The sequence below is a fragment of the Nicotiana tabacum genome, chromosome 17 (genome assembly GCF_000715075.1).
Source record: "Nicotiana tabacum cultivar K326 chromosome 17, ASM71507v2, whole genome shotgun sequence".
Lineage (NCBI taxonomy): Eukaryota > Viridiplantae > Streptophyta > Magnoliopsida > Solanales > Solanaceae > Nicotiana > Nicotiana tabacum.
The window spans coordinates 13,840,829-13,985,007 of record NC_134096.1 but is presented as its reverse complement, the minus strand read 5'-3'; the positions used below and the strand labels follow the sequence as shown (position 1 = coordinate 13,985,007).

The window sequence follows — 144,179 nt, the reverse complement described above, 5'->3', positions numbered from 1 at the left end:
TTGTCTAGTTTCTTTCAATTTTGATGTAATAGCAAGACCATAGACCGAAGCCTCGACGGAACCTCACTCGACACTCCAACTCATCATTCCATCACTATCCTTGAACTACACGCGACCTGATTCCCATATAATCCGGGATATGTAGGTAGTCCAAAACCAGGACTCGGTTGCACCCTTTTCTTTATTTTTCTTCCTCTTTTGAGTAACGATATGGTCAAAATTTAGTCACACGGCTCACTTTATCTTTGCTTGAAAACTTTTAATGTTTCCAAGTAAAGAGGGGCATGCTGTGAGCATCAAATTTTTACCGTGCTTGAATATTTCCCGCTCCCTTCTTCCCAGGCGTGTCCCCACTCCATTTTTTCTTTTGTCCCCCATGTTTTATGCTTTGTCACCCCATGTTTTGTCTCCCCCATGCTAGCTTTGTCCCCCACACTTTGTCCCCTACTCACAAACCCCATACCCCATTTCCAGCCATAAAAACACACACATAACACAAAAAAGGAAAAACGGACAGAACATCCCTGCGCTCCTGAACAAAAACATAGCTCCTCCTTTTCTTCCATTAAAACGAGCTAGCTTTACCTCTGTAAAGGAGATTTTTTTTTGGTCACTAGAAAAGCTCCAAAATCGTCCGTCCATAGCCATGAAAACCAGTCCAAAAGTCCCTTAAAATATCATGTAAATCTATACAAAGACCACCCAAATGAACAGCCCTAGAATCTCCACAAAAACACATCAAACCCCACTCAAAAACGTGTCCATAACCACTGCTATAGTAAAGGCACGTTAGAAGTTTCGTCCGTCGAGTTTCGTCGCCAGCGTTGGAGTCTCGGTTGTGGTTCTGTGTTTGATTCATTGGTTATCAGCTCTGGATCGGTGCTCTTCTATGTTTGTTATAAAACTAGCTTTGGAGATAATTTAATCAAAAGGTCCACTTTCTTATTTACTTCTTTTATATTGGTTGCATGCTCTATTCTAATTTCGTGAATATTTTATGGCTATGATATCGATTCTGCGCTTTGTTTCCTAACTGGTTTGGTTCGTCTCACTGTTGTTGAAGTCAAAGAAATTGAGTACATGTTTTCTCGTTTTAAATCAAAGCTTAAAGTTACGTATAAGATTACATGGATTATTATATAAAGTTGAAAATTTTTGTCGAAAGTTTTATTTTTTAGAGATGTTCACGTTAGTTTCTGTCAGAGTCTAATTAAGTGCTTTTGTGTAATTGTTAAATTAGTGTTTTATTTGTTAAGATTGGCAGTATGCTTTCAGTTACTAAAGTGCAAGCTAATTTATATTATAGGAATTTAGATGCTAAAGGTAATTAATGGGCTCAAATAAGGTCGATTCATGCTGGCCCATTTCACAAACCAAATGGTCCGATTCTTGTAAATACATAAGATGTCCATTTCTTTAATTACAATAGGGATGAAATGTCAATTAAATTACATCACCTCTTCCACAATAATTTTCCATACCTTTAGCCTTACAATAATATCGAAGTAGTTTAAGAACAATTCATGACCCACGATAGTTGCTTTTAGATGCGACTAATAATAAATCATCGTGATTATAGGTATGGTTCTTGTGGCATGGTCGCGATACATAAATCCCAACTCAAGTGCGCGTTTCACGCGACTTGAACATAACTTCAAATAATTGATAATAAACATGTTGTAAGTCGTGTGCGCGTTTCACATGATGCGATTCGCAATATGTACAAAAACGAGTGCGCAACATCGCGACTTGTTCAAATAAATTCCATAAATATTAAAAGTATTTAAATAAATAATTAAAAGCGGTTAGATAAAGTATGGAAACCAATAAATCACAGTTTGTCCAAAATTAATTCAAGCTAATTTTAGTCAATAAAAGCAACCGTGCTAGAACCACGGGACTCGGGGAATGCCTTACACCTTCTCCCCGGTCAAAAGAATTCCTTACCCGGACTTTGTTTTTGCAGACCAACATGAAAAGAGTCAATCTTTCCTTGATTAGGGATTCAAATAAAAGGTGACTTGGAACACCCGAAAAATCAAATTCCAAGTGGCGACTCTGAACAATAAGATAATCTTTATTTCAAATTGTCACTTTAATTGAAAAATCCCTTTAATCCACCTCATATCCTTTTGGGGGGAAGAAAAGGGGTGTGACAAATAATATGTAGTGTTTTTAACTACTAATAAGAAATAGTGTCACGCAATGAAAGATATAGAGTTAAAAATTTAATTCCTAAGTTTCCCATGCCACACTTACCGATTTAAAATTTTAAATTCGTCAATACATATGGGATAAAAACAGCAAAAACTCAAAGTAAATATTGACTTGAATTCACCTATCATGATAAATCTAACAATTCTCGTCATGAACATAAAAAATGATATAGTTACGTTTCTCATGGTATACAATTTTAATATCATTAGCTATATGTTACTATCTTCCGATAATGTCCTCTCTTTTGGTTCATATCACTACTCATACTTAAAACAAATTAAATAGGTGGGCGTCTCTCGAGCAGATACATGGCAGTGGTGACATGATCGAAATGAGTCACCAGTCAAATAAGACCGAATAAAGACATGAGAATGAAGACATGAGACTGGTATTATATAAATTTTGAGGATACAAAGACCGGAGGAATGAATTTAAAAATAAGACACCAATTGAAGGAAATAAAATTAAAGGGGCAACCATTACACAAAATCTCAGCATTTATTCCAATATTATGCAGTCATTAAGATGCGTTTTTATTCATCTAAGGACGAGATTTGAGGATCTTGTCTTCTTAAATTTAACTATAAATAGAAGCATTTGTACTCATTGTAAGGACACGATCTACAAGAATTATCTAGAGCAAACTTTCTTTCTTTCATAGTTTTATAGAAAAACGTTTAAGTTTGTCATCAACTTCACTCCGGTGGATTACATTTGAAATTCATGATTGTTTCATTATTTATAAATCTTTTATATTGCTAGTTCTCATTTATAATTTTGCTAATCAGATCATCTTAATCCACGTGTCCAGTAATCATATGTACAAATTCAACTGTACATTTTTCGGATAAAATTTGACGCTCACTGTGAGGCCTAGAAAATTGTGGTATTATTTTGATCTGTTTGATCTCATACTAACTTGCTTAGAATAATTTCGTTGTAATAAGCACAATATAACTATGGCACACAATAAAGTCAACAATCTACTCAACGCTGGTCTAAACAGCATTGACGAGCCTGTGGGCATTTTGCATCCTGTAGGTAGTGGATCGCAACAAGACGATTATACTCCAAGCCAGTTGGAGACGATTATAGTTAGTGGCTCACCATGATGTAAGCGAATCAACTCCAAGCCAGGTGGAGAGAAATGTGCGACATGTGAGGAGTCCTACTCTCGATGATTTGGATAATGAGCCTGTGGCCGATACCGTGAAAGTTTTGAGAGCGCAATAACGAAAAATTATGAACCATCTCTCAAACAAGACTGGATAATGAGCGAACTTCAACAAGCAATATCGGCGGCTTCAAATAATTCAAATGGTGGAGTTCGAGCCCCTCTTGGTGTACCCAAGATGCAAACGATTCCGGGAACTGGTAACTTGGCTTCAAGGGGGAGTTGAGATCGCATAATAATCGGAGAGGCAGCACAAACAGTGGATCCGGAAATGAAAACACCCCGATGATCCTTTCAGTGTTGAATTCATGAGATGTGCGAGAGAAAAAAATACACTGATGGATCAAAATACTAAAGAATTTCGTGCTCGGATGGATCATATTTCGAGAGCACCACCGATCTTTAAGGGCTAGGACTCAAAGAGATATATGTAGTTGCCATTTAAGCCTAGTACAACTCCGAAATTGATCCTAACGAGTATTAAGATGTCGGATACACCAAAATATGATAGAACATTGGATCACCAAGAGCACATTACAATGCACATCACTACTATAAAGGGAAACGATTAGGCTCCAAATGAGATCGAATCGATGTTGCTAAAGAAATTCGGAGAAACTTTAACGAAAGGGGCTTTAATATGGTATTCACTTTTATTTAAACACTCAATTGAATATTTTGAAATGCTTGCAGATTCTTTTATTAAGGCCCACGCTGGAGCAAGAAGTTCAAGCGCAGAAAGCAAATATCTTCAGAATTACTCAAGGAGATTCAGAATTATTCCGGATGTTCATGATTAGGTTCTAAAAGAAAGAATATTATTACCAACGATGCAGGATAAATAGCTGCAGAAGTATTTACCAAGGGTCTTAATCCCTTAAGCTCTGATGCCTTAAGAAAGTTGAATGAAAGCTTGTTAGAGTTTAGGAAACTACATGGGCTTATGTTCACAATTGTTATGAATCAAAAATTCGAATAAAAGATAATTGGTTGAATTCTCTGATATCTTTCAAAGCTTTCGATTGTGATCAGAACATGGAAAAGTCAAAAAATAATCTTGACTAGGATCAGAGTTCCTCCAGGAGCTGGTTCTAACCTTATGTGCCAAAGAAAAGGTCAAACTTTCGGGCAGGGCAATGACATGGAGTTAGAGTGTATCAATTATTAGAAAGACATGGACCGGACAAGAGAACTAATCGAGGGCGAAGTAGCAGAAGTTTGCAAGATAAAGAGCCATCTGGATCTAGAGATAATAGTTACCTTAAGTTGTCTCAATACAGTTTCAACATTAGCTTTGTGGAGCTAGTTTCTGCTAGAAGGAACATAAAGGAAGTAAGGTTCCAAAACCAATTCGGTCAAATCCTAATAAGAGGGATGCAAGTCTGTGGTGTGAATTCGATGGTACATATGGTCATAGAACTAGGGACTGCAGGCATCTTCGTGAAGAGGTGCCAGTTTTGCTTAAGAATGGACATCTTAGGGAATTTTTGAGTGATCGGGCTAAGAATAACTACTGGAAAGGTTGTTACATTACAAAGCTAGAAAAACCAATAGGGTCCTTTTGACCAAAATAAACACAATTTTCGGAGGGGCTGAGGTGAATGGTGTGATATTTTCGGTTGCAAAGAAGACCAAAAAATTGGCCACTCATGGAAAGAGAGTCTGCGAGACATCCGATGACAATGAAATTTCTTTTAATAAGGAAGATGCGGACGACCTTATACTACCTCACAATAATACTCTAGTAATATCTTTAAATATTTATATTTTAAAATTAAACATGTGTTGGTTGATCCAAGTAGTTCGGCTAATTTCATTCAATTAAGAATCCTAGAGCAAGCGAAGCTAACCGATAACAACGTTCCGACTATAAAGCTTTTGGCTGGATTTAATTTAACAAGCGTGACGACTCGAGAAGAGATCATGTTTCCTACATACGCGGAAGGAGTAATGAAACCAATTTTATTCGAAGTTGTGGATGGAGATATAGGATACAACGTTATCCTCAATAGGCCTTGGATTCATAATATGAAGGTTGTTTCGTCAACTTACCATCAGTTATTAAAATTTCCAACACAGGAAGGAGTTAAGCAGATTAGAGGGAATCAACATGCCGCTAAGTAAATGATTACTTTATCTAATAGAAAGGTGGTTGGAGTTGATAAATAGCAATTACAGAGTCTGGTGCCTACACTCGAACCAATTTCGGTGTCTACACCAAATGAAGAAGATATCGAGGGAAGGATACTGAATAGTTACCATGTGCCCATATCTTTCCAGGTATCAGATAATACGGATGCAACCAAATCATTTGTAGAGGAACTCAAGCGGGTCACTTTGCTCGTTGAGTTCCTAGAAAGAAAGGTATATCTTTGTACGGGGTTAAGCCTCTAACTCAGGAGTGAAACTATTGAATATCTTAAATCTAATTTAGATTTCTTTGCATGGTCCCATTTACATATGACAGGTATCCTACTTGAAGTGGCAGTTCATAAGTTAAGCTTGGATTCCAGTTTTTCTTAGGTAAAGCAAAAAAGAAAAATGACTTATAGCTGAGGTCAGAAACAAGATACTCAATATTGGTTAGAAAGAATATGGAGCCTGTAAAGCAAAATGCTCATATGCCTTGTCGGGCCAAAGAAGGGGTGAACCTGCAGAATGACACATGTTACTGTCCTATGTGTGGAATGCTAACTTACAATGATAAATGGAAGGTAACTGCTGAGCTAAGGCATGATGGGAGTGGAGGGCAACAGGAGGATCCAAGTTCAACATGCTCTCCAAATCACAACCCTAAATGATCATTGCCACTTGGAATACTAGGGGCCTGAACTAGGCCCATAAGCAGAAGCAGGTAAAGACCTTTCTGGCTAAAATAAGATAGATATAATTGGGTGTATTGAAACCAGAGTAAAAGAACATAAGGCTAAAAAAATACAAAAACAGATTGCTCATGGGTGGAATGTTTACTGCAATTATCCTTATGCTGCAAATGGTAGAATTGGATTTTGTGGAGAGCACATATACAACTTCAAATTATTCAAACTACAGATCAATTCATCCACTGTCTAGCGAAGGATACCAGAACTCAAATTACCACATATCTTAGTATCAAAATGATGGCCATCAAAGGGAGACTTTATGGAGGGATCTTAAACAGATAAATATGCAGGCTCATCTTTCATGGCTACTTAGTGGAGATTTTAATAATGTTCTATCTTCTGAAGATAGAATAGGGTCCCCTGTAACCATTGCTGAAACATAGGGATTCAAAGATGTGATTGATTTTCTACAGCTTACTCCTCTTACAGCTAAAGGATGGCATTTTACTTGGACAAACAAACAAGGCACTAGTTCAAGAGTGTATAGCAAGATAGATTGGGCTTTGGAAAACTATCAATGGAGATACAACAATATAGTCATGTGGAGGCAGATTTCTTGAATCCTTCAGTCTCTGATCATTCCCCTATCCTAATCAAATGTGGTGGGCAGAAACTATTACATCATAAACCATTTAGACTATACACAAATATCATGAAACTTTCACAATTCCAGAATATTATTCAGCATGTATGGAATCAGAATTATGATGGCACAACTATGCAATAGGTCTGGTGCAAGCTGAAGGCTATGAAGGTGTAGCTGTAAGCTTCTAATGCTTATATGGCTTCATACAAACAAAACCTTGAGTAGGCAAGAGGGAGATTGGCTATTATTCAGGACCAGATTCAGCAGGATCCTTTAGCCCAGAACCCTTTTGACTTAGAGAAAGACATACTAGTTGACATTGAAAATGGAGCAATATTGAGGAACAAGTATTGAGGCAGAAGTCCAGGGCTTGTTGGATTGAGTGTGGTGATACCAATACAAAATACTTCCATGCCCAATGGAAGATTAGATCCAGCCAGATTAGTATAACCTCTATATACACTAACACAGGAATAAAGGTAACTAATCCAAAACTGGTTGAGCAGGAATTCATTAGAGTATTTAGGTCCGTGATGGTAGACTGTGCTACTGAAATGCCTTGTGCAAACACAGCTATAATCAAGGATGGACCAAGCTTAACTGTACCACAACATAGAGAATTAATTCAGGCAGTAACTGATGAGGAAATCAATGTTGCAATGTAGGACATGTCCAGAGACAAAGCACCAGGTGTTGATGGATTTTCTGTGGAATTCTTTACTAGAAACTGGAACATACTGAAGGAGGACATCTTTGCAGTTGTAAAGAGATTCTTTACTACTTGTAGCCTGCCTGGAATGATCAATACTACAACCATCACCTTAGTACCTAAAGTCCCAACACCTTCAACAGTCAAGGACTATAGGCCTATTGCATGTTGTACCACATTGTATAAGATTATCTCTAAAGTCATTAATAGAATAATCAAAAATGTTCTTGATGGTTTGATTGGACATTCCCAATCAGCATTCATGGAAGGAAGGTGTATTATCGATAATATGTTACTCAGTCATGAGTTGTTTAAAGGATACTCCAGAAAAGGTATCTCACCTAGATGTGTGCTGAAGGTAGATTTGAGGAAAGCCTATGATACTTTGGAATGGGATTTCTCAAAAGAACGATTATTGATCTTGGGTTTTCCTTCAAGTTTGTGCAATGGATAATGGCATGTGTTACTATATTGTCATATTCTTTGGTGCTAAATGGAGGACTTACCACACCTTTCAAAGGCAAAAAGGTATTAGATAAGGAGATCCAATGACTTCATACTTATTTGTCATTGCAATGGAGTATTTGGGAAGAGAACTGGGTCAATTACATAAGAATAGAGATTTTAACTTTCATCCTACGTGTAGGAAGTTAAATAATACACATATCTGTTTTGTTGATGATCTACTGATGTATTGCAGAGCTGATATTGAGTCTATCAGAATCCGTAATGTTGCCTTTCACAGATTCTCAGTTATTTCTGGCTTGCAGGCAAATGTGGATAAAAGTGCTATATATATGGGTGGAATCTCATCAACCTTAAAACAGGAAATCTTTGCAACTTTGGGCTTTAATAAAGGAAAGATTCCTTTCATATATTTGGGGATTCCTTTAGATTCTAAAAAGTTATTAGTTCACCAATATCTACCTCTTATTAAGAAGATAACTGTAAGGGTTACCTGCTGGTCAGTGATAGTAGGCTATATTTATGCAATTTAGACACTATTTACACTCTAATTTAGCCGCACTTTATTGATATTTGAATGCTAAAATATAACAAAATACTCTAATTAACAATTTGATGCTTTGCAGGAGCTACTCCAAGCTAGGAGGGAGCTAACGAGTATTTTCGAGTCAACATGGAGTGTGAAAGGCCAATCGAAGGTTAGCCCGGTCAGAAAAGAGCAAGAAAAGCAAGCAAGATGACCCCTCCAAGTGCGCGGCCGCGAATTGGTCCGCGAACTCAAGGCAGTAAGGCAGTGGAAATCTGTGACCGGATCCGCGGTCGAATCCGCAGCCGCGGACGAAAGCCAAACATGCAGGGTTAATTATGTAACTTCCTAGGCAACTAACTTAAACCTATATGAAGCCTAAACTCGCCCAGAAGTCAGATATAGCTGGTTTTAGAAGATTTTAGAGGCAAGAACAAGGGGAGAAGACGGGTAATTTCCTAAGCGTTTTCATCTTCTTCTTCATACTTCTATTTGTTGATTATGAATTATTTTAGTGATTTATTTTCCATTAGTATGAGTAGCTAAATCTATTATCTAGGGTTGATGGAACCAATTGTTGGATGAAGTCTTGACTATATTTTGTTATAATTGAGCCGTATTTGTTTTATGACTGTTCAACTACGTATTGTATTGTGGTTAATTGAAAGGGCCCTCGATTAATCATGTCTAGTTACCTTGTGTTGCTTGAGAAAGAACACTTGGTTAGATTGTTGTTGAACGACACCACTTTTGGGTAAGTTAAGAGATTAATTACTTGAATTTAAAAGTAGGGTTAGAAATAACGAAGCTTTGGTGGGATAATTCTGAGTTGCATAAATTGTTAACTAGAGTAGTTCGAGAGAATGCTTCTAGTAAATTATCGTAATTGATCAAGAGATAATTACGGTAGCCCGGAATTCATAATCCTCATAGAGTATTACGGCGAGATTATAGCTAAAGAGTTAAGAATTAATCTGGCAATTGGGGAAATCAATAGCCCTAGATCCTTTTACCCTTGAATTCAATTTTAGTCTTGATTATTGCTAATTTTATTGTCATTTTTCCTTAGCTAAATAAATTCCATTGATTATTTATAAACCTCTTGTATCCGGAAGTTGTCTGAGCTTATCATTAGCATTATTTAAAGTTGTGGTAAATAGATTAGTTCCCCGTGGTATTCGACTCCGGACTTGAACTGGGTTATATTTGCAGTGACCGCTTAGTCTTTTTTACAAGGCATAGTTGGGCGTGATCAAATTTTGGCGTCGTTGCCGGGAAAATAACGGTGTTATTTATTACAACTTAGAAGAATTTCTAGGATTCTTAGTTTAGATCAATTTCTTACGGTGTTTAAAGTTTTCTATTGAAATTCTCACGTTTGAATTCTCCTGTGACTCAAATGTATGCCTAGAAGCTCTTCGAGGACTGGTAAACTTTTTGAAGGACTCTCAGACCCCGAGAAAGCATTCAGTGCATTAAATCGAGCCAACAAGAAGAACAAACAGTTACAACAAAAACACACACTCGAAATTGAAATGGACAATGTGGACGATGTCAACGAAAACAATCGGAATAATCGGGTTGACCTGAACAATGGAGTGGTGGCACCTCTTGTGTCAGAAGCTGCTCTTTATGATTGGGCACAATCAACTGTTGATAACCTAGCCACCGCCATTGTTGTACCTCAGATACAAGCGGAGACATTCCAGGTCACCAACAACATGCTGCATCTGTTGCAAAATAAGGGATTGTTTTCCGGGTCATACATTGAAGACCCACAACAACATCTGATGAATTTCCTATCAATATGTGTGAGCCAAAGATAGCCGAATGTGACTCCTGAATCCATCAAGCTATTATTGTTTCCATTCTCTGTGACTGGAGAGGCTCAAACTTGGCTGAATTCGCTCCCAATAAACTTCATTGCCACTTAGGAAGAATTAGTCAAACATTTCTTAAACAAGTTTTATCCTCCCAACAAGACTACAAGGCAGATTGATGAGATATTGCAGTTCAGGCAGAAACCAACTGAGACCTTGCAAGAAACCAGGGAGAGGTTCAAAAGTATGCTAGTGAAGTGTCCACACCATGGCATTACAGATCAGATGTTGGGACAGAGATTCTACATGGGTTTAGCAGACAGTTTGAAGGCCAATGTAGATGCTTCAGCTAGGGGTGCATTTTTGAGCAAGACATTCACAGAGTGCAAGGGTCTTCTTGACAAGAAGGCTCAAAATTCAGGCTGGATTGCTAGAGGTACGACACTTACACCAATAGTGCATTATGTTGCTCTTGACCCAAATAATTCCTATGCAGAGAACATAGCCACTCTCATGACTCAGATGAGCATACTGACAAAGAAAATTGATGAGATGGGTACAAAGCAAGTGCAGATTGTTGATACAACAAATGGAGGATTGTGCACTCCTTGTATAAACCATTCATATGTGTGCTCGTGGAGTGGAGAAAATGACAACCTGGGCTTCAGAGAAGACATGAATTATGTCAATAATTTTGGAGGTCAAAGGCAAGGTGAGCAACAATGGGGACCAGCACCAAACCAGTAGTACAGACCCAACCTGCCACAACACAACCCCAATTCTGGAGGCGTACGACCACAAGGTCAAGTTGTGCCTTATCAAAGGCAGTAGGGCTATAATCAGCAGCACCAGCAACAGTTGGCCTACCAACCACCTCATCAATAACAGGACAACAACATGGTAGAAATCAGGGGTATGCTACAACAACTCATTGGAACAAATGGTAAGATGCAAGAAAAGTTAGCAGCACATGATTTAGCAATCAAAGGCATTGAAACTCAACTAGGACAGTTGTCTATGGCCTTGAACAATCGCCCCCAAGGAACATTGCCTGCAGATACAAATATTAGCCCAAAAAAGCAAAACCCAAATCAGCTAATGGCAGTGAGTCTCAGGAATGGAAGAGATTTAGACAGAGAGCAAGCAGTTGTTCAATATAGGAGAGAGACTACGCCAACTACTCCAGTTACATTAGAGGTAGATGGGTCAGCAAAGCTCACCGAGGTGGTAGTTGAACAGGCACAGGTTGACAAGGGTAAGGCGAAGGAAGGTGAACAAGTCTCAGAACAGGTGGTAGAAAAAGCTTCAAACAAAGAAAAGACACCAAGCAGTGGGCAGAGGTTGACTCCTGCACCATTCCTTCAAAGATTGGCAAAGCAAAAGAAAGATGATCAATACATGAAATTCATGGAAATGCTTCGACAAATTCAATTGAATATTCCACTGATGGATGCTTTGAGGGAAATGCCATGGGTATGCAAAAATGATGAAGGATCTGATGTCGCGAAAATTTGACTTCCAGGACCTGTCCATTGTAACTCTGACACAGACCTACAACGTGGTAGTGACAAGACCTATGGCCCAAAAGGTGTCTGATCCAGGTAACTTCACTATCCCATGCACTATTGGGAGTTATGATTTTGCTAAAGCATTGTGTGACTTGGGAGCCAGCATAAACTTGATGCCCTTGGCAATCTAAAAAAAACTGGGCATTGACAGAGCTAGACCGACCTCAATGTTGCTGTAACTGGCTGATCGCATAGTCAAAAGACCGGCAGGAATTCTTGATGATGTGTTTGTGCAAGTGGGGAAATTTGTATTTCCTGCAAATTTTGTTATTCTTGACTGTCAGGTGGATGAAGAGATACCCATCATTCTGGGAAGGCCATTCTTAGCTACTGGGAGAGCATTAATTGATTGTGAGACTGGAGATTTAAAAATGAGGTTGAACAATGAAGAAATAATATTCAACGTTCAACAATCCATGAGGATACCCGGTGAATTTGCAAATTGCTCACTAGTGGAGGCCGTGGATGTGATACTGCAAGAAGAGGATGAGACCCTTAATGTCAAGGATCCACTAGAAGCTTGCTTGATGAATTTGGAAGAGATGGACGGTGAAGGGTTAGCATAGTGGGTCATGGATCTCGAAGGTCAAGGATTCTGGAAAAGGGAACCTCAGTTTGAGCCCCTACGCTTAGAAGAGAGAGCAACACCACCTGTAAACTCATCAATAGAGGAGCCACCACAGCTGGACTTGAAACCGCTTCCATCCCACCTCAGGTACGCCTTCTTGGGGCCTAATTCTACTTTGCCTGTTATTATATCATCTGGTTTGCTAGCTGTGCAGTTATAGAAACTATTGCAGGTATTGCAAGAATGTAAGACTGCCATTGGTTGGACCATGACAGATATAAAGGGTATCAGCCCAGCCTTTTGTATGCATAAGATTCTTATGGAAGAGGGGCACAAACCTTCCAGGGAACATCAACGACGGTTGAACCCGAATATGAAGGAAGTAGTAAAGAAGGAAGTGATCAAGTGGCTGGATGCGGGTATCATCTTCCCCATCTCTGACAGCAACTGGGTCAGTCCTGTCCAATATGTGCCGCAAAATGGAGGAATGACGGTCGTACAAAATGAGAATAACGAGTTGATCTCGTCTCGTACAGTCACAGGGTGGCGAATTTGCATGGACTATCGGAAACTGAACACAGCCACTCGAAAGAACCATTTCCCCTTGCCTTTCATTGACCAAATATTGGACAGGTTAGCTGGGCGGTCCCACTTATGTTTCTTGGATGGATACTCGAGGTATAACCAGATCTCAATAGCCCTGGAAGACAGAGAGAAAACATCATTCACTTGTCTATATGGCATCTTTGCCTTTCGGAGAATGCCCTTTGGACTTTGCAATGCACCGGCTATATTCCAGCGGTGCATGTTAGCCATTTTCACTGACATGGTGGAGGATATTATGGAGGTGTTTATGGATGATTTCTCCGTGGTGGGGGATTCATTTGAAGATTGTCTTCACAACTTAAGAAGAGTGCTCAAAATATATGTGGAGACAAATCTAGTGTTGAATTGGGAAAAATATCATTTTATGGTACAAAAAGGAATAATGTTGGGGTATCGAGTGTCCAGCAAGGGCATTGAAGTCGACCATGCCAAGGTTGATGTGATTGAGAAGCTGCCACCGCCCACTTTGGTAAAGGTAGTGAGAAGTTTCCTTGGGCACGCCGGGTTCTATAGGCGATTCATTAAAGATTTGTCCAAAATTGCTAACCCTTTATGTAAACTTCTTGAAAAGGATCAGCCCTTTGTGTTTTCTAATGATTGCAGGTTGGCATTTGAGGAGCCGAAGAAAAGACTGATAACTACACCCATCATTGTTTTACCCAACTGGGAGCAACCATTCGAGCTCATGTGCGACGCCAGTGATTATGCTATAGGAGTAGTCTTGGGGCAGTGAAAAGACAAGATGATGCACCCAATTTACTATGCAAGCAGGACGCTCAGCGGTGCACAGCTCAATTACACTGTAATGGAAAAGGAAATATTGGTTGTAGTGTTTGCCTTCAACAAATTCAGGTTGTAGTTAATTGGTTCAAAAGTTATTGTTTATACTGACCATACAGCAATTAGGTACTTAATGGCAAAGAAGGAGTCAAAGCCACACTTGATTCGTTAGGTTCTTTTGCTACAAGAATTCGATCTGGAAATCCGTGACAGAAAGGGGACGGACAATAAAGTGGTAGACCACCTCTCAAGATTGGAAGGAGCTGAAAAGCTAATGGAGGTTGAAGACATAACAGAGACATTCCCGGATGAACAGTTACTTGATGTGACAATGGAGGAGATGCCATGGTATGCTGATATTGCTAACTATTTAGCAAGCGGTATTGTACCTTATGAACTCTCCTCAATTCAAAAGAAAAAGTTCTTCTGCGATTGTTGAGCCTATTATTGGGACGAACCTCTATTGTTTAAAATATGTGCAGATAACATGATCCGGAGGTGTATCCCTGAGAAATATCAACCTTCTGTTTTGCAGGCTTTCCATGCTTCACCATATGGTGGACACTTTGGAGGAATCCGGACAGCAGCAAAAGTGTTGGAATCGGGATTGTATTGGCCTACCCTGTTCAAGGATGCCCATGCTTGGGTCAAAGGTTGCGATGAATGCCAAAGGACATGCAACATATCTCGCCGTCATAAGATGTCGATGACCATAATTTAAGAGGTGGAGGTTTTTGACATGTGGGGGATCGACTTTATGGGATCGTTCATTAGTTCGTATGGTAACAAATATATATTGGTAGCGGTTGAATATGTCTTCAAGTAGGTCGAAGTGATGGCTCTCCCAACCAATGATGCAAAAGGGGTAACAAGTTTCCTAAAGAAAAATATCTTCACACATTTTAGCACCCCGAGAGATATAATCAGTGATGGTGGAACCCATTTTTGCAATAGAGCGTTCGCACGTCTATTGGAAAAGTATGGAGTTCGCCACAAAGTAGCCACACCGTACCACCCACAGACGAGCGGGCAAGTTGAAGTGTCCAATAGAGATATTAAAAGTGTCCTGACAAAGACAGTGAATGCAACAAGGACTGATTGGGAGAAGAAGCTGGATGATGCATTATGGGCATACTGCACACCATTCAAAACTCCAATTGGTATGTCACCGTACAAGTTGGTGTTTGGAAAGGCATACCACCTTCCGGTAGAGCTCGAACATAAAGCACTTTGGGCACTACGGTAGTTGAATCTTGATATAGAGACCGCAAGCACCAGCAGAGTCACTGAGTTACATGAGCTCAAGGAATTCAAGTTCCATGCATTTGAGAATGCTAGATTATACAAAGAGAAGATGAAAATGATCCATGATAAGCACATCTTAGATCGGAACTTCAAGCCTGGATATCTAGTGTTGTTATACAACTTGAGATTGAGATTGTTTCCGAGTAAGTTGAAGTCCCGATGGTCAGAACCCTTCAGAGTGGTGCAAGTGTTCTCAAGTGGAGCTGTAGAGATTGAATCTGAAGATGGGATAAACGAGTTCACGGTAAATGGGCAAAGGTTGAAACATTACCTTAGAATAGTCGAAGAGAAAGAGGATAGAGTGGTGATAACTTTGGAAGAGCCCCAGTACACGAACGAGGAGTGATAATGAAAGCATGTGTCGTGCCACGACATTAAATAAGGCGCTTCCTATGAGGCAACCCATGGTTTGTTGTAAATCGTTGTGTCATGACGTTAACTTAGGTGCTCTTTTGGGAGGCAGCCCATTATTTTCTTACTTTGGTTGTTGTAATTGATTTTGAACGACTTTGACCTATCTACTAGTGTGTAGGGCAAAATTTATGCGCATCGGAAGGATTCGGGGGTCGAAATTAACCCGAGAATAGGTAAAAATACGGCAAAGACAAAAAATAACTGGAGACGGAGATCCGCGATCGTGAATTGGACCGCGGATATGGCCGCGGATTTTGGCCTGTGTTCTTCCCCCCGTCCGTGACCGCGGATTGGACCGCGGATTGGGGCGCGGATTTTCGGTCCCCCTTTGCCCAGAATCCGCGACCGCGAATTGGACCGCGAATCTGGGCACGGATATGGGGCGTGTCCAGGTAAGTTTTTTTAAATTTTTAGTCAAATATTTTTTTTATGTTCCCTAACTTAAACGCCCACCACCCCCACTTCCCCAATTCTCTTCTTTCCTTCCTAACTTCAAGTCCCCAAACCCCTTTCCTTCCCCCCACAACTAAAACGCCCCCCTCCCTTCCCCCATATTTTCCTTTCAACACAAGACTCTTCTCCTTCCTTCTCTTCTCCACTCAACCAATCTCCAACCTCCGTTATTCTCAAGATCTCCAAGTAAGTACATGATTTTATTCCTCTTTCATAGTTTTTTTCTTTTTTTCTTTTCAGTGATTTTTTTTCAATCTTCTCCCTTGCTATTGTATGTATAGGGTAGTAAAATCATTGGTGCTTTTGTCTGGGATTTGGATTGTGGTTTATATATGGTATATGGAGGCTATTTGAATTGGTTGATTTGGGAGAAGCCATAGTTGGGTTTGTAAGGAATGGTAGTCTAATTGGGTCTTTGGGTGACTTGGGGGGACATATGCACACTACTTGTTTGTTGATTTGCCTTAATGAGTGTTGAATATAAATTGTGACTAATTGTGCGAGTGAAGTCTGAGTAACCATCATTGGGTCACATATTCAGCTCTCCACTGATAGTAGTATTTATTGTGTAGGTAACGTGCAACTTTCAAGGAAGAGCCGCGCCACCAGGGCCTCATCAAGTGGTCATGGAGGTTCATCTCGGGGACGGGCACTGGCCAGTGTAGCTCAGTTTGATCATACCAGGTTTGTCTCCAGAGCTGGCCAAGACCATTTTAGTTTGAAGGCCACTAAAAATCGGTACCGGAAAGGGGTATTGACAGGGCGTCCCTCCAGGATGAATGCCCTAATATGTATCGGGAGTTGATCAGGCGCATATTGGATAATATTTTTCGAAGAGCCAGGGGAGGGTAACTTGATGCTTGTCCGATAGTTCTATGCCAACTGCCTCGAACATGAGGATAGAATATGCACTGTGCGACACACGAGGGTGGATGCCTCGATAGAAGCCATCAGGAGAGTGTATCGATTACCTGAATTCAATGGGGAGGAGGATTTCTATGATACCTACAGGAGAGAACCCATCACATGGAATAGGTTTTTCAGAACTATCTGTGCACTAGACAAAGAGGCAGTGTGAGTTGTGCTGGATCGAAGCTACACTCTGCCTCGCTCACTTTTGAAGGAAAGTATTGGTTGTATATCATCAACAGTCGTTTGTTGCCGTCCCACAACACCACGGAGGTAAATGGTCCGAGAGCTGCCTTGATCTGGTGCTTCGTGAATGGCCATGACTTTGATATGGCTAAGGTTATTCAGTTTGAGATGTTCATCTGTTCACCACAAAAGAGGTATGGGTTCTTTTTCCCCTCTCTGATCACTAGATTGTGCCGGGCAGGAAGGGTGCCTGAGAACCCAAATGTGGATGGCATGGTAAAGAAAGAAGCAAATTTTCGTGCAGACAAAGTAACCATCGGGAAAGAACCGGTGGCACCAGGGGCAACTCATAGTCACGATTCTAATGCGTCGGAAGAGGGCAATGAAGGGCAAGAGGAGGTTGAACCTGCCTCACCCCCACATGAACAAGCTGCAGTGGCTGAAGGACCATCCCAGGTCAGACGGAGTACACGGATGATAGCCTTAGAACAAGACATGGTAGGACTGTGCACTTCCGTCACGGAGTTGGGGGCTAGAGTTGATACTTTGGCCACCCAAAATGCGAAGTCAGAAACGAAAATCATGGGCTGGCTGCATGCGCTGGGGAGAGCATGTCATCTCGACCCTGGCACTGTCTCCGATCAAGACTGATCCACCAGGGAAGTTCCTTTACCTCGCATTACTTTACTTTGTATGACATGGGGACATGCCATCTTTTTAAGTGTGGGGTGGGGGATACTTTGTTGTATGTTGTATGTCGATAGTTTCATAATTTATTTGTATAAATCAATTTCAACTTGGCCCGATGATGGATATCATTTGACGGGTTTCTTGAGGGACTAAAGTCGAAAGAAAAAAAAAGATTTTCTTTTGTAGTAGTGTATCAATTCCCCGTTGGTTTTTCTTTATACCACGGTTCTTTTTCAACAGTTTTGTTTGAACCGGGTGTAGTTAGCTTTTTATTTTTAGTTAGGAACTTATGGGCTATGGGGAGAATTAGAATAGGATCCCTTAATTTCATAATGCCTTGAATATAGCGGTTACTTTAGTGTGACGCTTAGGCTCATTTGTTGACTCTTGTAAGAAGGCCTTAAAATGTATGTTCTTAATTTGGCTTAAGTACCCTGATCTGAGTGTTTGATGATCTAATCTAGAATGAGGCATGTGCCATGTGTGTGTGAGGCTTGTTATATTCTGTGCACGACATTTAACGCCTAGAACTTTCCCCGTGTGTGTGCAAAGCGAAATGGTAGTCTTGTTTAGTCTGGGAAGTGATATAGGCATTTCTTTATTGAACCATATATATACATATTCCACCCACAACCATATATATACATACTCCACCCACCTATTTGCTATGTACTATAGTTAATCCCGTTGAGCCTGTAATCATGTTTCCTTAGCAACCACATTACAAGCCCTATCCCTTGTTTGAATTGACCATCTTTTTGAACCCTTTACCTCTCGTAAGCACTTGAAATACTATGAATTTACAAAGGATAAAGTGTGGGGTAGTTGGTGGAGCTTTTGAGTAGAACTAGAAAAATAAGGAGAAAGGTATATCTTGTTGGAAAAGCCACTTGTGAAAGAAAAAAAAACATTGTTAATAGTGTATCACGTTGATTGGTAATAATTCTTTGGTGGCTTTTAAGGTGATTGTGCTCAAATAAGAAATGCGGGGTGGTATATGTGGTGTTAAAGATGAAAATATTGGTTTAACTTAGGTGTGGACTTAATTGTAAAATAAATGTACTAAAGTGCTTAGGGAGGTGTAGTCATTATTATATCCAAATATATCCTACCCAACCTGCAGCCTACATTACATCCAAATAAAGTCCTACTTGATCCTAGACTGAGTGAGCTCAATTAGTAGAGTCGTACACTACATGCAAGCCTATGATGCGTTTTCTGTGGCACAAGAATGTCATTTCTGAGGGTGAGTGAATTTTGTTCCTTTTAAAGTTCCTCAGTGTGTGTGAATTTTACTGATTGTGAAATGAGTCTCTTTTGTTGTGAACGGGCACTTGATTCATGAAAGAGAGGTAAGTCTGGACCTATGAATTAGAGTAAGTAAGCCGGTTAGGAACATTGCGTGGCTAGAGGGAGTCAACTCTTGAGGTGTAGATGTTGCACTAATGTCCTCAATTTATGTGAAATATTCTTGGTGTGACGAGTAGGGAAGTCGCTCAGTGAAGTTAGGCCTCTTAGAGTGTGGTTTGATTGCTCGGGGACGAGCAATGGTTTAAGTATGGGGTATTGATAGTAGGCAGTATTTATGCAATTTAAACACTATTTACACTCTAATTTAGCCGCACTTTATTGATATTTGAATGCTAAAAGATAACAAAATGCTCTAATTAAGAATTTGATGCTTTGCAGGAGCTACTCCGAGCTAAGAGGGAGCTAACGAGTGTTTTGGAGTCAACATGGAGTGTGAAAGGCCAATCGAAGGTTAGCCCGATTGAAAAGGAGTGAGAAAAGCAAGCGAGACGACCCCTTCAGGTGCGCGGCCGCGAATTGGTCAGCGAACTCAAGAGAGTGAGGCAGTGGAAATCCGCGGTCGGATCCGCGGCCGCGGACGGGCGGACAAAATCCAAACATGTAGGGTTAATTATGTAATTTCCTAGACAACTAACCTAAACCTATATGAAGCCTAAACTCGCCCAGAAGTCAGATATAGCTGGTTTTAGAAGATTTAAGAGGCAAGAACAAGGGGGAGAAGATGGATAATTTCCTAAGAGTTTTCATCTTCTTCTTCATACTTATATTTGTTGATTGTGAATTATTTTAGTGATTTATTTTCCATTAGTATGAGTAGCTAAATCTACTATCTAGGGTTGATGGAACCAATTATTGGATGAAGTCTTGACTCTATTTTATTATAATTGAGCCATGTTTGTTTTATGATTGTTCAACTACGAATTGTATTGTGGTTAATTAAAAGGGCCCTTGATTAATCATGTATAGTTACCTTGTGTTGCTTGAGAAAGAACACTTGGTTAGATTGTTGTTGAATAACACCACTTTTGGGTAAGTTAAGAAATTAATTACTTGAATTTAAAAGTAGGGTTAGAAATAATGAAGCTTTGGTGGGATTATTCTGAGTTGCATAAATTGTTAACTAGAGTAGTTCGAGAGAATGCTTCTAGTAAATTATCGTAATTGATCAAGAGATAATTACGGTAGCCCGGAACTCATAATCCTCATAGAGTATTACGACGTGATTATAGCTAAAGAGTTAAGAATTAATCCGGCAATTGGGGAAATCAATATCCCTAGATCCTTTTACCCTTGAATTCAACTTTAGTCTTGATTATTGCTAATTTTATTGTCATTTTCCCTTAGCTAAATAAATTCCACTGATTATTCATAAAACTCTTGCATCTGGAAGTTGTCTGAGCTTATCATTAGCATTATTTAAAGATGTAGTAAACAGGTTAGTTCCGTGTGGGATTCGACTCCGGACTTGAACCGGGTTATATTTGCAGCGACCGCTTAGTCCTTTTTATAAGGCATAGTTGGGCGTGATCAGTCAGCTAAGCTTTTATCTTTTGTTGCCAGATGTCAACTGATAAAGGCTGTTGTTTTTGGCATTCAAACCTACTGGGCACATATTTTTGTTCTTCCAAAGAAGGTTATGAAGCTAATTGAGGCAATATGTAGAACTTTCCTATGGACTGGTGCTGCTACTATCTCTAAGAGAGCACTATTGGTATGGGATAAAGTATGCAGGCCAACAGCTGCTGGATGGATCAATATAGTGGACATTAAACTGTGGAACAAAGCAGCAATCATAAAACATTTGTGGGATATAGCAAGAAGGACTGCTTATGGATATTGTGGGTGCATGGCTTCTATATAAAGAACAAAACCCTGGAAAAATGGGCTACACCTAAGACTGCATCTTGGGTGGTGAGGAAGATACTAGATGGCAGAGGCTTGATTATGGAGCACCAGCAACTTCAAGGTCACATCCATAGCAAATTAAAGTCAATGTGCACTGATACAATTTCCAGATAAAGCAGATCTACTTGAAGTTGATACCAACATATCCCAGAGCTGAATGGAAAATTTTGATATTGCATACCAACATACACCCCAGATACAAATTCACTATGTGGCTTGCAGCGCAACAGAGACTAGCTACAGTGGACAGGCTATTGAAGATTGGCATCCAAATTCCTGCAGCCTGTGCATTCTGTGGATATAACCTGGAATCCTTTAACCACTTATTCCTTGATTGCACCATCACAAAGCAGTTGTGGTCCAGACTATGTTCATGGTTGGTATATAATAGGATAATTGGTGATTGGAAAACAGAATTGAAATGGGCATGCAAGAGAGCCAAGAGCAGAGCAGGAACAAATGCAATTACTAGTTGTGTGTTTGCCATGACTGTTATATTGATTTGGAGAGAGAGAAATAAGAGCAGATTTGAACAAGCTAAATTTGATGATTCTAAAATTTGCAGGGAGATAGTATTGCACCTACACATCAGAGAAAAGGACATAATCAAATGGAAGGAAGCATTGCAGCAGCTGAATTGGGTTCCATAGATAATTAGTTGGTACAATAGGGAATCCTTGTTGTAATTTGTTATGAAACAAGTGTCTGTATGAAAATTTTATAGTGTAGGATAGATAGACACAGGAATTGATAGAAGCAGAGTATGATGTATATCTGGAGTAGCCTGTCAAAGCTACTCATTGGACTCCAATGTACATATTTTTTGAATATCAATAGTTAATAAAAAAATGTTTAATACTTTGATTGGTCAGCTAATGTAGATATGGTACCGAATAAATAAATAAATTTAGAGTGTGTATTGATTTTAAAGATTTGAATAAGGATTGCCCTAAAGATTTGGCGGCACATCTTTTAAAAGATAACGCAGGTGCCCTAAGATGGCTCAACGAGAACGGAAATCTCGTGCGGAACAGAAGGGTAAAAGCTCGTTTCATATTTTCAGTACAAAAAATAACCATGAAATTGTGGCCTAACGATTGTTTATCCTTCGTAATTTGAAGCTAGAGGTGTCAGAAAATTTACCACAGGGCTAACTGGCTTGTGGCAGCCAAACATTCATATCGATGTTGCTTTTTTATCCTTCGATGTCGGCTCATCCTATCATTGTGAAGCAAAATTCACCAAGTGTTGGATTGTTCATCCACCGATAGGGAATGTGAGCTGGGTTTAGACCGTTATGAGACAGGTTTTCGCAATAGTAATTCAACCTAGTATGAGAGGAATCGCGAATTTGCATAATTTTCATTATCAAACATTGATGAAATGGTTGGGCATGAATTGATGAGTTTCCTTGATGCGTATTTCGGATACAACTAAATAAGATGCATATAGATAATTAGAAAATATTATTTATCACTAATTTTGGTACCTACTATTATAATGTGATGCCTTTTGGGCTCAAAAACGTTGGAGCTACTTATCAGAGGTTCGTAAATAAGATATTTGAACATCAAAATGGAAAAACTAAGGAAGTTTATTTTAATGACATGTTGGTTAAGTCTCTTAATGCAGGGAACTATTTGAGTCATTTGAAAAAAATGTATGACATCATGAGGAAATATAACATGAAGTTTAACCTAGAGAAATACGTGTTTGGAGTTGGGTCGGAAAGTTCCTTGGATTTTTGGTATCACAAAGAGAGATCGAGGTAAATCCGGACAATATTAAAGTTATAAAAGATATTCCCGACCAATTGAGCAACATAAAGGAAGTGCAAAGGTTGACCGAGAGACTAGAAGCCCTTAAGGTTCATGTCCTGATCTTCTTGGAGAATTGACACCAGTTTTATTAGAAGTTAAAAAAGAAAAACGACTTCGATTGGACACCAGAATGTCAACAAGCGTTGTTGGATCTAAAGAAGTACTTGTCCAGTCCATCCTTGATGTCCAAATAATATCTTGTTTATTACGTTAGTAAGATGTTGTTAGGTGCAGAAACTTAGTATACGCACTTGGAAAAGTTCTCTCTAACTCTCGTGACTACTTCTCTAAATCTTAGACCATACTTCCAATGCCACCCAATAGTTGTAGTTACGACTTTTTCCTTGCGGAATATTTTACATAAGCCTGAGTTATCAAGGCGATTGGCTAAATGGGCGGTAGAAATTAGTGAGTTTGATATTGAGTATAAACCACAGACTGCTATCAAGTCACAAATTTTGACTGACTTCGTGACTAATTTCAGTAAGTAAATAATGCCCCGAGTAGACAAAGAAGCAATTCTGGCTTCAGGGACTATGTCTGGTGTCTGGACCTTATTTAGGGACGGAGCATCCAATGTTAAGAGGTCCGGTTTAGGCATAGTGCTTAGTACTTCGTCTGGAGAAACTGTAAGGAAGACCATACGAACTCTTCCTTTAACTAACAATAAAGCCAAGTATGAGGCTATGATTGCAGGACTAGAGTTATCCCGGGGAATAGGCTCTGATATTATTGAAGTAAAGTGTGATTCTCAGCTGGTGGTCAATCAGATATATGGGATTTTCGATGCCAAAGAAGAGCGTATGCAGAAGTACTTAAACAAAGTTCGGACGTTGCATTCTTGGTTCAGGTAATGGACAACTCATACTCCAAGAAAAAAAATATGGATGTAGATGCATTAGCCAATTTGGGCTCATCGCCGAAATTAAAAGGTACTGATTTTGGGTCAGTTGTACAGTTACTACATTCAGTCCTAGATGTTAATAGATATTGGGAAGTAAACTTGACAAGTCTTGTTTGGGATTGTAGAAATGAATTTATTGATTACTTAAGATACGGTAAGATGCCTGAAGATTCTAAGGCCTCTCGAGCACTCAGAACTAAGGCTGCTCAGTATTGCCTTGTCAATGGGCAATTATATCGAAGGTCTTTTATCAGTCCGTTAGCCCGGTGCTTAGGTCTCGGAGAAGCTGATTATGTGATGAGGGAGGTTCATGAAGGAATTTGCGGCAACCATTCTAGTGCAGATTCATTGGTGTAGAAGTTAATGAGAGTCGATTAAAATGGCCTCGGCCCCGAATGAACCATGACACTCAGTTATTTGTTCAGAAATGTGATAACTATTAGCGATATGCTCAAATAGCACATCAGTCGGTAGAACTCTTGCATCCGGTTGTGTCACCGTGGCCATTTGTGAAATGGGGAATAAACATAGTTAGACCTTTGCCTCAGGGACCCGTACATACAAAATTTCTTTTAATTGTAATTGATATTTTATTAAATGGGTTGCAGCAGGAGCTTTCAAAAGGGTTTGTGAACACGAGCTGATAGATTTTATCTGGGATCACATCATTTATCGATTCATAGTCCCAAAAGAAATTGCGTGTGATAACGGACCACAATTTATAGGCTCCAAAATTATGAAATTTAGAAGGATTGAAGATAAAAAAAAAATATTGCATCAGCTCCATACAATCCAAGTGCTAACTGTCAAGAAGTGTCAATGAATGAAATAATAATTCAAAATTTGAAGAAAAAGTTAGAAGATGCTAAAGGTAGGTATCCCGAAGAGTTACTAGAGTATTATGGGCATATCGTACTACAACAAAATCAAGGACCATAGAAACACCAGTTTCTCTCAATGTGGGACAAAGGCTCTAATTCTAGTAGAGATAGGTAAACCAATTGTGGAATTTTCTCGGGCAAGCAAATGAGAAAACGCGTATGCAATGTTGATTCAATTAGATTTGTTTGATGAGCACCAAAATTTGGCTTTTGTTAGGATGATGGTGCAGAGGCAAATAATGGCGTTACTTTAAAGTTTGAGATTTGGTACTACGAAAAGTATCTCACAACACTCGAGAAGTCAACGCCAGAAAGTTGGGACCTAATTGGAAAGGTTCATGCCGGATTTCAGGTGTAATCGGTAAAGGCTTGTATTAATTAGAAAATTAGGATGGAGTTAAATTTCCAAGCAACTGGAACATGAGTTGATGGTAGGATATAATCTCAGGTTTTAGTCACTTATTTCACTCTATTTTACTGCACTTTACTCGCTTTGAGCTTTAATTAATAGTGTTTTGCACTTATTGTATGTTTTATGCCTCATAGGAGTGATTCTGAGCTATATAGATGTTAAGGAATGAATTCGAGTATTTTGGAGCTTTGAAGTCTGAGTAAAAGCCCAAGGAATTAAGCTGGGATCGTGTTCGGGGGTCGAGGACCAAATTTGGATGTCAAAACGCAAGAAAAATTTGTACTCTAAGAAAACCTCACTGCCGCGGCGCGTGGGGAGGCACGTGGGGCAGCGCGACTGTGCAAATATCTGCTGCTTGTCAGAACCAACTCTCTGGATTACCCCACTAATGGCCTCCATGGCGCGTCACCCCATGCGGCGTGCCTGTGCAATTTTTATAGAGTGAAAATCCAATTCCGGCTAGGAGAAGGTGATTTCGTCTGGGCCCGACCCTACTTGGTATAAATACATGGAAAATGTTATTTTATGGACTTCTGACACATATTTGACCTAGGGAGGATAAGGAGGAGTTGGAAGAACACGAGCACAAGGATTTCATCATTCCTTCCTCACTCAAGACCTGAGTTTGGATTGAATTTATGTTTTCATATCTTTTAATTATATTTGTGATAAATTGCTACATATATATGGAGTAGTTCTCTTTAGAGTTTGATGGATTTGGTGTATTGATGATTGTTTGTGGATTATAATTCTAGTCTTATGTATTGAAGCATTTTTGGACGATTTAACTAATGTATCTATATTCATTAGTTCATGTAATCGAGAGAGGCATAACTTGTGATATCTTTGGAATATCGACCTTGAACCACCATCAAACCTCAAATTTTGGCAAACTTCGTGGTTGACTTCACGTCGACCTTAATACCCGAAGTCGAAAAGGATTTATTGTTAACCTCGAAGACCTCATCGGGGATCTTGACCCTCTTTACGGATGGTGATTCGAACGCAAAGGGGTCCGGACTCAGCATCGTGTTGAAGTCGCCCACTGGTAACATAGTTAGACAATCTATTAGGACTGTGAAATTGACTAACAATGAGGCCGAGTATGAGGCCATGATCGTAGATCTCGAACTGGATAAAAGCCTGGGGGCCGAGGAGATCGAAGCTAAATGCGATTCCCTCCTTGTGGTAAATCAAGTCAATGGGACATTCAAAGTGAAAGAGGAACGAATGCGAAGATACTTGGATAAACTACATGTAACAATACATCGATTCAAGGAGTGGACCCTGCAACATGTACCCCGGGATCAAAACAGTTGTCACGACCCAAACCGATAGGCCGCGATGGGCACCCGGTACCTTACTCAACCAAGTACCAACATAATGTATCCTTTCGTATCATACTATTATAGATAACTAAGCCGGAGAGGCTGCTATGAGATAAGTAGAATATAACATGAAATACCAACTTATACATAAGACATACGGGCTTATAAGACTAAAATAACCACTCATACAATAAACATAGGCCGACAAGGACATACAATCTTTTACGTACATGACATCTGTCTATAAGCCTCTAAGAATACATAATTATCATAAAGGTCAGGACAGAGCCCCGCCATACCAAACAATACACGTCTAAATCATACTGACCAAACAAGCAACTCCGGAGCAAATGGAGCGCACCAACATCTTCCGCTGAGCTGATAGCCCACTTGGAGGACTCTCGACCTATCTATCGGGACCTGCGGGCATGAAACACAACGTCCTCGGACAAAGGGACATCAGTACAAATAATGTACTAAGTATGTAAGGAATGAAAATCATTAAACAATAGACATGAGAAAAACATGGAGTAAAAGACTCGACATGTATGTCTGAAAATCTCTGTGAATCATTAATATTTACAATATCATGCATATGCGTATAAATATCATACCATGTATAGGTATATACGCTCATAACATCATCAAGCCTCTGAGGGCATCCCATCATATCATCTCAGCCACTGTGGGAAAATCATCAACGTATACCAGCTGATCAGGTGGTGGTGCGTATATAACGCCATAACCTTTTTCCATATCCCATATACATATAATATACACATATATAACGCCATCTAGTCATGGGTCAATGTACATGCATAAATGCATGAAATGCATAAGAAATACGTTACTAAAATTTCTCGAAACATTATAAAATCAATATGCCTTTCGGATAAACTTTATCAAATACATATTTTTCTCAGACCCATGAACAGAAGATATAATAATAATTCACATAGGGAATCAAGAATATAGACACTCCTAGAACTTCTATGAATAGAATCATTTATGAAAATTATGCATTTGCTCGTTTCGTTTGTATCGTATTGATAATGCCAAAAATAAAGAAAGGATAGCCTTAACATACCTGAGTCGATTCTCTTGAAAATCCCTCCAATACACGTTAATTGTGACAAAACACGTGACGACAAGATCGGAGTAGGAAAAAATCTGTATGATATTCTTGAGAAAGATTGCACCGTACTCCCTTATAATTGCAAAATCTCGCGTTGTTTTGAATTGTTGAAGATCTTGTCTTGCTTATGTGACTTACGTTTGTAACACACAAACATTCACGTTGCACTTGTAGGGGTTTATAAGAATTCCCTTGAGAATTCCATCCGTTCCAGCAAGCCTAAGTATTTCCTTCTTAAATGATATATGACCATCTCTTATCTTTACAAGCATAGAAAGCAAGAGAACACATTACTAACAAACCTTCAAACTAATAAGAAGTCTAAAGGGTCATGAAGTAGTCATATGACCCTTGCTAACGTTACCACTCTCCAAATTTTCCACTTTGTATGTGACTTTAAGAGTCACCATTCCTTAATGCAAGGTTGCCACGTTGATTGTTATCCCTTCCCAATAATTAACCACCAATCATCTTAATTAAGTGTTAATCTTCCACTAAAATTAATAATTATCCACATAATTAAGAATTATTCCAATTTACTTACTCACTTTTAATACACTTTATATACCTTACTATCATGGCCATGTGGTACCTTGTATGGTACTAGTCCATAAATATCGGGTATTTTAGCTCGGGTCGTATTTTATCCAAAATGTCAAACTTCGACGAAATTCATTTCCTTCAATTTGCTTACCCTCTCACCTTCACTAATTTACTCATCATTTGTTTGAAATAGCATAATGCTTATAATCTCAAAATAATCCAATTCCCGAACTTACGTCAATTAACTTACGATGAAAATTTAACGTATGAAAATGCGGGATGTAACATCTCATTTTCTGAGCTTCCATCAATTTACTTATGGCATAATTTCACGTACAAAAATATGGGGTGTAACATCATTCCCCCCTTTGGAACATTCGTCCTCAAATATTGACAGCTTTTGCGAATACTTTAATACTCTTCTTGCCATTTAGGCAACTGTTCTTTGAATAAATCCAAAAGTCTGGGCATTCCCTCCTTTAGGCTTCTTCCTCACACTACGACTTGTGGTCGGAATCCTTTCAATCTCGTAGCTATTGCTACCTTCTATCACGCAGCATGTAGGACATTTTTCTTATATGTGCTCATATGCGACTCTTCCCTTCAGCTTTCAGCCAATCTTTAGGCCTCACTTTGGGAACATATACAGAACTTGACAACATGTCCCTCTGGGCATCTATAGGTGTATTGAAGTTCTTCGGTCGGTACTTTGTCGAACTTACGAATATTGTCGCATCTCATTTCGTACTTTGTAACTTTTATCCATTCATTGTTGATTTACCTCAATGTTGATCTACAATCTACCACTGATATCTTAAAACTTCTTACGTAATATATTGCCGCTAGGTCTTACGTTGCATCGAGGAATATTTGAAGTGATTTTCTTGATCAACTTAGGGGCGATACAATACTATAATTCCATAATCGTATTTCATAGCATTCCAATGTGATTTGCCTTACGTGGATATTTTAATCCTGTACAATTCATGAAATCATTACCCAAACGTCATCCTTTATCTATCACAATTACACCCTCATTCTACTACCAGGGCAACATTCCATCTCTTCTAAATGATATTAGTCTTAGACTCATTAGGCTTCATTCAGGCTATACTGAGCTTTCCATAACTTAGAGAAACCATCAGCTCTCTTGTTTTCATGGGCTTAATCCCGAGGACATATCCATTCTCGTCACCTTATCACTTGCCTTTCCTTATCCTTACTCATGTATTCCTAAAATCTTGTTGCTTTACCATACTTTAGCTTGCGACCTACACATATCTATTTATACTACTCGCAACTTTCCTTCAACTTGCTTGCACCATAGATTTCCTCGTGTTATTCTGGAACATCAAGCAAGACATCACATCGTCTCTAACTCTTCTTTACTCTTTTAATTAGACCTCTCGATACATAGAAACCATAGGCCAGAAAATATGCCACTGACGATGCCGTTATCATTCCTGGATACTGAGTCTCAGCGTTTCTGGCCTTCTATCTGAAGTATGGACTATTCAAAACCTTCTGCATTTGAGTATCTCGTACAGTATTCACCTTTACCTTACTTTCCTTAAAATCTCACCTCACATCTTCTATCTCTTTTATGACCTCCCTTCCACATAGGTATAATTCCCATCCACGACTTGAAGCTCTATTATAATACTTGCACCTCTGGTGCATACACAATCCAGTGGTAGCTTCATACTGACTTCTTATGAGGCTGGTACTTTTCTAACTAGCTTTATCATAGAGCCGTTATAGAATATGGTTGTTGTACTATCTCTCTTGTACCTATGATGTTAAGAGTGATTCTGCAATGTTCCCAATCATGATGTCTAAAATTTTCTAGGTCCAATAATCAGATACCTGATTTGTTTCGTTGATGTAACTCTTTAGTTTCCTCTTCCTTCTGATCAGCCTTCGTGTAGGCTTAATGTATCTTCCCATCTGCGGCTCCTGGTATTAGTTATTACTTTAGACTTTCATAGACGCTATGGAATATCCGTGATACCATCATCTAACAATTCAATCCCTTGTCTATGACATGGACTCAATTCTTTCATTAAATGTAAGCAATTACTTTTCCTTGTCGTTTTTCTACTTGTTGGATGCATACTTAGCTTATCTTAGTTCCCACATATGCCAAAATTTTCCTGCAACTCATATGATCTCGAATATTACTTTTGATTTTTCTTCTCATTCCTTAGCCACGGTAAGTGCCACTCTCTCATGGAGTGCATACAATGTTGTAGTGAGACTATTTTTTTACATGACTATTTACTCTTTAGGTCATTGTGCTTACCTTGAAGCCTTCTTCCTTATTTCCCCAGCTAGTCTTTCGTTGTAGTACTTAGGGAAGACCTTCTGACTCTTGTAAAGTTGTGAGCTTATTACATCGTATACTTGATGGAATTTTTGATGTTCTTCCTCGCCTATAATTATCCGTAGTTACTTATTTCCATGCCCTTGTGCTTGTAGGGTTGCTCCTGAACTGAAGTTTTGACTGTCTTCCCAGTGAGACTATTTTTTATTTCCATAACATTCATACGGTACCTTTAACTGCCCCAACTCTTGTCTGAATATTTCTCAAGGGTCACGATGTCGTATCTGCGAGACTGAATTCCCATGTTAGGGTTCACTATGTTTATCTTGCACGATCTGTTGATTTGTCTGTAACCTCCTGTCTAGCCATAACTAAGCTCTTCCTGAATCAACTACCAACTACTCGTTGGCCCATTCTCATATAAATATTCTGCGTAATCTTTCTTGGTTTATTTCCTTATCTTAACTTACGTCTCGCATTGGCTCTTTATCTATTAATAACATCTCGGGTAGGAATCCTTACTTCCTCTCCTTGACGTCGTGTTTGCATAATGTCCTGGAATCGTTGCATATCTATAGGATTCGAATGAGTGCAATCCCATCCCTTTATCATTTATATCGCATTCTCCCTTTACCATTCTGTAGTTACTAAAACCACTTAAACTTAATGTCGCATCAATCCATATTCCCCCCTTTTAGGGGAGTACTAATATTTAGAGCTACGACGCCTATAGATGTTTTACCTCTTCATCTTTGGCGTCTTTTCACATCATCGATGACCCTTACCCACCTTGTGGTAATGCTTTTGTACCAAGGATAACAAAAATCCTTACTCACGAGGGTGATACCTAGTATAATTGGCACACATAGTCCCTTAAGCTTAACTTTGCTCACATTGCTTGCTTTAGGGAAGCGTCTTCTTGAATGACTTTTAAAGGATATTCTTCTGTCGTCCATTCTATTATCGTCAGGACGGAATCTCTGAAATTCTCATGATGCCGACTATTACTCAGTCCCCAGTTCATGTTTAGTTTATCTTGTTCATCAGTCCATGCTGATTTCTTATTACTCTGGGTCAAACGTTTTCTTTTGGAAGTCTCGTTGGAGTCACGAACTTATTTCTAGAAATAAGGATATGACTTTATGGACTATACTCTTTTATTATCTCAAGGCCTGTCACTTCTCGTCTTTTCCTTTACTTGACTATAGACTCTGTAATACTGTCATCTTTTTGATCTACCGTTGTCATCCATGTATCACATCTTACTCATAATGCTTCATTAACTCTCATCTTATTTCCCTGCTAACATTTATGTCTATCACTTTATTCTGAAAACTCCAACGAGACATTCTTTTGCTTTTAGCTCCCCTTGCTCCATGTCTCCATCCCCTAGCTCTTCGGGTTGCCTAACATTCCCGTTCTACTAGGGACGGGAGCCACACTAATGATAATATTTATCCCTTCCAGGCTTCCAGTGCCTATCTTTGTAATACTCATATCTAGTTGTACTATTTTAGAGTGCACCATCTGGGTGACTCACAAGGAGATTTATCAGCATATTTGCAATATCCTTTGGAAATGTCAGCTAACGCTAACAATCCATCCACCATTTTGGGTTACCCTAACCCCAGTTAGATCCTGATATTCTACCTTCTCTTATACTACTTATGTTATAATTGAAGGTAACTCAAAAGGCTTATATTCCTCTGCGATAATCTTCATTAGCTGGGTAGCTCGTACCCTTTTTCATCTTGATTCTTTTACTTGCTGAAACTTGTGTCTACCTTCCGATTCTCTTATTACTTTTTACCGTAAGTGTGGATAGACATTCTTGCCTTAGGGATCCTTGTCAAGAAGTTTACACATCTTAGTACACACATAATCTTCTGAATATCTCATATTTATCCATCATAAGCATGATGCAAAAATTGAGTTCCTCTGACTCAACTCTTCCACAGTTACATCTCTTACCAACCATCTTTCTGGATGGAAGCATCATCGTATTATCAATAAGATAGAGATTAGGAAATTGAGTTCTTACAACTGAGCTCTACCACACGATCTAGAGTAAGAAGAAAGAGTAACATTCCAAAATGTCCTGTAGCCTCCTGTTTATAAGTGTGGTGCACAACACACTCATAAACAAGACTCTACTAGACACGGCTTGAGACTCCCTAGGACAGAATTGCTCCGATACCACTTTTATCACGTCCCAACCCGATGGGCCGCGACGGGCACCCGGTACCTTACTCAACTAAGTACCAACAAAACGTATCCTTTCGTATCATACTATCATAGATAACTGAGCCAGAGAGGTTAGCATGAGATAAGTAGAATACAACATGAAATACCAACTTATACATAAGACATACGGGCTTATAAGACCAAAATAACCACTCGTACACTAAACATAGGCCGACAAGGCCATACAATCTTTTACATACATGACATCTATCTACAAGCCTCTAACAATACATAATTGTCATAAAGGTCGAGACAGAGCCCCGCCATACCAAACAATACACGTCTAAATCATACTGACCAAACAAGCAATTCCGGAGCAAATGGAGCGCACCAACATCTTCCGCTGAGCTGATAGCCCACTTGGAGGACTCTCGACCTATCTATCGGGACCTGCGGGCATGAAACACAACGTCCCCGGACAAAGGGACATCAGTACAAATAATGTACTAAGTATGTAAGGAATGAAAATCATTAAACAATAGACATGAGAAAAACATGGAGTAAAAGACTCGACATGTATGTCTGAAAATCTCTGTGAATCATTAATATTTACAATATCATGCATATGCATATAAATATCATACCATGTATAGGTATATACGCTCATAACATCATCAAGCCTCTGAGGGCATCCCATCATATCATCTCGGCCACTGTGGGCAAATCATCAACGTATACCAGCTGATCAGGTGGTGGTACGTATATAACGCCATAACCTTTTTCCATATCCCATATACATATAATATACATATATATAACGCCATCTGGTCATGGGTCAATGTACATGCATAAATGCATGAAATGCATAAGAAATACGTTACTAAAATTTCTCGAAACATTATAAAATCAATATGCCTTTCGGATAAACTTTATCAAATACATATTTTTCTCAGACCCATGAACAGAAGATATAATAATAATTCACATAGGGAATCAAGAATATAGACACTCCTAGAACTTCTATGAATAGAATCATTTATGAAAATTGTGCATTTGCTCGTTTCGTTTGTATCGTATTGATCATGCCAAAAAGAAAGAAGGGATAGCCTTAACATACCTGAGTCTATTCTCTTGACAATCCCTCCAATACACGTTAATTGCGACAAAACACATGACGGTAAGATTGGAGTAGGGAAAAATCTGTATGATATTCTTGAGAAAGATTGCACCGTACTCCCTTATAATTGCAAAATCTCGCGTTGTTTAGAATTGTTGAAGATCTTGTCTTGCTTATGTGACTTACGTTTGTAACACACAAACATTCACGTTGCACTTGTAGGGGGTTATAAGAATTCCCTTGAGAATTCCATCCGTTCCAGCAAGCCTAAGTATTTCCTTCTTAAATGATATATGACCATCTATTATCTTTACAAGCATAGAAAGCAAGAGAACACATTACTAACAAACCTTCAAACTAATAAGAAGTCTAAAGGGTCATGAAGTAGTCATATGATCCTTGCTAACGTTACCACTCTCCAATTTGCCACCCTGTATGTGACTTTAAGAGACATCATTCCTTAATGCAAGGCTGCCACGTTGATTGTTATCCATTCCCAATAATTAACCACCAATCATCTTAATTAAGTGTTAATCTCCCACTAAATTTAATAATTACCCGATTATCCACATAATTAAGAATTATTCTAATTTACTTAAAATATTACTCACTTTTAATACACTTTATACACCTTACTATCGTGGTCATATGGTACCTTGTATGGTACTAGTCCATAAATACCGGGTATTTTAGCTCGGGTCGTATTTTATCCAAAATGTCAAACTTCGACGAAATTCATTTTCTTCGATTTGCTTACCCTCTCACCTTCACGAATTTACTAGCCACTTGTTTGAAATAGCATAATGCTTATAATCTCAAAATAATCTCATTCCCGAACTTACGTCGATTAACTTACGACGAAACTTTAACGTATGAAAATGCGTAATGGAACATCTCATTTTCTAAGCTTCCATCAATTTACGTATGGCATACTTTCACGTACGAAAATTTGGGGTGTAACAACAGTGAAGCCGATGCTCTGGTTAACTTGGGGTCGTCGGTTGATGATGATGAATTTAGTCCGGGAACGGTCGTACAACTCATGTAAATGGTAGTCGAAGAAGGCCACGCCGAGATAAACTCAATAAGCTTAACCTGGGACTTGAGAAACAAGTATATAGATTACCTGAAAACCTGGAAGCTGCCCTCAGATCCTAAAGAATCGAGAGCTCTACGCATGAAGTTGGTCGGGTTCAGCATGTTCGAAGATAATGCCCTGTTCAGAAAAACGTTCGGTGGCCCACTCTCCATATGTCTGGGACTAGGATACACCGAATATGTTTTGAGGGAAGTTCACGAAGGCACCTGCGGGAACCATTCGGGGGCCGAATCGTTGGTTCATAAGATAATCTTAGCCGGTTATTACTAGATCGGCATGGAGAAAGATGCGAAGGAGTTCGTGTAGAAATGTGACGGTTGTCAGAGGTACACACCGATGATCCATCATCCCGGGGAGCTACAACATTGGGTCTTGTCACCTTGGCCATTCATGAAATGGGGAATGAACATCGTCGGTCCCTTGCCATGGGCACCCGGTAAGGCTAAATTTATATTATTTATGATTGACTATTTTTCTAAATGGGTTGAGGCTCGGGCATTTGAGAAAGTGAGAGCAAAAGAAGTTATTGATTTTATTTGGGACCACATAATATGTCGGTTCGGGATGTCGGCTGAGATCGTATGTGACAACGGGAAGCAGTTCATCGTCAGCAAGGCAAGCAAATATTTCAAGGACCATAAGATCAAAAGAATCTTGTCAACACCCTATCAAACTAGTGGGAATGGGTAGGCGGAGTCTACAAACAAGACCATACTCCAAAACCTTTAAAAAAAGGTTGACCGATGCCAAAGGAAAATGGAAGGAAATTTTTCCTGAAGTCCTGTGGGCATATCGTACGACCTCAAAGTTTAGTACCGAGGCCACCCCATTTTCATTGGTCTACGGTGACAAAATACTAATACCGGTCGAGGTAGGAGAACCGAGTTTCAGGTTCCGATATGCGACCAAAGAGTCGAACGGTGAGGCCATGAGCACGAGCCTAAAACTATTGGATGAGAGGCGCGAGACTGCCCTCGTCCGGTTGGTCGCCCATAAACAGCAGATCGAAAGGTATTACAACCGGAGAGCCAACCTCCGACACTTTAAGATCGTGCACTTGGTGTTAGGAAAGGTGATACTGAACACCTGGAACCCGAATGAAGGGAAGCTGAGACCGAATTAGGAAGGGCCATATTTAATTATCGAGATTACCGATAAAGGTTCATACAAACTCGAAGCGGGGAACGGTGAGCGGCTACCGTACAACTGGAACGTGGCCCACTTAAAATGATACTACTGCTAAGGTACGACCCCATTCATTATTTCTTGATATATATATATTGTGAATTGGACTAACACTTGCAGGCAACAGCCAAAGGATGATGTAGATGTTAGGCCTGAAAGCATGCGATGCACTCTTTTTCCCTTGAACTGGTTTTGCCCCAAATGGGTTTTTCCGACAAGATTTTTAATGAGGCAACAATGGATCGTGCTAACTTATAATCGAAAATCGATTTTGAATCGAAATCGATGGTCACCTCAACAGTATCCGAGCCCTCTCGATGATCGACCTCGAATACTGGGGGCCATCACCTCGGGTGATGATTTTTAGCAAGGAAGGAAACTTTGTGCTCGAACAGTCTAGGCTCGGTGGATAGGATTTATTGTAAGGGCCAAACAGTCAAATGAACCGTGTCCGCGTAGACTACCTAAGCCATAACACGCAGCTTGTACATATCTACAATCTTGTATATTACGCACAGGAATGAAGAAAAGTTTCTACCTTGCAGATACATATTTTGTCCCTTAAGACTATTACATTTTGTTCCTTAAGGATATCGAGCCCAAGGGCCACCTCTATCCGGATCCGATAAACTGCCCCCATTCAGGGACCGTTGTCCAAGACAAACTCGGACTGCTCGGGCTATCGAAGCCCGGAGGTACAAAGCCTATTAGGCAGTGCCTGAACTTAAAAGGCTACGGCCACCCCCACTAGGGGACTATCGTCCAAGACAAACTCGGACAGCTCGGGCTATCGAAGTCCAGAATTACAAAGCCTATTAGGCAGTGCTTGAACTTAAAAGGCTACTTCCACCCCTAAAAACGACTCGGAGACATCCAAAGCCCGTAATTAAAACATAAGGCCTTCAAAATTCCAAACTTGTTCAAAGGTTACCCTCGACAAAATTATAGTCTAAGAATATTTAAACAAGCACTTTGGAGAAATCTTCCAGACATACCGAGCCCCACAAGTTTCAAACAAAAATTATATCGAGAACAAGTCTTGTTCGGACCTCGGAATAACAACTTATTACTACGTTTTACTCTGTGCTAAGGCATTTGAAATCTTTGCAATTGTAAAAAGGATGCTAAAGGTAATAGACTTGAAAATTTCCAAAAGGGAAAAAACCTTATATACACATTCCAAAATATCTTTACAAAGGCCAATAAAAATGGCTTCAACAAAATAAATGTACAAAATGTGAAAACAAAGACAAGAATTCCTAAGGCACATATGCCTGATCTCCACCGGAACCCGTCTCGTCACCAGAGCCGTCGGGGTCTTCTCCATCTTCGGGTTCGCCGGAGCCCTCTTCACCCCCGGGTTCAGCCAGCTTCTTAGCCTCTACCTCGAGCCATTTTGCCTCTTCGATCTCAGTCGACGGGTCGAAACCTCGGGCATGGATCTCCTCGAGAGTCTCCCTTCGAGACAACCACTTCACATACTCAACAATAACTTTCAAATAGGCCTCGGCTGCCTCAACATAAGCCCTATACTGGGCCACCATCTCTTCAGCATCAACTCTGATTATTTCCTACTGGGACCTCGTTATTTTGAGCTCTTTTCCAAGGGCATCCCGTTCAGCAATGGACGAACACAGTTGAGCTTGGAGATCCTCGATTTGCCTAGCATGTGCATCGGTCTTCTCTTTCACCACACGGAGTTGGACCTCTACCAATGCCAGCTGCTCCCAGGTAGTCTCCTTATCCGCAGCCAGTCGGTCCATTTTTTCCTTCCAAACATCGATCATGGCGTAGACCTCGTTCATTTCAGCCCGGAGCTTGTCGATCCGGCCAATCTTCTGTTGGACCTGCAAGGTTTGGTCGTTAGTCGCCATGGCTAAGTCGTCATTGCTAACTTCAAAAATCTTTACATGTTCCACCAAGTCGGCATGCTCCTTCTAAGTCACATCCAACTCGGCCCGGATACTCTTGATGGCACCTTCGTGTTGCTCGCTGAGAAGCTTATACGTGTCCCTCTTCTTAGCAAGCTCCCTGGCCTCAGTCTCGAGCTGGTTAACCTCAGCCAGGTACCGGAGAAAACTTTCATGATGGAGTACCGAGGCCTGCAAAAAGATAAAAGAGAGAAGACATGAGTTACATCAAAAACTAAGTCAGATGATGGAAGAGCGTAATGATGCCTTACCCGGTTCAGTGCCTGCTGCGCTTCGTTAAACAAGCACGACACATCCACCTCATTCATTCTCGCCTGGTCTTCTTCGGTTAACAGGCACCAGAGGTAACTCACTACTCCAAAGGGGGGAAAGAACCCGGGCATCCTCTCGAACGGTGATGATTATTGACCTCTTACGGCCGGGATCCATGCTCGGGGCGGGGAACTAGTTGATTAATTTTGGGCTCGAGTTCAGCCCGCCGACCTTATAAGACAGATCTTCCCTCGGCACTTCCAAGTCTCCCAACCCGGATAAATCTTCCAGAGCAGTCGAGTACATACCTTCGAATAAGGAACGAAGGGGATCGTCCGCTCTATGGGCCCCTTCGTTGGATCGTTCCTTCACCGCTTGGGCTTCATCAAATATGGACTCGGTGAATGAAGGCGACCTCGAAATCTCTATGAAACCGGGCGGAGAGGAGTCGGCGTCTCGAGAGGTCTCAGCCTTTATCTCTACATCGGCCTCCCAAACCTGAGAGAGATCAACCTTTGTTGTTTCCCCCTCGGCTGACACTTGCTCTTCGGGGAAGGTCAGCTCACGGCCCACAAAAATATCATCTTCCTCGGGCTCATCCCTAAGCCGAAGAAACGAGTCTGAGTCGGGTGCTCGAGAGCTAGAACTCTCATTTGGCTTATGGGCCAACCTTCTCCTTGACTTCTTCTTCTCTGAGCTAGGGGAACCCAGAGCCTTCCTTTTCTTCTTCTCTCCTACTGCAGCCCCGACTGCCCCGAAGTGGAGGGATCAACGGACTGGTCCTCATCCCTTATTGAAGGCCTAAGCTCAATGGTCTTAGGCAAACCTACGAAAAGAAAAGAGAGGAAATGAGAATATGGTGCTAAAAAGGAGCCTAATGTTACTTATTAAGGAGAGAGATCTTATCGTGAGAACGGGCCTCCCAGCGGCCCTTCGAGAGTTTGCACCATGTGTGCTCGGATTAAGGCATCTGCGAACAAATACCCTTGTTCCACTTCTTGAACCGATGAATCGTATTTGGGACTCGAGCAGCAGCTACACCACCACAAATACTAGTGAGAAAAAAAGAGATGAACGTAAAAATGACATTTAAAGCAAAGATGTGCTTACGTGATACATTCCATTTCTCAGGGAATGGCATAATCTCGGAAGGGATCAATTCTATAGTCTTCACCTGGACGAAGCGTCCCTGCCAGCCCCGATCTCGGTCCTCATCGATGCTCGAGAATAGGGCTTTGCTAGCCCGGTATGTGAGCTTTATCAGTCCCCCTCGGAATATTCGGGGACTGTATAGGCAGAGTAGGTGATCGATGGTGAACCTACATGATTTGGTCTTATTCACGAAGTATCGAAAAAGGATTATGATCCTCCAAAACGACAAGTGGATCTGACCTAGACATGCTTCATACCTTTTGTAAAAGTCCAGAATAATCGAGTCCATCGGGCCCAGTGTAAAGGGATAAGTGTAAACACTCAGATACCCCTCCACATGGGTAGTAATGGCGTCCTCGGGTCCGGGGACTACTACGTCCTTATCCAACCAGCCATAGTCCTTTCGAACCACGGGAAGGACGTCTTCGGTGATGGAGCAAATATATCAAGATACCACCTCACATAGGCCCTGCACCGACGAGGGATTTTTGACCTTAAAGTCATCGGTGACCGAGCACCCCCGGGGATGAACATTTCCTAGGGAGGCTCGGCAGCCGGTTCATCGGTAGCCACACCCGGAGCGGATCTCTCGAAGACGACCACATTGGTCTCCTTGACTTCGTCAATCGGTTGTGAAGAAGTGGAAGCGACTTTTTGGGGAACAGTTTTGGAAGTTTTGGCCATTGTTATCTCGAAAACGCTTGAAAATATGAAGAAATGTTGGAAGATGAAGGCTCAAGTGTGCTGGTTTGGGTAGAAAATAAGTAAAAGCTTGCAATTTACTGAGAAATCTTGAAGAACAGAGGTAAAAATGTTAGAATATGAAAAGGGGCACTGATATCCTGAAGACTCGAAGGTAGAATTTTGGTCAAAAGGTAAAAAAATGAACGAAGGATGGGAATATTTATAGAGGCTTCGCGCCGTTTCACATCCAGGGATGACCTGCCGATGGTTGACACAAGTTTGAAGTCATAATGACACGATTGACGAGACGTTTCATATTCTTTGTCATTTTTGTCACGACGTATTGAAGAAGGAATCGAAGTGCACATGTCGTTTCTTGTCGTTTCCGTAAACTTACTCTCCGAAAAACGAGGGGACTATCTGTATATGGGTGAAACCGAGCCCGTGGGACACCTCAGTTATCTATGAAGTAAACGGAGAAAGAGACGTGACTGCAAGGAATCAGAATTGAGGCAAGGAGCCCTCGAGTCGGGGTCCGGGCAAAACACATGCCCTCGAGTCGGGGTCCGGGAAAAACACCTGCCCTTGAAAGCATCAGGGCCTCACCCACAGGTTCAATTCGAATCCCAAAAACCCTGGAGAGCATTACCAGATAAATCGAGCACGGCCAACAAAGGGTTGTGATATTCGTGACCAACCGGATGTCATGGTGTGAATCTCGGCACGTATCAACAGAAAATCGATGATTAGTAAAACAAAAGTTTTTTTTACCTTTTATGGAATTGTACTTAGGGTAAAACTCCCTTACTATATAAAGAGGGATCTAATTGTTCATTAGGGATGTTGTAACACGCATATCAAGGCAATATACTCTTATTTTCTCTATTATTCAAAGTTCTTACTTTTATTCATCAGTTCATCATTAACGAGCCCGGGATCGAAGGCAGGCATTTCATTAAAACTGTTACTGAGTCCGGGATCACTTCCCTTAATTGGTTTGACAATTTATTACGTCCTTTATTTGTTTAATCTAACGCAATTCATCATTTGTATTGAATTAATCCGTGTATCATTAAAACCACTTATAGATTTAATTGTTATCCATTTTTTAGGGTAAACGGTCTTCGAGAAGGACAAAAAATTTAAGAAGAGCAGTCCCCAATCTAATTAAAGAGTAGACGTGGCATTTTGCAGATTCTTCTTTATGAATAATTGATGAATACTCACGTCACTTTATTTCTCTACAAATTTCTTTTCTTTTCTTTTTTTAATCTAAAGAATTATACTAAACAAATGTCTTAATATAAAATTTAAAATCACTAGATTACCAACCAAGTTAGAACTAAAATAATTTGTTGACGTGTTATGTTTAATTTATTCCTATCTTCTAACAAGAAAAATAAGAAGATCAAACTTATATTACGAAATAAAAAAAAAATTATATCGTGTTTGTATTGGTAGAAAATAAATAATACACGTGGAATTATATGTGGCTGACAGGGCATGATACGTGGATCACTAAGAAGATGACAACTGGAGTGTAATAATTAAAAGATGCACGGGTTACAAGAGGTACGAACAAATCACTCACGAGATAAAAGGACGCAGTTGCTTGAGCCTAAATTATTCAATGAAGAGACACGGATGAAATGAATCAAGATAATAAAAATGGAAGATTCACGAACCTCCAATTAATGAGAAAGAAGAATCGGAACTGTTACAGAATCTTCGTGGACAATTACGATCGCCAATTATAACGGTTCATTTAATGTCATTAATGCTCAAAATGACTCGGACATAAAAAGAATGAAACGTTATATTTGTAAACTCCTATATAAGGGAAGAGAATTTCACTTGTAAAGGCACGTTTTGATTCTTACTGGAATACAATTACTTTCTTTTGTTTTCAATCAATTATTTCCATATATCTTGTCACGTTTATTTCCTTTCATATAATTGAGAAAGTACGGAATTTCTTGGTTATCAGTAACCCGAGTTCTTCTAAAAATAGTCTTTGACCGAGAATCTTATTTTTTGGTTAAATAAATTGGTTCCATTGCCGGGAATCTGATAATTTTTTTATTTTCCAAATCTTTCTCTTTCACAACCAAATCATGTCAACTGTCAATGACAACAACCAACAGGTAGAAGGAACTCTAGTTCCATCACCTCAGGGATCTCCACGCACTTCTCGATAAGGAACACCTTAAAGATCTGCTACTCACACGAATGAACAATATGGAGATGAGCAGACCATTGAACAGGATGTTGTGAAACAGTTGATCGTTGAACATGTGAATAATGCTCTCCAAGCTTTCGTGAGGGGACTCTCAATTGTACCACCAACTCCCCCCTCCCCCAAATAATACTGCAATTGTGGAAATTTCACGCTCAGGGCTTGCTAATTCAGGAAGTGGGGGAACTCCCAATGAGTCACGTGATGGGAGACCAGGTACACCAAATAATTCTAATTTACAAACTTTACTACTAACTTTGCATAAACATGTGAAAGAACAAAATGACTGCATCGAGCAAATACCTGGCGTACCACCTGTGATTAAGGGAGTGGATATCGACAAATATTCGCAACAACCCTGGAAACCAAGCGCGGCTCCATTGCCCATTCCCAAGAAGTTCAAAATGCCTGACATCCCAAAATATGATGGAACAACCGATCCACGTGACCATGTCACTGCATTCACCATAGGAGTAAAAGGCAATGATTTAACCAAGCAGGAAATTGAGCCTGTGTTGGTCAAAAAGTTTGGAGAAACACTCACTAAAGGGGCGTTAACATGGTATTCTCTTTTACCTGAAAATTCTATTAACTCTTTTGTTGAGCTTGCAGATTTATGTATAAAAGCACACTCGGGTGCTCAAAAAGTTGAAAAACGAATGGAAGATATCTTCAAAGTGAAGCAAGGAGATACAGAATTGCTCAGAGAATTTGTAGATAGATTCCAGCGGGAAATAATGATGCTACCAAGAGTACCTGATAATTGGGCAGCCATGGCGTTCGCGAGTAATCTAAACGAAAAAAGTTCAGAAGCCACGAGGAGGCTCATAGAAAGCTTACGAGAATTCCCTGCCACAACATGGAATGACGTATATAACAGGTATAGTACCAAGCTGTAGATTGAAGAACACATCGTTGCTCAGTCAAAGGATGATGAGAGAACAGGATCGAGGTGGTCGGAATCTGAAAAGAGGTCCGGTAAAAATAGGTACGAGCCTTATATGGGACCCCCAGGGCGAGACGTGCGTTCCAAGCCAGAAAATATATGATCTGACCATAGATTGAGGAACAGAGATTCAGGTTCATCGTCATCTAGGTCCAGAAAAGATCGAGATGTGCGTGATGGGGAAACCAACGCAAATACAAGGATTGGAGACTATAGTTTCAATATCAGTACTTCTGAGTTGGTAGCAATTTTAAGGAGTATGGGAGATAAAGTGCGATGGCCAAAGGAAATGAGATCAAACCCAAATAGAAGAAATCCAGATTTTTCGTGCGAGTTTCATAATGACCACGACCATAGAACATTAGATTACAGACTGTTACAAGGTGAGGTAGAACATTTGTTGAAGCAGGGATACTTGACAGACCTGTTCAGCGAGAAAGGTAAGCAGTCTTACATGAAAAATAGACAAGAACCTCCCAAACCTCTATCTCCAAAGAGAATAGTGAACGTGATATGCGGAGGAGAAGAAGTCAACGGTGTAATGTACACAACTGTGAAAAAGACGGCGAAATTCACAGTAACCCACGGAAAGCGAGTTCGACAAACCTTGGAAGAAGATATCATAACATTTGATGATGTATATGCGGATGGCTTAATGATTCCTCACAATGATGCACTGGTAATATCTTTACCTATACATGACACTAATGTAAAATGAATTTTGATTGATCCAGGTAGCTCCGTGAATATTATCTTATTGCAAGTGGTGAACGAAATACAAATTGGCGACCAGATGATACCAAAAGCACGTTCCTTATCTGGATTCAACATTTCAACCATTATTATGAAGGGTGAGATAATGTTAACTACATTCGCGGAATGAGTCATCAGAGCGACAAAATTTCAAGTAATAGACACGGACATGGCCTATAATGTAAATCTTGGGAGGCCATGGATTCATGACATGGATGATGTGCCGTCTACGTTACATCAAGTTATTAAGTTTCCTTCAAAATGGGGAATTCAACAAATTCTAGGAGATCAACAAACTTCTAAGAATATCAATTTAGTAGTGCAGTCCCACAAGGAAAGCATTGATACAAATGAGGATTTCGTGGAAGACGTGGTAAATCAAATCTCATCTGAAAATGTATCAAAGCAAACTAATATGGATTCGAGACCGGATGTAATTCAAGAACCAGAGAAGAATGAAAACATCAAAACAACAATTGAGGAGCTCGAAGCTGTTGTGCTATCAGAACAATGGTCAGATCGAAAAGTTTATATTGGAGCAAAGCTGAGCCCAGGAATGAGAGGTAAGTTAGTTGAATTTTTCAAAGCTAATGCAGATTGTTTTGCTTGGTCGCATTTGGATATGACAGGTATACCTCCGGAGGTGATGACTCAAAAATTGAATGAAGATCCATCATACGTACCTGTCAGGCAAAAGAAGAGGAAGCAATATTCATTCAAAAATCAAGTGATTCATGATGAGGTACAAAAACTCTTAAAGATCGGTTCTATACATGAGGTAAAATATCCTAATTGGTTAGCTAATACTGTGGTAGTTCCAAAAAAGAACTGTAAATGGCGAGTTTGTGTAGATTTCGTCTAAATAAAGCTTGTCCAAAAGATTCATTCTCTTTACCGCATATAGATCAGTTGATTGATTCTACCACAGGTCATGAGCTATTGAGTTTTTTAGATGCGTATTCGGGTTATAATAAAATAAAAATGAACCCTTTGGATGAAGAAAAAACTTCATTTATTACGGACATGGGGATTTATTGTTATAAAGTCATGCATTTTGATTTGAAAAACGCTGGAGCCACATATCAAAGGCTGGTGACCAAGATGTTTCAAGAACACCTGGGAAAGACTATGGAAGTATATATTGATGATATGCTAGTCAAATTTGCACGAGCGGAAGATCATTTTCAAAATCTTTCAAATACCTTCGAGATCCTCCACAACTATAACATGTAATTGAACTAAGAAAAGTGTGCTTTCAGCGTAGCTTCAGGTAAGTTTTTAGGTTTTCTTGTATCTAATAGAGATATTGAAGTAAACCCTGCCCAGATTAAAGCTATTGAAGAAATTTCTGATATACTCACGAGCAAAAAAGAGGTACAAAGATTGACATGAAGGATAGCAGCTCTGGGAAGATTTATTTCTAAGTCTTCGGAGAAAAGTTTCAAATTCTTTTCAGTGCTAAAAAAGAAAAATCAGTTCGAGTGGACTGAAGAATGCCAAGAAGCCCTCAAAAATTTGAAGGCATACTTATCAAATCCTCCTTTGTTGGCCACACCAAAAGATGGTGAGAGGATGTTCGTTTATTTCGCAGTTTCAGAAATGGTTGTAAGTGCAGTTTTGATACAATAAGACAAAGGTAAACAATCTCCAATTTATTATGTCAGTAAATCTTTGTTGGATGCTGAGACTAGATATCCTTATTTATAAAAACTTTCTTTAACATTAGTTATGACATCTATAAAGTTGAGACCTTACTTTCAATGTCATCCTATTTTCGTAATAACTGCTTATCCTTTAAGGAATATTTTGCATAAACAAGAATTGTCATGTAGATTAGCCAAGTGGGCAATAGAACTCAGTGAGTATGATATCATGTACCAACCTAGAACTGCAATAAAATCATAAGTTTTAGCAGATTGTAGCACAAAAATAGTTCCTGAAGTAGAAAAGGAATTACAAATATTCACCAGATCTAATCTAGGTACGTGGACTCTATTTACTGATGGCTCCTCAAATATAAAAGGAGCAGGTTTGGGTATTATTTTAATTCCATCTTCGGGAGAAAGTATAAGACAAGTAATTAAATGTTACCCTATTACTAACAATGAAGCAGAGTACGAAGTTGTAATTGCAGGGTTAGAACTGGCACGAGAACTCTCTATAGAGCAAATCATGATTAAAAGTGATTCTCAGTTGGTAGTCAATCAGATGTAGGGGACTTACATAGCTAGAGAGGTACGGATGCAACAATATTTGGAAAAGGCACGAGAATTGATAAGGCAATTCCAATCATGGAAGATTATGCAAATACACAAGGAAGAAAATGCAGAAGCAGATGCACTAGCTAATCTTGTATCAGTTGCGGAAATAACAAGTGCAGAAAATGCTATTGTAATACATTTATTTCATTCAGCACTGGACCAGGATAAAAACGAGGTAAGTTTCAATAATCTGACTTGGGATTGGAGAAACGAGCTTGTTAATTTTTTGCAGTATGGAACCGTACCTGAAGGCAAAAAAGAGACTCAGTCGCTTCGACGAAAAGCTGCTCGTTACTGTTTAATTTGAGGAAATCTATATCGAAAAATTATTCGGTGGACCTTTAGCAAGATGCCTTGGACCTGCTCAAATAGAATATGTGATGAAAGAAGTGCATGAGGGGCATTGTGGAAATCACACAGGAGGTAGATCTTTGGTAAAAACACTAATTAGAGCAGGATACTACTGCCTAAAATGGAGGAAGATGCAGAAAGTTTTGTAGCAAAGTGTGATAGATGCCAACGATATGGCAATAATATGCATCGCCCAGCAGAATTATTACACACGGTTATTTCCCCGTGGCCATTCATGAAGTGAGGAATGGATATAGTGGGTCCTTTGCCACAAGCTAAAGGAAAGGTACGATTTTTGTTAGTATTAACGGATTATTTTTCCAAATGGGTAGAGGCAGGAGCTTTCAAACAGGTGCGAGAAAAGGAAGTAATGAATTTTATTTGGCGGAATGTTATATGCCGATTCGTAGTGCCAAAAGAAATCGTGTGTGATAATGGCCCACAGTTTATAGGCTCGAAAGTCACAGAATTTTTTCAAAGTTGGCAAATCAAACGAATAACTTCCTCACCTTATCATCCCGTGGAAAATAGATAAGTTGAGTCAACAAACAAGATTATTATTAATAATTTGAAGAAAAGATTAGAAGAATCAAAAGGCAATTGACCCGAAGTGTTACTAGGAGTATTATGGGCTTATCGAACAACAACAAAGACAGGCACGGGAGAAATACCATTTTCACTTGTTTATGGTTCAGAAGCCTTAATCCTAGTTGAAATAGGAGAGCCAAGTATGAGATTCACACAAGCAACACAAGAATCAAATGATGAAGAGTTAAGAACGAACTTGGATTTACTCGAGCAAAGAAGAGAAGTAGCTCTAATAAGGATGGCAGCACAGAAGCAAACCATTGAATGATACTACAACAGAAAGGCTCATCTCAGATACTTCAAGATTGGGGACTTCGTTCTCAAAAAGGGTTTTCAATCAACAAAAATAGCTGGAGCAGGAAAGTTGAACCCAAATTGGGAAGTTCCTTATAAAGTTCGAGGTATCGCTGAGAAAGGTGCTTATGAATTAGAAACCATGGACGGTAATGTGTTACCTTCGAATTGAAATGTTGTTCATTTGAAGAAATATTATTTTTAAGCAAGGGAAATACCCACGGTCAGGTATCACTTAACTACGATTTTGTTTTGTTCAGTTAAATTATACTAACAATTTTAGATGATAGGCAAAAAGTTAGCCCACACCAAATGATGATATTAGACCTGAAAGACACGCGGGATACAAAATTATTCCTGGGCCGGGTTACAATCTTTCTGATGGAAATAAAAAGGGTTAAGCAGTCATCATCTAAAAATATATCTCTGAGTCCCGTATGTATTTTCCTTTTCAGGAAATGGACCACATGGAAGGAATAATCAAGTGCTCGAGATTTCATACTTCAAAGCTCTAACACTTGGTGGACTATGGAAGGCAAAGAAGACTAAAAGTCAAAGAAGACTAAAGAAGACTTAAACAGTCAAAATTCAAGTCAAGCCCGGATCAACCCAAAAATCAAAAATCAAGAGTTAATCAAGAGCCAAAAAACAAGCCTGATTCAAAAACCTTTGTAAAAAGCTTTGATAAAGTGTAAACTCGCGGATGTAAATTACAAGATACTACAAATACTTAGGTTAAGGGCAATGATTAGTCATGGGTTGCAAAATATACCCTAGAATTTTCTGAAATATGTTATAAGGAAAACAGTTATGAAAGAGTTGTAGATGTTGTACAAAAAGTTACTTGAATACATGTAAAGTGTTATATAATTTGAAAGTTCAAAATATGAAACTTCCTCAAATTATTCAAGAAATCTCTTCGAAACATGTATCTTCCTACTTCTTTCATATACTTACACCAATATGAAGTTGAGACGTCTTCTTCATTAGTGTCGTTTATAAAAGGGCCCTCTTTTATAAAATTCAAGTCTATACCAAAATCACGAAATACTAAAGCATTTTTAAAATACAAGTCAAAGAGTAAAACATAAACTCAAACGAAATATTATATAATAAACCTGGCTAAAACTAAGTATAAACTTAGGTATTAGTTTGATTACAAACCCCAAAACGGACCAGGGGTAAAAACTAGCCAATCATTCCAAAAATAAAAAAACAAAAACAAACAAAACAAACCTCCCATCAAAAGTTCAAGAAACAAACTAAGAACATTATAGGGCAGAATCCAATATGGCATCATCAGCAGCGGGAGAAGATTCGACTTGAGCAGAAGAGGCTTGAATACCAACTTCACCAGGAGCAAGTTCATCACCTTCGGGAACTCCGACCTCAGGTGAGGAAAAGTTATGACTTTGCTGAGTTTTTTCAATAGTTTCCTTAGCCTTTGCAATCTTAGCATTCAAGTCAAAGCCTTCCTGGCTAGCCTCCATCAAAGTTTCGAGACGCGTGTTCAGAAAAGCCCAGCTTACGTCAAGAGTTGATTTATCTTCGAGAGCCTCGTAGTCCTTCTCCCATTGCTCAATTTCAGCGTTCAACTCTTCTCTTTCAGTCAAAGAGGCATCATAAGAAGCCTTCAAAGGGGTGAGGGGTCTCTCCAAGAACTCGACCTTATCAGTAGAGGCATGGAAGTCTTCTTGAGCCTGAGTGAGTGTTTGAACAAGCTTCCCGGCATAGGTCTCCTTCTGATTAATGAGTTCTTTCAAACCCCCAATCTCTTCGGTAGCTTTGGAAAGTTGCTCTGCAAATGAAGACTTAAGGATGTCTTTATCTTTGCCAACTTGACTGGAAAAGGCTTTTTCAATTGCCAATTCTGCAACCATCACTCTTACTTGTTGTTCCAAAGCACACTTCTCTTCATCTAAAACTTCATTCTCCAACTGAAGACCCTCGTATTGTTCCTTCCAGTTGTCTGCCTCCGTACGATAATCATTGACTAGTTGTTCAGTGTGGGCAATTCTTTTCATAAGCTCTGTGCCTATCAAGTTGATCTACAAAAGAAAAGGAAGAAGTGATTGTCAAACAAAGATAAAAAATTCCGAGGAAAATAAAGGAAAGAGCTAAGACTTGTACCTTCAAAGATGAATAAACAATATCATTCATCCATGTTAAGGAACTGTGCCTTTCTAACTTCGACTTCTCAACTTGGCCAAGTAGAGGTTTTAGCCATACGTCGGCTTGACCAGATTTTTTAAAAAGATTACCATCCTCGGGGACTTCTACGGTAAACTTTTTCATCATCCTATTGCTATTGGAAGTATCAACTTCAACATGAGAAGTGGTAGCAATAGGGACAGTTAAGGAAGTGAAAACAACCACGGGATGAGCAGTAGCAGCAACAACAGGAGCAAAAATCTAAGAATCAATAGGAACTGACACTGGAAAAGAGGCAAAGGGTACTTCTTCAAAAACAGGACCAAAATCTTCACTATCAAAACCACGGGAAAATAATTGATCGGTAAAGTCACGAGGAGCAACATTCATCTCTTCATCATAACTCACTAAAGTAGCACTTTCAAGCTCATTCACACGAACTGAACTTGGAGAAGGGGTGGTTTCATCATCCGAAATAACACGCCTCCTAGCCCAAGGCCTGCGCACAAAAGGACCCTCTTCTTGTTCCTCTTCACCCTCCGAGCCACGAACTCCCTCCGCTTTTCTCTTTGATGAAGAATTTAAAATCATCTCTTGAGCAAGGGACAAAGAGAGTCTTGATGAAGTAATAGATGCGGCACTGACACCTCAAATGGGAAACCCTAGCACAGGAAAAAGTTAGTAACCTCCATGTAAATATAAAAGAAAGGAGAAAAATTAAAGAGAAGGATACCACGAGTCTTGACTTTCCAACCAAACCTATGAGAAAGGTATTTCCAAGACCTTCCTTCCATAGGAGCAACCAACAACAATTTCTCTACCCAAGCACGGAAGTTTGGTATTTCTTCAAAAACTTTTATGGTTGCTAAAAAGAAAAGAAAAAAAGCCATGAGATCGTAAGTTTCTTCTTCCCTCATAAAATAAGAAGAGAGATACTTAAAAAAAAAACTTACGTGCAAAATTCCACTTTTCTGGAAAAGGCATGTTCTCCTCACCCACCAAACCACTTGTGGGAGTAGCAACGAAACGGGCATACCAGCCACGATCTCTATCATTTTCAGGGCTAACCAAAACTCTTTTGCTTCTGGACACGAGAGTAAAGACCCCTGAATGAAACAACTTAGGGGAATAAATATGAAGCAAGTATTGAAAGGTAAAGAGTAAGGAAGCCAAATTAGATAAGTATCGTAGACGTGCAACAACTCTCCATACAATAAGACCAATATGTCCTAAGCAAACGTTAAAGAAACGACAAAATTCTATGATCGCTTGGTTAATAGGTGGTGTGAAACCTAAGGTAAAAAGATATGTGTAAATAAAAGAATAACCAGCCGGGTACGAAGTTATCCTTTGGTTTGAGCCAGGAACTAAAACTGAAAAATCAGATTTCCAATGGCATTCTCTTCGCACAAGAGAAATCAAGCCATCAGTAATCTGGGAAGGATAGACATCGACACGATCATGGGAAGTCATAGAATTAACTTGGTTCCTAATCGATTCACGATCAGTAGAGAAAGAAAATTCTTGAGGAACGATTTCATCAACCGTTGGTTCTCGAATGGGTTCACTTGATTCCCTATTTCTGGCAAAAGATCTATGGGTTGAAGAAGCCCTAGTCCTAGAAGAAGAAGGAGTAACAATGTTGGTTTGGGAAGGAGAACCACGAATAGATACAGATCCTAAACTACGTAATCTACCACATTTTCTACTCCTAACAGGAGTAGTTGAAGGGGGAAGTTCATCTAAAATTACTACTCTGCGAGGATCGGGGTTTGATGAAGACATGGTTATACAAGAAAATAATACGTACTGAAGAACAAGAACGATTAAAGAAGAAGAACATTATAGATTGAAGGTTTCGTGAAACTAAAAGCACATGAGGTATTTATAAGAAAAGGCAACCGTCATGTAAAGTAAGTCATGATGGAAACGTCATAATGAAACAGTCACTTCGTGACTGACGCATCCGCAAGAAAACCCTAAAAATCGCTGAAGAGTCGCAGACCCAATCGATGAAGGCCACGTGGCATATACATTAAATGGAAGTGACATGCGACGCGTTGGTTATGAAGAAGACGCAATTATACATGGGAAACAACTGCAAAAAATTCCCGCCATAAATACGTGTCACTTCCCAAATATTCAATTACAGAATATTCGGCAAGTGGGGGGGACTATCTGTATTGGTAGAAAATAAATAATACACGTGAAATTATATGTGGCTAATAGGGCATGATACGTGGATCACTAAGAAGATGACAACTGGAGTGTAATAATTAGAAGATGCATGGGTTACAAGAGGTACGAACAAATCATTCACGAGATGAAAGGACACAGTTGCTCGAGCCTAAATTGTTTAATAAAGAGACACAAATTAAATGAATCAAGACAATAAAAATGGAAGATTCACGAACCTCAATTAATGAGAAAGAAGTATCGGAACCGTTATATAATCTCCGTGGACAGTTACGATCGCCAATTATAACGGTTCATTTAATGTCATTAATGCTCATAATGACTTAGACATAAAAAGAATGAAACGTTATATTTGTAAACCCTTATATAAGGGAAGAGAATTTCACTTGTAAAGGCACGTTCTAATTCTTACTGGAATACAATTACTTTCTTTTGTTTTCAATCAATTATTTCCATATTTCTTGTCACGTTTATTTCCTTTCATATAATTGAGAAAGTACGGAATTTTTTGGTTATCAGTAACCCGAGTTCTTCTAAAAATAGGCTTTGACCGAGAATCTTATTTTTTGGTTAAACAGTGTTAGTATGGGTGTTCATAAAAAACGAAAAATCGAATCAAACCAACAAGAAAATCGATCAAATTTATTCAGTTCTAGATTTAAGAAAAAAATAACTGGAAAAAATCGAACCACAACGATTATAATATTATTATTATTATTATATATATATATATATATATATATATATATATATATATATATATATACATAATGTTTGTAAAATTATATAGTACATATTAGTCATTTGCGCTTCTAATTGGTAGTTTAGTTTTTTGCCTTTATAATAATCTAGTATTTTCCTTTATATTCTAGTTTGGCTGGTAGTTTGCTAAGTCATGAATCTGTTTCATATTAAAAATAACTAGTCTTTAATTCAATCCTTAAATTATTTATTACTATTTAATTTAATTTAATTATCATCAATATATAAATAATATTTTTTTTCTCATAGAGTAATTAGTTTGATAATGTTATGTTGGAATATAGTCGCCAGAATATGTACTTGGTAGTATAAGTATATCTCATATTTAAGAAAATAACGGGAAAAAATCGAAAACAACATAAATCGAATTGATAAAAAATCGACTTAAGTTGTATGAACATCCCTACATGTTAGTATGTTTAACCTACTACATCATATTAATTAATAGTTTTATTATATTACTGATTATTATTAAAATCTTAAATTTTATATAAATTATATTTTAGATGCGTAATTGTATAAATATTTTTAAATTATCTTAAAACTCTTTTAAGTAATTGACTTCGTTTTAGTAGGTACAGCTCTCAAAACACGGGCTAAAGAATTTTTTCCTCTTTTATGCTCATATAAATATATACACCTATGGAATAAAACTCTTATTTTTTTATTTGTTTTTGCATTTAATCATTTCTTACCTAATACTTACTTCAAAAAACAAAACCCTAAAAGGTATTGATTCGCCGCAAGATTTTTTATTCTCCTCTCTTCCATTTAACCTTCATCATCTCTCTTATTAGCTAACAGTTTTCATTACCTGCTCTATGTTGAGAAAAAAGAACTTTCTTGTAGTTTAATTAGTCAAAGATGGGATTTTTATCAACACCAAAGCTTCAATTTTCAGCTTATACATGTGGGATTTTGTAGTTTTAAGGTTTATATATGATAAAGTTTTGGCTTTTTTTTTTTTACCTTTCTTGGGTTGCTAGGTTTTGTGGGTACTGATTATATTTGTTGTAGAATTAAGTATATAATTGGTCTTTGATCATGGAGCTTTCTTGGTACTATTTTGTTTGATCAAAGATTGGATTTTTATGAGCTTAAAGGTTTGATTTTGAGGTTGTGCACGTGGGGTTTTGTAGTTTTTAAGGTTTATATATATATGACAAAGTTTTGTTTTGAATAGCTTTCCTGGGTTGTTAAGGCTTGTGGGTATTGATTATATTTGTTGTGGAATGAGTGAGTGAAGATGGTATCTGAATTGGGTAGGAGACCGATGATTGGGAACAATGAAAATTCATTTGGAGATGAGTTTGAGAAAGAGATTGGGATGTTACTTCATGATCAGCGAAGACAAGAAGCTGACGATCGCGAAAAGGAGCTGAATATGTATAGAAGTGGCTCGGCTCCACCTACTGTTGAAGGTTCATTGAGTGCAGTGGGTGGATTGTTTAACAATAATGGTTTCATGTCTGAGGAGGAGCTTAGGTCTGATCCTGCTTACTTATCTTACTATTACTCGAACTTAAACCTTAATCCTAGGTTGCCTCCACCACTTTTGTCCAAAGAAGATTGGCGGTTTTCACAGAGGTTGCAAGGAGGGAGCTCCGCTATTGGTGATAGGAGGAACGTAAACAAGAATGATAATAATGGTAATGGTAGGAGGTCACCCATGCCTCCAGGATTTAACTCGAAAAAAGCAGAGAGCGAGAATGAGACGGATAAATTGCAGGGTTCAGTGGAATGGGGTGGTGATGGGCTGATTGGTTTGCCGGGACTAGGATTAGGTAGTAAAAAGAAGAGCATTGCTGAAATATTCCAGGTGCATGCTTCAAACTTTATCTAGTGTTTTATTTATTACAATTTCAACAATGACTATTGGATGTTAGATTCCAAGATTCTGGTATTAAATGCTTTTGAAAGTGCCGCAATTAACAATTGGTATTTAATGCTTCATGAATTTAGCTCATTTATGTTACTGCCCAAATGGTATGTTCGGTGTTGAAGGAAAAAAGTTCAACAAGTTTCCTTTGAGGTGTTTTGGCTGGATTTGGCATTTTTGAATTGTGGAAATATTTTATTGTTGTGGCATGAATGCTAGGTGATAGTTGATTTATCTTCCCATTAAACCGCTTTGTTTACATGATGGTTTGGTAGACACGATGGTTTGGTAGACACGTAACTCCATTTCGCTCGATAATCTCTGCTAAGCTGATGAGATCTGAGGCAGTTCTGCATCTCCGAGGCCACCATTTATCATTATGATTAAAGGGGAACCTTCAAAATTTGAGTTTAATTTCTCTATATTTATTTATTCCTTTCTATCTCAAACTTTTTATATTGACAATCCATCTGGACATATATGACATAAATAAGCATTTTTTGTTCCATATATAAGAATGGTTTATGCGATCACATGATAAAAACAGAATATTGTGACAATCTAAGTTGCTTGGATTCTTCACTTTCGGTGCCGCACCCGTGTCGACACAACGTGGGTGTCGGTGTTGGTGTGGGATCGGTACCTGATATGGCCAACCGATTTTGGATACTTTGACCAAAATCGACGGGGAAAGATACAATGATTTTTGAAATCAAAATAAAAGCTAGGGTGAAATTGAATTTTATATAAGAAATTTCTATGTTAGTCCTTTTTCTTTTATCTCCTTCCCGGGTTCTCCTCTTGATCAATATTTTCTCCTCCTTGGAACACCTTGTAAGTTTTCTAAATAATTTTCATAATTTAGACATATTTTTATAACTCTACCTTAAGATATTTGAATTATTTTTAGCCGAATCCTAGCACCCGTATCCATACTTGAATCCTTACCCCGAATCTTAAAATTTAGATCATGAAGAATCCGACTTCTAGATCCGCACCTGTATCGGACACCTGTACCTGAGTCCGAGCAACTTAGGTGACAATTAATGATATCAAGTGCGTGATTGGCTTTGAGAAAGTGTGGATCCAGTGTATTCCAATAAGATCAAGCATCTCATGTCAATATGGACAATGTTGCATTTCCTTGCTTACTGGGCATGAAAACACCCTTTAGTTCATAGGCGATAAAATATTCTGATATTTGGGGGGGGGGTCTATTATTTCATATGTGGGACTGGTTTTTTGCTTTCGCAGGATAAGAGCAAAATACTGTAACAATTGATGATATCATGATAGTTTATTAACGATGTTGCTTTTTTATGTATACTTGGTACAATGCAGTAAGTTCATAGGCAATATAAGATACTGAAATTGCTATACTAAGGAAAAAATAAAAATCTCTTATGTTGCGAATATATATTTGTTTATAGTGCCCGGTTGTGTTCCCCTTAAAGAAAGTCATAAACAGCTCTATCGTTGTGTTCGTCTAAACATTACTAGCTGAGGAGTCAAATGTTTCTTTCCCTTTTGGGTATATTCACCCATGTCCGGACTCCCGGTCCTACCTTCACTTCAAAATTTTGGTTGGGCGGATGTGCTCCATCCTTCTCCCATCCCCTACAGTGTGATCTATAGTTTCTCTTTTCATGTTATATCTAACTGGTTTTTGCAGCTCAGCGGAGTTTCTGTACTCTATAAAGGGTAGTTTTGGATAATTTGCGAACCTAACCAAGTATAATCTTAGATGAAATGGATCAAGACATCTGTTTACTGCATGGCATCTGATTCATTGTACTGTTGTTATGCTGCTAAAGGCATTTCCTTTTACCTTTTCTAATTTTGGATTTCCACATTTTTGAGTTTCAATAAATAGACACCTTCCATAATGTTTTTTTTTGTAGTGTTAATTTTTCCTTCCAATTATAAAATAAGCGGCCGATATTTGTTACTCCCTTCTGTTTTAATTTATGCGTCTTACTTTCCTTTTTAGTCTGTTTCAAAAAAAATGCTTCTTTCTATATTTAGTAAGAACACAAGATTTAAGGGCATTTTGGTACATTATACACATCTTTAGTTTAAGGCCACAAGATTCAAAAGTTTCCGTACTTTTTTTAAACTCCGTGCACAATCAAACTAAGACACATAAATTGAAATGGAGGGAGTATTATTTTGTCTTAGGAGTAACTTTTTTTACGTTTAATCTGTGAGAAAGAGAGTTTAACATGGTCATCTGATGGGTTTTAAACCATGATAATCCAGGATGACTTCAGCCGTGTGTCTCCTGCTCCTGGTCACCCTTCGCGGCCAGCTAGCCGAAATGCTTTTGACGGAAGTGGTGATGCAGCAGAAGCTGAGCTTTCGTTTTCTTCTTCAAAGCCTTTAAGGTCTGGATCAAGCACACAAATCCCATCTGATGAGGTGGCTGCTTCCTATTCATATGCTGCTGCTTTATCAAGAAGTACCACTCCTGATCCCCAACACATTGCGAGGGCTCCTAGTCCTTGCCTTACTCCTATTGGTGGAGGGAGGGTAGTCAATTTAGACAAGAGAAGTGTTAATAGTCCAAATTCATTTAATGGTCACACAACTGAGTCTTCAGAGCTTGTTGCTGCTTTGTCTGGCATGAATCTATCTAATGGTACGTCGGATGAGATCATTTCTCTGATTGAACAGGACATTGGTTTTAATGCTATCCTCACCAATCTTGCAGGTGGGCAAAATAACACGAAGCAGCATGAATTTTTTAAGCAATCTGAATCCCCACAGTTTAATATGGCTTCTACTGTTCAGTCTGCGAAAGTACCATATTCTGTCGGCTCAGACCTTAATAGTTCTAACCGCCAAGCTGCTTTCTCCAATAATTCATACCTCAAAGGATCCCCAACATCTGGATTGAATAGTGGAGGTGGCGTACTTTCTCAATATCCACATTTGGATAGTCCAAATTCATCTTTTTCTAATTATGGTTTAAGTGGTCATCCTCTCAGTCCAATGTCAAGCCATCTTGGCAACTATAATTTGCCACCTTTATTTGGAAATGCTGCTGCTGCATCAGCTATGGCTGTACCTGGATTGGACTCTCGAATCCCTAATTTGAGTGCTGCAACGTCAGAGCATAATCTCAGCAGAATGGGAAATCAAATGGGTGGGCCGTCATTCGTGGACCCTATGTATCTTCAGTACTTGACAGCTGAATATGTTGCGCAGGTTGCTGCTCTTAATGATCCTTCCTTGGACAGGAGCTACATGGGCGGCAATTCGTATGTAGACTTGCTTCAGAAAGCTTATCTTGGTAATAATGTTCTACCTCAGAAATCTCAATACAAAAGCAGTGGTTCAGGTCATCATGGCTATTATGGAAATCCTGCGTTTGGAGTTGGCTTGTCATATCCTGGAAGTCCTTTAGCAAGTCCTGTCGTCCCAGGCTCTCCAGTGGGACCTGGTAGTCCTATGAGGCATGGTGATTATAATAATATGAGACGAATGAGAAACATAGCTGCAGGTGTCATAGGACCATATCACTTGGATAATATGGAAAACAGCTTAGCATCCTCCTTACTGGAAGAGTTCAAAAGCAACAAGACCAGGTGTTTTGAACTTTCAGAAATTGTAGGCCATGTTGTTGAGTTTAGGTAAACTTGCTCTTATGTGTTTTTTTTCTACCTGAACTAGCCTTGATTCTAATTCTTATGTATCATCTATGATCAGCGCCGACCAGTATGGGAGCCGATTCATTCAGCAAAAGCTGGAAACTGCCACCACTGAGGAGAAAAACATGGTGTTTCAGGAAATTTTTCCCCAAGCTCTTACTTTGATGACTGATGTCTTTGGAAATTACGTAATCCAGAAGGTATGTGTAATTCTATGGAGTATAGATTGAAGTTGAGGTGCATGGTCTTCCAATCTGTCCTGTTTCTCTTTAATTGGATTGTAATGTCCATATTTCTCTTGCAGTTTTTTGAACATGGAATGGCATCTCAGAGGAGAGAATTAGCTGGCAAGCTCTTTGGGCATGTTTTAACACTGAGCCTTCAAATGTATGGTTGTCGCGTCATACAGAAGGTACACCAAATTGAATCTAGAAATGCTCATTCACACTTAAGCTTCATCAAAAAAAAGAAAAGAAAAATAATGCTCATGCACACTTAAGTGTTAATCTTTTGCTTTGGTTCTTATTCTGATACACTAAATATAGCACCAACCAGTGGGCTTCCTTCTCAATATCTGAGTTATGTTAAGTTGAAAATTGTGGTAAAATGTTTGGTTCACTATACAGGCAATAGAAGTAGTCGACGTGGACCAGAAGATCAAAATGGTGGAGGAGCTTGATGGTAATATCATGCGCTGTGTACGAGATCAGAATGGAAATCACGTCATTCAGAAATGTATTGAATGTGTACCAGAAGATCACATTCAATTTGTCGTCTCGACATTTTTCGGACAAGTTGTTACTCTCTCCACCCATCCATATGGCTGTCGAGTAATACAGGTAGATGAGTAATGTGTCTTATCCATTTGGGTTGGTAATTTCAGTTTGATATTTACTAATATTCCTTCATCTGTCAGAGAGTATTGGAACACTGTAGCGATCCAGAAACCCAAAGTAAAGTGATGGAAGAAATCTTGGGATCTGTAAGCATGTTGGCACAAGATCAGTATGGTAATTATGTTGTTCAGGTATGGAATACTCACTATCTATATACTAGTGTCTTGACTGTCTTATTTAGAAGTAACTATTTCCATTTTCTTTTTCAAGAGTTAGTAGTTCGTTTTATCATGTTGTATTCTACACAATATCCTCACTTCTTGACTAGTATGGAGCAATTCGTAAAATGTATCTGAGTTGACGATTCCTGAATTTGTTGTTGATATGGGTACATGTTTTGCTTATTTTCAAATTATGGTAATATTGTGCATTTCATTTCATTATTTGATGACTCTGTCTTGCTTTTTTATGATGTACTAGGAAAACATTTTTGTGTCACTGTAAATGCCAAAATGAGGTCATTGATTTTATTATAAAGGCATTTGGTTGGAGAAGTGAAATCTTTTGCAAATAGTTTTTTTTCCTTCAATTTTGCGTGTTTATTTGTTTGCAAAGTGTTCTATTCTTTTTCCTTCAAAATTTCAACTTCTTTGGAAAACTAAAAGTTTTCGCCCCCTCCCCCTCCCCCCTCCCCCCCCCCCCCAAACAAAACAAACAGAGTTAGAAATTTGAAAAAGTATTTGGAAAAAATTTTCAATCAACTTTCCAACTACATGCACATGCACATTCACCTGGTTCTTTACTAGTGCCAATGTATGCTGCTGTCCTTAACATGATGCTAAATGGGCAAAACAGCAAAAACCTTCCTTTGTTTCAGCCTTCCATTTTGTTTTGCTAAAGCACTAGTGATTGAAGAAGCTGCTTTGGTCAATTAAACTTTTCTTTGTGCTAACAACACTTTGCTATATTAGCAAACATGTCTTTCATTCCTATTCTGAGGTATAATTCGACCTTGTTTTCCTTTTTCTTCCATTTGTTGTTTTAAATGCAACACTTGCAGCATGTATTGGAGCACGGGAAGCCGCATGAGCGCTCTATTATAATTCAGGAACTAGCTGGGAAGATTGTGCAAATGAGCCAGCAGAAGTTTGCCTCTAATGTTGTTGAGAAGTGTTTAACTTTTTGTAATTCCAGTGAACGACAGCTACTGGTGAACGAGATGCTTGGTACGACTGATGAAAATGAGCCTCTTCAGGTTTGTCTAAACTTTAGCCTTGGGTTAAGCAGGATGTTGATTTCGATATGGTTATTGGGTTCATAATATTTGTTACTCCTGCTACTTTACTTTATCCCAAACAAAAAGGAATCTTTTTTATACACCTAATATCATGGAAACAATGTTATTTGTGTATTCGCTGAGATTTTAATTTTAACCTCTTGTATGCCAACTCTTGCTTAGCAGGCACGATTCAGGATATTTTGGAGCATCATAATAGGATGATTAAATTTAAACCTACAAAATTTGTGAACTAATGATTATTATCTTTTGGTGGGTCCCTTGTCAGGACTCTGCCTCTTCTTGGCTCACATGTACCTGTTGAGAAGCATAGCATTGCCTTCTTCCTTCCTTCCCCCTTGTTAATGGATCTTGGCGACGTCTCAGGATTAATCACTAAGACAGCTAGCTGTAAGATCGTTAGGACTAAGTTTGGATAGGCTATGAGTCACTTAAAAGGTTGAAGTTGGAAGAAAAGAGACTTAATAGTTAACCTGGATGGTATGGTCATAGCTGATATCTGATATTGTGTGGCACATACTTTTGAAAAGCAAGAAGTGTTTGGAAGATGAGGTCATTGAACGGTCATTCGTCAAGCGTGCTTCATCTGTAAGTGAGATTTCCTGCCTCTGAATTTTAGTCATTAGACCCTCTAAAGCAACTGTGCTTTATGTCAAACTGAAATTATGGAGTCTTCAATTAAATCAAACTAGATCGCAAGAATGATACGTGCCAGCGACGACAGCTAAACCTCTCTATTGGACTTCCCCTTGACATGTTTGAAAGGACGTGAGAACAAAGATGTATGGTGATGTCGCATATCCATGTGTTTAAACCAAGCAAATCACATATTGGCAGCAGAGAACCACTGGATTTTCTGACATTCATATTATGCTCGTGCTTTTCGACATTCTGGCCTGTTCCTCCCCCCTTTAATTAGAAATAATTCATATGCGTTGTGACCCTGTAACACTAGGGTTTGGATGCTGAGACTGTCGTCTTGGAAAAACAAGAGTAAGAGATGTCTTGGAACATTGGGTTGTTCCTTAATTTCTGTAGGACATCGCTCTTAAAGAAATAGTCCTAGTTGTTGAAGCGGAAGTATTACTGTGAGCTTGTGAGCTAGACTTCTTGAACTATATTCCAGTTGGACTTCTTGAGCTTGTGATGGATACAGGACTCTTTTTCCCTACCACGACTGACTTGGGATTATGGCGGAGTTGGTTGACCGATGAGTTTCTACGTTTGTAACTTCCTTTCTCTCCACCTTCTACCTTTTTTCAATGATCCCACTTTAGATTTGACCCACATTAAGTATCCCAAATATGGAATGTTTTGAGGATGGGCCACCTACAACTTCATGTCGATAGCTAAGAAGAAATCTTTTCTTGAAAGCTTTTGGCTGAAACATTTCTGCTGCTAATATAAAAAAATAAATTAATTGTACCATTTCAAGCTCCATTGTAGCCTGAAAACAGCGCTACCTACTTATTATTTAATACGTTTGGTTAGAGGCTCAAGATTTTTGCTGGACAAATATTTACCCAAGTGTATGCCAAAAGGATTTCCTCAAATGTCGTGAATTAGTTTTCTATGACATTCAACCCTTGCTTTGTGTATGTTAAAGCTATTCAATCATGAAATTTGGACCTTAGTAATATTTGCGTTTTAATTTTTGCATCTATGGGGATAGGGTTCATCTTGGGAGTACAGCCACTGAGCCACATATATAGATGATTTTGATTTTGATAGGGTGGCATTTAGTGCATCATATAAATTCTTACAGTCTTGTTTCTCATGCTCTCATATCCCAGTAGAGTTAAAAAGCGAGAAGGTTTGGTTTCAAATTTTGCATTGTGTTTTCTCATTTTTCTTCTTTTTGTCCAGGCTATGATGAAAGATCAGTTTGCAAATTACGTTGTACAGAAAGTTTTGGAAACTTGTAGCGATCAGCAACGTGAGCTGATCATGTCGAGGATAAGAGTTCACTTGAATGCTCTGAAGAAATACACTTACGGAAAGCATATTGTCGCGCGTGTTGAAAAGCTAGTTGCTGCTGGGGGTAAGCAGTTTCCTGTTTGCATTTGTCTGGAGCATTCAATGCATTGGTTATTCAACTTCAAATACGCTTTTTTAATCAGTTTCAACTGGATATTGTCCGAACGCGTACTAAATGATTTTGTTATGCTGTTTTGCAGAAAGAAGAATTGCTGCTCAGTCCCCAAGTCCGGCTTAGTCTTGTAGGAAAGAAAGTTGTACAGCTAACTGAGGCTTAGTTTGAGCTACCTATCTTCCTTTTCTTCCACATCTAGTGTTTTAGCTCCATACATGTCTTCAAAGGTATGGAGTAAATTGCAAATAAAGTTGTTACATGTACTAGAGAACTGTAAATTGTGTAGTTAAAACATAAAATCAGGTATGCTGAAGCTCAGATGTCAAATATTCGAGATGGCTGTGCAGAGGAAGTCAAGTCTCCGGAGGGTGTAAAAAATATAAGACCGGCGAGGTAGTTTATATCAACGCGATTGTACAAATGTTGCCATGTGGAGAGTTGATGTTTAAGTGAGAACAGAAATTTCATGTATGGTACTGACAATTTTCTTTTATGGCTAAGTGTATTTTCCTTCATCTTTGGTTGCTGTCATTTTATGATAATTCAATGCTTGGAATTAGTATTCTGGCGGTTGTGAGATTTGGTTGCAGTAGATACATACAGCTATGACAACTATTATCTTAAATTCCAAAGAAATTAGGGTCGGCTATGGCTTCTTATTGATAATGTTTCTCCATTTAAACTCATTTCATGTCAATATGAGTTCAATAAACTAACAATTTGTTACAACTATATATAGTAAGACAAGATGTTTGTTACTAATTACCATACATAAGAATGTGATTTGATTGAATGCTAACTCCAAAGCATGTGTTACTACCTAAATGTTTACATTAAGGGGTCGTTTGGTTGGGAAATAAGTTATTCCATGATTAATTATTCCGGGATAACTATCTCTCTCCCATGGGGATAAAAAAACACTATAATCTCAGAATAACTAATCCTGAGATTAGTTATATCATGATTTTATTTCAACCAAATGTGAGATTAATTCATCTCACATTTAATTTCGGGATTAATTATCCCTTATCTCTCGTACCAAACGAGCCCTAAAGGTTCAAGTTGTAAAAGCATAAGAGCCCAAACGTTGTTTTCTTACTTCTAGTTTTATATCCAAGAACAATGAAGTACAATAAGACGTATATGGTTAAATAGGTTCAGAATCGACAATGTAGTCAAACGCATACAATATTATGTACTATTATGCACAACCTCTTTGATCATATGTGAATTTTTCATTTGAAAGTGGTAATTATATTATCAATATCAATGATAGTACACACTTTACCAAATACAGTAAACATTACCATGTTATAGTGTATTAATAATTTTTTCCTTAAATCTCTCGAGCACTATTTGATTTTTATAGTGTAATCAATAACATATTTGTGTAAGCAATATAAAAAGAAAAAGCAAAAAAAAGGACCTAACTTTTGCGTGCAATAAGCATTGGATGTGTGAACTTCCTTTTTTATATTCAAGCACATATAATGGTATGAAAGGATTTTATGTTCTCGATCATATTTTTTCATGAAATATCGATTCTATAAATCATCTCATTTCAGAATAAAATGTCATGTAATAAGTAAATTCTTATGATTTCCCATACCAACTCCTGGCCTTACCTGATAGAATCTGGGAGAGAGGATGGGGGAGGGATCACAATCAAACCCAACCAATCATTGAATACAATCAATAAAATTTTGATAGATTATAATCATAAAAGAAGCTTTTCAAACACTATTTGCCTATTCTAATTAATTGTATAATATAACAAATTTTCCCTAATACCATACAAAATCAAGATTTTTACTATATGAAATGAAAGAGTCCATGGCTCCCCTTTGTGAATATCCTCTCTCTTCTCCCTGAATGAGTTATTTTCTGCTAGATTTAAGGTTTTTTATTTTTTATTTTTTATTTTTTATTTTTATCTTTTGTTCATATTGTTTTCTATAGAGATGGCTTGATACAGAGGTTTCTACTTCTTACCTATAAACAAACCATCTATTTTTTATTTTTTCGTTTCAAACGATCTTTTTACTTTGAAGTGCAAATTTAATCCATTTAATTTATTAAAATTATGTATGAATTTAGTTATAAATCAATATATGCTTAGCAAGAATTGAGCAAATTGGCGAATTTAAATAATCAAAATGGATAATATGTAATAGTTATAACTTACATCCCAAGTAAGGATCATCACAATCTCGAAAATTTCATAAACTCATGGAATATTCACAAAGAGATCATATCAAAAATTCCATAAACTCATAGAATATTCACAAAGAGGTCAAGATGCAACCAGACACTTCTTGACGATCAAATAGTTTAAGAACATCTACAATACCTTTTCATGGAGATCAAATACATCTCAAGGAAGTCCGCATCATCCTATGTTCGAGAAATACGTTGCTTAAGCCCTTGAATTATGGAGAACTATCTGAAGAGAATAATCAAAGAAACAATAGAACTATACTCGCAATTTACTAATAAAATCTCTTTTTCTTTTTCTTTTTTTAAAAAAGAAGGTAAGAATCAACAATTGTCTATACGATAAAAATTATAAGTACAACATTTAAATTATCTAGAAAATAAGTATATTTATATGCCGATTCAATTCGGCTCTTTCTTGTTCAATAAAATCAAACATATGGTGATTTTATACAACCACAACAACAACAACAACAACAACAACAACAACAACAACATACCCAATAGTATCATGACTGTGGGGTCTGAGGAGGGTAATATGTACGCAAACCTTACCCCTACCTTTTGTGAAGATAGAGAGACTGTTTCCAATAGACCATCGGCTCAGGAAAACATAAGCACCACATTAATTAAGATATAGACAAGGAGAGACATCACCAAAAAGCGATGTAAAAGCAGCATAAAAATAACACGATAATAAGATGATAAAAATGATAGAAACGACGGGTAGTCAAAGAAACCTACTACCAACAAATGCGAGAGTGCGTATTAATACTACCGGTATGAACAATCTTGACCACCTACCCTACTACCTAATTCCCGACCTCCACACATTCCTATCAAGGGTCATGTCCTCGGTCAGTTGAAGCTGCACCATGTCTTGCCTAATCACCTCTCCCCCACTTCTTCTTCGTCCTACCTCTACCTCTCCGCAAGACCTCCAATGTCAACCTCTCACACCTCCTTACCGGGGCATGTGTGCTCCTCCTCCTCATATGTCCAAACCACACAAGCCCCGCTTCTCGCATCTTGTCCTCAATAGGGGTCACACCTACCTTGTCGCGAATAACCTCATACATATGGTGATTTTATATTCGATTTAATTTGATTTTTCCATTTGGTTAGATTTTTCGATTTTTCGTGAACACCCTTTTCTTGACTGCAAAAGGGTTATCATTCATAGGGGTGGACATAATTTGGGCAAACCAAGTTCAAATACCATACCCAATAGATATTATCTCATATATTCAACATTGATTACTAAGTTACTATCAGAATACTTTCTATTTGGACATGATTTTACTATTGCTATTTCGTATCGGTCGTATTAATATATTTATTTCTTGATAATAATTTCATTACTTGAATATATAATTGGATGATTGCAGTGAGAATGAGGAACTTTTCAGGCAATTTAACATGAGTACTTTATTTGGATATACATTTTTGTAAAAAGAAGAAATATCTCAACTTATAAACTCAAAACCGAAAATCCAAAATATCCAAACCAATTAATCCGAAATCGAATTTAAAAATCCGATCCAATCCGATCTTATTCGGATTGGATTTAGATTGTCATTTCTTCAATCCGAAAACCGAAAATCCAAATCAAAATTTTCATATCCAATCCGAACTGGTCGAACGCCTACCCCTAATCATTCACCACTCCGTTGGGGGTATTAAATGCAAAATCGTTTAGTTTATGTACCAAAATATTACACTCATAAAATTAAACGGGGCAAAGTGCTAAATCTTTAGGCCCAAAACTTTTTGCACTTCCAAGGTAAAAAAAGAAAAAGAAAGAAAATAAGTATAAAGGAACATCCCGCCGTGACCCTTCGCCGGCAAAAGTATCTTCAAAAATCAAAACTACGTAAACGGCGCAATTTCGTACCGCTTTCCCACATTTTCCGGCAGAATTTCGCCGGAGATATTAGGACACTGATACACTTGTTTTGAACATGTAAAAGAATCAAAAACTGAAAGCGGAGAGGTAAAAAATAAAACATTATAAAAATATGGATCGGATAGTAGCAGCAAAGGAATTATCATTTCGAATAGGGTTTACGGGGCACAGTGGTCACCTCAAGATCGAGCCTCTCCCTCCTGTTGAACGCGATAATCCTCTCAATTTGATTCCTGACTTCATACTCGTAAGTTTTTTTCTCACTCACACTACTCCTTTTTCATTTTAGTTAGAGTTAAGGCGCATCATTTGAATTTCTATATAGGCTTTTGTTTCCATAGGGTTCGAATAATGACCGAAATGTATCCAATAGTAGTGGAAAAAATGATTCCAAGGGCGCTTGCTTAGACATTTTCTAGTTTGGTTGCGATGTATTGTTTAGATAGGTTAGCTAAAAGGCTGGTTTTTGAATGAAGTTAGAGAAAAGTTCTATACTGGAGAGCAATTGGTGGTTGGCTCTTGGGGAAGGAGAGTGATTGGAACAAGTAGAGTAGAAAGAGGGTCATCTATCTTGGGTTCCGTTATTTCTTAACAACTATATTCAACGTGTGTGGACCTGGAATGACTTTCATGGTAGTCTCTACTCCAGCATGAAAGTTCCATCTCAGGGAAGGACACCATGCTATGATAATTATTGTTTTGTCGAGCCCAACTTTTGTATCTCGCATGCCCACACTCTCTCACACAACACAGACTGTGGGCGCATACACACATATTTAGGTTCTCTTTTGAGGTGTTCATACATTTTAGGTTCCACTACTTTATAACGATTATCCTCAACATGTGTGGACGTGGAATGACCTTTATGCTAGTTCATGCTCCATCATAAAAGTTTCATTTTATTGTATGATACTTTCTATTTTGTCAAGCTATGTGATCTTTGGTATCTGAACATGTTAGTCACACACATGTAAAGAGGGTTTGAATCGGAAGTCGTGAGTTTTGTCAACCACGTGAAACCTGTATTAGATCCGATTTACTACTGGATAACTCAGTCAACTAAGGCTTAGGTATAAGGGAAGAAATCACTTAGTTTTTTATACATTCATAGTTTCACTCTCCCTATTTATACATTCAAGATGATTTTCTGGATTTTGCATCTTTATGTTTTATTTTCCAAATTTTGTGTGAATGCACGTTAGTTAATTGCCAAAAAAAGAGGAAAGGAGAAATTTAAATTAATATAACTTATTTATGACAACGAGAGAAACATCTACCTTTAGTTTCAAATTGATTGGGCTGTTTATATGAATACTTTTAGTCCATTCTGCTTTATTTGACCGTTTCATGCTCCTTATGTAACCAATAACCTTTGGGGTTTAAGGGGAGAGAGAAGACATCCTCGCTTGACAATTATTCTCAACTAACAACCTCATTATCAAGGCGGAAGAGCCTCATGACAAACTACGACAAACCTAACATTCGCCGGAAGCCGCATGCGACAATATGCAACCACATGCGCACCTGACAGAGACATTTTTGGAGCGACTATTGGCGCGTGAGCCCTTTTTTGTGCAACTTTCCAACGATATTTTTTCTTCCAATGAGCTCGTTTACCATCCTAGAGTCTTCCCAGCGAGGTCAGAAGTAGCTCTAGTGATTGAAAAAGCGATAGTAGACTTTCCAGCAGGTTCTACTGACGTTTTTGCTTTTCCACCGACATTTTGGCATCGTTCCATCTCCTGGGGAAATCGCCTTTCATCATTGAGTTTGACCATCCATGTCAGACCTCATCTGATGACCAGAAAATTGGCAGCACAATTCCAATAGTTTTTGATGACTTTTCAGCTTTTCCAACAAGTGTTTTCCTCTTTGTTCACTGCCTGAAGTTGGGTGGAAATGGCTAGAGAAGGACTCTTTCTTTTCTATTGAGTTAAGAAAAGTCATAACTTTTGTCATCAAGGTTGTTATGATGTGGCCAAAGTTGGAGTTTGATATAAATTGTTGGAGAATAGATGTTGGCAAGGAACCAAACATTGAGGGCCTTAAGTGCGTATACTAAGAGGAGGAAGAGCTTTTTGAGCACATGTTTAGTAGGATGTTTCGAAAAGTGGGTGGGTTAGCCGGAAGCTATTACAAATTGAGTGTTACAGGCATGCGAGTTAGCTTATGTGAGGTTCCTTTTCATACTCTCTGACGAGAAGCAAGCCACCAGAGTATTTTCTAAAAACTGAAGATGGATGGGTGGAAATTTTCTAAAGCTTGAAAGGTGGAGCAAGATGTCAGGATGCATCCACCCCAGTTTGCTAGCGACGTAGTTCCAATACACTTGGTTGGGCTAATAGTAAACATGTGGTGTTTTTAATTTTCCTAAAAAGTAGGAGACGTGTGGGGTTTTGCAAAATGCTACATGTAGCATACTCTACATGTCAATGGCTTGGATTTTGGTGAGAGAGGGAGGTAGTGTACCAGTGTGATTGATGATGGGGAGATGGGATATTTGGGTGTTATTGGAATTTCGGATTGAGCACTTTCCTTTGGGGGTAAAAGAGTGTGTTGGGATAGGGAGGAGAAAGAGAAGGGATTACGAGGAAAGAAGGAGGAAGGTAGTGCATGTGAGAGTGGGAGAGTTCTTATCGTCAATAAATACAGGTGGTGAGCAATTTAATGTGGGAGAAATAAAAACTAAAAGAATATGGTAAAAAGACATGAGTGCCCTTGGCTTAGATCACTAATATGAGGAATATGTTGAATCAGATTGCCAAAATAAAAGAGAATTGCTTTCACCTTCCTATGTTGAGTAGAGGGGTCATACTTTTGGCTTTTGCTCACATGTGCAGAATTTACAACACTCCCTTTGTACTGTATTGTTAAAAAACATAAGGGGAAGGAGAGAAGAGGGATCGTGTGCCTTAAGGTTAGGACAAAAATCCTTGAGTTCTTCTCTTTTGAAGGCGGAGATCGGGGATCATAATTTTAGTGCTGTTGTAGATGGAGAGGAGACTAGCTAGGTTTAAGGCGTTTGAATTTAGTGCCGGCATTTCGATGGGAGCTCAAAATAAGAACAAGAGATGGGGGAAGGCAGTTTGTGATGAGAAATGACATGAGCTAGCTGGAGCTCATCAAGGACCTTTGGTAGTTTGCAGTTGATAAAGACAATCATCCAAAACTTCTACTTTAGAGGAGGGACTTTAGTTGAAGTAAATGGGGGAGTTGGCAGTGCTTGAAAAAGCGAGCACTTCGTCGCTTTAAGCGAGAAGCGACAACCCATCGCTTTTCTGAACCTGAAGCAAATCGATTTACAAAAGCGAGCGCTTCAATACCTGAAGCGAGAAGCGATGCAGAGAAGCGAAGCAAAAAAACGATTGCTTCATTTAAATGGGTCATTTTAAAAAAAAAAAAGATTGGGTCTTTTTTTTTATTATTTCAAAACATAGACCCCAACCCAAAGCGAAGACATTTCTTCTTCTTCTTCTTCCATCGACTGCTGCTAGGGTTTGCTGATCCAGCCTCCAGGTAATTTTCTTCTTCTTTTTTTCTTCTTTCTCCTTCTTTTAATTTTTTTTTCTCTTCTTCTTCCCAACAAGGCGTCCACTACTGCTCGCTGCTAGGGCAGGCAACGTTTTTTTTTCCTTTTATTCTTCTTATTTGGCCTTTATTTATTAATTTTGTGTGTATTTCAGTTTATAAACTTAATTATTATATTTTGAACTGTTGTTGCTTTGTTGATTTCAGTATATTAAACTTAATTATTATATTTTTTTACGTTTTTTCCCTTTTCTTTGAAATGTTACTGATTTCAGTTATTAAATTTAATTTAATTTAATATATATATGTGTGTGTGTGTGTGTGTTATATTTTCAGTTTATTTCATTATGTTTGTTTTTCTTATATCTTAATAGGGATTAAAAATGTTCCAAAGTTCGAAAGAGAAAGACCCGGCTTAGCGATATGGCGATAAAGTTAATGAGAAGAATATTACAAATTTATATGCAAGTTTTGTAACAAGATTACAACGGGGGGAATTTATCGCTTTAAATTCCATCTTATTAGTGGCAATAGAAACGTCACAAGTTGTCCGAAATGCCCGCCGGAGGTAAGGGAGGAAATAAAGAATTTTGTTGAGAAGAAGGAGCTAAAACATGAAATGAGTCATCAACCATTTGTGACGAATCTTGATGATGATGATGACGATGATGATATGGAAAAAGGTGAAGCTGCTGATTTGTCACTTCCAACAAAACGGGGAAGAGATGCAATCTCTTCAAGCCATGAATCGACGGGTACGAGTAAGCCTAAAGGTCCTATAGATTGTTATTTCCCAAAGAAGCCAGAAACAAAGAACTGTGGAAAAGATTTGCAAAAAATTGCCAAGGACATTTTAAGGGATCGTGCAGTTAAAGCTTTTGCACGATGGGTCTATGATGCAGGGCTCCCCTTCAATTGTGTCAACTATACTAACACTTTTGGAGACTTTATTGAGGCCGTTGGTCAATATAGACCTGGAATGAAGCCCCCCACATATCATGAAATCAGAGATCCTTATCGGAAGTGGAAGAGTCCAATAAAATTGTGGAGGAACATAAAGTTGTGTGGAACAAGTATAGACTAAGTTGCTCGGACACGGGTGCGGATCTAGAGGTCGGATCCTTCGAGATGTAAATTCTAAGATTCGGGGATATGGATTCTAGTACGGATACGGGTGCGGGGATCCGGCTAAAAGTAATTCAAAAATATAAAAATATCTCTAAATTATGAGAAATTTTGTGAAATACTTACGTATAGCATGTAAAGTGTGGATTTCTTTTTTATTTTCAAGTTGTAAATAAGTAAAAGATTGATTTCCTAGATAAAATATGCTATTTTCTTCGAATTTATCTTAGTTTTGGTTTTGATTTCTGGAATCAAGTTGTATCTCATCTCGAATTTTTTCGTCCGCGGTGGTCAAAGCACCCAAAATTATTTGACCAAGTCTTGTACGAATCCCATACCCACACCCATACTAGTGTCGTGTCGACACGGGTGCGGCACCTAAACTGCCATGTCGGAGCAACTTAGAGTATAGATGCTCCATTATAATGGATAAGTGGACGACAAGAACTGGAAAAACGATTATTAATGTGTTGGTAAATTCTCCCAAGGGAACTTTGTTTCTTGAGTCAATTGATGCTAGCGACGCGTCCACTGACCACATCAAAATGTTCGCCTTGTTTCAGAACAACATTGAAAAGATTGGCCCAAGCAATGTTGTTCAAGTGGTCACTGATAATGCGAGTGAAAATGCTAAAGCGGGTGGTATGGTGCAAAGAGCGTACCCGAATATCTATTGGACTCCATGTGCGGCTCATTGTATCAACTTAATGTTCGGGGACATTTTCAAGGAAAAACCCTTCTCTACAGTTTTTGACCGCGGCTTTAGGGTACATTCTTATATTGCTCAGCGGCCCTTGTTATTGAATATGATAAGAAGATTCACCAAACAAAAATTTTTGGTGAAACCGAGCAAGACAAGGTTCGCCACTGCTTTCTTGACTTTGCATAGTATCCACTTGCAAAAAGCCAATTTGAGAAAGTTGTTCATTTCAGAGAAATGGCACAAGAGTAAATTTGCAAAGGAAGCTGGGGGAAAGAAGCTATACGCATTATTCTTTCTTATTCTTTTTGGAATGATGTCCTTCATGTTCTTAATATTGGTGGCCCATTGATTAGAGTACTCCGTTTGGTGGGTGGGGAGCAAAGACCATCAATGGGCTACCTCTATTAAACTATGGATAGGGCCAAAGAGGCTATTCAAGAAATATTCAATGATGAGCAGAAATATGCAAAGGTCTTTCCGATCATTGATTCAAGATGGACAGAGCAATTTCATCGACCTTTGCATGCAACTGGACTTATTCTGAACCCGTCACTCTTTTATGATCAGTATGAGAATAATTCACTGGCTAAAGAAGTGGAAGGAATTCCTTGAGTGTGTTATTAAGTTGGCCCAAGATGATGAGCCGGAAGAAAAGATAGTAGATCAGCTTGCTATTTACAAGGCAGCTGAAGGACTTATTAAGCTGCGACTGGCTATTGAACAAAGAAAGACGAAGACGCCAGGTGACCAAGTGCTTCTATAGTTTATAGCTCTAACTTTTAATGTATTTTTTATACTTATTAACTCTTGAATATTGTTTTTTCACTTCTATAGTTGAGTGGTGGGACCAATATGGTGCAGAGACTCCGGATTTACATATTTTCGCCATCAAAGTTCTAAGTTTGCACCAAAAAGCGATCAAAGATAAAAGGCTATTCTTAAGATGTGAAAAAGGAGACTCAATCTCCTCAAAAGCTCTCCTATTTCTCTCCCCCCATACTACCCACATGAGAGCTAACGGAGCGAATTTCCACGCCTTTTGCTTTCTTCTTCTACGGAAACCGCCCCAGCTATATAACATTTCCTTTACAGTGCTTGGCATCACCCATTGAACACCAAAGAGATTCAGGATTGCCCTCCACAAAGCTGAGGACACAGGGCAATGCAACATAAGGTGATCAACTTCTTCTCCTGAGCTTTTACACATGTAGCACCAACTAACAAGTGTAATTCCCCTCTTTCGGAGATTTTCAGCAGTCAAAATCACTCCCCTTGCAGCTAGCCATGCAAAAAAGCACACCTTCGTGGGCGCCCTAGGAATCCAGATCGAGGAGTATGGAAAAGTGGTCTCCTCTCTCACCAACATACTCTGGTAAAAGGACTTTACGGTGAACAAACCATTGCCACGCAAGCCCCATCTCCAAGAGTCGCAGGATGGCTGGAGCATGTCTTGCCCGTATAGCAGTGCCAACAAAACTTGAAGCTCCGCAATCTCCCAATCTTGCATGTTCCTCCTGAATGAGAGGTCCCATACTACCCCTCCTTCATGCTCCTTGCGAATCTGTTGGACCATCAGTTCCTTCTGGTTTGAAACTCCGAAGACGTGGGGGAAGGAGACCCTCAAAGGATCCTCTCCACACCACCTATGATTCCAAAAGCTGATTCTCCTTCCATCCCCCACCCTGTAAGTGATGTCGCCACTGAATGCTTCCCAGTTCTTCATGATACTCCTCCACATGCCACACCCGAAAGGTGTTGTGATCGCCTTGGTCCTCCAACCCCCTCCCGTTGAATCATACTTTTCTACTATGACCTCCCTCCATAGAGCATGCTCTTCTACCCCGAATCTCCACAGCCACTTTCCCATTAAAGCTCTGTTAAATACCCTTAGATCTTTCACTCCAAGGCCACCCCACTTTTTTGGGGAAGTGACTGTTTGCCAATTCACTAGATGAAACTTTCTAGTTCCATCCGCCGCATCCCATAGAAAGTTCCTTTGGAGTCGCTCCAATTTTTCTGTGATGCTCACCGGTGCTTGCAATAGGGATAAGTAATAGGTTGGCATACTCGATAAAGTGCTTTTGATAAGCACTTCCTTACCTCCTTTTGACAAATACCGTTTCTGCCACCCTGCTAATCTTTTTTCAACCCGCTCAATCACTGGATTCCAAACCGTAGTATCCTTATATGGAGCTCCCAAAGGAAGGCCCAGGTAAGTAGTGGGAAGGGAGCCCAACTTGCATCTGAGAACACTAGACAAAGCATCAAAATTAGTAACCTCACCTACCGGGAAAATCTCACACTTGCCGATGTTGATTTTGAGTCCTGATACTAACTGGAACCACTGCAGGACCTGCTTCAGGTAGGTCAACTGATCCATATCGGCATCACAGAAAACCAGTGTGTCATCCGCAAAAAGCAAGTGTGAGACTCTTCGGGCACTGGGCACCCCAATCGGAGCTGAGAAACCTCTCAAGAAGCCTCCGCCAGCCGCACGATCCATCATTTTGCTCAGAGCATCCATCACTAGAATGAATAACATAGGGGATAAGGGGTCACCTTGCCTGAGACCCCTGGAGCTGCCAAAGAAACCACACGGGCTACCGTTTACCAGGACAGAGAATCTGACTGAGGAAATGCAAAACTTTATCCATCCCCTCCATCTTTCCCCAAACCCCATCCGCATCATAATGAAGTCCAGGAACTCCCAATTGACATGGTCGAAAGCCTTCTCAAGATCTAACTTGCATAGTAAGCCGGGTTCTCTATTTTTCCTTCTGGAGTCTACAAGTTCATTTGCCACCAAGGCAGCATCCAGGATCTGCCTACCTTCCACAAACGCATTCTGGGAGGACGAAACAGTCATGTCAAGAACCTTCTTAAGTCTGTTGGAAAGCACTTTAGAAATAATCTTGTAAATACTCCCCACGAGACTAATAGGCCTGTAGTCTCTGATACAAGATGCACCTTCTTTCTTAGGCACAATAGTAATAAAGGAAGCATTGATACTTCTCTCGAAAACACCATTCGCATGGAAGTATTCAATGGCTTCCATCAACTCTCCCTTGATGGTGTCCCAAAAGAGCTGAAAAAAAGCCAATGAGAAACCATCAGGCCCGGGGGCCTTATCACCAGCACAAGACGACACATCCTCGTGCACCTCCTTCTCCTCGAAAACCCTTTCTAGCCACTCGTTGTCTCCCTCCCCTATATGGTTGAACTCTATTCCTCCCAAAGTCGGCCTCCAACTAACTTCTTCTTTATATAAGTTCTCATAAAACCCCACTATCGCCCCTTTTACTTCCTCCTCTCCCTCAATCCTCACCCCATCCACAACTAAGGACTCTATGAAGTTTCTCCTTCGATTTGCGACCGCCACCCTATGAAAAAACTTGGTATTCGAATCCCCCTCCTTTAGCCAGAGCGCCCTCGATTTTTGCCGCCAACTAGTCTCCTGAGCTATTGCTAACTCGACTATTTCCCTCTTAACCTCCCCCAATCTCTCTTTCTCAGATTCGTCTAACTCCCCCGCCCCTTCCCCTCTTTCTAAATCCCCCAATTCATGCATAAGCTCCCTCATTTTAACCTCTACCCTCCCAAAAACCTCCTTATTCCACCTAATAATATCTCCCTTGAGCAATTTGAGTTTCTTCGAAAGCCGGTATGAAGGTGTCCCTGATACCCCATAGCTTGTCCACCATTCTTTCACCTTGTCACCGAATCCTGGCACCTTCAACCACATGTTTTCAAATCGGAAGGGAGCACGCACCCCCCTCCCTCTGCATCCATCTAGCAAAATAGGCAAATGATCTGAAGTCAACCTAGGTAAAGGAATCTGCAGCGCATTCGGTACCAGCTCATCCCATGAGAGAGATGTCAGGAATCTATCAATTCTAGACCTTGAGTTGGACTCCTCCGCCCTGGCCCAAGTAAACCTTTCCCCTGACAGAGGAAGGTCAATGAGAAGGTGATCATTGATGAAGTCAGAAAACTCCTCCATGGCCCTCGAAAACACATTACACCCTAATCTCTCCTCCGGGAATCTAATAGTGTTAAAGTCACCCCCTAGAACCCATGGAATGTCCCATTCCCCCATAATATTGGCCAGTTCCCTCCAAAAAGACACCTTGGACCCTTCCCCTACCGGCCCATACACTCCCCCAAATCCCCACTCCACCCCACTCACTCTATCTTTGACGAGGGCTGCCAAAGAGAAAACTCCCTTCCTAATCTCCTTTACCTCCAAGCTTCTATCATCCCACATAAGTAGGATGCCCCCCGCACTTCCCGCTGCTGGGACCCAGTCATATTTCACCCAACTACCTCCCCAGACACTTCTCACGATCGCATCCGACAAAACTTCCATTTTGGTCTCCTGAAAACAAACTAGGTTGGCACCCCACTCCCTAACTCCCACTTTGATGATGGCCCTTTTGTTTGGGTCATTCATCCCCCTCACATTCCATGAAAGGATTTTAACTTCCATAAGCGACAATAGCCCCCATTTCCCCACCTCCCCTATCCGAGGTCTCTTTCTCTTTGTCACACACTCGCCCCCTTCTCTGATACACCACTACATCCCCTAAGTTATTTTGCTTAACACCTTTACCCAACTCCCTCCCTGCACTATCGTAAAGAGATTGTTGCTCAATCTCCCTCAACAGTTCTAACACCCTATCTTCCTTCCCTGCAACAGATACACCTAGAAACTTCCCAAAGTTTAAGAGTTTGTCCTCCATCCAAAAGGACATATCCCCTCCTCCGGTCCTTGACGAAATTAGGCAGGCTTCTTCTGTATGTGCCATTTCCTTGCTACTACCAGAGGAATACAAGACCATAGCATTGCGAACACTAGGAGTTTTAACCTTCGAAAGGGTCTCACCATTTCCTTGGGGGTCAACAATCTCTGAAAATAACACCTTGCTGCTATAGGAATGTCCAGAACCATCAGTAGGGTAGCATGGCGGAAGAGCGCATGGAACCCTTGGTGGCATATTAACTGAAGATACTGGTCCGACACTAACATCAATTGGAACATGCTCACCAATCTCCCCAGAAAAAGAAGAAACTTTGAGTGTGTCCTCAGCACAACTAAGCCCAGGAGCAGTTGAGTGGTTGATGGAACCAGGCCCAACAGAGGTGGGGGGCCGTGGATTAACAGCACCATCCTTTGCCGGTTCTGCCCCTGCAACGGCGGCCATCGTAGAGGGGCACATGTCACTAGAGCTTGGTGAAGGAGTGTCACTGTGTGAAGCACCATGGCCAGAGGAAGGAGGAACCACTGTTCCCATATGCTTAGAAGCCTTATTATGCGCAGCTTGAAATAAACTGGGCCCCTTTGGATCAATTCTAATGGAATTGGGGAAAGTTGTTGGGCCCATGTGAGGAGGCCCAGGCCTATACTTGCTCACAACATGCCCGGCCCTATGATAAGTAGGAGAGGACCGTCCCATTTTGCCTTTCCAGCCCGCATCACTGGCCCATTCACGTCTTCTCCTGTTATAATTTTGTCTTCGTCCCCCAATTTCAAACCTCCCGTCTCTTCTCGATCTAACGTCTGATTTCGTCTTAGTCCAGTGAACCGGTGAACCCTCCTCTCCCCTCAGAGACTGATTTCCCTTCCCTTCTCTTCTGTTTGACCTTCCATTTTCTTCCGTCGCTATCACAGGCATGAAGATAGGGCGAAATTCAGGGCTCAGCCAAACCCTATAACTCAAGTAGCCATCTTCCACCACAGTGGAGACAGGGATTCTGCCCCCTTTCCTCACCACAATCCTCACTCGCGAGAGATCGTGTAAACTACAAGTGACATCAATAAAACCCCCACAGATTTCCCCTATTTTCTTGAATAGGTCAAGACACCAAAGATGCACCGGGAGACCCACCATGTTAACCACCAAAGTTTCGCCAGTGAAGCGGGGGTCAAGACACCCATCATGCTCCACCCATCTGTCTAGATTTAAAAAGTTCCCATCGAACCACCTGTTTCCTCTGACAAGAATTTCCGAAGCTTGAGACTTGTCAACAAAACGAAAGAGGTATTGAGTGTCCCCCAATTGCGATATTTTCAGCCCATCCTTTACATTCCATGCCTCTGCTGCCCAGTTTCTAACAACCTCCGGAGAACCAACCCATTTGGAGAAAGACCCAATGAGACTAGATTCCAAGAAACCCTTGCGTCTGAGAGTGTGCTCCTCGGACAGCGTGAAGTGCGGTTCCTGTCCTACGTCGAGCTTTCGATGGCATCTTCCCCCAAGTTCTAGGGCTGGCCAAGAGACAGCTTTGATAAAAGACATGTTTTCTAGTTTTCTGGATTCTAAAGAGAAAAAGGAGCTTCTCTCTGTACAATCCATCATATTCTAAATGCGGTTGTCCCGGAAAAACTGGCCGGAAAAACCTCAATAGTTGGGATAACAGTATTCACAGTGGGTGAAAACAGTATATAGGAAGAGAGTAAGGTTTTCTCGTACTGAACAAAGGAAACAAAACGTCAGAATCTGGGGTTTAAAGGCCGGAAAAAGAAAAAGTCGTCGGAATTTGGTGAAACTTGTACCGGATGGCTCGGAAATGCCTCGAGAAGAGGCTGTCTGAAGAAAGTTTTTTTGAAATGTCGCCGGAAAGGGCCACACGCGCCGGCGCGTGGCAGGAACTCGCCGGAAAATCAGGCGAGTTGGCGGCGCGTGAGGGCGCGTGAGAGCTCGTTTGCCGGGGGAATTTACTGGGGTTTGGTCGCGGGGAGCTTGGCTCTTGATGGGTGTGGTGGAATTTTAGGAATAAGCAGAGATGGAAGAGGCTCGGCCATAGTAAGCACTGTTCAGGCGTGCAGACCTAGGGTTCAAGCACTGTTCATAGTAAGCACTGTTCACCACGGGGAGAGGGAAAGACCTTAATCAACTAATAATTCACTGCCTGATTGAATATCGATTATAGGGCACAGTATGGAACATGTATATAATGGACTATTTTTATATTAACAATTTCCTAATTCTTAATACTCCCCCTCAAGTTGGAGCGTACATATTGTATGCTCCTAACTTGCCTCGAATATATTCAATTTTGGAGCATTGGAGTGACGTTGTAACAATATTGGCCAACTGATACCGGAGAGAAAAAGAAGAAATTTGGGGGAATGAATGACTAGATTATTTCCTTAAGCATTTCGGAGTTTAAATAGTGTTCAGAAACAATTCTAAAAAGGGAAGGATCTTTAGTAATTCCTATTTCTAATTACACAAATATAGGATTATTTTTCCATATTTACCAGCAGTGGGCTCTTTCCATATTAACAATTTCCTAATTCTTAGCAGAGACAAAAATTGAGAGCTTTGTGATTGGAGGAGGGTAACTCAAATAAAAGTTCCTCCATAGGGTAACAATAGCAAATAAGAGGAGAAATTTTATGGTCTATGAAAGTGGATGAGGTGGAATATGAGGGAGAGGAGGTAAGGGGGAATACTGAGATTTTATGAACGATTGAATACCGAAGATGAGAGGGTCAGTGTTCAATCAAATAGGTGAGCATAAGAGGGAGTGATTGGAGAGGGAAATTGCGGAAGACGAGGTGAGGGAGGCAGTAGAGAGATGTTCAGGTCATAAGACCCGGGACCGAATGGATTCACAATGGCTTTCTTCTAACGGTTTTGAAACACTGTCAAAGGAGAGATTATGGAGATCATTGCTACATCTCAGGAGACCGGAGAATTTGAAAAAAGTCTCAATGCTTCCTTCATAGCTGTCATACCGAAAAAGGAGGGTGCAACGAACATCTTGGGTTGTGAATTACATGTCAAAAATCTGTCCTGGTCGGTAAGAGGTTGTGAATATGTTACTTTAGCATGTAGTGGCCTAGTATAAAGTGATAAGGAATAAGTCTGATCTTCTATAACATGAACAAGTCTATGGTGCAGTTACTAGCACACTGTTGAACAACCTAGGGAATTCATCTCTTTGGTCTATGTCTTTCCTCCTGATCCTGTAAAGTGGTTAATGGTTCACTACTTTTATTTTTTCCTTTTTTTAATAAGCAAAGATAAGGTTCACTAGTTTTTCTAAAAATTTATTGTTTATTCATGGTTCCTTTTCAGTTGCATTTCCACTTGTAGATTACCTTTGGTCCATAGTTATCCTTTATCTACCTTTCTGCAGTTAAAACTGGGGCTCTATTTGATAATACCAATAAAAAAAGTTCTGTTTGATACGATACAATTTTTCTGAATTTAAATTTATAGTGCCAGAAGGATTTAATCTTCTTGGTAGATTTTTGTTTTTCTTGGAGGACACATTGACTCTTAATGTTGTTGTAGTCAAGTCAGTCACTTTTGGAGTGTGCTATGCTGAACCTGTTTGAGGGAATGTGCTTGAATCAAATGCTTCCTTTTACTTGCGGTGCTATCTTTTTGGCTCCGGTTGCTCACTTATGTGGTTTTAATTAATGAATTTCCTTTTCTTGTCTACAAAAATATTGGGTTTTTTATTTTGTTATTGATTTCTGATGCATGCTTGGACGTAACCAGTCTTGTTCATTTATTCCAAAGAAGTACTAGTTAACTCTTGAGGTTTTGGAATCTCAATCTGTCCATGTGCGTGTATCTTCAGCCAGGGATCCAACTTTTTGTTTATTATTGGTTGGTTAGCAAAAACTGTTCTTTCTTGATTTGGATTTTCAAGTCCATATTAATCCGATCAAGCAACAACCCGCCAAATGCTTGATATGTACTCAATAGCAAGAGATATAAGTTTTGCAATAATTTTTTTTTGAGACCGGTTACCCGTCTTGAACCCTTGACCTAGTAGTTTGGAGAGAACTCCCCAACCACTTTGAACAAGGAAGGTCAGTTGTTTGCACTAAATTCTTAGTGATCAAGCTTTTTAAAACATGACCTAGTTGGATTGTCTCTTTCCCTCTAATTTGCTTTTGAAATAATAATTAGCATCCTGCAAACTGTTTGGTTAACCTTTCTGGAATCCCCCCTAGTTGAAGCCTGTATATTTTTTCTGGCTCTAATATCTTAATCTAGCTTTTGGGTTTTGACTCTAGGAATCTTTGTAAGCGGGAGATTTGAAGAAGCTCTAGTTTTAGAAAATCCCTATTTTTTCGTAAAAGGCAAAATATTTGGTATTGAAATAGAATTTACTTGGATAGAGCGGAATAGATACAGAGGATGCAGATAGCCGGCCCATCTTATGTTAGATTGAGGCGTAGTTGATTGGTTGATAGCTCTTTGAATTGCTACCTATAAGGCCAAGGACTTTCAAGCGAGTTTTATATACTAGCAGCATATCCATATTTAATATTTCCAGTTATATGAATAACTTAAATTGTTACCTTTTGTCAACCTCCCTAATAATGACATCTCTACTTGATGTATAATTTGAAATTTTTAACTCCAGTACTCACTCCATATCAGTTCTCATTTCCATTCCTCTTAAAAACAAAATAGTAAAAACTGTTTACGATCACTTTTACTGTCATTTCAGCCGCCTGCATTTCCAAAGGAAACACCTGAAACAATAAAAGAATATATTAGGGAGAAGTATCTATTGCCTCAGCTGGATGCAGATGAGTTTTCTCCCGAGAAAGCCGGAAGGCAGTGGGAGTTTGATTGGTTTGAAAGAGCTAAAATCCTTCCAGATCCATCTTTGCCACGATCTGTTGTTGTTCCAACATGGGAAGTGCCTTTTAGACGTCAGAGGGACAGAATGGATAATGGAAGATGGGAGCCAAACTCAGAGGAGGTATTTAGGATTTGCATTTTCATTTTATCAACTTGTTATTGATTTAGTTGCTAGCTCGGTATTAAGACAATCACGAGTAAGTCAAAAAAACCCCACAACCCAACAAAAAGGAACAAGAAAAAAGTGTTCATGTTTTAACAAGTTCTTTCACTACTTCTGATTTTCCATTTCCTTTCCATACTAAAACTACCGGAGAATTTCAGTGTCTGACAATTTCCTTTTTTTGGTTGCTAATCATGACAATTTTTGGCTAATTTCTGACTTCTCAGAGAGATGTATCTGAACTTACAGTTGGAACTGAGGATTCTGGGGCTCTGCCGCGTATTGTTGGACCACCAAAGGATTTCGTTAGAGGAAGCATCAATAATCGTCCTTTCCGACCTGGTGGCTTGGATGATTCTCCTTCATTGGGCAGAGTTGTTCCTGATGGTGCTACCAACGGTGAATGGGTAAGGGAGGTGCTTAATGGCGGTCCTGCCCAAACCGCTCCTCCAAGCTTTAAGCAAGGGCCTGATCTTGGTGATCTTAAGGTAAGGTGCTTGAGTTTTTTAACCATTGAAGAGCTCTTGATTAAGTTTCTATTCTCTGTATACATGAAGTTCTGAGAGATCTTATTTTATGTTAATGAAGACACATTCCTTCTCATGGAATATATATGAGGATCAGAGTGCTGTCACAAACACAGCGGAGGTGAAACTGGTCAGTATCAGTATGAACTCAAGTTTTCTTATATAAAATACAGACATCTATATTTTGTATTTCCATCCTATCAAGTAAGAACTGTGCACCTAGGTCTGCTCGTCAGGTTTGCTATGGAATGGGTCAAGTAATTTTGTCCTCATCTTCTTGTTTTCTGATAAGCATCTCTGTCTGGCTATCTGCAGAGTGAGTTATCCGTGCAGTTTGATGACTTGTTTAAGAAAGCTTGGCAAGAGGATGTCACAGAGTTTGTTGGAGATGGTCTGTATTATCTAGACAATTCTTTTGATTGTTTTATGTTTCTTGCGTTTGAAGAGTGATTTGATAATCAAAGATCTCTAGATCAACCTAACCAATTTAGCTAGGACAGGGTTAGTTTGTTTTCTCTGATACATATAGCAAACATGTAATATTTTAGGATAGCGTGGCTTATATACCACGCATTCCTCCTTGAAGCTCATTTTTTCCTTTTCCCCCCCTTTTGTTGGGAAAGCAGTTTCCATACCAGAAAAGTGAAATGTTTATTTAAGACCATCATATGCTAAGGTTGTGGAGGTGCCCGTAGAAATATGGGAGTGTATACAGTCCAAATTGTCTGCTTGTTGAAATACGGAGTTGTCTCATGATGTGTCCGACTTTATTAAATACCTTAGTTGTGTGACCACTTCATTTAAAAGTTTAAATTGTTAGATAGGGTGCACTTTCATTTATTTATTCAGTTAAATCTGCAATACTTCCTTTCATAACGGGCCTTAGTCTTTGTTTTGGTGTATGTGAGACTTGAATCTAGGATCTTTGCCTACTTTGATATCATATAAAACTGTGTGACCACTTCATCTAAAACTTATGTGGAGGATACTTTTATTTATTTATTTAGGTGTGCGACAGCAACTGCACACCAGAATTATTGAACCGTTGGAAGTGGTTCATTCAGTCTGATACAAAAATGATATTTAATATTGATATATAATTAAGTAGATAATAGTGTGCTCTCTCCAACAAACTTAAGTTTTTTTTAGATGAGATGGTTACACACTTCAACATGGTATCAGAGCAGGCTGAGGTTCTGGGTTCGATACTCACTGTCACTCATTATCAACAAGAATTTACATGTGCTTGGTCCATGAAAAAGAATTAGGACCGCATGTGAGGGGGCATGTTGATATATATTAAGCAAATAAAAGTGTGCTCTCTCTAACAGGTTAAGCCTTTAGATGAGATCTGGTCACACACTTCAACAATTAGTAAGTAGTAACCATGGAAATTAAAGGAGATGCTGAAAGGTGGAGTAACATATGCATAGTTTGATACTTTTTCTAAATTTTATTTTACAAAAGAAGTGATGCTTCTAGTTGAAAATAGGAGAAAGAGGAAGATTAGAGCAATGTTATCAAACCATTGTTTATATTTGAATCATGGGCTACTATGAAATAAGTTAATTATTAGAGAAAGAATTACCTTCTTTATATGTTCTCAGAGAAGACAAAGATCAAAGTGTTAATGAGGACAAGAACAGTTTTTCTTATTCTCTCAATTTGTGTTTCCGTCTCATTTGAGTCATCATCTTGCTTATCTATTTGCAAGAACTCTAGTAAACTTGCATTGGAGTTGCAGCTGCTAGTCTCTCATGCCCCATCGGATCTGTAACTCTTCATAACTGTGCTGTTATCCGCTGAGTTTCTGCAAAGTATAAATGTTTATTCTGAAAGATTTTTCTTATCGTGAACGGAAAGCAACTATGGGCGATTTTCTTCATAATGCTCCATGTTGCTGTATTCTTAGTTTTGGGTTGTAGAGAAATGGAAAACAAGCAAATATTTGGCTCTTTTTCGGAACTAATATTATTCCTCTCATATAGGTCATACGTCTGAATTGCAATCTGAAGCAGAACAATTGACATCTGTCACGCTAGAGCCACTTCAGGTTGAAGCTGAAGTAAAGAAGTCCGAAGTGGCTGATGAGGCTTTAGACACTGAGATATCTGTCTTGGATGAGATTTTGTCTGTTGAAGCACAAGGATCATCATCAAGATTGGATGAGGATAAAGATGGTGCACGTCAAGAGAATGAGGTAATCCTTCGCACATTTCCCCGTTTAACAGAGGAGTTCTCTATGTCTTTTTTTTTTTAATAAGTAAAAGAGGAGTTCTCCATTTCAACCAGTGCATCTAGTATAGTGATCCTTCTGCTCATGCTTTTCCTCAATGTATCTGGTGCAGGGATGGGCTGTTACTGGTGGCAGTAAAATCATTGTAGAACGATTTCATGAGCTAATTCCAGATATGGCTCTTACTTTCCCATTTGAACTCGACCCCTTTCAAAAGGAGGTATAAATTTATGGTCTATGTACTGTTCTCAGTTCTCGTATGGAACTTGGCCTAAGCCTGCTTTATTTTGATCTCATGTCCTTTGAAATTGTTGGAAAAGTACATGCTTTTGATCATGGGGGCTATGTTTATTTTAGCCAAATGATTTCCATTGGCAAGAATGGCTAAGTGCTATTTTTGAACATAATAGGTTGAGTTCTTTTTGTTTTTTATTAACTTGAAGCTATTTATTGTTTTTTTCCCTTTTCATTTCAGGCATATATATGCCTATCAAGCTATCAAAAAATTGTGGTCCTTCTCATTGCGTTAATTGCAGGCCATCTATCATCTTGAAAAGGGGAACTCTGTCTTTGTTGCTGCTCACACATCTGCTGGGAAGACTGCTGTCGCAGAATATGCATTTGCTTTGGCAGCTAAAGTATGACTTCTCTTGATATCAGGAATTTTATACTGATATCTAAAGTATAAACTTCTTCTATGCTTATGACTAAAATGTCTTGTAGTATTTTACTTCTCCTCAATTTTTTTGGGTTAATTCTGTCCAGATTTTCATGTTTTTACTTGCTCCCAATTTATGTCTTGTTTAATTGTGTGCTGCAGCACTGTACCAGGGCTGTATATACAGCTCCAATCAAAACAATTAGCAATCAAAAATACAGGGATTTTTGTGGGAAATTTGATGTTGGCCTTCTCACGGGTGATATAAGCTTGAGACCTGAGGCATCTTGTCTTATAATGACGACTGAGATATTAAGGTCAATGCTTTACAGAGGGGCTGATATGATTCGTGATATAGAATGGGTAAAAATGTTATTAAATACTTTTGTTCTGCTCCTTTGATTTCTACAATCTTTCCAGTACTTGAGATTATTTGGTTGGTTACATTTTTTTGTGTGAGTATAGGTTATATTTGATGAAGTGCATTATGTCAATGATGTTGAAAGAGGTGTTGTTTGGGAAGAAGTTATCATTATGCTCCCAAGACATATCAACTTTGTCCTCCTTTCAGCTACGGTAGGTCCTGATATTTTAATCACTTTATTTTGTGCTTTAGGTTCGGCACTCTTAATGATGGTGTGAGAACTGAGGACACAATAGAAAGATGTGTGAGAATGCATGAGGCAACTATATAATGCCTACAGTTGTTCTATTCACACTTTACTGTGTATAACTTCACATTTGATCAACGTGGAATATTGATATGTACAGTAGTACACCTTCTAACTAATTACACTGATTCAATCTAACATTCTCCCTGCAGTCGGTGCATACTTGTCGAATGTGTCGAGCTTTCTAATGTAACTAATTCGAGGATGAGCTTGGTAAATATTTTTGTATGATCATTTGACTTTAGAATCTTGTGATGATGTCTCTTGAGAGTATCTTTTCTTTGACCAAGTGCTAGTCAGTTTGTATGTACTTGATCATCTCTTGAAACTCCGGATTTGATGCAATATGAAGTGCAGCTTGATCATCACAAGCAAGTTCCATCTGAGTGGTTTCCTTGAACTTTTTCTTCGGTAGTTGTTTGATCTGTATGAGTTCACAAGTTGCTTCTGCGATGGCTTGATATTCAGCTTTGGCACTGGGTCTTGTAGTTGTAACCACACTTTGTTTTTTGCTTTTCCTGGTACTAAATTGTCCCCAACTAGAACACAATATCCAACAGTAAACCGTCTATTAGAAGAGAACTCTGCCCAATCGGCATCAATATATGAGAAATAAAGACACGGGAGAAAGATTTATGCGAATGTGTGAGACAAATGTCTTATGCCTGCATCTTTTTATATGCGCACTTTACAAATTATAATTATACATTCAGTCAATGTGGAGCACTTATACGTACGGTACTGCCCGTTCGAACGTTTTACACTCAGCTTATCTAAGAGAAGGTAGCATTTGGCATTTGCTTGATCTGATCTTGATTACTAATTTGTCTAAAAAGCATAATGTTTTCAGAGGGTCAACAGATAACAGTAAACCAGTTCATGTGGATGCATCTCTGGTTATACTTTATGTAAATTACTATTCTAGGGTGTTATGGATTGAGGCCGCCCATATTTACTATGTGAATAACTTTTTTGGTCATCAAAGTCATGCGATTGTTGCATTTTAAAAGAGTTGATTAGCCATCATTTCTGTGGCATGGAACATCTTTCTTTTGACACTCATTATTTGATCAGTTTTGCATACACTGGATAGTTTGTACATAATTAGGCTTGGTTGTTGGTCAGAACGCAGTTGCTTGATACAATGTACTGCTGAGGAAACATAGGAAACCAGGATGGAACTTTTGAAATTTCTCAAGTCTGGAAGTAGTATGCTGATTTCTTCTTTCACCAAATCTTAAACAATGGGTATGTTGGCCACAAATTTAAGGTTTCTCTAGTTGAGACCTCTCTCCTCTTAGAAAGGGACCAAAATAGAAATAAAAGTAGTGAGCTAAAGGTCAGATGGCACTATGGCAGATATTATTCCAAAAACTCTATTTTGATGCGTCATTGATGGAAAGATTTTTGCTGCATTTGATATGTCGTTTAATTCATGTCTGACCCTCTTTTCATCTTGAGGTGGCTTTCAGTAAACCCCCTCTCAAATCAATTTAAGTAAAAAGAGGGATGACATGCTGTCTAGACTACAGTTTTAAAATTTGGAACATTTCAACCAACAGCTTGTTTGGATGGTTGTTATGTATCGTTTCATAATGTGTCGTATAGTATTGTATTGTATTGTACTGTATCGTTTTGATGTATACAATATTTGGATATATTATATTGTTTGTCGTTGTTTCATGATGTCAGGCACCGACAATACGAAGAATAAACTTGCAATACTATAAAGAAAAAATAAGATACGAGACAGAATTATTACATAAATAGGTAGGGTAAAGGATAAAATAGAATTATTTAATAATAAGGAGGGCAAAATGAGAAAAAAATAAGGTAACGATGCGACCACAAATCGGTCATTCCATAAAATAGCACTTTTCATCGTTACGTAACGATGGATTTAACGATACGATATAATCAAATTTAAGTAACAATCAAAACAAATATTGTGTTTAAAGTAACAATACGATACAATACAATATGTAACAACCATCCAAACAAGCTGTAAAAAGACAACTATATCAAAGATATCTTACTTTCCGTAGGAGTGGGAACCCACTCCTTCCTTTTTAAAAAGGGCTTCACAAACCTATTGCATGGTTGTAGTAGGTTGGCATTGTGCCTATCTTTTGTTTACACAAAAAGTTTTCAGTTACCTCATTTGGATATGGTTTTTCAGTAATCTAATGGAAACTTAAGAAAACTAGACAAAAAAAAAAAGTAAATGAAAAAGAGAAATGAGAAAATGAAACAGAATGAATCATATTAGGATTTTTAGAATACAACTTGAAATCAATGGAAACTGGATTTCTTGGATTGGCAATGGGTCGGGACTAGCAAATTGTCGTTTACCTGGTCCATAGGATTGTCGCCTGTAGGAAACCAAGCTGGTAATGGTAGATGTATGGAGACGGGGTTTCTCTGATTTGTCAGCGTGGAAATTGCTGGCAGTGAAGAGGTTAATTGCTACCATGAAAGGTCCCGACCTTTTTATGACATAGCATGAGTGCTTGGAGGAAACCAAAAGTGGAAAAAATGCTAACCAACTGCAGTTGCCATGTAATAGGTTAGTAAAACCTGTCAAAAGGAGCTCTCAAGTTGGGATGACATAAATATGTGCATCAGTGGGAAGAGACGTTAGCCCCAGTATTGGTCTCTAATTATGAACTAGAAAAGCAAATGCTTGCGCTTGCGCTAGGAGGGCATGTAAGAGATCTTTCATTTTTCCATTGCAGGTACCAAACACAATTGAATTTGCCGACTGGATTGGTCGAACAAAACAAAAGCAAATTCGTGTGACTGGGTTAGTCGTGCTTTCTTTAAATTATAATTCAAAACTATGAAGTTATATGACTTTGTTTCTTGAAATTCCCTGGGGCGTATTATGATTCAGGAAACAAGATAGGAGCTTTTATCGCAATAATATATCCATAGACCGTTTCTTTTGATTTGGTCTCTTTTTTCTTCTATGACCTTTTCTATCAGGACGACCAAAAGACCGGTCCCATTGGAGCATTGTCTCTTCTATTCTGGGGAGCTTTACAAAGTATGTGAGAATGAAGAGTTTCTGCCTCAGGGATTTAAAGCAGCCAAAGATGTACATAAGAAGAAAACCACTAGTTCTGTCTCTGGTGGCACCAGCTTGCATCCTGGGTCTTCAACAGCTGCTGATAAGGCTCGAGGACAGAGGCGTGATAGCTCTTCTCAGGGGAAGCAACACAAGCATTCTGGTCCCCAAAAATCAGGGAATTTTGGTACTGGTTGGGGAACCCAAAGCAATGGCTTTGGACAGAACAATATGGGCTTAAGGAGATCAGAGGCGTCTTTGTGGTTGACACTGATTAACAAACTCTTGAAGAAATCGCTGTTACCTGTATGTAAAAAATCATCTTTTTTTAAACATGCATGGTTCCTTGTATATCTTCCTCCCACAGCCCGTTCATGGTATAGTTAGCATTACTTTTAGCATGTCCTGAAGAAAGTAGCACGTAGCAGTGTTTTGCTGTTGGTATTTAGTCTCTTGATATCTCGTCCTCTGTTTTATTTTTTTTCCTTTTCTTTAAAACAGTTTAACAGAACCATTTTCCTTTTACAGGTTGACAATAGACTTATCATGTATTTAAAGCCTAATATTTGTCATGAAATTGTGATTTCAGGTGGTTATATTTTGTTTTTCGAAGAATCGATGTGACAAATCAGCTGATAACATCCCTGGTACTGATCTCACAAGTAGCTTTGAGAAAAGTGAAATTAGGATATTCTGTGATAAGGCATTTTCGCGGCTTAAGGGATCTGACAGAAACTTACCGCAGGTGTCCTACCTAATTTTCTGCATTTGTTAATTTGGTTGACCTTGCGGTTCTTGGTCCCTGCTAAAATCTAGAACAGTGTCTTATTGATGGTCATGTAATATACAGATTGTCAGAATTCAGAGCCTTCTCCGTAGAGGTATTGCTGTGCATCATGCAGGGTTCCTCCCAATTGTCAAGGAAGTTGTAGAAATGCTTTTTTGTCGAGGTTTGGTTAAGGTAATGTCACATGCCCGGTTCTTTTTGAATAGGGCATCTAAGGTTTTGAAACTTATGCACCAAACGGGTATTTTGTTCCACAAAGATGCCCACCTCGTTAGGACCTCTCCGTATTTTGTTACTTATTTCATTTCAAATATTATTCTGCATTAAGCATCGCCTATAATTATACTTGAGCACTTGTCATAAGTATAAACATGCTTATATACTTCATTACATTATGGATACATACATACAGAATTTACATTAGAACGTAATCAAATGAATAAAATTAATATCAGATCTTTATAACATACAGCAATTAACATTTGGTCATATTAGAATATACTAGTACTGATAGCATGTACTAGTAGGATATTATACTGAAATAACTTTTTAAGATCCTGGGGAAAATCATCTAATAATTTTGGATCCAATTAAGATATTTTGAAGGACCCCATGATTCTTGGTTTCGGAAGTATGGCTTAGGATCTAGTGATCTAATGTTGTGTTATTTTTCAAGTAAAAAATAAACTAAATAAGTAAAGGGAAAAAGTTATAATGAAATGATTTATCAGTCAAATGGTGAAATTCTGGAATGAAGTTGGGCTTTGGACTTTTCATTTTCAAGTTATCTACTTTGACCGCACCCAAGGGTGTAGCCTAGTGGTCAATGAAGTGGGTTAAGAACTATGAGGTCTCAGGGTCAAATCTCAGCGAAGGAAAAATTACAAGGTGATTTCTTCCCATCTGCCCAAGCCTTGGTTGACATAGTTACCTGGTGTCTGTTGTTGGTGGAAGGTAGTAGTATCCGTTGAATTAGTCGAGGTGCGCGTAAGCTGGCATGGACACTACGGTTATCAAAAACTAAGTTATCTACTTCGACCACTATTGCTGAAGTTTCTTTAACCTCATTTAGAGAATTTGTGACTCATTTGTAATCAACATTCTGTCTTTTGGTGAGTTTTTCTTGCGAAGGACTAATTTGTTCATTTGATTCTTTGGTTCTTAGGTTCTGTTCTCAACAGAGACATTTGCAATGGGAGTTAATGCTCCAGCTAGGACGGTAAGTTCATCGTTTGCAGCGTTCATGTTACTCTGAGTGTAGTTTTTCTCGTAAAACATTAAAAAAATTTCACCTATATGATAACTGATAAGATCCTTGTTATACCCTGTCTTGCGTAACTGAGGATAGAGATTCTGTTTCCATTTAATGTTGTAGAAGGATTTTGCTGATTTATTTATTGCTAAGAGTTGAAGGCTTTAATGAGAACTTTAAAAACTGATGCAGCATCTTTAAGCATCAGCATCGAAACACATTAAGAAACAGTGATTACTCTGGAAATATATGGAGAACCTAAAGAACATAAATGAGAGAGGCCAACTGAGCTAATATGGGGCAGATATGCCTGGGAAATAATAGTATTTGAGCGCCATTCAGGGGCTGACAGAATGCAACAGTGAGGAATGAGCTGAGAGTTAAAGAACTAAGAAAGCGAAGAAAATGGAGGAAAGCAGAGAAGAAAGGTAGAAGAATCACATAAATTTCTGTGTTGTTTTTCATTCAAGTATGCCAAAAGCACATAGTATACACATTTTTTACGAAGAAAAGACCAGAAGGAGATTAGATGTTATGGACAATCTTAGGGGTTATAGTCCAAGATTTGGTGGGTATTTTCCAAGATTGCTTGCCATGGAATTGACTGTTCTTTAATTCACAATAAATGACTCATCTTGAAGGGGTGATTTTCTTCTGTCTTGTTGTTCAATTTGCCTATCAATTTGAGTTAGGCCCAAGGTCCAATTGTATCAAAACCAAACCCATCTATATCCTTAGTCTATCTATCCTAATTGGGCCCCCATATTATGTTGTCCACACTCCAAATGTCCAGTCTTGGGCGTGCGGGAGGATAGGGGTGCTAAGTCTCCCACACTTGTTGAGGAAATGAGTTATTGTCTCTTTATATGGTCTTGGACAATTCTGACCTCATGAGTTAGCTTTTGTGGTTGCTTTCTAAAATAAAAGAGTTAGCTTTTGGGGTGGAGTTAAATACAAGGTCCATTTCACTTCACATGGTATCATGCCAGATCCATCACTATGTATGGCTTTGCCAATGTTGGGCCCATATTATATTGTCCACGCACCAGATGTCCAACCCTAGTTGTGCTCGGGGAGGGAGCGTTAAGTGTCTCACGTTGGTTGAGGAAATTGTGTGGTCTCCTTATATGGTCTTTGGCAAATCTTACTCTATGAGCTAGCTTTTGAGGTTGAGTTAGGCCCAAGGCCGATTTTCTTTACGCTTCTGCCTCTCAATTAGTGATACATCAATCTACTATACAACTTCAAGGGTGGATCTGTCACGATGACGATTCTTGCCGTAAAATTTGGATTTCTGTTGTGCTCCGCAAACCTCTTGGATTACTATTTTAATCAAATACAATATTAGTTAGTTCTGCCCTATTCACTTGCTCCCTTTATCAAATTAAGTTGTCTCATCTCCATCGGTGGTAAATGATTGGATTGTGATGTTAGTTGTTAGTACTGAATATTTACTTAGTAATTGGGTTTAAAGTAAGATTCACAACTTTAAATTGATCTTTTTAAAGAATAAGATGAGCCCAACTTACCTTTTATAGATTCACAACTTTGTTAGTTGTTAGTACTGAATTTTTTTTTTTTAAGAATAAGATGAGCCCAACTTACCTTTTATATCGTACTAATATATTAGAAAATGATAGTATGAGGAGAAAAGGTCAAGAACACTTTGAGCTGTTTACTTCTTCTGGGGGGATCAATTGATCCCACTGAAGTAACTATAGGTAATAGGTTTCCTGATTACTGTATCTGATAGTTTATTGAAGAAAATCATTCTTGATGAGATCCTGAATTTTCTGTATCAAACATGATAATGTTTTTAATTTTTTATATAGCTTTTAACAGGTTTGCTTTCTGTATTTTTGTCACTCTTGCCTTTTAATTTCTTACCTGCATATTTTCCTTGATTTTCAAACTTCCTATGTCCTCTAATCCTTGATCACTTGTCCGTATTAATGCAGAGTACCATTTTAGATTGCAGAATTTCTTTGGTTTTCCTATCGATATTTGCAGTTACTTATGTTAGGATCTGTTAAGCATCTCTCTATATAAACAGTCTATTGCTGAAAAGTTTTAATTGGCATTAATTTTGGCAGGTTGTTTTTGATTCTTTAAGAAAGTTTGATGGCAAGGAATTTAGGCAGCTACTTCCTGGAGAGTACACTCAGATGGCTGGACGTGCTGGAAGGAGAGGACTTGATAAAACTGGCACAGTTGTGGTGATGTGCCGTGATGAGATCCCTTACGAGAATGATTTGAAGCATGTAATAGTTGGTACTGCAACTAGGCTTGAATCTCAGTTTCGACTGACCTACATCATGATTTTGCATCTACTTCGGGTTGAAGAACTGAAGGTGCGTAGTTTTGACTAATGAAAGAAGAGAAAACAGCTGTTCTTAAATAGTCCACACAGCATCTACTTCAATATTCTGTTTCTGACAGTTCATTTTCCTTGCAATTTAGTTTTTTATGATTATGGAACTGGTCTGTTGTATTACATCATTGCTGTTCTCATGTATTGGTCTCCTGGAGCTTGTATATAGTAGCGAGTTGGACTATTTGCAAGTCTCTTTACTTCACTTGTAAAACATTGTTTAAGTTCGATACTCTAGCAGATAAGTTCATGATTTATGAATACAATAAGTCTAAATGCCTCAAGAATCTTTAGGAAATTAGGAAAGAAGAGAAAAACAGCTGATCTTATATAGTCCACACAGCATCTACTTCAATATTCTGTTTCTGACAGTTCATTTTTCTTGCAATTTAGTTTTAAATGATTATGGAACTAGTCTGTTCTTGTATTACATCATTGCAGTTCTCATGTGTTGCTCTCATGGAGCTTGTATATAGTAGCGAGTTGGACTATTTGCAAGTCTCTTTACTTCACCTGTAAAACATTGTTTAAGTTCGATACTTTAGCAGATAAGCTCATGGTTTATGAATACAATAAGTCTAAATGTCTCAAGAATCTCTAAGAAATTCAATGTTTTCTTTTTCTTCTCTGTTTCCTTTTGTTTTAGATAAACAATAAGAAAAGATTAACATAAAAGACATTTCACAGAGGGTAAAAGTATAACGTGTACATGACCTTTTCTTTTATCTTATTGCAAAAGACAGCTGATTTGTTCCAACAATATTATTGAGAAGCATAATGTCATTAGATCTCATAATAGTTTGAGAGTAATGATGCATGTTTGTGACATGATTTATGTTAATGATGTGTTCCATTACATGGATTGATTAATTCTTCACTCCCCACTTTTGCTCATCCCGCAGATTTCTCCTGCTGATGTACATTTTACAACTTTGCAGGTTGAGGACATGCTGAAAAGAAGTTTTGCTGAATTTCATGCTCAGAAGAAACTACCTGAGCAGCAACAACTCTTGATGCGAAAGCTTGCTCAGCCAACAAAATCCGTTGAGTAAGCACAGCTAAAACAATTATGGTATCTGCGCTTGCTGCCATAATTGTCTTGCCAGATTAATTTTTCGACATGCATTTATCGCACATTAAAATACCTATATGTGCTTTCTTGTCTGTGTTTTGTGCTTCACTGCATTGATGTGTGATTTTCTCAAGCTTAGTCTTTAATGCTTCCTGGTAGTGTTTCAGAAGTCTCTCTCTCTCTCTCTCTCTCTCTCTCTCTCTCTCTCTCTCTCTCTTACAGACACACTCACAGAGATAAAGAGAGAGACATGTGCGTGCAAAACACTAGAGAAGCACAGACATAAATGTACTTCTTTATCTTGAGAATCCTTCCTTTTTGGTGGTGCTCTTAATTGCTTAATTTTATAAAGCTACCCTGTCTGAAATGCTTGCTTCTATGAAAACCTATATCTTCTAAATGCTACCTTCCGGGAAGACTCTTACATCATTTGTGATATTTAAATGCGTAGTAAACTAAATACGATTTGTCTAATATAGATGCATAAAGGGTGAACCAGCAATTGAGGACTACTATGACATGTACTCGGAGGCAGAAAAATATAGCCACCAAATAGCGGAGGCAGTAATGCAGTCGCCAGCTTCTCAGCAGTATCTTTCTCCTGGGAGAGCAGTGGTTGTAAAATCACAATCAGTAAGTTTTACTACATTCTTTTCACTAAATAGGCATTAGGCTGGTGAAATATGATTTTTAAGGCTCTTTGGTAATTTGATATTTTCTTTTGAACCAGTAGCCTCTTTTCATCTTCAAGATCAAGAAATTGAGAGCTATCGGGCATACAATAACAATAATAATTTAGCATCAATCCCAAATTAGTTGTCTCTATATTAATTATTTGCTCCCTTTGCTCTCGCTTCTTTCTAATACTCAATAGTTTGTCGTTTGAGACACAATAGGATTGAGCTATCTGGTATGATCTGGAAATTTACAAGGCAAAGGTTCTCTAGTTCCTCTAGTCCCCTGCAACAGAGAGTCACATCATAATTTTCAGTGTGCATAAACACATGAATGTCATCAATGATATTAGCAAGCAAAGATTCAGATTTAACCATATATGGTATTAATAAACCAGCAAAGGAAGATGTAGGTCAAAGCGTTAAATGCCTTTAAGGAATTTGCACTGGCAAAAAAGGGTTGATAATGTGGATGCTGTAACTGGGCCTCCTTGCATAGAACCTTCTGCAGTTTGAGATCACTGTTTTGGAAACTGAAAGTGTTCCAATTCCTTTTGCAGTTTGTTCTGATCCATTTTTCATCTTAGAAGTATCATAATCCTGTCTACTTTTGCCCTTGCATGTGGTTACTTGGATATTGCATTTCTGACTTACAGTTCATATTTCCATTAAAGAGATTCATGTGACAACTACAAAAAGGTGCTAATGTTTTTCTCTCCCTTGACTACTTCCAGGGTCAAGATCACTTACTAGGCGTTGTGGTGAAGACACCTTCCTCTAACAACAGACAGTATATAGTTTTAGTTCTGACTCCTGAGTTGCCTTCAACTCTGCAAGCTTCGTCAGATGCAAGTGACAGAAAAGACCAAAAAAATCCTGAATTTCAGGTATTAGTGCCTAAATCAAGACGGGGTTATGAGGATGAGTATTGCTCGTCAGTCTCCTCCCGGAAGGGATCTGGCATTATCAACATTAAATTGCCTCACAGCGGTAATGCTGCTGGGATGAATTATGAGGTTCGAGGAGTTGAAAACAAGGATTTCTTGTATATATGTGTTAAAAAAATTAAGATAGACCAAGTTCGGCTTCTCGAAGATGTTAGTGCTGGGGCCTACTCAAACACTATACAACAGCTGCTGGGTCTGAAATCTGAAGGAAATAAGTATCCTCCAGCCTTAGATCCGATTAAAGGTATGTCAGGATTATTTGAATGGTCAGATGTACTGATGTACTGATAGTATATATAGTTTTAGATTGTTGTTTTATCCTAGCATGAATATTATTTGACAGGCAGCTAAACTTGTTGTGGCCTTTTCTTACCACCAATAATTCTATTGTCATATAAGCAGTGTATCCACTGATATCTAAGGACTAGCTAACACACAATTTTAGATAAGGATATTAATTTCAACAGTTTCCCGACATTAGATTTTCTTATATCACCATTGACTCCATAAATTGCATAATAGTTGCAGTTCTATAATAGTTGGTAACCGGGAAAAGAAAATTTTCCTATGAATGGCGTTTCCATCCACGACAGTGTTTTCACAGTAATACTATTAAATTTTACTTAACAAGTATACACCGTATGAACTTGGGAAAGTTCTAGACTTGGATATATAGTGGGAATTACTACTATTAACGATGACTTTTTAGTTATGTGAGGTTCTCTAACGAAGATTCTATGTCAGATCTGAAGTTGAAAGACGTGAATCTTGTGGAAGCATACTACAAATGGAATAATCTCTTGCAAAAAATGGCACAAAATAAGTGTCATGGTTGTATTAAATTGGAGGAGCACATGAAATTAGCTAGAGAATTGAAGCGGCACCATGAGGAAGTGAATCATTTGAAGTTTCAAATGTCAGATGAGGCACTTCAGCAGATGCCAGATTTTCAGGGTCGGGTATGGAACCCATCATCATAAGAATTTGGTTTTCCTTTTAGTGCCAATAAATTCTTGCAGAGGAAGGGATCGTAAACATCCTCTTTTACACTTATTCACAGATAGATGTGCTTAAAGAAATTGGCTGTATAGATGCTGACCTTGTAGTTCAAATCAAAGGTCGTGTTGCTTGCGAAATGAATTCCGGAGAGGAGTTGATATGCACCGAATGTTTATTTGAGAATCAACTAGATGACCTGGAACCAGAAGAGGCAGTGGCTATCATGTCTTCCTTTGTGTTTCAGCAGAAGGAGACTTCTGAATCCTTTCTCACGCCAAAGCTTTCTCTGGCTAAAAAGAGGTTATTTTTCTTTTGAAAATGTTTAGTTTGACATTCTCATCTCTGCTTGTTGATATTCTCATCATTGGCGATATATTGTATTGAATTGATATTGATAGTTTTGGTCTTTTGATAAGATTCTTTTTTGTGAAGAGTTTTTAGATAAGATTCTGTGCTTGTGGTGTATGAATAATTGAGCGATCAAACCTGTAAATCAGGGCCATGTGGTTTTTTCTTAATGTTTCTTTAATGATTGATCTTAACAGACAGTCTAGGATTTTTCCTTATCATACATTAGGTTTAATGGTAGAAAACTCGTCAAAGTTAATTGATGAGATAATTGTCAGATGTGAGAAGGCACGGGAGAAAATATGTTATTGATATTGGATGATAAATACAATACAAGAGGTCCCTATTTATAGCTATACAGTACAAGGAGATATTACTCCTCTTCCAATGTGGGACAAGACTACACTATACATATCTGTAAACTAACACTCCCACTCAAGCCGGTGCATACACATCATATGTACCGAGCTTGTTACACATGTAACTAATACGATAACCAGTAAGAGACTTAGTGAAAATATATGCTAGTTGATCATTCGACTTTACAAACGTTGTAACAATATCTCCTGAAAGTATTTTTTCTCTGACAAAGTGACAGTCGATCTCGATGTGTTTAGTCCTCTCATGGAACACCAGATTTGACGCAATATGAAGAGCAACTTGGTTATCACACACTAGTTCCATCTTGCTGATTTCTCCGAACTTTAACTCCTTGAGCAACTGCTTGACCCAAACTAACTCACACGTCGCCATAGCCATGGCCTGATATTCGGCTTCGGCGCTAGATTGAGCAACTACATTCTATTTCTTGCTCTTCCATGAGACCAAATTACCTCCTACTAGAACACAATATCCAGACGTAGAACGTCTATCAAAAGGTGATCCTGCCCAATAAGCATCTGTGTACCCAACAATTTGCTCGTGGCCTCGATCCTCGAATAGTAATCCTTTGCCTGGAGCTGACTTTATATACCGAAAAATGCGAACAACTGCATCCCAGTGACTATCACAGGGAGAATCCATAAGCTGACTTACAACACTCACCGGAAAAGAAATGTCAGGTCTAGTCACTGTGAGGTAATTCAATTTGCCAATCAACCTCCTATATCTCGTAGGGTCTCTAAGAGGCTCCCCCTGTCCAGGCAGAAGCTTAGCATTCGGATCCATAGGAGAATCTATAGGTCTGCAACCCATCATTCCTGTCTCCTCAAGAATGTCTAAGGCATACTTCCGCTGTGAAATAACAATACCTGAGCTAGACTGAGCGATCTCAATACCTAGAAAATACTTCAATCTGCCCAGATCCTTAGTCTGGAAGTGCTGAAAGAGATGTTGCTTCAGATTAGTAATACCAACCTGATTATTACCAGTAATAACAATATCATCAACATAAACCACTAGATAAATACACAGATTAGGAGCAGAATGCCGATAAAACAAAGAGTGATCAGCCTCACTACGAGTCATGCCGAACTCCTGAATAATTGTGCTGAATTTACCAAATTAAGCTCGAAGGGACTGTTTCAAACCATATAGTGACCTGCGCAATCTGCACACACAACCATTAAACTCCCCCTGAGCAACAAAACTAGGTGGTTGCTCCATATAAACTTCTTCCTCAAGATCACCGTAGAGAAAAGCATTCTTAGTGTCTAACTGATAAAGAGGCCAATGACGTACAACAACCATGGACAAAAAGAGACGAACATATGCTACTTTAGCCACAGGAGAGAAAGTATCACTATATTCAAGCCCAAAAATCTGAGTATATCTTTTTGCAACAAGACGAGCCTTAAGCCGATCAACCTGGCCATCCGGGCCGACTTTGGCGGCATAAACCTAACGACAACCAACAGTAGACTTACCTGCAGGAAGAGGAACAAGCTCCCAAGTGCCACTCGCATGTAAAGCAGACATCTCGTCAATCATAGCATGTCGCCATCCTGGATGAGATAGTGCCTCGCCTGTAGAGTTAGGGATAGAAACAATGGACAAAGAAGATATAAAAGCATAATGAGGTGACGACAGACGATGATAACTTAAACCGACATAGTGGGGATTAGGATTAAGTGTGGATCGTACACCTTTGCGGAGTGCAATTGGTTGACTAAGAGGAGACAAGTCCGCAGTAGGTGCAGAATCTGATGCGGGGCGTGAATCACCTAGGCCTGATGCTGGATGTGGACGAGTGGAGCTGCAGAAGGTTGAACTGGATTATGCGGAGGAACTGGATCTATAAGTGGTGGAGCTACAACCGGAGCTGTAGGTGGTGGAACTGGAGCTATAGGTGGTGGAGCTACAACTGGAGCTGTAGGTGGTGGAGCTGGAGTGACTAAATCTCCAAAAGATGAAACTGGTAGTACCTCAGAAATATCTAAGTGATGACCTGAACCTGTGAAGTATGATTGAGTTTTAAAGAAGGTAACATCAGCGGACATAAGGTACCGCTGGAGGTCAGGAGAGTAGCATCGATACCCCTTTTGTGTTCTCTAGAAACCCAGAAATACGCACTTAAGAGCACGAGAAGCTAACTTATCTGTTCCTGGAGTAAGGTTATGGACAAAACAAGTGCTTCCAAAGATACGGGGTGGAAAAGAGAACAAAGGTAAGTGGGGAAACGTGACAGAGAATGGAACTTGGTTCTGGATAGCTGAAGATGGCATACGATTAATAAGATAGCAAGATGTAAGAACTGCATCCCCCTAAAAACGCAACGGAGCATGAGATTGTATGAGTATGGTACGAGCAGTTTCAATAAGATGTCTATTCTTTCTTTCAGCTACCCCATTTTGTTGAGATGTGTACGGACAAAATGTTTGATGAATAATCCCATGAGATTTCATAAAATGCTGAAATGGGGAAGACAAATACTCTCGGGCATTATCACTACGAAATGTGCGAATAGAAACCCCAAATTGATTTTGAATTTTAGCGTGGAAGGTCTGGAAAATAGAAAACAACTCAGATCGATTTTTTATCAAAAATATCCAAGTGCACCTGGAATAATCATCAATGAAACTGACAAAGTAGCGGAATCCCAAGGTGGAACTGACCCAGCTAGGACCCCAAACATCTGAATGGACTAAAGTAAACGGTGATTCTGCTCGATTATCAAGACGCTGAGGGAAATGAGAGCGGGTATGCTTACCGAGCTGACATGACTCACACTCTAGAGCTGACAAGTGAGATAAACCAGATACTATTTTCTGAAGTTTTGATAAATTGGGATGTCCCAACCGTTTATGTAATAAATCTGGTGAATCAGTAACATGACAAGTTGTAGAAGGAAGACAAGATGTGAGTCCATGCGATTTAGCAAGGATAAGGTAATAAAGTCCGTTTGATTCACACCGGTACCAATGATCCACCCCGTACTGCGTTCCTGTATAAAAACATGGTCATCAAGAAATAAAACAACATTTAAGTAATTTGGCTAAGCGACTAACATCTATGAGATTAAAAGGACTATTGGGAACATAAAGTACTGAATCTAAAGGTAAGGAAAGAAGTGAGCTTGCTTGACCTATTGCAGTTGCCATGGTTTGAGACCCATTGGCCATTGTGACTTTTGGAAGAGATTGAGAATATGAAATAGTAGTGAAAAGAGATTTGTTACCAGAAATATGATCTGATGCACCTGAATCAATGACCCAAGACTCAGAGGACGAAGATTGGGAGAAACAAGTCACGCTATTACCTGTTTGAACAACAAAAGCTATCTCAGAAGATGTCTGCTTACATGCTTTATACTGAAGGAACTCAATATAATTTGCTAAAGAAACCATCCGACTATTCAAAGCATCGGTTCCCATGTCGCTACAATTTGTAGTAGTAGGGTTAACTTGAAATAGTGGAAATAAGTAACTCATGTGAAAAAACTGAAGAGATAGCTTGAAAAACACTGTTTACAGCAGGAAAACAGAACACTGTTCTGCGCCGGAAACACTGTAGCACGCCGGAAAATTCCAAAGTTGTCGGAATTTGTCGTAACCAGGATGGATAGAATCAGAATTCCTTTGCGAGCAAGCTGTCCTGAAGAAGCTTCGCGAAAAAATGGCCGGAAAGTGGCCGGACCCTCGCCGGAAAAGTTGTTGTTGCCGGCGTGGAGGAACGTGGCGGCTTTTCCGCCGGATAAAATTTCAAGGGTTGGTTGTCGGAGGGTGATCTACCTCGTGGTGGTGGTGGTTTTAGCACAACACCGACAGAAAGTGACTTTCACTTAGACAAACCTTAGGTCACCGGAAAAATTGCACGATGACTAAGTTCTTTCTTCCCGGTTAACGCTGGAATGACGCACAACGATCTTTTCTCACTAATGCTTTGATACCATGTGAGAAGGCACGGGAGAAAATATGTTATTGATATTGGATGATAAATACAATACAAGAGGTCCCTATTTATAGCTATACACTACAAGGAGATATTACTCCTCTTCCAATGTGGGACAAGACTACACTATACATATCTGTAAACTAACATCAGACAATATGAAATCAGATAGGGTGTACTATTTCACTGCTTTGTGGGTCCAATTTGGGTTTTATCTCTATGATTGGGATACACCTGTGTTTTTTCCCTTTATTTGAATGAGGATAAAACATATCATTTAAATATGTTCTCATGTTTCACAGAATTGCATATGCAATCTGTATGGGACAATTTACTAGCTACTAACTTGGTTTTATCTCTATAATTGGAATAAAATATATCAAGTGAAATATGTCACCTGTGAAAATTTTACGGAATTGCACATCCAAAGAGATACATATCATAATGTCACAGGTCAAAGAGCTGTGGCAGCTCTTTCTTGATAAAATTAGGTGGGTGCCATGAAGGTAGGGATGGAGAGTGAGTTGTGCTATGCATTTAGTGTATTCTTCTTTGTCGGAGTGAATACAATTTTAGGGTTGAAGAGGTTGTTCTAGCAGGCTGCCTATTCTCTTATATCTTCAGCATGTGTTCTGCTTTTCCTTTATTAAAAGAATTTTAAAAAGGATGGGATTTGGTCAGATTTACAGATCAAACATGTAGTGGTTTAAGACCTCGTTGCTGTTTTTGAGTCTTGCTCTGTAATGCACAACTGTTAGTGGAACATCTTTTGACTGAAAAATTATCCTACTTTCCTTCGGTAAAAGAGTTACTGGTCAACACAAGATAGAGTTTTACACAGCTTCAGATTGTCCGCAAAACTGTGTCTGTCAGATTTCTGCTTATATAGGCTGTTACTATTTAAACGATGTGCGACCATTGATTCTCCTTTATTTCTGAAGTCATGTTATCTCATTCTTACACTCTCAAGTCTCTATGTTGTCTTCATTTGACTTGTAACTCTAGTTTTATGGTGATTTCGTTCTGATTAGCTTCATTCATACCTTCTAATTGTTTTAAATCATTCTGATGTGTATTCTGTTGGTATTGTCTCATGAATACCATGATCTGAAACTTTATTTGTATTCTCTCGTCCCCCTAGGCTATATTTTGTGTTTCCCTTTTTCTCAACGACAGTCATTATCGTGATATTTCAGATTATACGAAACTGCAATAAGACTTGGGGAGCTTCAGGCTCAGTTTAAGCTACCAATCGATCCGCAGGAGTATGCCCAAGAAAATCTTAAGTTTGGTTTGGTTGAAGTGGTATATGAATGGGCAAAGGTTCTCTCTCTCTCTCTCTCTCTCACACACACACACACACACACCCCCCACCCCAAACCCCCCAAACCCACAGGTCTATGTGTGGGTGCGTATGACTGATATATCATAATATCCTATCCCTTGCTCAATCTTCAATTCTCCTGTGAGGTTTGTTTCTAATTCTGCTTCTCTTGCAGGGCACCCCATTTGCTGAAATCTGTGAACTTACTGATGTCCCTGAAGGTTTAATAGTGAGGACTATTGTCAGATTAGACGAGACATGTCGGGAATTTAGAAATGCTGCAGCAATTATGGGTAACTCGTCATTGTACAAGAAAATGGAAACTGCTTCTAATGTGATCAAGCGTGACATCGTGTTTGCAGCTAGCTTGTACATTACTGGGGTTTGATAAGGTCAGAAGGCCTTGATTTCAAGTGCAAGCCCAAAGAAACCGCTGAGTGCTTGTTGTACACTAAAGTATTTTAGCCAAGGTGTGGACTTGAGCAAGGATACGCTACACTTGGGTAAATGTGTACAGAATTTCCAGTCGTTCATATGTAACATTACCAATCGGCAAAAATATGCCGTTAGCTCAGAGAAACACAGGAACTTTGAGATTTACTGTATCACATTCTTGTAAATTTAGATGTAACTTTGAGTTTTGCATTCATGTGCTTATCTTAAAGTTTAACACAAGACACTTGGGGTTCAGGTTTGTCAATTAAAAAGTTGAATGAAAGGATTCATTATGAAGGTTAACTAGCTCTTGAAAGTGATTGATGCTAAGCAAGCTGTTGAGCTGGTGATCTTTCTTTCTTTCTTTTGTTTGTTTTCTTTAACTATCTCGTATCCGAATCTCATTGGTCAAACTAATCAGGAGTCACGCCAGGTAAGTCGTCCCTACCAAGAGGTTTTTCATTTCATAACTCGAACCTTAGGCTTCGGGTTAAGGGTAGAAGATCGAAATCATTCCACTTTACCTGTGGTCATCTTATATAATCTAGTTCTATTGTGACTTGTCTGCTTGCTGGAAATAGCTAGAAATGGAAAGTAGCAGCAGAGGCTTAGAAAAGCGTTTGAAAGAATTTATATAGTAGGTTATTCAAATACAACCAAACACATAGAAGCAAAGCTTCACAGAAATACAAAATAAGCAGAAGGGGTCTGCAATATCCAGATGCTGCATTCATCAGGACCCGATTTCAGTTATCACTTCTGCTTGGTTTGTCCGAGATAAAATTAACCTGATTAACCAAAATAAAAAGCAATCAGATATTCAATATCCAAAGAGCAAACGACATTTTCCCAATCAGTCAATTATATGTTCCAACAATGCCAAATTAGTCACCAATGTGTCTGAATCTTCCATATTTATTCTATTCTAGTTAGCTGAAAGCATAGCTAAGCCTTTCTCTTTCATCAAGGTTGACCCCGGCTATCTTTGATAAACTCAACTAGGTGGAGACAGTTAAGCTGAGTTCAACATTTAATGTTCTTCGTATTGAACTCTTTATATTTTTAAGGGAAAGGGCTCAAAATTGCCCTCGTGGTCTTCGAACTGGCTTATCTGTACCCTCCGTTTGAAAATGAGGTCACGTGTAACCTTTGCCGTTAAACAAGTGGTCCACTGATACCCTTCTCGACTAATGGCTCCGTTTTGAGCCCTTTGTTTTCCTCAAAAAATCCACATCACGACATGTGTCCTCCAAAACCACCCTCAATTTTTTTTTACATGCCCCCTCACTTATTTTACCCACTTTTCCCACCCCCTTTAGCCCATCCGCATCAGACCCCAAACAATACTTCACCACAAAAATTATCATTCATTAGTAATACGTAGATGATGATTGCGTTGTTAAAATTTATTACCATGTCTAAATTTATTAGTAATCGAAGAATTTAGAAAGTAAAAAAGTAATACGTAGTATAAAATTTAATCCAATAAAAAAATATCTGATCGACATGTAAATGATGATTGCATTGTTCTCAATCTTACATTCTTCGAGATGGCGAGGAATAGTGTGATAGTATGTTTTGATTATAAAAGCTAAATCCAACACTGCCAACGATCACCCTGTCTGTCCACCCCCCCCCCCCCCCATTTATGTCCATTATGCCTCGTTGAATTATATTACATGCAATTTCACTTGCAATTTAGGTCTCATTAATTATCAAGATAAAGTAACCAGTGCCGGAGCCCGAATTTTCATCAAGGAGTGTCAAAATATAAATAATTAGATATATCGAAAAATCAAAGGGAGTCAACGTATAGTAAATATACATAATATAAAAAAAATTATCTAGCAATATAGTATAATTTTCCGGCGAAGGAGTATCGCCCCTTGGTTCAATGTGGCTCCGCCATGGAAAGTAACTCTGCTTCGACAAAAATGAAATACTAATGAATGGTAATTTTTGTGGTGAAGTATTGTTGGGAGTCTGATGCGGATGGGGCAAAGGGGGTGGGAAAGGTGGGTAAAATAAGTGGGGGCATGTAAAAAAAAATTGAGGGTGATTTTGGAGGACTGTGTCGTGATGGAGATTTTTTGAGGAAAAACAAAGGGCCCAAAACGGAGCCGTTAGTCGAGAAGAGTATCAATGGACCAATTGTTTAACGGCAAGGTTACACGTGTCCTCATTTTCAAACAGAGGGTACAGATAAGCCATTTCGAAGACCACGAGGGCAGTTTTGAGCATTTTCCCTATATTTAAAATTATTGCTTCATATCTACTATTTTGCTGCAATTTTTATGAAACTTTACACATAAATTTATGCTCCGCGTCGATAATAATGAGTTTAGATGTATCCGGTACCATAACGCGGCATCCGCCCTCTGGTTGGAGAGAAAGGTAGTTTTTGCTCTTAAGTTATTCCTTTTTCTTTTCTAAAAGTAGGGAAAATAAGAGAAGAGTGAATGAAGACCCTAAAGTAAGGAGATTAGTGAGTATTTAATCTTCGTCCAACTAGCAATAACTGAATCAGGTGTGTCTGAATTTGCAATCTCATGTATGTAAGAGAGCTAAGGATATCATAAAGTAACATTCCTATAACCATAGTTCACTCTTATGTACCTCTAATCTTTCTTTATCGGGTCATAATAATTTTGTGACTTTTTAAAATTCTTCCCCTTATCTTACTACTGTTTATCTTATTTTTATGCAACAAAATAAAATTTTTTAAAAAGAAATTCTATCAAAAGTTGCATTTGGGAATTACCGCATCAACAGCAGAAGGAATCCAGTCATTAGTAGCTGGATTCCCTTTGTAAGCATGGTTTGAATCAGTAGCAGAATCAGCTCCTATATTGAAAGTGTTCCCCTTTGCATTCTCCACTTTGATAAATCCTGTTCCTGTCTGGATTTTACAAAAACACAAGTTCATTAAAAGCTATGTTGCTCGGATTCTTTAAAAACGCAATACTTTTGAATGATCCCACATAGGGAAACCGAGCCAGCCCTTCGGCTACAGTTTCGGCCGAACCCATCAGCTTTGGTCCAAACCTTATATTTGCCTTTAAAAATTCATTGAATACACACAAATTATTAAATTAGAACCCAATAACTTAAAAGAACTAGAATCCTGAACCCATAAGCTTCGAATCATGGCGCTGCCATGAGCGTGGCAGTAATTTTTAGCAATATAGACCAAAACAATAATTGGAAGATTTGGTAATAGGAGTCTTAAAGTAGAGTAGAACCGTGTGGTGCTGCTTGTCAATGCCATTGAGATCCTTGTAATACTCTGTTTCCACAAATTCCTCTGTCACTTGGCTGTTTCCATTGTAAACCAGTTTCTGCAAACCAAAAAAGCAAAAAAGAACTTCTTACTCTAAAACTGTGTTAACTCTCTGTAGCTAAGTTTTCTTTGGCATTGAAGAACTAAGTTTTCTTTGGCATTGAAGAACTGAAAGAGAATAATTCTTTTTTTTTAATAACAGTGGTGTTCCATTATAAGTTTTCAAGCGGGGAAGTAGCCGCTAATACTTTTATTAGAGTAATACTTGCATTAAAATAGGTTGTCTACATCACGCCCTTAAGGTGCGGCCCTTCCCGGACCCTGCGAGAATGCGGGATGCTTTGTGCATCGGGCTGCCGCCCTTAGAGCAACAGTAAAGTTGTAATGATACTTGCATCGGATAGGCAACCTACGTCGCATCCATATCACTATTTAAGCATGTCTTATTATACATCCGCCCGCCGGCTATTCTTTTTTAGTTTAAGTAGAAACAAATCAAGAAAATTGAGGAAGAGAAAGAATGAGACCTGAGGATCATTCTCAAGACGTTGGAATTCAACATGTTCAGGAATAGTACTATCATTAGAAGGAATGATGTCATCAGTATAAGTAGAAGAATAGTCACTGCGCTGTGGCTTAGTGTGTCTTTTTGGTGTTATCCCATCAAAATACTCTCTTGTTGCTTCTTCTATCTTTGCTTCTTCCTCCTTTGACGCATGCACATCACTTCTGTTTGCCCTTATGATTATTCCATTGCCCTCCATTTCTTCTTCTTCTTCTTCTTGTTAAAAAAAAGGTAGCTTTCCTTTATTTCTTTTACTTCTCCAAAGTCAAAAGTATTTAGATATCTTTGGGTAGATATTTTCTTAAAAGATATTTTGTCAATTTTGGAAGTTTATGGCCTGTTTGGATAGTCATTACCCATGTTTTTATTTTTTATTTTTTTGGAACTCCAGAAAAATTCGCAGCCGCTACCGCCTCTGCCTTTTGGGTGAGCACTCTGTGCACATTGGATAAACCTCCACTGTGTAATAGCCTGCAAACCACACATGGAATGTAAACCGCACTAGGCATAAACCGCACTAGGCAAACCCCGTGCGACAGACTCAGACCTAGAGGGGCACTGCGGTGGATTGATCCTGCGTCGCCCGTATGGACGTCGCCCGCCAAACCCGACTGGACCGTCCCTTCAGGACTACCCATGGTTTTATAGTGTACATTATCATATCATATAGTATTATGTTAATAAATATAATATTTGAATAGACCGTATCGGTTGTTATAGTTTAATAATATTTAATAATATTTTTACGAGCAACCACGCAAAACGCACCAAATCTGTGGTTATAAAAAAATGGACTTTTTCATGGTTATATAATGAACCAGGGGAAATAATCATTTAAACAAGGGGTTATTAACTCATAACTATTCCTCTCAACTACTTTATGTCATTCCACAATTAGTGGTGTATACAAGATTTTACAAATTGATATTTGCCTTTATTTTTACAATTCTATTTGTGAGTGATTTTAAATTTAGGATTATGTTGGTTTTGCTGCTTTATTTTTGTCCCAAATTGATATTGTGGTTGTGTTATTTTTAAACAGTGTCGGCTTATTTTATATACACAAATTATTATTTAAATTGACATATATAAGGAAGATATTGTATCTCCTTCATTAGTGCTAGTTGTTGCTATACTAAAATAGATAAGAAGGGAGGATAGATTCTTCTCTAATAGCTCAGGTATGGACTATGACTTTTTAGCCCGTTGTTCATATTTATATTTTCTCAAATTGTATGAGCCAATTGATCGAGCAACCGATAGGGTCATATATGTGTCAATTAGAATGAAATTCTAATTAGTTTGAGCAAATTCTCTAATCAAGAAATTATACAAATTTTATACATTTTTTCGGTTATTGAATGTAAATAATTTCTGACGCGAGCTAAAAAAAGAAAAAAATCCTATTTAAAATTTGAGTAAAAATGTACAACGTCGACATTTATAATTTGAATAATTAAATAAATTTTGATTTCCTGAAGTTACGAAAATTCGCATTAAATAATATTTTTGTCTTAGAATAATAGCGACGATTAGTGTCAAATAAATTATTATATAGCAGTACACTAGTACTAGATGCTTTTTAATCTTAGAAAAATATCTGATGAGCCTTATCTATTCATGAAAAAAGCTGTTGTGAAGTCTCTTTCAAGGGAGACAATCGAGTGGTTGTGTGAATTGGCTCGACATATGTTGTGAAAGATGGGTGGATTTCATTAAAACTTGTCACACTCTCTCTTTTTTCTTCTTGATATTCGATATTTATTAGTCCGATTAATTCAAATTTACGCTCATAGAAAGAAGAACACTTTCTACTAAAAAAGTTTTATTTTCAGAGCTCGAACTCAAGATGATTCCGTTTATTCTACCGCATACATTGATGGTTAACTTGTCATGGTCTTACTACTTCATGTTTAAAGAAAGAGCTTATGCAAGTTTTTTAGTTAGTGATCTCGGTCTATTGTCACAATTCAATTTGTAACTTCAACTATGAAACTAGGGTAATTTTAAGACTTCAATTTCTATTTCAAATTGATACTTTCTTTTTTGTACTATTTTAAAGCGGTGTCAGTTTATTGTATATATGCATATATGCCTATTATCAACAACAAATCCAATGTAATCCCACATAGTAGGATATGAGGAGGGTAGAGTGCACGTAGACTTTACCCCTACCTTAGGAAAGTAGAGAGACTGTTTCCGAAAAACCTTCTATTCAAAGAAAAAAGTAAAAGGAGCAGAAAAAACAATTGGAACAACAATAAGATACGTAATAAAGTGATAGGGACAAATATATGTGCCTATTATCGTTTAGGAAAAAAATATTATTTACATACACATGTATTTTACTATTGTTCTGGATCCACATTTCAAGTTATATCATGTTGAGTTTTGCTTTTATGAAATGTATGGTTGTGATATTGTCTTAGCAAAATGAAGTACCGCTAGTATAGCTGAATTTTTAGATAAGTTATATCATGAGAGAGTATAAGAGATTGTATATATGTGAACAAGATAATAAAATTGAAAAATTAACGTTAAATGAAGTTTCTCAAAGCCATATATTGATGAGTGTAATAAAAGTTTAGACTTCCTTGATTCCAAATTCGCAAAGCACATAGAATCTCTATTTTTGTTGATTTGAATGAATTGTTGAATAATATTGAAAAGCTTGGATAAGATAATATAACTTTTATTTGTAAATTTAATGTATTTCGTTATTCTTGTGAAATATTACAATGTTTATTGAATTATTTGTTTGTCTTAGTCTGTACTGATTGTCTAAATTCGGCCATTTGTGCTGATATTGACGAATTATTTAAGTCTAATAGCGTGTTTGGCCAAGCCGGAGGAATCAACTTATTTTGAGAAGTGTTTTTTTCAAAAGAACTTTTGAATGGTGTGTTTGACTAATCACTCTGAAAAGCATTTTTGAGCAATAATTTGTGTTTGACCAAACTTTTCAAAAAGTGCTTTTAAGTATCAAATTACGAATAAGGACATGAATATATTTACTTAATAGTTAAAATTATAAGTAAATAAATAATCTTGAAAATTTGTTATTACAGGCAATAATTAAATCTTTTCATTTTATTTAAGTAAAATATGAAAATAAAATTTAAAAGTACTTAATTCTTTTAATATAAGTTAAATATATTAAAAATTATTCAACAAATATAAAAGCATTCATCCCTAAAGTCACTATATATATTAGAAAGCTATCATTAAAATAATAAGAAATATTTATATATTAATTTCCTAAGTATTAGTTTTAACGGTTATTTTGGTATATACTATATTTTGTTAAGGGTATTTTTGTTAAGAAGAAAAGTCAAAACAGCTTCTGCTTATCGGAAGAAACTATTTTTTTCTGCTTCTCAGAAACTTGCTTCTGCTTCTTCCCAAAAGTACTTTTTTTCCCCAAAAATACTTGGCCAAACACCTCAAATTAGGAAAAAAATATTTTTGAGAAAAATAAACCATTTTGACCTATTGAGAAGCTTGGCCAAACAACTATAAGACTCACTTGTGAGGCAATTACATTGTATAGTTTTCCATCACGGACTATTTTCATGAAATTAATAGTGACAAGTAAATTATTAAAATACGTGAAATTAGAGTATTACCACAATTGAAACTATTTATAATTAAAAAACTTAAGTAATGTTTGACAAAATCATTATAAAAAGATAATAGTAACTTATCAGAAAATTCTCAATTCTAGGGCTCAACCTTTCATTAAGGATAAGGGTCTAGGAATTTAAGTTAGCGATCTCAATCATTGTCACGATTCAATTTGTGAGTAAATAAGCTCTGATATGAAATTGTGGTGGTTTGAAAACTTTACTTCTTATCTCAAATTGATATTTTTTTTTTACTATTTCCGAGCAGTGTCCGACGGTTGTGTATATCCATATTATTATTATTTTTAAATATTACATTTACATACATATTTATTTTACTATTGTTGTGCTCCAGATTTCAAGTTAGATTATTTCGAATTTTGCTTTGATGAAATGTATGGTTGTGATAGTGTCTTAACAAAATCAACGAGTTTTAGATGAGTACGTATAAGAGATTATATACACGTGAACAAGCTAAAATTGAAAAATTAACATCAAATCAAGTTTTTCATAGCATGAATATTCATGAATGAGATAAAAGCATAGATTTTCTCGACTCCAAATTCGCAAAGCGCATGAAATCTTCACAGAAAACAAAAAATACATCACAGAAAGAGAAATGCTTGAATGACAATTAGTTGATAGAAAAGATAGTTGAATTTGATCTACTTTTGTTGATTTGTGTGAATTGTTGAATGTAATTTATTTTGTTGTTCATATGAAATATTATAATATTTATTAAATCATTTGCTTATCTTATTTTTTATTGATTATCTAAATTTTGCCATCTGTGCAGATATTGACGAACAATTGTGTCCTAGACTCACTTATAAGACAATTACATTGCATAGTTTTCCATCACATAGACTATTTTTCATGAAATAATGACAAGTTAATAATAAAATACATAAAATATAGTAGTACCATAATTAAAACCTTAAAATAAAAAAATATTTAAATAATATTTGAAAAAATCATAAAAACTAATTTGGGTCAGGGTTGGGTTGCGCCCTACATAAATCCAATCCTGATTAACAACAACAACAACAACAACAACAAAAACAACAACAACAACAACAACAACCCAGTATAATCTCACTAGTGGGGTCTGAGGAGGGTAGTGTGTATGCAGACCTTACCCCCTACCCTGTGATAGAGAGACTGTTTCCGATAGACCCTCAGCTCCTTCCCTCCAAGAACTCTCCACCTTGCTCTTGGGGTGACTCGAACTCACAACCTCTTGGTTGGAAGTGGAGGATGCTTACCACTAGAGCAACCCAATCCTGATTCTAGTTCTTTAATATTTTTTTCTTAAAATTTATAGCTGTCACATCACTAAATAGGTACGAAAAGTTCGATTTTCGACTAAGATTGACTTTTGAGAAACAAAAGAAAGAAAAAATGATTTTGATGATCAATTACCGCAAGTTAAGTGACCATATAGAAAATCAAGAATGAATTACTATTAAGATGATATGTGGGATATTACTAAAGAATATGCTAAAAAGAAAAAGACCTCTTAAGCATCAAGATCCCAATTTTTTTTTTTATTTTCTATCAGTTAACTTTAGCACTCCTTTCAAAGAAATAAATATATATAACTGTAGAACTAAATAAATGGACTTATTCATCTCTTACATGAAAAAGGTGACTCACGATGAACCTTTATCGGTGGAGGAAAGGAATAGCGATGGATTCCTATAGAGCATCCAGAAAAAGGCAGATTCAATCGGACAACGAATTCTTACGTGGTCCAAGGAAATCAATTGATATCCTTATATTAAATCTTGTTATATTTATTAAAAGCGTTCATGTTGCAACATTAATTCATTTACTCAACATTATGGAATTTGTGATTATATACTCTATACATATTTATGCACGCCTACCAATTAAGGAAAAGCTGCTATTCATTAAGTTCCCAAGTGAACACTTAATCATATTCCAAACACACATGTGAGAGTTGCTTATTGTTTTGGAAGATTGTGGCTAAAGAACAAATGCTATGGACTATGAGGGTTAGTTAGGAAGGTTATTCAATGAGTATATACATTTAAATGCACCAGTCTTATGGTACGCACTTTACGCGTGTATTCATGTCGGTGAGTATACAACTTTTTAAAAAATATCATATAAATAGAGTATTAAAAATATGTAAGTTCATAAAAATGATGAATATTGATCATATGTAATTGACTTAATAAATAAGAAAATATGACTTATTGTGACTTTTGGTGTTCCGCCAATGACCAAAGTTATCCGATTATCTTTTATCTCTCTCTCTAGAAAAATATTATTTGAGTAGATAATTAAAAGAGTTCAAAGAAAATATCGAATGAATTATAGTCATGTTATGACCAAAAAAATTATGATCATATTATATTATTCAAATAAGAAAATAATTTATATAAGATAAAATCATGATTGCTCTTAAAATTCTAAATATCACAACTTTCAACATAAATCAAATAAGAAAGAATTCAAAGGATAAATAATTAATGAATCTTCAGTTATGAATCTTAATCTTTTTTGTTTTCACTTGCCAAATAGATGTTAGGCGAAATTGAGATTGGCATTAGGGTGAGACACTCATAAAATTGTGATGACCTAAAATGTCATCATTAAATTTAATAATTAATTATGTGATCTAAGCACTATTTACCATTACTCGACTTGCGGGTGCAGTCCGTAAAAATTTTTCGGAAAGTTTTCAGGTGAAAAATGGATTAAAATATGAATTAGATGTTTAAAACATAATTGAGTTGACTTTGGTCAACATTTTAAGCAAACGGACTCGGATCAATATTTTGACAGTTCCAATAGGTTCGTATCGTGAATTAGGATTTGGGCGTATGCCCAGAATCAAATTCTGAGGTCCCTAGCCCGAGATATGGAATTTTGATGAAAAATTTAAAGTTTAAGTTCAAATAGTGATCGGATGTCGAATTATATGCAAATGTCCTCGAAATAGAATTTTGATGATTCCAACAGCTCCGTATGGTGATTTTGGACTTAGGAGCATGATCGGAATTTTATTTGGAAGTCCGTAGTGGAATTAGGCTTGAAATGCCGAAAGTTGAATTTTTGGGAAGCTTGACCGAGGGGTTGACTTTTTGATATCGAGGTCTAAATCCGATTCTGAAAATTTTCATAGCTCCGTTATGTCATTTATGACTTGCGTGTAAAATTTGAGGTCAATCGGACTTGATTTGATAAATTCCGATGTTATTTGTAGAAATTGAAAGTTTCAAAGTTCATTAGGCTTGAATCTATGTGTGATTCGTGATTTTAGCGTTGTTTGATGTGATTTGAGGTTTCAAATAAGTTTATATAATATTTTAGGACTTGTTGGTGTATTGGGTTGAGGTCCCGAGGGCCTCGGGTGAGTTTCAGATGGTTAATGGATAAAAAATGGGACTTAAACAGCTGCTGCAAAAGCTGCTGCAAATTCTCTTCTGCTGTGCAATCGAGCCCCCAGAAAGCGAGCCAAGGATCGAAGGCAGGTTCGATATCCATGATCGAAGGCAAGCTCGAAGGCCAGTGATCGAAGGCCCAGGATCGAGGGCTATGACCAAGGCCATTGATCGAAGGCCATAAAGATCGAAACCATGATCGATAGCCAGGATTGATGGATGTGATAGAGCCCCAGGGTCGAGGGCCATGATCGAAGGCCATGACCGAGGACCATGATCGGACTCCCCATGATCGGACCCCATGATCGAGGTCCAGGATCGGACTCCATGATTGAGGTCACCCTGGACAGATCTGTAAGTTATAAAATCAGGGGGGGCTTCGTCCCATTCGCAATTTTTAACAACTTGGAGCTTGAGCAGAGACGATTTTTGATATATCTTCAAGGAAAAATATTGGGGTAAGTGTTCTTAACTCAATCTTGGTTAGATTACCCGAATCCATCACTGTTTTTAACATTTATTTGGTGATTTAAGTTGGAAAAATTTAAAAACCCTCTTGGATAGATTTGTGGATTTGAGGGTCGAATCGTTATTGAAATTTAGTCATTTTGGTATGGTTAGAATCATGGTTGAATGTGCGTTCATATTTTGTAATTTTCGTCGGATTCCGAGAGCAAATTTTGAGCTAATTTCGGATTTTTATTGAAAAAATATAATATTTTCTTATAAAATTGATTTCTATAATTTTTGTTGACTGTATCGAATTAATTATGACTAGATACGAGTCGATCGGAGTCGGAAAATCGAGTCCATCACTGTATCCCAAGAATTGATATTAATGTGATTATTGAAATATGTTGAAAGTCGTGTACACAAGGTGACGAGTGTGTACACGGGCCAAATGTGAAAGATTATATTTTTTAAATTGTATATATCATTGTTGCGCATTTATTAAATTATTTTATCTTGTTATATTCTTCATCATTGATCTGTGATATATATTTTAAATTTATTTGCCTTTTTCCTGCTAATTATTTTACATGTTTAATTGAAACTTGATTTCTTTTATACTGTGCATTATTAGAAGGTTGATTTTTTTTAAATTAAATATTATTAATATGAAGTAATTGACATTTTTAAATTTGATATTGAGGCAACGTATTAAAAATTTGAAATATTATTTTTCTGAATTATTTATTCTTGAATATTTTCGTAAGTTTTTTTTTTTTTGGATTATTCTGACATGAGCCGTGATCTCTTTATTATTGAAAAATATTGTTGATGATTCTTTTGTGGAAAATTGAAATATTGGGCACTTCAGGTGCAAATTGTGATATTGATACGCATGTGGTGGTATAAGGTCTGGGTGTTGAAACGCATGCGGTGAGATAAAGGTGGCTTGATACACGTGGCTAGTAGGGGTGACTACTAGAAGTCATGTGGTGTGATAAGGGTGGCTAAAACGCGGGATGCTATTTCGGGAAAAAAATATTTTCTTTAAATAAATTATGAAGGCTCCCGCGGTGATATAAGAAAATGAGATATTGTGAAATTATTTATAATTTGGGACTACGAGGCGATACCTCGGTAGTGCCCTTGTTGATATTGATTTATGGCCATAATTGCTTTCAATTAATTGTTGTGATTTTCATAAAGTTGAAGGAAATTCTGTTTTAATTTCACGAGATATTATTTGCAATTATTTGGTGTCGTTAAATGTAACATACTATTTAATTCATTTCCAATGTCATTTTTATTTTACTATATTGATAAACATTTTACCATGCCATTATTATAGTCCAGCAGGGCCTCACCTGACCTCGTCACTACTCTACCGAGGTTGGGCTTGGCACTTACTGGGTACCGTCGTGGTGTACTCATACTACGCTTCTGCACATCTTTTTGTGCAGATCTAGGTATATTTTACCAGACTAGACGTCAGTGAGTTACCTGCGCACAGAGACTTCGAGGTATATCTGCCAGCGTCCGCAGACTCCGGAGTCCCCTTCTACCATTTTATGTTGCTTTCTTATAATTTATTTAGACCTTGACATATAGAGACATTGAGAATAAATTCTTAGAAGCTTGTGATTTATTTCTACCGGGTTTTGGGAGTTGAAATTGTTTGAATTGTAATTTATTTATTTCAGATATTTATTATTATTGCGCATTGATAGACTTACCTAATCTTAGAGACTAGGTGTTATCACGACATGCTACAGAGGGAATTTGGGGTCGTGACAAAAATGCTCTTAGATTACGTGTGGTCATACCTTTTACCATCATGGCCGGATGTAATACACAAGCTACCAAGGCACGTGCTTTAGGCCCCCAATCTTTACCAGCCCTGTTTTTCAATAATAATTACTAATTGTAGGAATTTGATGTATAAGTATTTTCTAAAAATAATATTAAAATAAGATAGAAAATACAATTTTTTGATCAAAAGGGGAAGATAAGTTTTTTTTTATTTTAGGCAAAATGGCCTCCGAGCCATCTAAATTTGCACCCAATTGCTAACCTGGTAAATAAACTTAGAAGTTTTTCATTTGAATACTTCAACTTAATCATTTTCACATTAAAAAATCACTTTGACCATTGACCATGCTTATGTGAAAATGACATAGCTGATTTGGCCGAGCTGCGTGCAAATCACGCTTGTAAGGCGCGTGACTAGGGGTGTTCATAAAACCCAAAAAATCGAACCAAACCGAATAAAAAATCGATACTTCTTTGGTTTGGTTTGGTTTGGTTTTGGTTTTGAATTTAAAAAATCGATCAAATTTGGTTTTGGTTTTAATAAAAAAATAACAGAAAAAATCGAACCAAACAGACTATAAAAGTAGCTATTTAAATTTATTATTACACCTATATATATATATGTATGTATGTATGTATATTTTTATATAAAGTTTCTAAAATTTTATGGTACATATTAGTCGTTTGTATTTTTATTCTAGTTTTTTGATATTATAATAATCTAATTTCTTTACTTCTACATTCTAGTTTGATTGGTAGTTTTCTTTTGCTAAGTACAAGAATTTATTTCATGTTAAAAATAATCAATTTAATTGAGTACTTAAATTATTCATCACTATTTGATTCAATTATCATCAATATATCTTGGTAAATAATAGATTTCTCAAAGAGCAATTGGTTTAATAGTGTTATATTGAACATGTAGTCGGTGAAATATGTGTTTGGTAATGTATGTCTTATATTTAATAAAAAAAATAATAAATAACGAAAAAATCGATAAAAACCGAATCAATAAAAAAACCGACTTAATTGGCTTGGTTTGGTTTCAATATTTAAAGAACCAACTTACTTGGTTTGGTTTCTTTTTAGAAAAAAATCGATCCAAACCGAACCATGACCACCCCTACGCGTGACTATACTAGTTTTCATTTTTTTTAAATACTAAAATTATAAATAATAAAGAAAGACAAAGGAAATGTAAAATTTGTCACTTTCTTTCCCTAGACCTTTGCTAATTCTCCTCCCCCCCTCTTTCTTTTTCTATTCATTCTGTTCCTCTCCCCATTAATCTCGTTCCCTCCATCCTCCCCCAATTTCCCTTTAATTTCTCACATTCTTCCTATTCACAATTAGTTTTTTTTTCCTATGATGAAAATCTTGTACAACTTTTTGATTTTTCAGGGATTGTGATTTTGATTGGTCTTAGTGGTTAAATGTGAAAAAGTGATGATTATCAAAGGTGGTTTTTGATGAGGTCGGTAGTGGATGTTTCCTGGGGTGAATTGATTGTGCTTCTCTTAATTGCAGATTTGGATGTTGGAATTTTGAGAGTTGAATTCTATCAGAATTTCCATGTATCTCATGCAACTCCCCTATTTCTTCGGTCCCCCACGATCCTAGCAGGTATAGCGAAAAGGAATAGAAAGAAAAAAAAGTTAAAACTTTTAAGAAATTATAACGACTCGGCCGGTCGTTTTGAGTATTACAACCTCGTTCCCCCATTTACTACTTATCCTGTGTTAAATTATAATTATGTGACTTGTCGGGAAGGTTTCAGAATGAATTGGAACACTTAGTTCTAAGATTTAAAGCTAAAGTGGAAATAGTTGACCGGATGTTGACTTATGTGTAAACAACCCCGAAATAGAGTTTTGATGATTCCAATAGCTCCGTATGGTGATTTTGGGACTTAGGAGCGTGTCCTGAAAATTATTTGGAAGTTCATAATTAAATTAGGCTTGAAATAACGAAAATAGAAAATTTAAATTTTGGAAGTTTGACAGGGAGTTGACATTTTGTTATCGGGGTCGAAATTCAGTTCTGAAAATTCTTATAGGTCCGTTATGTCATTTATGACTTGGATGCAAAATTTGAGGTCAATCACATTTGATTTGATAGGTTTCGGTATCAAATGTAGAAGTTGGAATTTGGTAGTTTTCATTAGGCTTGAATTGGGGTGCGATTCATGGTTTTAGAGTTATTTGATATGATTTGAGCCTTCTACTAAGTCCGTATGACGATTTAGGACTTGTTTGTGTATTTGGTGGAGGTCCCGGGGGGCTCGAGTGAGTTTCTGGTGGTTAACGGATCGAAATTTTGACTTAGAACGATTCTGGAAATTTTTCCAGTTCTGGTACAATCGCACCTGCGATGGAATTGGTCGCAGGTGCGCGGCCGTAGAAGCGATAATACGGTCGCAGAAGCAGATAAGGGCTGATGAGGCAGTGATCGCAGTTGCGAGGGAATTTCCGTAACTGCGTGATCGCAGATATGGACGGGGAACCACAGAAGCGCAAAGACTGCAGAAGCGGACTGGGTCTCGCAGAAGCGAGCCCGCAGAAACAGCTCCAAGGATGCAAAAGCGGAGGCAGTGAAGGCCTTGGCAAACCGCATAAGCGGTTGTTGTTTTGCACATGCGAGACCGCAGAAGCGTCTAAGTGAGTCGCATGTGCGAAACCTCTGGACAATATACGAAAATAGAGGGTTCCGAGCTTTTACAATTTTTGGACATTTCCAATACGGGTTTAGGCGATTTTTGAACGATAATTCACGGGAAAACTTGAGGTAAGTCACTTATGATAATTGTTAGTCAATAATATTGAATTATTATCGAGTATTTCGACTAGATTACGTGTTTTTGAGGTGTAATTCGAGGATTTGGGCCTAGAAATTTGAAAATAAGATTTGAGGATTTGAAGGTCGAATTGATGTCGGAATTTGGTAAATTTGGTAAATTTGGTATGGTTAGACTCGTTGTTGAATGGGCGTTCATATTTTATAACTTTTGTCAGGTTCCGAATCGTGGGCCTTACTAGCAATATTTGAGTGGAATTTCGAATTTTGTTGGAAAATTAGTATTTTCATATGGAATTAATTCGAAGGCCGATTTGCGAGGCAAAAGCATATTGGAATAAAGAATTTCACGGTTTGAGGTAAGTAATACTTCTAAACTTGGTTCTGAGGGTATAAATCCCTAAATTACGTGTTATGTGAGTTGTATGGAGGTGACACACATGCTAGGTGACGGGCGTGTAGGCGTGCACCATAGAAATTGTAACTTAAATAAATTTTGTGGCGTTGTATAATTAAAGAATCAAGTCATTATCGACATATCCTCCACGTGTTAGAGGAAATTGAGCTGAGACTCATGTTAAAGATCATGTTTAGGCTACGTGCCGATATTTTTGGGACCCACAAGGTCATGTTGCTGTTGAATGTTTGTTGAATTGTAATTTTTGTACTTAGTTACATCCATCATTTGCATATCATATTTCAGTCTCTGTTGTCATTCATTGATACATCATATCATCATGTCAGGTTGATTTTCATGTCATTGAGAGCCTGAGAGACTAGAGAATTTGAGTTATATTATATGGGATCCGGCTGCACGCCACAACATGTTTTATTTATTTATTCCTGGATCTGGCTATTATAGCGTTTGGGCTAAAGGAGCTCCTCCGGAGTCTGCACCGCCCACAGTGAGCGTGGTTCATTTATATTGAGGGATGGATCTTCCCTAGACATGGATCTTTTTCGTTTATATCTGGGGATAGATCTTCCCCTCGGTTGGATTGAACTTATACAATACTGATTGAATGATCCTCAGTTGATGTATATATATATACATGATGGATCTTCTCTAGGCTAGATTGGCCATATACATTACTGAGTGATTGAGTATTTTGAGATTGTGCGTGCACGAGGTTTCCACAGAGGTGCATTACATACAGCATGTACATTGGCATGTAGATATAGATATGTCACATTCCTCATATCATTCAGAATTTATCTATTTTAATTGTACTGAGTTTAACTGTTGAACTTGAAAGTATGCCTATATTTTTGTACTGTTATTTCTATATTGGACTGTACCTGTGGAGCTCGTCACTACTTTCAGTCCAAAGGTTAGTCTTGTTACTTATTGAGTACATGGGGTCGGTTGTACTTATATGACACTCTGCACTTCGTGTGCAGATCCAAGTACTTCCGTACACAGTGGTTGCTAGTTTCTGGAAGATTATCTATTAGAGACTATCGAGGTAGCTACTTAACGTCCGCAGACCTTGACTCTCTTTCCTTTCAGTTATTTGTATTGTTCTACATTTCCAGACAATGTTTGTATTAGTCAGATTATGTTAATATTTAGATGCTCATGTACTCAGTGACACCGGATTTTGGGAGTGTGTTTTATATTAGTATGTGTGGGGTGGTTTTCTACTAAATGTATATATTATGTTTTCAAACTTAAAGGAAATTGGGGGTTATTGATGTTATCGGCTTGCCTAGTATTGGGATAGGCGCTATCACGACATGTCATATTTTGGGTCGTGACAAGTTGGTATCAGAGCCTAGGTTACATAGGTCTCACGAGTCATGAGCAGGTTTAGTTGAGTCTTGCAGATCGGTACGGAGACGTCTGTACTTATCTTCGAGAGGCTGCCAGACCCTTAGGAAAATTTTACTTTCTTGTATTCTGTCATGCGAATTTGTTGATTCCAGAAACTAAATTTCTGTTATTTTATTCTCTCACAGATGGTGAGGACACGTACTACCGGATCAGATGGTCAACCACCAGTGCTACCAGTTAGGACTGGGAGAGGCCGTGGCCGTGGCAAAGGCTGGAGCCGTGGTAGAGGTCGAGGTGTATCTTGTACAGCAGTTAAAGCAGCACCTGTAGAACTACCAGTTGCTCCAACTCAGGAACAGGTTCCAGATATAGTTGAGCCGGCAGGACTAGCTCAAGCACCACCTATGCCTATTGTGATTCCATGCCTTTAGGAGGCTTTAGCCCAGATATTGACTGTTTGCACTGGCCTTGCTCAGGTGGTTTCGGATCAGGCTGTACCAGCCACTTCATAGGCCGGGGGAGGTACTCATACCCCCTGTCGCTCGTACTCCAGAGGAAGTATTGTAGGGACTTCAGATATCGGGGGTACTACCGGTCCAGCCGGTTGCAGCTACTAAGGCCCAAGTATGTCCTATTATGAATGACGAGGAGCAGAAGAGATTAGAGAGGTTTGGGAGACTCCATCCTCCAACTTTCAGTGGAACTGAGTCAGAGGATGCTCAGGATTTCTTGGACAAATGCCAGTAGATGCTTCGTACAACGGGTATTCTAGAGACCAGTGGGGTCTCATTTACTACTTTTTAGCTGACCGGAACAGCCTTCAGATGGTGGGAGACTTATGAGTGGAGCATACCAGTTGGTGCAACACCACTTTCATGGAAGGAGTTCTCCGTATTATTTCTGGAGAAGTTTATGCCACATACCCGCAGAGAGGAACTGCGCAGGCAGTTTGAGTATTTACGTCAGGAGGACATGTCCGTGACTCAGTATGAGATACAATTTTTAGAATTGGCTCGCCATGCAGTTTGGTTGGTTCCCACTAAGAGGGAGAAGATCAGGAGGTTCATTAATGGCCTCAACCATCAGTTCCGTTTTGTTATGACCCTGGGAAATGTAGCAGGTGCTAAATTCGACGAGGTGGTTGATAGTGCTCGACCACTGGAGATGGTCCGTATTCAGGAGCATGAGGATAGGGAGACCAAGAGGTCTCGTGGTTCGGGTAATTCCAGCGATGTTCCTTCTAGGGGATAGCCCTATCACAGCATGGGTCGTCCTTATAGGCCCGCTCAGATGGCTCGTCCAACTCATCGTGGCACATCGGCTAGCCATGGTTCATACAGTGCTCGGCAGAGTCAGTCTTCTCTTAGTTCACTTCCACCTCAGAGTTCATATCATGCACCATCAGTTCAAGGTTCATTTGTACCAGGTTCTTCTAGTAGTTATTCTAGTTCTCGGGGTTCACCTCAGTACTTGCTGACATTTTTAGAGAATGGTTGTTTTGAGTGTGGGGATTTGGGTCACATAAAGAGATATTGTCCCAGCCTTACGGGAGGTTTAGCTCAACAGATGAGTCAGGCCACGACTTCAACGCCAGTTGTCTCACCACCCGCCCAGTCAGCTCGGGGTGGGGCTCAGTCAGCTAGGGGTCGCCCAAGAGGGGGAGGCCGATCAGGTGGTGGGCGGGCCCGATTCTATGCTATTCCTGCCAGGCCAGATATCATTGCTTCATATGCAGTGATCACAAGTATTGTCTCAGCGTACCACAGGTAAGCTTCTATATTATTTGACCCTGGTTCCACATATTCGTATGTATCATTATATTTTGTTCATTATCTGGATATGCCCCGTGAGTCCTTAGTCTCACTTGTTCACGTATCTACGACGATGTGCGTTACTATTATTGTGGATCATGTATATCGATCATGTGTAGTGACTATTGGGGGACTGGAGACTAGAGTCGATCTCTTATTGCTTAGTATGGTTGATTTCGATATAATCTTGGGTATGGATTGGTTGTTTCCATGTCATGCTATTCTAAACTGTCACGCAAAAATTGTGACGTTGGCGATACCTGGATTGCCGAAGGTCGAGTGGGAAAGTTCTCTAGATTATGTTCCCAACAGGGTAATTTCTTACTTGAAGGCCTAACGGATGGTTGGGAAGGGGTGTTTGTCATATTTGGTCTTTGTGAGAGATGTTGATGCAGACACTCCTACTATTGATTCTGTACCAGAAGTGCGAGAATTTCCGAATGTATTTCTTGCAGACCTGCTAGGTATACCACCCGACATGGATATTGATTTCAGTATTGACTTGGTGCCAGGTACTCAGCCCATTTCTATTCCTCGTATCGTATGGCACCAATTGAATTGAAAGAATTGAAAGAGCAATTTCAGGAACTTATTGATAAGGGGATTGTTAAGCCTAGTGTGTCGCCTTAGGGTGCACCAGTTCTATTTGTAAAAAAGAAGGACGGTACTTTACGGATGTTCATTGACTACAGGCAGTTGAAAAAAGTTACAATCAAGAACAAGTATCCTTTGCCGCGTATTGATGATTTATTTGACCAGCTTCAGGGAGCGAGGGTGTTCTCCAAAATTGATTTGAGATCTGGGTATCACCAGTTGAAAAATCAGGATTTAGATATCCTAAATATGGCATTCAGGACACGTTATGGTCACTATGAATTTCTCGTGATGTCTTTTGGGCTGACCAACGCCCCAACAACATTTATGCACTTGATGAATAGTGTATTCCAGCCATATCTTGATTTGTTTGTCGTAGTATTTATTGATGACACCCTGGTATACTCACGTAGCCGGGAGGAACATGCACAACATTTGAGTATTGTACTACAGAGACAGAGGGAGGAGAAACTTTATGTCAAGTTCTCTAAGTGTGAGTTCTGGCTTAGTTGGTGGCATTCTTGGGACACATAGTGTCCAGTGAAGGAATTAAGGTGGATCCATATGTGTCCCAGTGAAGGAATTAAGGTGGATCCATATGTGTCCCAGTGAAGGAATTAAGGTGGATCCGAAAAAGATAGAGGCAGTTCAGAGTTGGCCTAGGCCATCTTAAGCTACTGAGATTCAGAGTTTTCTCGGCTTGGCCGGTTATTATCGTAGCTTTGTGGAGGGCTTCTCATCTATTGCATCGCCCATGACTAAATTAACCCAGAAAGGTGATCTATTTAGGTGGTCGGATGAGTATGAAGAGAGCTTTTAGAAGCTCAAGACTGCCTTGACCATAACTCCAGTTCTAGTTTTGCCTTCGGCGGCAGGCTTCTATACTGTGTATTATGATGCTTCTCGAATCGATATTGGGTGTGTTTTAATATGGGAGGGGGGGGGGTAAAGTGATCGCTTATGCTTCATGCCAGTTGAAGCCACATGAAAAGAACTACAATGTTCATGATTTAGAGTTGGCATCCATTATTTATGCATTGAAGATTTGGAGGAACTATCTTTATGGTATGTCTTGTGAGGTATTTACAGATCATCGGAGTCTTCAACACTTGTTCAAACAGAAGGATCTAAATTTGAGACAACGGAGATGGTTGGAGCTGCTAAAGGACTATGATATTACTATTCTGTATCATCCCCGGAAGGCCAATGTGGTGGCTGATGCTTTGAGTAGAAAGACGGTGAGTATGAGTAGCCTTGCATTCATTCATGTTGGTGAAAGGCCTATCGCAGTTGATGTTCAGACCTTGGCTAACCAGTTCCTGAGATTAGATGTTTCGGGGCCCAGTCTGGTTCTAGCTTGTGTGGTTTCTCGGTCTTCCTTATATGGCCGCATCAGATAGCGCCAGTATGATGATCCCCATTTGCTTGTCCTGAAGGACACAGTTCAGCACGATGATACCAAAGATGTTACTATTGGAGATGATGGGGTGTTGAGAATGCAGGGTCGAATTTGTGTGCCAAATGTAGATGGGCTGCGTGAATTGATTCTTGAAGAAGCCCACAGTTCACGGTATTCCATTCATCCGGGTGCCGCAAAGATGTATCAGGACTTGAGACAATACTATTGGTGGAGAAGAATGAAGAAAGATATAGTTGGGTGTGTAGCTCGGTATTTAAATTGTTAGCATGTGAAGTACGAATATCAGAGACCGGGTGGATTTCTTCAGAGACTTGAAATTCTGGAATGGAAATGGGAGCGTATTACCATGGATTTCGTAGTTGGACTCCCACGGACTTTGAGGAAGTTTGATACTATTTGGGTGATCGTGGATCGATTGACCAAGTTCGCGCATTTTATTCCAGTTGGTATTACTTATTCCTCGGAGCGGTTGGCTATGATTTATTTCCGTGAGATTGTTCGCTTTCACAGTGTGCCAGTGTCCATCATTTCAGATTGGGCCACGCAGTTTACATCATAATTTTGGAGAGTAGTGCAACGAGAGTTAGGCACACAAGTTCAATTGAGTACAATATTTCACCCAGAGACGGACGGGCAATCCGGGCGCACTATTCAAATATTGGAAGATATGTTACGCGCTTGTGTTATAGATTTCGGGGTTCTTGGGATAAATTTCTGCCACTTGCATAGTTTGCTTACAATAACGGCTACCAGTCGAGCATTCAGATGGCTCCGTATGAGGCATTATATAGGAGATGGTGTCGGTATCCGGTGGGTTGGTTTGAGCCGGGTGAGGCTAGGCTATTAGGTACTGATTTAGTTCAAGATGCTTTGGAAAAGGTTAAATTGATTCAGGGTCGACTTCGCACGGCGTAGTCTAGACAGAAGAGTTATGCCGACCGGAAGGTTCGCAATGTTGCTTACATGATATAAGAGAAGGTACTACTCAGAGTTTCGACTATGAAAGGTGTTATGAGGTTCTGAAAGAAGGGAAAATTGAGTCCTCGATTTATTGGTCCTTTTAAAATACTTAAAAGGATTGGAGATGTGGCTTATAAACTTGCCTTGCCGCCTAGTCTATCGGGTGTTCATCCAATATTTCATGTATCTATGCTCCGGAAGTATGTCGGAGATCCGTCTCATGTTTTTGATTTCAGTACGGTTCAGTTGGATGGTAATTTGACTTATGACGTGGAGCTCGTGACCATTTTGGACCGGCAGGTTCAAAAGTCGAGATCAAAGAACATAACTTCAGTGAAAGTGCAGTGGAGAGGCCAACCAGTCGGAGAAGCTACTTCGAGGACGAACGTTTGTTTAATAGGGGGAGAATGTAACGGCCCGGATGATCGTTTTGAGTATTACAACCTCATTCCCCCATTTACTACTTATCCTGTGTTAAATTATACTTATGTGACTTGTCGGAGAGGTTTTAGAATGAATTGGAACACTTAGTTCCAAGATTTAAAGCTAAAGTGGAAATAGTTGACCGAATGTTGACTTATATGTAAAAGACCCCGAAATAGAGTTTTGATGATTCCAATAGCTCTGTATGGTGATTTTGGACTTCGGAGCATGTCCTGAAAATTATTTGGAAGTCCGTAGTTAAATTAGGCTTGAAATGGCAAAAATTGGAAATTTAAATTTTGGAAGTTTGATTAGGAGTAGACATTTTGATATCGGGGTTGGAATCCAGTTCTGAAAATTCTTATAGGTCTGTTATGTCATTTATGACTTGAGTGCAACATTTGAGGTCAATCGAACTTAATTTGATAGGTTTCGACATCGAATGTAAAGTTGGAATTTGTTAATTTTCACTATGCTTGAATTAGGGTGCGATTCGTGGTTTTAGAGTTATTTGATATGATTTGAGGCTTCTACTAACTCCGAATGATATTTTAGGACTTGTTTGTATATTTTGTTGAGGTCCCGGGGGGCTCGGGTGAGTTTCGGATGGTTAACAGATCGAAATTTTGACTTAGAATAATTCTGGAAATTTTTCCACTTCTGGTGCAATCGCACCTGCGATGGAATTGGTCGCACGCGACTGCAGAAGAGACAATACAGTCACAGAAATAGATAGGGGCTGGTGAGGCAGTGGTCGCAGGTGCGAGGGAATTTTTGCACCTTCATGATCGCAAATGCGGACGGGGAACCTCAGAAGCGCAAAGTCTGCAGAAGCAGATTGGGTCTCGTAGAAGTGAGCCCGCAGAAGCGGCTCCAAGGATGCAGAAGCGAAGGCAGTGAAGGCATTGGCAAACAACAGAAGCAGTTGGTTTCTCGCACCTGCGAGATCACCAAAGCGGATAAGTGAGTTGCAGGTGCGGAACCTCTAGACAATGTACAAAAATAGAGGGATCCGTGCTTCTGCCATTTTTGGACATTTCCAACACGGATTGAGGCGATTTTTGAGCGAGAATTCACGGGAAAACTTGAGGTAAGTCACTTATGATCATTGTTAGTCAATAATATTGAATTATCATCAAGTATTTCGACTAGATTACATGTTTTTGAGGTGTAATTCAAGGATTTGGGCCTAAGAATTTGAAAATAAAATTTGAGGATTTGAAGGTCGAATTGATGTCAGAATTTGGTAAATTTTGTATGGTTGGACTCGTGGTTTAATGGGCATTCATATTTTATAACTTTTGTCGGGTTCCGAGTTATGGGCCCCACTGACGATTTTGAGTGGAATTTCAGATTTTGTTGGAAAATAAGTATTTTCATATGGAATTTATTCGGAGATCGATTTGCGAGGCAAAGGCATATTGGAATAAAGAATTTCACGGTTTGAGGTAAGTAACACTTCTAAACTTAGTTTTGAGGGTATAAGTCCCTGACTTACGTGTTATATGAGTTGTATGGAGGTGACGCACATACTAGGTGACGGGCGTGTGGGCGTGCACCATAGAAATTGTGACTTAAATAAATTTTGTGGAGTTGTATAATTAAAGAATCATGTCATTATCCACATATCCTCCACGTGTTAGAGGAAATTGAGCTGAGACTCATGTTAAATATTATGTTTAGGCTACGTGCCAATATTTTTGGGACCCACAGGGTCGAGTTGCTATTGAATTTTTGTTGAATTGTAATTTTTGTACTCAGTTACATCCATCATTTGCATATCATATCTCAGTCTCTGTTATCATTCATTGATACCTCATATCTTCATGTCGGGTTGAGTTTTATGTCATTGAGAGCCCGAGAGACTAGAGAGTTTGAGTGACATTATATGGGATCGAGTTGCACGCCGCAACATGTTTTATTTATTTATGCCTGGATCTAGCTATTATAGCGCTTGAGCTGAAGGAGCCCCTCCGGAGTCTGCACCCCCCACAGTGAGCGCAATTCATTTATATTGAGGGATGGATCTTCCCTGGACATAGATCTTTTCCGAATCATTTATATCTGGGGATGGATCTTTCCCTAGGTTGGATTGGCCTTATACAATACTGATTGATTGATTGTTAGTTGATGTATATATATACAGGATGGATTGGCCATATACATTACTGAGTGATTGAGTATTTTGAGATTGTGCGTGAACGAGGTTTCCACAGAGGTGCATTACATACAACATGTACATTGGCATGTAGATATAGATATGTCACATTCCTCATATCATTCAGAATTTATCTATTTTAATTGTACTGAGTTTAACTGTTGAACTTGAAAGCATGCCTACATTTTTCGTACTGTTATTTCTATATTGGACTGTACCTGTGGAGCTCGTCACTACTTTTAGCCCAAAGGTTAGTCTTGTTACTTATTGAGTACATGGGGTCGATTGTACTCATACTACACTCTGCACTCCGTGTGCAGATCCAGGTACTTCCGTACACGGTGGTCGTTAGTTTCTGGAAGATTATTTGTTTGAGACTATCGAGGTAGCTGCTTGACGTCAGGAGACATTGACTCTCTTTCCTTTCAGTTATTTGTTTTGTTCAACATTTCCAAATAGTGTTTGTATTAGTCAGATTATGTTAATATTTAGATGCCCATGTACTTAGTGACACAAGAATTTTGGAGTGTGTTTTATATCAGTATGTGGGGGGGGGGGGAGGGGGGGTTCTACTAAATGTATATATTATATTTTCAAACTTAAAATCAATTATAGTTTATTGCGGTTGTCGACTTGCCTTATATTGAGATAGGCGCCATCACGACATGTGGATTTTGGGTCGTGACAGAAATTGGTATTTTTTTATTGATTTGGGAGTTTTAAAGTGGAGAAAGTTTTTTAAAAATTTTAATAAATTGGTGAAAAAAGACTAGGACCTATATATTAGACTTGTCAAACAATAATAGGTTAAGAATAGGCAAAATACCTTAACCCCCCATCCCCCTAAACTTGACACGTATTATTGGTTATATCTTTGAAATATATGTGGTCTTAATTACTCCCCTATACTTGGTTATTCGATAGTTGTTACCCCCTTGGACGATCTCATCCTAGGAAAGTGGCATGCACTCGCTTGCCACGTAGATTTTCTTGTCCATGTGGCATTCTTTGAAAAATAAAATAAATTTTATACCTTTTTAAGCGTGTTACTTTTTTAGATAATCTTTTTCGAATAATATTTATAATTAAACTTGGCTAGAACTACATTATTTAGGCTAGTTTTTTTTATTTGGCTAAAAATAATAAAATTTTAGTTATTGTTTCTTGAATTTGACCTGAAAATAAAGATTTATACAGTTAAAATAAATAGTCAAGGCATCTAAAAAGATATAAAAAATACTCCATAGTTTGATTTTTATTATTTTGGCTATAATTATTTATATAGCTCTAAATTATGGAGCTCTAAAATATTTTTTTTTTACAGATATTATTGAAAAAAGAAAACAATACGCAATTGAAATAAATAGTCATTGATTCAAAAGAAGAAATAAAAAGAGTGTACAATTGCAAGTTAATTATTTTGGCTATGCATTTTTATTTGGTTAAAAATAATGGAGTTTTTTGTTTTTTATTGATTTGACTCGAAAATAAAAACACACAATTAAAATAAATAGACATTATATCTAAAGAAACAAATAACAAAAAATACACAACTAGTACTCCATTATTCTTGCTAAAAATTTTCTATTTGGCTAAAATGATGGAGTTCCAACCAAACTTTTATACATTTGGTCCAAAGAAAAAGAAGAAATATGTTGTTGGAACAAATTAACATTATACCTATAGAAGAAATTTAAAAAGTAAAGTCCACATTATATGTTAAGATGAATCAAGAAGAAATACATAGTTGTAACTAAGGGTGGCAAGTGGGCCGGTCCAGGCCCGGGACCGTGGGCCAAACGGGCTAAACGGGCCAGGACCGTTTGGCCCAATTTTAGCGGGCCTAGGCCGGTCTCGTGGGTCGGTCCTATGATTTGGTCTCGTCAGGCCCGTGACCTTTTAGCCCGCCAGGGCCCGAGACTGGCCCGGTCCCTTAGCGGGCCAAACGGTCCCAACGACTATTTTTTTTTTTTAAAAAAAAATAAAATATAGCCGTTGGGCTGTCAAAAATAGCCGTTGGCTATTTATAAAATAGCCATTTAACCCCCCAACTTTGTCTTAATCCCAAACTTTTTATAATTACACTTTTTCCCTATTTTCAACTATAAATACCCTATACTATATAATATATATATATATATATATATATATATATATAGTATATATAGTATATAAGATGTATATATAGCTTATCGAATATAACTTTTATATATATATATATATATATATTATACATTTAATATATATTCTATACTATACTATACTATACTATACTATATATACATCTTATATGTAGTATATAAGATGTATATATAGCTTATCGAATATAGCTTTTATATATATATATATATATTCGATATTAAAGCTTATGAAGAAATGCTAGCTTAACTTGCGGAGGATGTTGCTTCGCCCGGAAGTGGTGATGACCAAGCAACGCCACCACCAACGGAAATTCCTTCGGACCTTGATAGATTTATGAAGTTTGTAAGAGATACCATGTAACTTGTATGAACAAAAATTAGTATGTATTATGTCACTTATATTTTGGCACATCTTGATTAGTTTCTTTTTCTTCTCAATGGTGGTATTAGCACCTTGTTGTGCTCATTCCATAGGGGGATGAAAACTAAGAAAGATATTGCCATATTTTTTAATGCTATAATAAAATTACAAGGCATATCTCTTTACAATATTTTTTGTCTTTAGACTTAGATATTATTTTTAACATCCTTTTGTCTTTAGACTAATATATATATTATACTATACTATATATACATCTTATATATATAGTATGTAAGATGTATATATCGAATATAGCTTATTACTTATATATATATATACTATATATACATCTTATATCGATATATATATATATATACACATCTTATATATATACTATATATATATTTAATATATATACTATACTATATATACATCTTATATATAGTATATAAGATGTATATATAGCTTATCGAATATAGCTTATATATATATACTATATATACATTTAATATATATACTATACTATATATACATCTTATATATAGTATATAAGATGTATATATAGCATATCGAATATAGCTTATATATAAATATACTATATATACATCTTATATCGATATATATATATATATATATATATATATATATATATATACTATAGTATATATATTAAATGTATAATATATATAGTATATATACTATACTATACTATATATACATCTTATATCGATATATATATATATATATATATATACACATCTTATATATATACTATATATATATTTAATATATATACTATACTATATATACATCTTATATATAGTATATAAGATGTATATATAGCTTATCGAATATAGCTTATATATATACTATATATACATTTAATATATATACTATACTATATATACATCTTATATACTATATATATTCGAATATCTATACATCTTAGATATTTATTTTAACATCCTTTTGTCTCTAATATCTATTTATTTTTATATATTTTTTTTAAAAAATATTGGGCCCACTTATCCACCGGCCCACTTGGCCCGTTTAGGCCCGGGACCGGCCCACTTGTCAGCCCTAGTTGTAACAAATAAATCATTATGTGACTATATGACAATTTAAAGTTAAAAAAATAACCTATCTGGAAACTGATTTTTCAATTTTTATTCACTCCCATGCGTTTAAAAGAGAGTGCACCCACACTCTTCGCCACATCAGTTGTAATTGTTGACTCATATCGTAGCACTGTTGATTGAACTAATAAAATCCCTAATTCTTCTTATTTTTTTCATTTCAATATTCAATTACATTACAATATGCTTTTTGGCGCAAAAAGTAGTTTGAACTGATTACAAAAAAAGTCCTTTGTTCTGAAGTGGCCCTCAAGAATTAAAGTAGTCGAGCAGAATTGAAATCTTAACCAAACCAGCATAGGGAATCAAGCAGCATCCGAGAGCCAATGGTTCAATTCCAACTAGTGGAGAAGTTGGAGCTTAATCCTTTTAAGTGTTGAAAGAGCATCTTCCATGCTAATTCTTGCATCTGGTGTCACTAAAGTACAGCTCAAAGCTAATTCCATGATAGATAACAAACATTGCATCTTTGAGTTGGTTTGTTCATCTCGTGACTGTACCAAATTAGAATCCACCACCTTATGAATTCCACTTGGAAAAGAATCACTAACCCAACGTCGTAAGCTCAAGTCTCCATTGAATATTTCATCACTTGGTCTCATTCTTGTAAATGTCTCCATCATCAGGATGCCAAAACTATAAACATCACAGCCCGTGGATACTATTCCATCTTGTCCATACTCTGCAATCATGGTAAAAATCTGTCAGAAAAACTTCCTAGTTATCATGTCATAGGCTAAAACTGAGAGTACCAATTTATATCTAAGGAAAAGAATTGTTTTGGGTATTCTAAGGATATGAGAAAGCTTTAGAAAGTTGTAATACCTGGAGCAATATATCCAATGGTTGCAATTGTCCTTGTTTGAACAAAAGTCTCCCCATCACCTAACAATTTAGCAATGCCAAAATCAGTGACATGGCCAACCATTTCTTGATCTAGCAAGACATTGCTTGGCTTCAAGTCACAATGCACCACACGTGTTGAATAGCCATTGTGGAGATAGTCCATTGCAGATGCAACATCTATCATTATATCTAATCTATCCAATAAGTTCAAGAACAAGTTGTGAGAGTATAACCATTGATCAAGTGTCCCATTGGGCATGTACTCCAATACTAGGGCCTTGAAATCAAGGTTGGAGCAGCTGGTGATGACTTTGGTCAGATTTCTGTGGCGAAGGTTTCGAAGTATCTCACATTCTGTGTCAAAACTTTTGAATGCACCCTCCAATTGCACATTGAAAACCTTTGCTGCGAAAAGGTTACCATCTTTAAGTATCCCTTTGTAGACCGTGCTGAAACTCCCATTACCAAGCAAGCTGCTTTCATTGAATCCTTCTGTTGCTTGTTCAAGTTCATAATAGGAAATTCTTTCATGCCCTTTTACCAAAGACACATCTGCTTGAGCTGCATTCTTATTTGGTTTTCTCAATCTTAAAAATACATATCTGAGGGCTAATGCAAGAAATAGCAGACCCACCCCAAAAAGGACGTAACAAACGAAGATTGCCTTTTTCCTCTTGTGAGATTTGATGATGCATGGTGGCACATGAAATTTAGAATCACCACAGAGTGCATCATTGAACAAGAAAGATTGATATGTGGCATCTGCGAAAGGACCACCCGTGGGAATCTCTCCACTGAGTTTATTGAATGAGATGTTCAGATATTTGAGATACACAAGAGCTTCTAATGACTTTGGAATTTCACCATTAAGATTATTATAACACAAATCCAAGAAATTTAAGGCCAGCATTTTACCAAATGATTTTGGAATAGGCCCATCTAATCTGTTATGTGCAAGAGAAAGTTTAATCAATTTATCGAGACCCCCTAGAGTGCTAGGAATCTTACCAGAAAATTTATTGTTTGACAGATCAATGAGTGTTAGAGCCTTTATATTTCCAATCTCCACGGGAATTTTCCCACTCAATAGATTGGATGAGATATCGAATTCGATGAGATCATGAAGCCCCCCCAAGTTTTCAGGTAAACTTGAATTCAAGCTGTTGTAAGCTAGATAAAGATACCTCAAACTGGTGACTTTTCCTAAGCATGGTGGCACGGAACCAGAAAATACATTTCTTGACAAGTGTAATGCACCAAGATTCTTTAAATTGCATATAACATCTGGTATGGTTCCTTCTAACTTGTTATTTCGTAGGTAAAGTTCTTGAAGATTCAGCATGCCTTGGATCGTATTCGGGATATGTCCAGTTAACTCATTGTTAGACAGACTCATCTTTATAACTCTTGTAAGATTACCAATTTCTTCAGGAATGACACCCTTCAGTTTACAACCCCGTCCTACAAAAATTTGTAGAGAATTGGAGAAATTTCCAACAGATGATGGAAAAACACCATCCAACGGATTGTCAGCAAACCAGAGAGATTTTAGTTTCCTACAGTTTGTTAAAGATGTAAGGAAGCTCAATGCTGAATCAGCAAAAAAATTATTCTTCTCAAAGGTAAGCATCTCAAGGTACTCTAAGTTACCAAGTGATTCAGGAATTGGACCTGTGAAACTGTTATCTGCGAGATCAAGGCCTCTGAGTCTTGAAGAATTTGAGATTGAAGCAGAGATAAAACCACTCAGATTATTACTTCCACAAACAAATTCTTCTATGTTGGGGATTCCACGACCTAAATCGGAAGGCAGAGTACCTGAAAGCTTGTTTTGTGAAAGTTGTAGGGCCTGTAGTGCTGACATGTTGAAAATGCTTGCGGGGACAGAACCAGTAAGCTCATTCTGGGATAATCCCAGCGCCTGTAGTTTCTTAAGATTACCTAGCTCCGCTGGTATCTCTCCTGTCAAAATATTTGAGTACTATTATGTTATGGTGGAAGACAGAAAAGGAAGAAAATTTCATAAAGAAATATCATACTACCTTCCAAAAGCATATTTCCAAGATATAATATTCTTAGTTCTGTTAAGTTGGCTAGCTCTCTTGGTACAACTCCAATGAACTTATTGTCGGACAATGACAAGACTTGAAGCTTTCTGCATTTTCCTAAGTTTGGTGGAATGACTCCACCTATGTGGTTTTTTGAGAGGTGAAGCCCTTCCAAGTTTGGAAGATGATCACATATAGTTGTTGGAAGCTTACCAGTAAGTTTATTGTCTGTAAGACCAATTTTTTGCATCGTTCTAATGTTGAAGATTGATGGTGGTATAAAGCCACTAAGCTGATTAGACTGCAGGTCTAAGAAAACCATATAACGAAGATCACCGAGTTCTCTAGGGATCTCTCCTTGGAGAAAATTTTCCTTTATTCTCAACTCTTCTAGCTTTGTTAGATTGGAAAGGAATGATGGAATTTCCCCTGAAAATTGGTTTGTCGAAAGGTCCAGAAACCGCAGGTTTGGTAACAAACGTAAAAACGATGGAATGGCTCCAGTGAAGTTATTGCTTGTGACATCAATCAATTTCAACCTCTGCAAATGAGCCAATTCTTGTGGCAATTCTCCATAAAAAGTGTTGTTACTGATGTCGAGGGAAAGTGAGAAATGAGAGGTTTCCGAGGTGTGGAGGAATGGTACCATGAAGTTGCATGCTAGAAATGTTTAAAGCAGTAACTCGATGGTGGCGGGAGCTGCAAGTGATTCCAATCCAGCTACAAACTAGGCCTGAAGAAGACCAGTTTCTTGCTAAGATGTTATTAGGGCCAGAAGAAATGTGAGATTTCAAGGCAAGAAGAGCAGCTTCATCGGTGCTAATATTAGCAACAGAAGCAAGGGAAGTATGGTCATGTAGCAGAATGAAAACTGCAAGAGCAAAGAGAAGATTGCCCATAACTATAACAGGCTGGTTTTTTACTTTTTCCTTGTTGAGCTAAAACAAGAATTGTTAGTGCAAAGCAATGATCTCAGAGGATCTACTTAATGATATCAAATTCATTGTACACCAATCAGTTTTTGGAGTGTTTTTTGGTTAAGAGTTGTGTACTACAACTGGAAGTCAGTCTACAAGTCTAGTCTCCGGAGTGTCTTTTAGCTAAGATTGTCAATTTGGCTGGCTGGATACCATACTGTCCCAATGGTCTAATAATCAAATATTCTTATTAGTTGATAATATTAGTATTAGTTGGAAATTTTGTGAAAGATTCCTGTGAAAAGTTTCATTAACGCGGAATTCGTGTCGCGTAGACCTTGTTGTTGTGAAAATTCTTAATTCATGAGCTGTAGGGAGGTATTTATGTCACTACAAACAGAGACTAAAGCAAGTGTTGTATTCAAAGCTGGTGTTAAAGAGTACAAATTGACTTATTCACATTCTGTTATGTGAGATTAGAAAATCACCATCAACACCTTGGTCTAGGTCCGATATAATCCTTTTGGCTATTTACAGCTAGCCAATTAAGAAGTCTCAGATGTACTAGCACTGCATCTTTGATGCAGTCATCGATTCTCCCGAGAGGTCACAATTGCCGTGAGCAAAGATATTAATGACGAGGAAGACTTTTCTGTTATGCTACTAATACTTGCTCTGCTTTCAAATGCGCCTTTTTTGGTTTAGAACCCAGCCGTATTAATCTATTCGAATTAAAACATGGATTCAAGGATAAGGGTAACAGAAATTTCTCCCTGATGCATAATAACAAATAAAATTTGACTTAAGTTACAAAGATATAGGTCAAGTAGGAATAATGAAAGCCTTACAAATGAGTCTATACTAAGAAAATTGGATTTTGCTGGCTTCTAAAGCCACATTCTCAGTTACAGATTGCTGTTTTACCTTTATCTTCAACTAAGGCAGAAAAGAACTCTTTTTTTTTTAACAGTGCGTTGTCAATTTTTTTGGCCGCCATTAGTCAAGTAATATGGTCACTAGCATGTATAAATAAGTACACCAATGATACGGCGCGATATGATGTAGCGCAACAATAATAATTATTCTCAATCTAAGCATATTAGGGTTGGCTGGCGTAGCCACATACATTGATGGATGGTCAATCGAACACCCTTCATCGAAAAATTATAGTATATATAGGTCAAAAATAATTTTTTTGTTTGTATATTAAATTTTGAACACCCATTCGCGAAATTCCTGACTTCTCCACTGGTCTGTATGAATCCTCGTTGCCCACATCGTTCCATTTAAGCCTATCTCAGTCCAATAACGTCTTACGAACCAAGCAAGTTTGTATATCAAAACTTAGGGGGTGCAGGCTAGGATGTAACACTGCATACCATGATGATCTAGAATCCATAGTGTTGAAAGTCACACTTTTAGCATAACCTTGGAACTGTTTTTGAGATTAAGAAGCTTTCAGCAAATTCAGGATTCTTGCAAAAAATTAATAAAATCAAATAATCAATGAGGATCAATTTATTTATCATGCATATCTAATCAATGATGTGAATCTTGTGGCATTCTCCTATAGATACTGATCTACACTTATAGTTAGAACAGCAAAACAACTTCCTTGCGTTCTCCGAATGATCAACATTGAGCTTCAACTTTTCACACTGAACAATTATGACTCATAGTGTACCACTATGAGTCATGTTGGCGAAGAATGCAACAGCAATTACTATTGCACCTCAATCTCAAGTAAGTTGGAGTCAGGTATATGAATCTTCACTGTCCATGTCATTTTATTCAAGCTCATGTCAGTTCAACGTTATATAATACTTGACCCTGAAAATTCTCGACATTTTCTACTAACATATAAAACTACTAAAGAGAGTTTTGCTAGAAGAGCGGAGGGTCTTTATCAGATTCATGGCGTCCGGTAGACATATATGTTAAGTGATTATAAGAGAAATTGGGAGCAACTTTACTGATCATTTGTGACGAGCAGAGAAAAGGCAAGTCTACGTACTAGTTTTATAAATTACATAGTTTTGTTGTTGTTTGGGATCTCTTCGGAAAACGACGCACCATATATTTTTTCCATTGAACATCCTCTTATTTAAACTCCTCGCGGAGCTGCCTTTCTACTGCAGGTTCAATCGAACTTACTATTAAATTTGAATGCATAATTTTAAACTACAATGAGTTCAATCTTTAAAGTCAAACCTATCAATTTTGAATCCTAGATTTGTCTCTAAGTATGATGGTTAGATTCACCACCTTTGACCAGATATCTCGAATTTGAATCCCTAAAATGAAAAACTTCTTTGAAGGAGTGCTTTACGCCCTTGGTGGCCTACCCGGCGTGTATCTGGATTAGTAAGTTTCAAATACCAAATTATAAAATTAGAAAAGGAAAAAACAGTCCTCTATTCTTTTCTATTTTTCTAGTTAGATGTCACTTAAGTATGTTGTTCATTATATTTAGAGTAGAAACTCACTAACAATAATTTCGCAAATACTTAATAATCCACCTCCTATATTATGATGGACGAGTAGAAGCCTGGCCCTGATTTTCATGATAATAGAAATAGAGCTAAAGGGGTGTCAAATTAATCCTTTATAGTTTAATTAGTTTGTATGATTCATCCAAATTAAAAATGGAGAGACTGATTGATCAATTCATCTTGACTCAACTATCTTAATTTAAAGTCCAAACTTGAATGAGTTATGATATAATTCATTTTGATCACTTAACTCATCCAAACTTTAAGTTGCACGGACTGTAACATGTTTATCTTCTAAAAATGAGCTTATTTTAAATACTTTCTCATAACTCTAAAATATTGCTAGAAACACTATTAGAAATAAATATAAGAAAAAACAAGTGACAGATGGTCAATTAAATAAATTAATATTGCAGACATATTTGTCATTTCCCCAATTTCAACCGAAATCTCCTATTTGCTTGCTCCTTTCACACTTGCATCTCCTCAACAATGGCCATAATTTTCATGAGCAAGTAATAATTATGAATTTCCTTTCGTAATATTCCCATTGAATATTACATGTGTGCATCGCACATCATATATCATCCACTCAAAGACGATCTAAGATTTTATATTAGGACATAAATTGGAAAAATGAAAGCTTTGCAAATGACTATACTTTGTTGGCAACTTAATGTTTCTGTCTTTTTGAAACAAACTTAGGAGGCAGACAATTAAGAACTACTTACTGTTTTGTAACCTGTATTCGTAAAATAATTCTGGAGAATAAAAACAACGTAAAAACAGAAATGTAGAAGTATAAATTAATCCGAGCCTACTGAATTCACAGTGTTTTCTTAAGGAACTTAATCCCCTCCTAATACCTGAGGTTATGGATTATTTTCTCCCAGGATAGAACGGATTATACATTGGTGTAGCAGTACTTTAAACCTCATTGTTTCAGCGAACACAAATGATCGGTAGCAAATCACACTTACTGTTGCTTTCTTTCAGTTAAAACGATGCAGAAGAAAGAAGGAGAATTCAGAATTTTCGCAAAGAAAATCTGAGGAAATGGCCTGCTATTTATAGCCAACAGATTGGGTTTAAACGAAGAGGTGCAACTCTTCAAAATGACCGTTCACTTAAAACGGCTATTACGTAAATGGTTATTTATGCAAAATAAAACGAGAAAATAAAATCGAAGGGAAACTTTAAATTACCGTTGCACAAAAGGCCAATTTGGATTAAATAAATATTTAACAAATAAATTTGGTCCAAAATATTAATCAATCAAATCCGAAGTCGAGCGACGACGGCGTGAGGCTTGCCATTTCTCAACTCATTAGGAGCTAGAAGAAAAGCAATTGTATATATAAATATACCCATCAAAACTCTTTTACTCCTCCAATATGGGACAATGTCTCTTTGTCAAAGAGGAAAATTCAAATATTTCATTTTTTCTTCCATTTTCCCTTCACTTCGTTTTAAGCAATAACAAGCTTAAACCCAACACTTAACATATAGAAACATGTAGTCTTTTAAAGACACCACTTTATGTAACGGCGCAATGCCACCACCAGAATGTAATAGCCCAACCTTATGTATTGATGCTAGCTAATAATATGTATCTCTATTGGAACCAAAAAGGTATAGTAAATAAGATGCAACGTTGTAACAGCCACCATAATTAGTTGACATTGCCAGTAGATAAAGAGACAAGATTTGTTGGTATAGCCAATTTCATCCACAGCCTACTCGGGTTCAGGCAATGTGGTGGCTAGTATGTACATATTATACATATACAATCAACAGTAGATGTGATATAATCACACAATTATGGCAATAACATCTCTTAGACCAAATCTCAATATAAGCAAATACACACACCATGATGCCCGCGTCTCCTTCGTGTTTGTAAGTTCACACTTTAAGCATAATCTCGGGATAGGGTTCCCTTCTGTTGAAAACATCATTTAGAACTGTTTTTGAGATTAAAGAAGCTTTCAGCAAATTCAGGGCCTGCAAAAGTTAATACCATCAACGACGATTTGATATAATTATTAAATAAATCACGCATGTTAGGACCATTGTACATTTGAATCTTTTGGCAGTCTCCATAATGTATAAATGAATTTATGGTTTTCAACTTGTGTTCTTCTGCTTCTGCGCAAGTTATCATTACTTTCTATGATATAGTCAGTTTTAATTGCAACTTTTCTGATGTACAAAAGCCTCTTAACTCTGTGCTGACTTATTTAACAAGTTTAGAAGATGCCAATTTTCTATAGAGGCCCTTCTTTTCTACCTTCTCTTTCTTTCTTCTGTTTTCCAATTTGGGGGTTGCGTTGGTGGATGAAGGGTGGCTTCCATCGGTACCCCGCTTCAGATTACCTAGCATATTATGAGAATCAAGATTTTCCCCTCCTGTAAGCGCATAGAGGGGAGTGGGCACTTGGCTATTGAGAGGACTCCTATTGTCTTTCTTTCGTTATGGTGGAGTCTCCGACCCCATTTTGTTGCACTACCAGAGAGGACCCCCAGCCAACTACTTTCTCAACCGAAAATGGAAACAAGACTACTGAGTGGTTCCATTTATCACTTGCGTCATTTCTAAGGTCAGAAATAAATTTTTAGAATTTAAGCATGAAATCATCGTTAATCTCAAAATGTATTCTGTTCACCCACCATAATACGAGCAAACCCCAAAAAGAATTCCAAATATCTAGCAACAGATAATGAAAGGGATCAAGTAGAAGGCATACCTCATACTCTCCAATGAATACAGTGCGCTCCTCCAAGTCACCGGTTGACACCTTCATTTGATTCAGAAGAGTTATGATCGAGGTAGGGGAAAACTGAGTCACTAGAAGATTATCCAATATCATAAATGTTGCAGGTCCTTTCAAGTATCCTTCACCCTTTATAGTTTCTCCTGATGGAGATTTTGGATCCAAAATAATGGGTAAATTCCTAGTTTCTTCCTCATATTCTATTGATGATCCCTCGATTTTATTAGTGTTCCTTACTAATTCTAAACCTCCAAATCCATCATATCTGTATTTTCGGCATTCCTCTTCCACCCGAAGAATATGACTGTCAAAACCAGAGTATGGGAACAATTTCGGAGAGAGTAGCCTATTTTTGAACTCTTCTGATTTAATATAGTTTTCTGAACTCAAATTCGCAGCGCCCTTGTACAAATTATCGATGCACCCAAGTCTTGAGTTGCCACCTAGAAGCTTTACCACAGCCCCTAAAGGGAATGCAAGGAAACTGAAAAGGAAGTCTACAAGCTTGACCCCAGCTTCCGCATACAGAACTTTTTGCTTACTTTTGCTAACTATAAGCTTCAGGCTCATACTATTTGAGTTTTGAGAAACGGCCTTCTTGTCTAACTTGGCAGTTAGGGTATCTTCAAACTTTGATGTATCTTTCACCCAATTCCCCTGGCTAGTCAATACCATATTTGTCAAAGGTGTCTTGGAGAGCAATGAAACTTTCAGAAGTCGAAGCACCTACATGATGAGGTAGGGAAGTTAACTAAACCAGAATAAAACAAGAAGCAACGTGAATTGAAACAAAAAGTAGAAGCAAGTAAAAACGCCAGAGTTTTATTGTGGTAATGGATGATACAAATGGATACTTCAATACCGGTGCAAGTAGAATCAGTTAGTGGAAGAAGATTAAGAGATCATGGAGCAGATAACCAAGAAATTAGCAAATGAAAGCGTCTTAATTATAACCTTTCAATCTTGCCTATGTTCTTCTAAAGGGTCAGATTTATTTTACTTCCAAATATTGTATGCATTTAACCTCCATTATACTTTCGGGACATATATACCCTTACCGTTAGTAAAGTATACAAATCTACCCTTATTTTTATCAGAGGTCCACATGGCCTCACATTTCAATGAGGTGGACGCCACGTGGCATGCCAACTCACTACCCTAACCCCATTTTACCGCCTCCCCCAATACTCTCTTCCCCTTCCATTTCTTATGATGCCAGCACTTGTCCCACTCAATTTAATCAACATAGGCCCTCTTTGTTTTCCAGGTTACTGCAACTTCATTACTTGGAATAAGCAATGACACAATATACACTATAACCTTACCTCTTTAATGGATCTATGATCGTTGAAGTTTGTGACAAAAAAGAAATGTCCAATCATATTTATTTGCCTGAAACAGAAAACTTGGGTGATGCAGAAATTGATATTTGTCATTCTGTTTATAAGTCCTGCTTTGACAGACATTTTTTAACCATAAGGAAGATAATGGAAATAAGAGGGGTTTCTTTTCTCACAATTCTTTCTTTGTTTTGGGTGATTTCCTTACTATTTCGATCCCCCACACGCCAGCAGAAGAAATACACACTAACAAAATAAGAAAAATAATTGTCTGATCTTTGTCACATATTATCTATAACCAATTAGTACAAGTGGGCAAGCAAAACCATGATAACCCAAAGAAAGCTTTATTTCCTTTATTTTTTTTTCGGCTTAGGGACAAAAGAATCCCTTATCAATAATGTAAGCTAGCTCCAAGCAATTACGGCGAAGAAGTGTCAATGGTATTGGTATACTGCAGCATAGGTATAAGTTAGCTCCAAGCAATTTAAAGTAAGGGGACAAGTGGTGGCGGCGTAAGAAATGGAAGGGGAAGAAATAATATCGCAGAAGGGGGTAAAATGGGGTTAGGGTGCTGAGATGGCATGCCACGTGATGTACACCTCATCAAAATGTCAGGCCATGTGGACCTCCATTAAAAATATGGGTAGATATGAATACTTTGCTAACGGTAGGGGTATATATATCTCAAAAGTATAACAAAGGTTAAATGTAAACATTATTTGAAAGTAGAGGGATAAATTTGACTCTTTCCTCTTTCTTTAATGAGAAACTCTTAGTTATCAATAGTCTATGTATTAATAGAGCAAAATGGTGCATTCAACGAGTACATGCATCACAAATCCTAACAACAGATCCCTACTCCAAGAGTCGGGTGAACAAGAAGAAACGCAATAGTTCGAAATTCAATATCATCAACTATTCAAGAACTGTGTGTTAGATCTCTCTAAACCTTAATTCTGAACAAGGGCTGAAGAAAAACCTAGAGCAGCAGATGGTAAAATTTAATGTTTCAATAAAGTGATCTAAATGGTGCTTGCTTAAAATAAAAACCATAGGAAGAAAGCACGGACAATGTGTTAAAGGAAAGAGTTAAATGCAAACTAAGTTGACCTTCCAATTTAAGCACTTCTGCCATGCAATTTTATTCTTCCTAGGCATTAATGACACGCTCGAATTGAGCTTTAATATGTCTTATATGAACAATAAGACAAAGTTCAGAGTGCCCGTTTTGCCATTTAAGCCAATCAATTTGGAGGAAAATATTTTCCAAAATATTTAAACCAACTAAACATAGAAAAATTGAAAAAGAGTTTGTGTTCAGAGTGCCCGTGTGTTTGTTCATACCCAAACACACCCAAAGTAAAAGAGTTTAGCTATCGCTCCTCTCGTCGGTGTAACTCTTCTAGGCTGGACCTTACTGATTGTCTAACCTGCCACCATCCTAATACTTAAATTTTATTTCTCTCAAGCCTGACTAATAGTACAGCATGACCTTTCTAACCAAATGCGATGATAAACCATATAATAGTTGGAAGGAGAAGCAGTGATTTCAGAACTGCTCTTATGAAATTATCTTGTAATACTAGTTAAGGACTTTAAAAATAACAACGGCATGCATAGTCCAACATATTAGGTAAAGGCATTACCTCTTTAGTGCCAACTTCTACGGTCTTTTCCTCGATTTCGTTCTTGTCACTGACTCCAAGCTTTCCAAACAAAGCAGTTAAGCTAGCAGTTGAGGCTGGCATTATCTGTAAATCATCAGTGATCATAAAGCTCACT

At 38.2% G+C, this 144,179-nt stretch overlaps 6 protein-coding genes and 1 pseudogene across 10 annotated transcripts in view; 4 read left to right on the top strand and 3 right to left on the bottom strand.

The window, feature by feature from the left end:
* Positions 1-21,283: 21,283 nt before the first annotated feature.
* On the top strand, positions 21,284-21,724 carry LOC142171703 (uncharacterized). The gene has a single exon (XM_075235393.1). The coding sequence runs from the start codon at positions 21,284-21,286 to the stop codon at positions 21,722-21,724; it is 441 nt and encodes a 146-aa protein (XP_075091494.1).
* Positions 21,725-42,919: 21,195 nt separating this feature from the next.
* On the top strand, positions 42,920-43,952 carry LOC107829583 (uncharacterized). The gene is made up of 3 exons (XM_075235392.1): positions 42,920-43,140; positions 43,333-43,885; positions 43,941-43,952. The coding sequence occupies exons 1-3, from the start codon at positions 42,920-42,922 to the stop codon at positions 43,950-43,952; spliced, it is 786 nt and encodes a 261-aa protein (XP_075091493.1).
* Positions 43,953-53,141: 9,189 nt separating this feature from the next.
* Positions 53,142-62,831, top strand: LOC107766528 (pumilio homolog 2). 5 transcript variants are annotated; one of them, XR_012701058.1, is made up of 11 exons: positions 53,142-54,381; positions 56,701-57,079; positions 57,152-58,073; positions 58,150-58,291; positions 58,396-58,503; positions 58,718-58,930; positions 59,008-59,118; positions 59,988-60,182; positions 62,091-62,265; positions 62,402-62,543; positions 62,620-62,831. XR_012701058.1 is itself a non-coding variant. In XM_075234046.1 (10 exons), the coding sequence occupies exons 1-10, from the start codon at positions 53,809-53,811 to the stop codon at positions 62,437-62,439; spliced, it is 2,856 nt and encodes a 951-aa protein (XP_075090147.1). In that variant the 5' UTR covers positions 53,142-53,808; the 3' UTR covers positions 62,440-62,831. The 5 variants fall into 5 exon arrangements, 3 of the variants coding, with proteins under 3 accessions (XP_075090147.1, XP_075090146.1, XP_075090148.1); XM_075234046.1 differs by having other exon boundaries at positions 62,402-62,831; XR_012701057.1 differs by having other exon boundaries at positions 53,229-54,381; positions 56,701-58,073.
* Positions 62,832-66,286: 3,455 nt separating this feature from the next.
* LOC107829143 (DExH-box ATP-dependent RNA helicase DExH11) lies at positions 66,287-103,569 on the top strand. Its single transcript, XM_075234044.1, has 23 exons — positions 66,287-66,683; positions 81,270-81,527; positions 81,797-82,057; positions 82,158-82,226; positions 82,412-82,487; positions 84,085-84,296; positions 84,445-84,552; positions 84,869-84,970; positions 85,153-85,353; positions 85,456-85,566; positions 88,397-88,464; positions 88,647-89,034; positions 89,318-89,473; positions 89,579-89,689; positions 90,681-90,734; positions 92,861-93,118; positions 94,077-94,186; positions 94,690-94,843; positions 95,619-96,075; positions 96,576-96,790; positions 96,892-97,130; positions 102,704-102,830; positions 103,007-103,569. The coding sequence occupies exons 1-23, from the start codon at positions 66,549-66,551 to the stop codon at positions 103,217-103,219; spliced, it is 4,083 nt and encodes a 1,360-aa protein (XP_075090145.1). The 5' UTR covers positions 66,287-66,548; the 3' UTR covers positions 103,220-103,569.
* A 305-nt stretch (positions 103,570-103,874) lies between these two features.
* Positions 103,875-107,378, bottom strand: LOC107775564 (uncharacterized). Its single transcript, XM_016595315.2, has 4 exons — positions 107,074-107,378; positions 106,509-106,604; positions 106,028-106,165; positions 103,875-104,054 (listed from the first exon to the last, which is right to left on the bottom strand). The coding sequence occupies exons 1-4, from the start codon at positions 107,308-107,310 to the stop codon at positions 104,013-104,015; spliced, it is 513 nt and encodes a 170-aa protein (XP_016450801.2). The 5' UTR covers positions 107,311-107,378; the 3' UTR covers positions 103,875-104,012.
* Positions 107,379-131,986: 24,608 nt separating this feature from the next.
* LOC107781183 (uncharacterized) lies at positions 131,987-135,841 on the bottom strand (annotated as a pseudogene).
* A 4,039-nt stretch (positions 135,842-139,880) lies between these two features.
* LOC107781182 (uncharacterized) overlaps positions 139,881-144,179 on the bottom strand; it is a 9,350-nt gene continuing 5,051 nt past the window's right edge. Inside the window, exons 2-4 of the mRNA XM_016601849.2 lie at positions 144,044-144,179; positions 141,028-141,780; positions 139,881-140,284 (exon numbers count right to left, since the gene is read on the bottom strand). The exon at positions 144,044-144,179 is cut by the window's right edge and continues 485 nt beyond it. Of these exons, the coding sequence (XP_016457335.2) occupies positions 140,186-140,284; positions 141,028-141,780; positions 144,044-144,179 (988 nt within the window). The 3' untranslated portion in view covers positions 139,881-140,185. The remainder of the gene's footprint in view (positions 140,285-141,027; positions 141,781-144,043) is intronic.

Excerpts from the sequence above, each read along its gene's own strand:
- LOC142171703 (XM_075235393.1), top strand. The coding sequence starts at position 21,284 with ATGTGGCTTGCAGCGCAACAGAGACTAGCTACAGTGGACAGGCTATTG.
- LOC107829583 (XM_075235392.1), top strand. The coding sequence starts at position 42,920 with ATGGAAGATATCTTCAAAGTGAAGCAAGGAGATACAGAATTGCTCAGA. Across the intron at positions 43,141-43,332 it reads TGGAATGACGTATATAACAG|AGATTCAGGTTCATCGTCAT; the intron begins GTATAGTACCAA and ends ATTGAGGAACAG.
- LOC107766528 (XM_075234045.1), top strand. The coding sequence starts at position 53,809 with ATGGTATCTGAATTGGGTAGGAGACCGATGATTGGGAACAATGAAAAT. Across the intron at positions 58,074-58,149 it reads GGCCATGTTGTTGAGTTTAG|CGCCGACCAGTATGGGAGCC; the intron begins GTAAACTTGCTC and ends ATCTATGATCAG. Across the intron at positions 58,292-58,395 it reads GAAATTACGTAATCCAGAAG|TTTTTTGAACATGGAATGGC; the intron begins GTATGTGTAATT and ends TTTCTCTTGCAG.
- LOC107829143 (XM_075234044.1), top strand. The coding sequence starts at position 66,549 with ATGGATCGGATAGTAGCAGCAAAGGAATTATCATTTCGAATAGGGTTT. Across the intron at positions 85,567-88,396 it reads TTGTCCTCCTTTCAGCTACG|GTACCAAACACAATTGAATT; the intron begins GTAGGTCCTGAT and ends TTTCCATTGCAG. Across the intron at positions 88,465-88,646 it reads AAGCAAATTCGTGTGACTGG|GACGACCAAAAGACCGGTCC; the intron begins GTTAGTCGTGCT and ends CTTTTCTATCAG.
- LOC107775564 (XM_016595315.2), bottom strand. The coding sequence starts at position 107,310 with ATGGAGGGCAATGGAATAATCATAAGGGCAAACAGAAGTGATGTGCAT. Across the intron at positions 106,605-107,073 it reads GTCTTGAGAATGATCCTCAG|AAACTGGTTTACAATGGAAA; the intron begins GTCTCATTCTTT and ends TTTGGTTTGCAG. Across the intron at positions 104,055-106,027 it reads TTCCTTCTGCTGTTGATGCG|GTTAATTTTATCTCGGACAA; the intron begins GTAATTCCCAAA and ends TTGGTTAATCAG.